General features: G+C 40.3%; 1 protein-coding gene across 2 annotated transcripts; it reads left to right on the plus strand.

The window, feature by feature from the left end:
* On the plus strand, positions 15256–82239 carry PDCD6IP (programmed cell death 6 interacting protein). 2 transcript variants are annotated; one of them, XM_021071622.1, is made up of 18 exons: positions 15256–15660; positions 23214–23268; positions 24953–25022; positions 32201–32328; positions 34581–34734; positions 36052–36152; positions 38442–38558; positions 48420–48642; positions 51228–51351; positions 53678–53855; positions 57796–57907; positions 58803–58972; positions 66857–67105; positions 67450–67584; positions 68732–68826; positions 75911–76034; positions 77476–77693; positions 78701–82239. In XM_021071622.1, exons 1-18 carry the CDS (start codon positions 15452–15454, stop codon positions 78873–78875), a joined length of 2637 nt encoding a protein of 878 aa, XP_020927281.1. In that variant the 5' UTR covers positions 15256–15451; the 3' UTR covers positions 78876–82239. The 2 variants fall into 2 exon arrangements, with proteins under 2 accessions (XP_020927281.1, XP_020927280.1); XM_021071621.1 differs by having other exon boundaries at positions 15292–15660; positions 38427–38558.

Genomic DNA, 144179 nt, shown 5'->3' on the forward strand with positions numbered 1-144179 from the left:
AAAATTGCACCTGAGAATAAACCTGACCAAGGGGTTGAAAGACTTATACGCTGAGAACTTTAAAACATTCATTAAGGAAATTAAAGAGGATGCAAAGAAATGGAAAGATATTCCATGCTCCTGGGTTGGAAAAATTAATATTGTAAAAATGTCCATATTACCCAAAGTGATCTACAGATTCAATGCAGTCCCTATCAAATTACCCATGACATTTTTCCCAGAACTAGAGCAAACAATCCAAAAATTTATATGGAACCAAAAAAGATCCAGAATTGCCAAAGCAATCCTGAGGAACAAAAACCAAATAGGAAGCATAACTCTCCCAGACTTCAGGCAATATTCAAAGCTGCAGTCATCAAGACAGTGTGGTACTGGTACCAAAAAAAAACATACAGACCAATGGAACAGAATAGAGAAACCAGAAATAAACCCTGACACCTATGGTCAATTAATTTTCGACAAAGGAGGCAAGAATATAAAGTGAGAAAAAGTCTTTTCAGCAAGTGGTGCTGGGAAATCTAGACAGCTGCATGCAAATCAATGAAACTAGAACACACCCTCACACCATGCACAAAAATAAACTCAATGTGGCTGAAAGACTTAAATGTAAGACAAGACACCATCAAATTCCTAGAAGAGAACATAGGCAAAACATTCTCTGATATCAACCTTACACATGTTTTCTCAGGTCAGACCCCCAAAGCAACAGAAATAAAAGCAAAAATAAACCAATAGGACTTAATCAAACTGACAAGCTTTTGCACAGCAAAGGATACCAAAAAGAAAACAGAAACAGAATAGGACAAAATAGTTTTAAACGATGCAATGACAAGGGCTTAATCTCTAAAATGTACAAACAACTTAAACAACTCAACAGCAAAAAAGCAAACAACACAATAGAAAAATGGGCAAAATACCTGATAGACATTTCTCCAAGGAAGATATACAGATGGACAACAAGCACATGAAAAAATCCTCAGCATCCCTGATTATTAGAGAAATGCAAATCAAAACTACCATGAGATACCACCTCACATCAGTCAGAATGGCCAGCATTAATAAGTCCCCAGATAACAAATGCTGGAGGGGGTGTGGAGAAAAGGGAACCCTCCTGCACTGTTGGTGGGATACAACCACTATGGAGAACAGTATGAAGATACCTTAGAAATCCATACATAGAACTACCATATGACCCCGCAATCCCACTCTTGGACATATATCCAGACAAAACTTTCCTTAAAAGAGACACATGCACCCGCATGTTCATTGCAGCACTGTTCACAATAGCCAAGACATGGAAACAACCCAAATGTCCATTGACAGATGATTGGATTAAGAAGATGTAGTATATATACACAGTGGAATACGACTCAGCCTTAAAAAAGAATGGAATAATGCCATTTGCAGCAACATGGGCAGAACTAGAGACTCTAATACTGAGTGAAGTACGTCAGAAAGAGAAAGACAAATATCATATGATATCATATATTTGGACCCTAATATATGGCACAAATGAACCTTTCCACAGAAAAGAAAATCATGGACATGGAGAACAGATTTGTGTTTGCCAAGGGCGGGGGAGGGAGTGGGATGGATAGGGAATTTGGGGTTAATAGATGTAAACTATTGCCTTTGGAATGGATAAGCAATGAGATCCTTCTGTATAGCATTGGGAATTATATCTAGTGGAGCATGATAATGTGAGAAAAAAGAGTGTATACATGTATGTATAATTGAGTCACATTGCTGTACAGTAGAAAATTGACAGAACATTGTAAACCAGCTATAATGGAAAAACTTAAAATATTTATTAAAAAAAGAAACGTGGGCATGCAAAATATATGACAAAAATTATTTTCTTAGCAAACAAAGAATACTTATAAGTCAATAAAGAAAAACATGAGTAATCTAGTAGAAAATTAACCAAAGGATAAAAATAAGCAGCTAACAGAAAAAAAACCATGTAAAGAATTTTTATTTTTCTCATTAAACATAAAGATGAAAACTATGAGATGTTACTTTTCATCTAATCAATAAATTATTAATAAATAATAAATATAAAATAGGATAATAAGTAAGTTAATAAATATTAAAAAGTAGGATAACATTTACTATTAGTGATGGTGTGAAGAATCTCATAAGCTATTAGTGGAAATAAACATGAACGGAAAATTTTGGAAGGTAAATTATTAACATATATTCAAATTTAAAATGCATATACCAGGAGTTCCCATTGTGGCTCAGTGGTAATGAACCTAATGCACATGAGTTTGCTGGTTTGATTCCTGGACCCACACAGTAGGTTAAGGATCTGGTGTTGCCGAGAGCTGTGTCTAGTTTTGCAGACGAGGTTCGGATCTGGCATTGCTATGGCGTAGCCTGGTAGCTGCAGCTTCAATTTAACCCCTAGCCTGGGAACTTCCGTATGCTGCAGGTGCGGCCCTAAAAAGCATATACCCTGTAATCCAGTAGTTGTTCAGAATTTAGGAATATTTTCCAGTTATTGTTTCTGTATCATTTCAGATGTATTTTACTTTTTTTTTTTTGTCTTGTTATAACCACACCTGCAGCGTATGGAAGTTCTCAGGCCAGAGGTCAAATCGGCTACAACTGCAGGCCTACGCCACAGCCAACAGCAACACCAGATCCAAGCCTCTTTTTTAACCTACACCACAGCTTGCAGCAACCCTAGATCCTTAACCATGGAGCAAGGCCAGGGATTGAATTTATATTCTCACAGAAACAATGTCTGGTCTTTAAGCCGCTAAGCCAAGTAACAGGAACTCCCAGATGCATTTATTTATAAGTAAGAGAAAATCCAATTTAAACAGGTTCAAACAGCAATGGGGATTGATAAGACCATGGACCTAGAACTCAGAGATAGGGTGGGCTTAGTTCTGGTTTGATTCAGTGTCTCAGTGATATCATCACTGACCCAGCTTCTTTCTAGCTCTCCTAACTTCTGGCATGTCAATTTCACCTGAAGTTTAACTCTCCATCAAGGTCATAAGCTGGTTGTCAAAAGCTTCAAATGTATGGTGGACATACCCATTCTTTTTTTTTTTTTTTTTTTTTTTTTTTAGGGCTGCAGGTGCTGCATATGGAAGTTCCCAGGCAGGGGTCGAACTGGAGCTGTAGGGGTCGAACTGGACCTGCAGCGGCTGGCCACAGCCACAGCCACAGCAATGCCACATCTGAGCTGCATCTGCGACCTACACCACAGCTCAAGGTAGGGTCGAATCTTTTAACCCACTGAGCAAGGCCAGGGATCGAACCTGAGTCCTCATGTATATTAGTCAGGTTTATTACCACTGAGCCACGAAGCAAACTCCTTCTTCCCACATACTTTAAATCATCTATAGATTGTTTATAATACTTGATACACTGGAAATGCTATGTAAATAGCTGTCAGCCACAGCAAATTCAAGCTTTGCTTTTCAGAACTTTCTGGAAATTTTTTCCAAATATTTTCTGCTATTGGTTGAATCCACAGATGGGGAATGTGCAGAGGTGGAGGGCTGACTGTACACTTCTAAAGAATAAATCTCACCTTCAGTACTTCTGACATTTTGGGCAGGATACGTTTTTGTTGTGTGGGATGGTTTTATGTATTGTAGGTAACATCCTTGGTCTCTACCCATTATATGCCAGTAGCAGCTTCCCATCCCCAAATTTTGACAATCAAAAGTGTCCCCAGTCATTGTTAAATGTTCCTTGGGGAGCAAAATTACCAGAATTTGAGAACTACTAGGTTTAGACAAATACCCTGGGGGAGAGTATGGTGGGTGAGTCCTCTCATACTCCAAGTTAAGGTGGGGTATCCTGACCCCACAAAGTACAAAATAGGTGAATGAACTCACTGCTACTGAGAGTTTTAGGTGAGATTCTTTTTTTTCTATGAAAGATGCTGCAGGTGACTGTTGAGTCATCATCTCCCAAAGACAAACATTACTTTTTATGGAGAATATAGTCTAACCACAAAGTGGAAAATATATACTTTCTCATCTGTCCTATAACTTGCAAGGCCACATCTCTCATAATGAGGTTATTATTACACATTATTTACAGCAGACTTAACCCACCTATTTTGCTTCCAAATGTATCCTCTTTGCATCATCCCTGAGTGATACTCCTTTTAATTCTCTTAGATACTCAAATATTTAGCTAAAAGATTTGAAATTGTTATTTATAAATTTAACCTTGCAGTGTCTTTTTTTGTGTGTGTGATGGTGGTTGCTGTGTTGATACATAGATATTTTAGGTTATCTGATACATAGATATTAAACCCTACAATTGTGGCTTAGTTATAATTTTTTTCTGGACAATTTTTTTCTTTAACATTATGAAATGTCTCTAATCATATTTAAATATTTTGGGATTGAATTGTCTGATATCAAGATAACCACCTCTGCATTCTTATTGTTTCCATTTGTTTGGTATCTCTGTCTATTTCTTTCTATTTGTCCTTTCTAAATCACCTTGTTTTATGTATATTGCTGGTAAGTGCAATGTTGGTGTGAGTTAGCTTTTGTTATATAACAAACTGTAACAAAACTTAGTGGGTTAAACAAGAATCATTTATTAAGCTCATGATTCTGTGGGCTGGTTGGGTATTTATGGTCTAGGCTGGCTTGGCTAAAACTCTGTTGGACTTGCTCATGTAACTGACATCAGCTGGGGGTTGGTTGGCAGCTGAATGATCTAAAATAGCTAATTCACCTGTCTGACAATTGGCTAGGACTAGGGGATGACTAGGCCATATGTCTTTCATAATCTGTCAGGCAAGACTTCACACAGAGAGGACACAGGTTTTAAGTGCAACAAGACAGGACAAGCCCTGATGGCTTAAGTGTCTGGTGCATCACAATTACTAATGCCTCATTGGCCAAAGAGATTTACATCAACAACCCATACTTAAGAGTGGAAAGACAGGATTCCCGCAATGGGATCAAAGGCCTCATGTGAGCACTGGGTCTTTGGTTTGATCCTTGGCCTGGCAGAGTGGGTTAAGGATCTGGTGTTTCACAGCTGCAGCAGCTGCAGCTTGGATCTGATCCCTGGCCCGGGGAACTCCATAGGCCATGGAGTGGCCAAAAAAAAAAAAAAAGGAGTTGAGAGACAGACTCCAATTGTTGATGGATGGAAAGAAAGGTCTACAATGCCACACTGCAAAGTCATATATGAAGAGAAGAATTTTTTAAAAAACAATCTTTCACACTTGGGTTTTCCCTTTTGATTTCAATATAAAAGTCTTTTTCTTTCAATTGTTGATTTATTACATTTATTACATGACTGATCTCAATTTGTCATATCATTCTGTGATATATTTATTGAGTGCATTGTCATTTTTTATTATGTTTCTGACTGTGGTCTGTTTGCTATTTTAAATTTTCTTTTGGTTTTAGGAATGATTATATTTTTGTTTCAATGGTTATCTTTATACTAACGTCTTTTTCTTAATTATTAGGTCCTCTCTTTCTTTTTTTGCCTTTTCTAGGGCCACACCCTTGGCATATGGCGGTTCCCAGGCTAGGGGTCGAATTGGAGCCATAGCCACTGGCCTACGCCAGAGCCACAGCAACAAGGGATCCGAGCCTCATCTGCGACCTACATACACCACAGCTCATGGCAATGCCGGATCCCCAACCCACTGAGCGAGGCCAGGGATTGAACCCGCAATCCCATGGTTATTAGTTGGGTTCATTAACCACTGAGCCACGACTGAACTCCCTAGGTCCTCTTTTTCTTTATTTCCTTCTATTTGATTTGTCAGCTTTAAATGACATTTGTTGATATCGTTTAGATAATATCTTTTGACTTCCATCTATCACTCATTTACCAATCAGGTCACTTTTTTTACTTTTCCTTTCTGATGTTTGCAATGTACTGTGAAATGGATCAAAATAAGTGATGGATGGACGGATAGAAGGATGATTTGATAGATGTGTGATAAAGACAGATATGTGTGATAGTAAAATGTTAGAATCTAAGTAAATGGGGATGTAGATGTCAACCGTAAAATTCTACACTGTTTGAAATTTTAAAAAATAAATATTGGGAAAAAGAACATAGGAGCCAGCCTAGAGGTGCTTCCATTAGTCAAACCTTGGACAAATAGAACATCAAAATAAATAATGATAACAGTAAATCATAGTCTAGTGAATGAAATAAAAATCATGAGACCATGCTGGTATAAACATATAAATTAGTAAATAAATAGAAAAAGAGAAACTCTTCCTTAAAAATAATGCCAACTAATAAATGATGGATAAGAAACTTACTATTTTACAACAATCATAGATATAATAGTGTCAGGTGAGATTCAGTAAAGGATGCTAAAACTAGTAAAAGAAAAAAAGTTTAGGGACTTCCCTTGTGGTGCAGTGAGTTAAGGATCTGGCGTTGTAACCACAGTGGTTCGGGTAACTTGTGGTGTGGGTTCGATCCCTGGCCCAACTTCCACATGCCTCAGGCATGGCCAAAAAAAAAGTTCAATGAGGAACTACACATTTATATAGTCTCCCAGGTATATCCCACTTTTTTCTTTTCTTTTCTTTTCTTTTTTTTTGTATTCTGGCCACACTTGTGGCATGTGGAAGTTCCTGGGCCAGACACTGAACCCACACCACAGAAGCGACCCTAGCCATAGCAGTGACAATGCCAGATCCTTAACACACTGAATCACCAGTGAACTCCCCCCACAAATTACGTCTTAATTACAAAAATAACACAGTAATTTTTCCAAGAAGAAACCTGATGGACACAACTTCGAACAATTAGTGTGTATCATGACTGTAGATGTTGTTACTTTATCAAGGGATGCACTATGATTTTATTTTCTTACTTGCTTAGTCTTTTGTTTTTCTTAGCATGTTACAGCCTTTCTTTTGTTCTTCTTTGTAATAATTCCTACTTTTTTTTCTAAAAGCTCCATCACGTTAGGTATTTTAACCCCTTTAATTCTTTTTTTCTTATGGACCTTCTTTCTGGCAGTCCTTCATCTTCCTGTTTTAAGCTGGGCTGGCTACTCTGTTGAACAGCTACCATTTAAGACTTAACTGCTTTCCTAGACCCCCTCCTATGAACCATCTTCTGAACTATTCTCTTTGAAGGGTGGAACCAAGATCTCTGTAAATATATGCAATAGATTGATGCACTGGTTTTGGAATCCTCTAGATTTAAATTTTGCTTGGCACATAGTGGAAATTGAAGATATATTTGCCTTTTTTTTTTTTTTTTTTGGCTGTGGCCATGGCATGTGGAAGTTTCTGGCCCAGGGATCAAACCTGAGCCATAGCAGTGACAACGCCAGATCCTTAACCACTAGGGAACTCCAAAGAGATACTTGCCAAATAACTCAGTATGACCATCTACAAGTTACTGATAATTTCCTTTGTATCCTGAGACTTAAAGGGTTTGATTTTTAATATATGATCATAAATACTAAATAAGATAAATGAGGGAGTTCCCGGTGTGGCGCAGTGGTTAGCGAATCCGACTAGGAACCATGAGGTTGCGGGTTCGATCCCTGCCCTTGCTCATCATGGTTAAGGATCCGGTTGCCATGAGCTGTGGTGTAGGTTGCAGATGCGCTCGATCCGCGTTGCGTGGCTCTGGCGTAGGCCGTGGCTACAGCTCCGATTCAACCCTAGCCTGGAACCTCCATATGCCTGGAGCCCAGGAAATGCAACAACAAAAAAAGACAAAAGACAAAAAATAAATAAATAAAAATAAATAAATAAGATAAATGAAATCATGGAGTTGCCGTCGTGGCTCAGTGGTTAATGAATCCGACTAGGAACCATGAGGTTGCGGGTTCAATCCCTGACCTTGCTCAGTGGGTTAAGGGTCCGGCGTTGCCGTGAGCTGTGGTGTAGGTCACAGACACAGCTTGCATCCTGCGTTGCTGTGGCTCTGGTGTAGGCCAGTGGCTACAGCTCCGATTCGACCCCTAGCCTGGGAACCTCCATATGCCACGGGAGTGGCCCAAGAAATGGCAAAAAAACAAAAAAATAAAATAAAATAAAATAAAAAAGCATAAATGAAATCATGTATGTTCTGTGTATAGGCATGCTTTTCTTACAAGGAAATTCAAGAGTGTTTAGTATGAGGAAATACCAGTAAGTATTTACTTATTGGTCCCTAAATCTGAAACAGAGAGCTAGAGTATGCTGGAGGGAACAGATTAAAGACACTTCATATAGCTCTAAAGGCAAATAACAGAAATCAGGGTGAGAGGGTTAGGGAGCTCCTCTTCAACTGTGGATACTACTTAAACAGATAAAGGATTTTAGTGAAAAGTAGGAGATGAATGCCCTCAGTGTCCAGACACGCATAAGATAATTTCCAGCTGTCCAATTTTTTTTTTTTTTTTTTTTTTTTTTGATTTTTGGCGTCAGGATATGGGTTCGCTAGTTAATCGAGCTGTAGCCCAGCCTCGCCAGCCCCGCGGGATCCGAGCCGCTCCACCTCACAGCACGCCTCCCAGCAAGCGGATGAAGATCATTTCCAGTCATTGTTCCCCAGAATTCTTTTTCTTTTTAAAAAAATTAATTTTTATTTTACATTGGAGTATAGTTGCTTTAGTTGTATTAATTTCTGCTATATAAAAAAATTTCTGCTTTACAGCAAAGTGATTCAGTTATATATATATGTATATCCATTCTTTTTCAGATTCTTTTCCCATATAGGTTATTACAGAATATTGCATAGAGTTCCCCATGCTATACAGTAGGTCCTTGTTGATCATCTGTTTTACTTAAAAAATTTTTTTATTTCTTGGGCATGCCTGCTGCATGTGGAAGTTCCTGGGCCAGGATCCTACCTGCACCATAGCAGTAACTCAAGCCACTGAAGTGACAACACCTGATCCTTAACCTTCTGGGGACTCCCTCTGTTTTATATATAGTAGTGTGAATCTGTTAATCACACACTAAATTATTTATTTTTTACTCTATAAAGCAATTCCTTCAATGCTGATATCTATTCCCAGAAGTTATCTCACACAAGTAAAACAACTATTGTCTAAGAGAGACACTGGTGGAAAAGGACAGTAGTTATTTAAATAGCTGTGAATGGTATTAGAGAACTGGCAGTTGATGAAGACATGGTCTTAAGTATAAAGAATGAGAATTGGCTTGCACAGGGAATAATTCTAAATAAAAGGCTTAAGAATTTCCTTATTTCTCTTTAAAAATTTAGAGGCCATATGGACAAAATTTACATACTCGTGTACAAAATACGTAATTTTCCCTTCTTGTAGTATTTATTTATTTATTTTAATTAAAAAAATTTTTTTGGCTGCCCCACAGTATGTGGAGTTCCTGGGCCTGGTATCAGATCCAGGCTGAAGTTTCAACCTAAGCTGTCAATGCAGCAACACTGGATCCTTAACCCACTGTGCCGGGCCACGGCAACTGAACCTGTGTCTCAGGCTCCCAAGATGCTGCCAATCCTGTTGTACCACAGCGGGAACTCCTGAATTTTTTAGTTTTTAAAAATTAAATATGCACAAGGGTGTCCTGTTGGCCTAGCAGTTAGGGATCCAGTGTTGTCACTGCTGTAGTGCCAGTTTAATCCCTGGACTGAGGACTTCCTCATGCCCCAAGCATAGCCAACAAAATTAAATATGCAAATAGTTCTCTATTACATGGTGCCAAAAACTCAGTGCCCTGCTCCACACCATTCTCCTCTTTCCATTCCATACACGTGCTGTGTCTCCAATTTCAGCAAGTCTATTTGAACACTTTTATTCCATGCTTCCTTCCCATTAGGTTTACCTTGAGAGTGTGGAGTAAGGAAGTGAGGACACCTTATTAACCTTTTGCCCTTCACTTTCTTTCTCTTGGACTCTTCCTCCTGGCACCCAAAAGGACTTTCTTACATTGCAGGACTTTCCTTATGCCAAATCCTTGTCCTATTTACACTCTCACTTATTGCAAAAACTCATTAGTCTTCCGGGCTGGCTTTTTTTTTTTTTGGCTGTGCCTGCAATATTTGGAAGTTACTGGGCTAGGGGTCAAATCCACACAGCAGTGAAAATACCAGATTCTTAATCTGCTGAGCTACCAGGGAACTCCTGGGCTTGGCTTTTATAAGCTTCTTTTCTTCTCAGCAAAGCTTGGCTCCTCCAAAGATCACAAGTGTTAACTTTCAGGCTATTGTCCCAACAGGCACTTGAAAAACTCTATTGTGAAACTGAAAGCTGTTTTCAGCAGGATTCTGTCCATCCAAAGAGGATTGTTTCCATCAGTTCTTGCATTGGGGGTAATGATGGGATTAGATGATTATCACGGAGGGAAAAAAAATCTATTGATTTAATATTCCCCCAAACAAGGACCTACTGTATAGCACAGGGAACTATACTCAATATTTGTAGAAACCTATAAGGGTAAAGATTCTGAAAAAGAATATATGACTTCTGCTGTGGTGCAGTAGGTTAAGGATCTGGTGTTGCCACAGCTGCAGCTTGGATTCGATTCCTAGCTGGAAACTTCCATATGCCATGGGTGCAGCCAAAAAAAAAAAAAAAAAAAAAAAAAAGAAAAAAGAAAAAGAAAAAATAACATATATCTGAATTTCTGTGCTCTATGCCTGAAACTAACACAATACCAAAAATCAAGTATACTTGGAGTTCCCGTGTGGCTCAGTGGTTAACGAATCCGACTAGGAACAATGAGGTTGTGGGTTTGATCCTGGCCTTGCTCAGTGGGTTAAGGATCTGGTGTTGCCATAAGCTGTGGTGTAGGTTGCAGACATTTTGGATCCCGAGTGGCTGTGGCTCTGATTCGACTCCTAGCCTGGGAACCTCCATATGCCACGGGAGTGGCCCAAGAAATGGCAAAAAGAAAAAAAAAAAGAGAGAGAAAAAATATAAATCAACTATACTTGAATTTAAAAAAAATAAAAACAATAAAACCAAATATTCCCCTGAGTGTTACACTGTGGATACACTCTCAGAACATATTTTATGGAGTTTCATTATATAGACAAATAATCAGTGTTACCATAAGCATATTTGGAAGCTGTGTAACGCATGTTGGAATGCTCACTAGAGCATAGAGAAGACCACCCTTCCAATCCCATTCCAGTTTGATGGAGCCAGGTGAGAAGTTCTAGCCAGTGAAAGCTAATGGGAGAGCTGAGACAGTGAAAAGCTGCTCCGTGGTGATGTCATAGATTCCTCTTCCCCCTTTGAGAGTGGAGTCTCACGGTGAGATGGCTGAGCTACAAAGATCAAACCAGTCTAAATAGTTCCTGAGTGGCAAAGTACATTAAGAAGGATCTGGCCTTATTGCAGCAGTGGCACAGGTTGCAACTTTGGTCCAGGTTTGACTCCTGGCTCCGGAACTACCACATGCTGCAGGTGTGGCCAAAACCAAAACCAAAACCCAAACAACAAACTAGTATGAACAGTAGTCAGCTTGGAAGTCAAGTAGTCTGCTTGGAAGTCAGCTACCCTGGACAGTTTATGAACAAGGAACAAATTATTATGCTAAGAGGCTGAGATTTATTTATTTATTTTTTTGCTTTTTAAGGCTGCACCTGTGGCACATGGAGGTTCCCAGACTGGGGATCAAATTGGAGCTGTAGCCGCCAGCCTACACCACAGCCACAGTAACATGGATCCTAGCCGTGTCTGCGACTTACACCATAGAGTTCATAGAAATGCCAGATCCTTAACCCACTGAGTGAGGCTAGGGATCAAACCCGCACCCTCATGGATACTAGTTGAGCTCATTACCGCTGAGCTGGTGCTGAGATTTTAAAATTATTATCAAAGCATGAGCTGGCTTACCCTTATATACCCTCTGCTGGTCACTGTCCTGTTTAATCAATGAGGCTACCTCTTATTGAGGGTAAGGTGTTATTTTGATAGTAGAAATCTAATCTTTTTCAAGAAGTGAAATTCATTTACTCGTGTAAAAATATTGAGTAAGTTGCCTACAAATGCCAGGGCTAGGAATGTAACAGTACACAAAACAAACACTATTTTTGTCCTTAAGGAGCTTATTTTCTTATAGGGAAATCAGAAAAAAATTAACTAACAAAACACTTACCAGATAGGATAAGTATTATGATGCAGATGGACAATGGCTGAGTTAGACATTAATGGGGGGGGGGATCTACTTTAGATAAGGTTTGATGGGGAGGAGATATTTCTTCCTAGATATGAAGAAGGGGTAAAGTATTCCAGGTCATATGAGGAAAGATCTTAGTGAGTCTGAGAAACTGAAAAAGACTAATGTGACTGGGCAGTAAAAAAATGAGAAACAAGCAGCAAAACATCAAGTTGGAGAGATATGCAGAGATAGCTCATGTTCCATCAGATAAGATCACCCTAATCTTCCTTTGATCACACAGTTAACCACATCTATGTTTATTTCCGTTTTCACTCCATCTGCCTCAGCAAATGACACATCCTCATCTTATGACAGTGAATCCCTCCCTGTGTACGCTCCTTGCTCTGGTTACCCTTTGCTCTCCACTTTTATTTATTTTTTTCTTTCCTCTTCTCCTTTCACATACTTGGTTTCTTTGGTTATTCTCAGCTCTTCTGAATCGTCATTCTGTCCTCAAAGGATCAGTCCTGTCAGCCAACCTATAAAATACTCAACTATCTTCTGTCTTAAATAACACATAATCTAATACTGTATTTCCTGACAGTTTCTGACCTTTTTCTATTTCTTTGTGTTCCTTCATGGTTCCAGAGACTTAAAATTAATTTGTATGCTGAATGTTGATTCCCAGACAAGGTATCTTCTTGGAGCTCTAATCTCATATACCCAACTGTCAATTTAATGTCTCTACTTGAATGCTTGGGTATAAACACTTTTCATACTCTGGCCCCATCAGTGGGTTATCCATCAGTATTTTTTTTTTTTTAAATATCAGTAAATAATTCCACTGACTGTTCAGAAGTTCAGGCCCTGGAGTTCCTGTCGTGGCTCAGTGGTTAATGAAGCTGACTGGCATCCATGAGGACTCAGGTTCGATCCCTGGCCTTGCTCAGTGGGTTAAGGATCCAGTGTTGCCATGAGATGTGGTATAAGTCACAGAGGCAGCTTGGACCCAGCGTTGCTGTGGCTGTGGCGTAGGCTGGTGGCTACATCTTGGACTGGACCCCTAGCATGGGAACCTCCATGTGCCACAGGTGTGCCCCCACCCCCCAAAAAAGACAAGACATTCAGGCCCCAAACCCAGATGCCTGGCTCACTAATACTAATGTCAGCTTTCATGATCCCTTGCCAGACCTTTTCTGGGGGGAGGGGGGTACGCCCACAGCATGTGGACATTCCCAGGCCAGGGATCAAATCCCAGCCACAGCAGTAACCTGAGCCACCACAGTGACAATACTGAGGCCTTAATTGCTAGGCCATCAGGGAACTCCTTGCCTGGACTTCAAGATTTGGCTTCCTGCTTCTAGCTTGCCTTCCTCTAATGCATTTTCTACATAGCACCCAGAGTTACTATTTTATTTTAACCTAGAACATTTTAACTAAAATAAGTTAAAAAATTAAAAAATTGTGGCAAAATAAACTTTCATGAGAGAAAGTAGCATATGCTATAAAAAGTTACACAAAAAATATAGGCAAAAATAAATAAAAGTATACATTTCCACTTCCAAAGATCACTTATAACTGCTAACATTTTAGGGTATAATCCTTCTAGACCTTTTTTTTTTTGTAGTACATAAGTACTTTTTTTTTTTTCTTTTTTTCTTTTCAGGGCTGCACATGTGGCCTATCAATGTCCCCAGGCTAGGTGTTGAATTGGAGCTGTAGCTGCCTGCTTATGCCACAGCCACAGCAAGGCCAGCCACATCTTTGACCTATACCACAACTCACAGCAATGCCGGATCTTTAATCCACTGAGGGAGCCCAGGGATTGAACTGCATCTTCATGGATACTAGTTGGATTCGTTTCTGCTGAGCCACAATGGGAACTCCCCATATGTGCATTCTGTAATCAAAACGAGATAGTGTAACATACATACAGTTTTGTGACTTGCTCTTTTCATTTAATGACCTCCATCTTTCCATGGCCATACATTTTCATCTCATATTCAGTCCATCTATATTCAGATTTCTTTAACTGTCCTGAAAATGCATTTTATACGTGGTCTGTTGAAATTAGAACTCAATCCAGACTCTATATCCCTCAAATTCCTTTTCAAAGGCTTTTTTCATAACTATAAATTGTTCAAGAGATGGGGCCAGTTATCCTGTGGAATGTTCCACCTTTTGGATTTATTTGGTTACTTTTTATGGTATCATTTGGCTTGCTCTTCTATTTTTTATATCTCTTATAAATTGTGTGTTAGATGCAAAGAATCAATAGATTCAAGTTAAACGTTTTTGCCTGGAATATATCATAGATGGTGACATTGTAAACTTCATACTATATCTCATCAGACTGATGCACAAGGTGGCTTTTAAAAAATGTAAATTGTATCATGTCACTGGTGCTTAAATGCCATTCATAACTTCCTTTTCATTTATTCTACAATACAAATTCTTTAACTTGGCCTACAAGGTTCTGAAAGATTTGATGCCTATATACTCTTCCAACTTCATTTCATCCATTCTCTACTTGCTTTTTATGTTTCTTCCACACTGTTTGCTAATACTCCCTAAACATGGGAAGTGCTTGTCTCCAGGGCCTTGGCCTCTTGCTCTGGGAGGCTCTCCCCTGCCAATACTCTCCTGGACACTTCTCCTTTCTCCTAATGTCAAGCATCTTCTCAAACTGTAGATTTTCTACAGGTCACCGTCTCTCATTATCTAATTATTATTATTGTTTAAACTAGGTTCTTTCGAGAACCTCATAACCCATATTCCAAGTATTCTGCTTTTTGTACCATGATACTTTTTTGGTCCACCTTAATATCTGTGTCCTTACCTGACAATAAGCTGCACAATGGCAAGGACCTTGCCTACTCGGTTCACTGTGCACGCAGTATTTGTATAGAGGAGCCCGGTGAACAAATTACCATAGGTCACAATATACCCTGAGGCTGCCAGGTCTTGATAGGTGGTCGAAAACTCGCGCAGGTGGCAGTAACAGGAATACATCCCTGGGAAGTTATTCTAGTAGAGAAACATTTATCTTCACTTGAGAGTGCTTTGCCCACCCGCCGAGGCAATACGCAGAAAGCAAAGAATTCCTCAAGAGGACGGAGCCACGACCTTACGGCTGAGCCTGGGTGCAACCGGGCCCAGGTGAGCTACGCCGTCGCGGGAACTCCCTCACGTGACCGCGGGCGTCGCGCCGAGTGCGCCTGCGCGGAAGCTCCCGGAAGTGGCTGGACCCAAAGCGCAGGCCGGGCGCACGTCCGTCAGCCAGTCCAGTCCGCCGGTGGGCCGGTCCGTCGTCCCGGTACTCCGCGCGCCTCGGCTCTTGTCGCCGTCCCGCGGTCTCTTCGGCCCTAAGGGCGGCCGAGGCGCTCGCCATGGCGACGTTCATTTCAGTACAGCAGAAAAAGACCTCGGAGGTGGACCTGGCCAAGCCGCTGGTGAAGTTCATCCAGCAGACGTACCCGAGCGGCGGGGAGGAGCAGGCCCAGTACTGCCGCGCGGCGGAGGAGCTCAGCAAACTGCGCCGCGCCGCGCTCGGCCGCCCGCTGGATAAACACGAGGGCGCGCTCGAGACGCTCCTGAGGTGGGCCTGGGGTCGGACGGGGGAGGCCGTCGGCGGCCTGCCACTCTCCTTGCTTCCTCTGCCCTCCCTGCCTCCCTCCTTTACACCCACTGCCCCGGGCCCGGCCCCAGCTTGCCTGGCCGCGTAGGTGTGGTCTGCATTCCTTCCTGTTTAGCAGGCCCCGGTGACCCTACCCGCTTCCCCTGGCTTCCCACCCCGGCCCTTGGTCTGCTGGGACTCGGTCGGTCTGGGAGGAACGCTCTGCCACGTACTGATCTATCTTGCCACATTTACCCAGAACTAGTTTTCTTCACTTTTTCGGGGGTTCTAAATGAGACTCCTCCCTTCACTGCAAAACTTTCCTGGTCAGGTTTGGATTTCATAATGCTAATTGCTTGAGGGAAGTGGCAGAATTGGGACATTGGAACACATGTTTATTACCTGTCCACTTGAAATGAGCCGTCTTCCTAAGTCCCTCATAACCAAATAATTATGTAGGTTAGGAGCTGCCATTATTTGAAATTAAACTTGAGTGTCAGAATGTTCAAGGTAGGTTGCTTGAAGTCAGTTTCTTCATAAACAAGTAGGCACTTAATGGAGTAAATTTATCTTAGCAAATGTTTATTGAACTCATGCTGTATTTAATGGGAGTTCCTTTTGTAGTACTTTGCAGTTAGGATGGCAGAACATTTCTATAGCGCTTTATAGTTAAACATTTCTTTGCTCTACCTTGTTAATGATCTCATTTCCTATGTGTAACACTTTCTCCTTGTTTCAAGAGAAAAACACAGCTCTGTTAGAATGCAAGTAAGGAGAAGCTCAGGTTAAACTAGCTTGTTTGTTCTAGAAAAGCCAAGGAATATTGCTCCCTTAGCTTTAGGCATTCCTGAAGATCGTCTTGCCTCCATGATTCCCTCTTAGGAGGGCTTTGTTCCTTTATTAGGAGAGATGGCCACCTGCTGTACTGTAATTACAGTGGTCCTTAGCACTCTGGATCTTACAAAAGAGAGTTCTTTTTCTCCGTCCTACTGAACGTCCAAGAGAGGCCTCTGATTGGCTTGGCTTCTGCCCGTGTGTGATGGTGGGAAATAGCCTAATTTAATTGCCCTTGGCTGAGTCACTCTGCTGGTTTAACTTTTCCATGCACCGTGGATTAAAGTAATATTGGCATGGCCTGGGAAAGAGTTGGTTCTCTAGAAGGAGGACAAGGAATAGATTGCTTAGAGAGATTATGACCCCTTGGTGTCAGTTTTAAAGATAAGACTGTTGGGTTGCAAAGATCAGTAGTTTGATACTTAGTATAAACTTATAGGCTTTTTTTTTTTTTTTAAGTTCACCCGTGAGTACTTAGTCATTCTTTAGAATTAACAGACTTAAAAAAAATCTCCAGTACAGCAGAAATTACCACAACATTGTAAATCAACTATACGTCAATAAAACTTAAATCTTCAAAACAATACTTGCGTAGACATGAGTAGCATTTAGTGAGGATTTTTCACTAGTAGTATTAAAAAGCATGGGTTGTGGAACAATGAACACATGAATAAAATAGATCAAGATTGGTCCCAGCCCTTAAGGAGCTTGGAGTCTTCAGAGACATTTCGTACATGGGTAACAGAAGAGAGAATAGTGGATAGTGGCTCTGTGAACTTTAAAACTTCATTTATTCATTCCTTTAGTCTTTTCTCAAGCATAAATGTGAGAACTGTTCCCATAGGGCTCTTGCAAAGAAAATCTCTTTAAAACCTCGTTTCACCAGTCACCTCTGTGTTATCCTTATATTAGCATATTCATTCAACAACCACACTTTCTTCTTCCTGTTCTAGTGGACTTAAGGTAAGCTGATAGATGTACTACAGTCTAATGGAGGTGTGTACAAAAGTACCTTTGGTATACATGCTGTAAATAGTTGTGGGGTGTTCACTGATTCAAGCAGAATATTGTAATAATTATATTTGGATAATTGTGTAAACTGAACATGAATTTACATATTTTTAACTTAATGAACTTTTAAATAAAAATTTTGGAAAAGAAGCTTTAAGCTTACTCCTAAAGAATAGAAGCTAGTTTGATAAGTACTGATGCACTGCTCTACATACAGGTCCACTGTTGGACTTCTTTTTTTTTTTTTTAAATTTTGGCTACACCTGAGGCATGGCCAGGGAACCTGTGCCACAGCAGCGACCAAAGCCGCCCTAGAAAATGCCAGATTCTTAACCTACTGAGCGACAAGGGGAGTCCAACTTGCCTTTTTATTGTTAACTTGCAGATGATATATTAAAATGTACACTTATGTGTTATAATATTAAGGGTGAATGGCATTTTTATAAGGTGACTTTGCAAATTGATTAGGAGAGCCTTGGTAAATGGTGAATTTTACACTAGGGTGATAAGATAGGAACCCTGCCTTTTTTTTTTTTTTTTGGTAGGAGGGAGCTCCAGATATCAGCTTCCATGTGTTTTGTAGTGATTAGTGTCACTTCAGTGACTTCCAGTCTCCCTCCATGAAAAAGCCTGGTCGACAGCTTTCTGAAATTTGATTGGGGGTTGGGTGGGGGCGTGGAGGTTTAGGATCTCAACAATCATATGTACAGGTTTTTTTTTTAATAATGTATGTTTTAGTTTTCTATCATCTGTTGTACTGCATTAGGATTGGATTCAGCTGTATGTGGTAGATCTCAAATGATCAGTGAGGTAAATATGATTTTACTCCTGTGTAAAAAGTTAGTAGGTGGGTAGTTCTGATAGTCCAGCCATGGTAGAGTGGTTCTGTGAAGTTCATCAGGCTTAGACTTCTTCCAGTGGTGTGCTCTGTAAAACCTGGAATCCTTGTTCTCCAGGTCCAGATAGCAGTCATACCCAAATTTTAGACAGGAGAGTGGAGGCAGGGAGAAAGGAGATAGAGAGCTCAGCCTCCAGGATGTTTCCTGGAAACTGCCTCATAACATCCTGCTCTTGTGTTTAGCTCCCCCCTACCTCCCCCTTTGGCTGTGCCTGTGGCATGCAGAAATTCCTGAGTCAGAAACTGAACCTGCTCCACAGTAGTGACAATGCTGGATTCTTAACCTGTTGAGCCAGCTGGCAACTCCTTAGCTTTTTTTTTTTTTCCTCATCCATTTGCAGAGCCAGTAGCTTCATCTACTACTACTTGCTTCCTTGTTCTCTTTAGAGCAGAGGTCAGCAAAATAAGGCTTGCCCAGCTGCCTGTTTCTTTATGGTCCACAGGCTTTCTTCTAGCAGATTGGCACCGTGAGCCTTGAACACCTAGCTAGGATGTCCCCTTTATTCCCAGTATCTGCCTCCCTGGCCAGTGGCCATGCCTCACTGCCACCCAGGGCTTCCTCTGGTGCCACCTCTGCATTGGGCATTCTACTTGGCAGTGCCTTGGCAGTGAATGGTGGAATCTCAGATTGGTGATTCATGACTCAGCAGATTGCCTTGTGTCCTGTCAGCTGTGCCAAACACCTACATGAGGTGGCCGGACTCTCTGGGAGGAGAGAAGGGTGTGCCGGAATTTGAGTGTCACTGGGGCAAAGAATGAAACTGACTGTTGGCCACTACCCACATCTCTCCTCTGGTGCACAGTAACTCTTAGTGTATCTTTGTTGAATGAGTGAATGAATAAGGACAAGAAAAATGGGAAATTTTGATGAGAAAGTTTCCAAGTACAGAGAAAAAATGGATGAAGGTGCTGAGCCGAGAGAGAGCATAGAATTTTAGTGACTAGAATGTATAGTGAATATTCTGAGATAAGGATGGGGAGTTGAATGATGGTCAGGTAAGCCACATTTTGTGGATGTAGTTTTCAGTATAATGAGAATCTGTTAAAGACTTTGAGCACTTTGTACTTCAGAGTTCTTTCCTAAATAAAGAACACTCTCCTACATAGCCACAGTACAACTTTCAAAATCAGGCAGTTAACATGGATTGAATATTACCATTTAATCCCATAGAACTCATTCACATTTTGTGGATTCTCTCGATAATGTTGTTTACAGGTCCAGGATCTAATCCCAGATCCTGCGTTACATTTAATTGCCTTTTTAGTCTCCTTCAATCTGGAACAGTTCCTTGGTTTTTCTTTGTCTTTCGTGACCTTGGCATTTTTGAAGAGTATAAGCTAGTTACTTTGTAGACTGTCCTTCAGTAAGGGTTTGCCTCATATTTTCTTGTGTTTTGTGCCTTTTGGGGCTCTAGTGCCATCCATGTGATACTGTGTTCTTTTTAGGGCATATTAGGAAAAAGGTTGGTTTCCTATTGCTGGTAATGTTTAACTTTTATCACTTTGATAAGATGGTGTCTGTCAGGTTTTTTGACCTTATAATTAATAAGTAAGTTGTACTAATATTTTTTTGGAAGATACTTTGAGACTTTGTAATATCCTATTTCCATCAAACTGTCATGTTTTAGCTTCTATTAATGATTTTACCTGAATCAGGTATTATATTATGAAAGGTGCCAAATGGTGACTTTTCTGACTTCATCATTTCTTCTAGATTTATTAGTTGGCATTGTATAGTAGGGAAGAGCTTTCCCTATTCATTTACTTTAGGATGGTTTTCTTATTTTCCTCAGTGGGTTATGATTTATTATTTATTTAAATTGTTCTGGACTTGGCTGGTGGAAGCTGCTTAAAGCTAGTTCCTGTGTTCTTTTGACATGTCCTTATCATTTTTTTGTGTTCTTCCTGAACTTTTTGGCATGGCTAGATGTTTTAGGCTTGACTCCTGAATTTTCTGTCTTAGCTGTGGGAGCCAGCCATTTCTTTAAGGAGCATTGGCTCCCTTTAATGCAAAGCATTGTTTATCTGCACTCTAGGTATGCTTATTGCTACTGAGGTATTATTGCTTCTAGGGCCTCTTAGCATATACATTTAGGAAGTATGCACATCTACACATATTTACTGTTTTTTGTATCTCTATTACAGTGTTATAAAAAATGAGTTCACACTGATAATTCCAATCCAAAATTGTTCTTTTCCTAGCCTTCTACCTTTCCATACTTGTAACTTCTTTCTCTGATAGTTAGAAACCTATAGTTAGAAACCTAATTCCCATTATTTCCAGTGTATTTACTTAATTGCTCAGTTCTTCTTCTTTGTAACCAAACTTGTGGCCAAAAACTTGATTGTGGGACATGTTGCTCCCACCCCTCTGGAAAACTGGACCTCAGAAATAACAATAAAAATAATAACCCGGAGTTCCCATCGTGGTGCAGTGGTTAACGAATCCGACTAGGAACCATGAGGTTGCGGTTCCTCCTTGCCCTTGCTCAGTGGGTTAACGATCCGGCGTTGCCATGAGCTGTGGTGTAGGTTGCAGACGCGGCTCGGATCCCGTGTTGCTGTGGCTCTGGCGTAGGCCAGTGGCTACAGCTCCGATTCGACCCCTAGCCTGGGAACCTCCAAATGCCAAGGAGCGGCCCAAAGAAATAGCAAAAAGACAAAAAAAGACAAAAAAAAAGAACCCTGAAGATGGGAGGGCAGGGGGAGGAAGGTGATAAGGGAAGGAGGAAATATTAAAGGCCATTTAGAAAGCTTGGCTGGCTCCCCCCCACCCCACCCCAAACTTCCAAGCTAGCTCAAAGGTCAGCCTGATAAGGGAAGACTGCTTCCTGTTCGATGATCTTTCTAGCTGCTACTTGGAGAACAGTTTAAAGAGAATTAGAAAGGATACGGAGTGATTGGCTAGAAAGCTTTTGCACTGGTCTACTTTCAAGGGAGAGTGGAAGCTTTGATGAACTGTATAGCAGTGATGCAGGTGGACAGGAGTGGCCTACCCAAATCATGTTTGAAATTGGTAAACTTGTTTGTAATCAGTAGTTTACTAGAGGTGTTAATCTGCCCAATGGATACAAACAGTTATCTTAAGAAATACTGCTTTAAGAAGTAACACTGGAGTTCACGTTGTGGCTCAGTGGTTATTGAATCCAACTAGGAAGCATGAGGTTGCGGGTTCAATCCCTGGCCTTGCTCGCTGGGTTAAGGATCCAGTGTTGCCGTGAGCTGTGGTGTAGGTCGCAGACGCCGTTCTGATCCCGAGTTGCTGTGGGGTTCTGGCATAGACCCCTAGCCTGGGAACCTCCATATGCTGTGGGAGTGGCCCTCAAAAAGCAAAAAGACAAAAAAAAAAAAAAAAAAAAAGAAGTAACACTGGTAACCTTGGGACACATTAGGTTGCTTTTAGCCAATAATAGCTAAGTGTTTTTCTTTGGCGGTAAATTTTTTCGTTGATGGGTTTTTCTCATTGCATGCATTTTAGCTACAGATTTACACATTAAAAGACAATGTTAATTAACTTAAAAATGGCTGATTGAAATTTGATTTGCTGGCCACTGAAAGTAAGCATGCATAATTTTAGTATCCTCTTAAACTAGTTGTATTTACATAAATGTGTGTGATGTATATATATCACTGGCAATTTAAAGTTTTGATCTGTTTTTATATTTAATTATTTTATATATATATATATATATATATATATATATATATTTTAGGGCCACACCTGTGGAATATGGAAGTTTCCCAGGTTAGGGATCAAATTGGAGCTGCAGCTGCAGCTGCCACCTTATGCCACAGCATAGATCCCAGCCTTGTCTGCGACCTACACCACAGCTCACAGCAATGCCAGGTCTTTAACCACTGAGCAAGGCCAGGATCGAACCTGAGTCCTCATGGCTACTAGTTGGGTTCATTACTTCTGAGCCCCAATGGGAACTCCAATTAATTATTTTTTGTAGTTCTTTTTTCTTCCTGTATTGAGATAAAATTGACATGTAGCACTGGGTAAATGTAAGATGTACTGCATAGTGATTTGACTTATATACATCATGACACCACAGTAATTCCCATGAACATCAATCATCTCATATAGATACAAAATTAAAGAAATAGAAAAAACATTTTTCTCCTTGTGATAAGAACTCTGGATTTCCTCTCTGAATTTTTACATATAACATAGAACAGTGTTAATTATTTTCATCATTGTACTTGACCTCCCTAGTACATATTTAACTTATAACTAGAAGTTTGTACCCTTTGTCTTCATCCAGTTCCCCCTCCCCTCAGCCTTCACCTCTGGTAACCACAAATCTGTTTTGTTTCTGTGTTTGGTTGTTTGCTTTTGAAGTATAATTTACCTTTTAGTTTCTATTAAACAAATGTAGTGATTCGTTATTTCTATACATTTCAAGATAATCACCACAATAAGTCTAGATGCCATCTGTCACCATATAAAGATATTACATAATTATTGACTGTATTCCCCACATTCTACTTACATATCCGTGACTCATTTATTTTGCAATTGGATATTTGTTCTTAATCTCCTATATAGTAGGGAAAAGACAGCCTCTTTAACAAATGGTGTTGGGAGAACTGGACTACTTTCTCATACAATGTACAAACGTAAATTCAGAATGGATTAAAGATTTAAATGTACAGCTTGAAACCATAAAGTTTTAGAAAAAAACATAGGCAGTATGCTGCTTGACATGTGTCTCAGTGGCATTTTTTTGTATGTTTTTCAGTCTGGGAAACAAAAATAAATTTGCTCCTTTTTTTTTTTTTAATTTAGATATTATGATCAGATCTGTTCCATTGAACCCAAATTCCCATTTTCTGAAAACCAGGTAAGTTATTACTTTTAATTTGTTTCAAAGTTATGTTATGGTAAATCACCCATTTCCTCCTACCCATGATGTTTTATTAAAATAAATGGTGCCTTTTCACTATCACTAGATTTTTATGAGACTTTTAAAATACAAATCGGAAACTTTTAAGTCCATCTGGCATGAATCTATGTCCTTTTGAAGAGTCTCTTGGAAGTTCTGTTCATGTCATTCTTCAGTCACTTCTGGGTTCATGTAGCATATTGGATTGTATTTTTTTTTTCCTATTTTTTTTTTTAAATCAGTAGGATCTATTGACTAATCTGTGGTGTGCGTTCCTTTGGTTTTTACAAAATAAAGAAGGAAACTGTATAATCCAGGAAGTATTTACTCTCAGTTTTTGTGCTTTAAAAATTATTTGCTAGGAATTCCCATCGTGGCGCAGTGGTTAACAAATCCGACTAGGAACCGTGAGGTTGTGGGTTCGATCCCTGGCCTTGCTCAGTGGGTTAAGGATCCAGCGTTGCCGTGAGCTGTGGTGTAGGTCGCAGACTCGGCTTGGATCCCACGTTGCTGTGGCTCTGGTGCAGGCTGGTGGCAGCAGCTCCAATTAGACCTCTAGCCTGGGAACCTCCATATGCTGAGGGAGTGGCCCTAGAAAAGGCAAAAAAAAAAAAAAAAAAAAGACAAAAATTATTTCTAGATACTGAAAATGTTGATTTTTTTTTTACAATTTTATTTGGGAGACTTGTTAAAAGTTTTAATTTGTGTAACATTTCTAAATTTTAAAATAGTTTATACGAAACACTTTAAACATTCTTGTACTAAAGTTTTTACAGGTCAAATAATGTGGTTGATTTCTAAAATGTTTCAGTAAAAACATATATGTGTATTGTTAGTGGGGTGGGGAAGTGAGGGTAGATGAACCAAGAAGGGCAAAAGGCTAAAACTGGTGATGGGTATATGAGAATTCCTTGTGTTACTCTCTCTAGTTGTGTGGTACTGAAGATTTCTCTATCCAGAGTTAAGAATTTTTGTATTAGATTGCAATACATAATTTAAAAGAGCCTAAGTTCTTTTTAACCTTCATATGTGAAATATTTGAGAGTAGAGTGAGAGGCAGTTTTTAATTGAGTAAACTTTTTATTCGTGTATAATATACATACAGAAAAGTGAACATATCATGTGTATAGCTTGAACCTTCTCAAAGTGAATGTACAGCTACCACCCAAATCAAGAAATAAAATATCTCATCCTTTCCCCCAGAGGTAACCATTCTCCTACTTTTGTCATCATGGCATAGTTTTTAAATTTATCTTCTAAGACACCTGTAGAACTTATTTAGTTGCCTTTGCTTCTCTTGGCTTATTTGACAGTCATTTATTAAGTGCCTTGTTCTGTTCGGGTCATCAGGTATTTGTAAAGATGAGTAAGATTGTGTTTTCTGAAGAAGATAATGTGTGTACAGTTACTAAGGTGGAATGACCATTTGAAATATCCTAATGCCAGTATTTAACTTTAAAAGAAGAAAAGTTTATGGTCTACAAAAAGGAAAAGGAGTTGGCTGTTCAGAAAAGATGGCATTTTAGACAAGTTAAAGTTTTTGTCCTTTTGTTCACGGTGGATTTTTCTTCAAAAGAGACTTTATCTATAATGCGATCCAGGAAGGTAACATAATTTTCTGCTTTTTCTCTTTTTTATCAAGATCTGCTTGACATTTACCTGGAAGGATGCTTTTGATAAAGGTTCACTTTTTGGAGGATCTGTAAAATTAGGTATGTAATTTTTAAATAAAAATGATAGGGAATTGGTCTCAATACTTTGTATTGTTTTAGGTTTTTAAAATTGCTCTCTGAACAACTCTCATAAATAATAAAAATTTTTACATTTCATTTTCTTTTTTTTTTTTTTTTTTGGCTTTTTAGGGCTGCACCTGCGGCATATGGAGGTTCCCATGCTAGGGTCAAATTGGTGCTACAACTGCAGGCCTACACCACAGCCACAGCAACGCCAGATCCGAGCCGCTTCTGCGCCCTGTACCACAGCGCATGGCAACGCTGGATCCTTAACCCACTGAGCAAGGCTAGGGATCAAACCTGCAACCTCATGGTTCCTAGTCGGATTCATTTCCACTGTGCTATGAAGGGAACTCCTCATTTTCTTTTTAACTTCAACTTTTAATGCAATTTCCAATTATTTGTAGAGAGCCTACGCCTTGCCAGGCACTGTCCTAGTTTTAAAAATGAGTAAGATAGTTGTGCTCAGTCTCATTGGGAAGACATTTGATGATTCTAAGATATAGTAGGGAGTAAATTAGTCTGCGGACAAAATTATGGGAGCATAGATGAAGAAGTAGTTAATTCTGCCTGTTGAACGTAAGTGATGTTTAAGTGAAGCCTTGAAGGATGAATTTGGCTTTTCAAGGTAGAAAATAATATTACAGGTGGAATACTATAACCAGAAGTCAGAGAGTCAATGCTTTTTGATCTACTAGCTTGGCAAGTTAACCTTTCTGTGTGTTCATTTTCTTATCTGTCTTATCTTAGTAGAAGTATGGTATATTTTATTGGGTTCTTGTGTGCATTAAATTGAGTATACATGTAAATTCCTTAGAACGATGCTCAATAAATATTAGCTGCAAGAAATATTATTTTACATGTAACTATGTAATGTATTATAAATAATATATATGCATTATAGAATATGTATCATGTAATATTATATAACAATATCATATAGTATAAATTTATGTAATACATACTAATATAATTACTGTTAGGCTTAAAACCATAGATGAATTAGAGATTATGGTGAGTCGATTGTTAAGAGTTGCAAACATACTATGAATTTGTGCTCTTCCCTCTCATTTGTTAATAGCTACTATTTGTCGAGTACTTATTCCACTTGGACACTGTGGAAACGGCTTTACACACATTATCTTGCCATATTCCCTGACAGCTCAGTGAGGAAAAGTGCTATTATTACCAGTTGCACAAACTGGCTTCTAAAATCATATGGCAGAGATTTAGTGAAGCTGGGTATGACTCAGGAAGCCTAACTCCTGAGACTAGAAAGAAACAAACCAGTTGACTGAGAGGTGATGGAATTAGAGTGGGTAGTGTAGTGGGTCGGGATGGGTTTGAGAGAGGGTTAAGAGATGAAACTGATGGATCTGTGGGCTTTGTGTTGGAAGTAAGAGTAGGAGTTGAAGGTTAACTCAGATTTATAATTTGGTTTGACCTGTGGATAATTATTCCTTTCAGTAGGTTGAGTTTGACTTTTCTGTATTGTATCAGGGTAGAAACTTTGGCATTTGGAAATAATGTATTTAAAGCTCAAAAGAGGTAAAGACATAGATTTGGGAATACTTTTCATTAAATGATAATAAATTTATCTCTTCTGGTAGACTGTAGATTGGGAAAAGTATGAATGTAATGCTCAGGGGAAATAGAGGAAGAGGTTCCTGGGAATGAGGTTGAGAAGAGGAAACTAGCAGGTTGAGGATCTGGTATTGTCTCTGCTGTGGCATGGGTTCAATCCCTGGTGAGTGTGGCAAAAAAAAGAAAAAAGACTTTCAGATCTTGGAGGAGCCAGGGTAAAATAGAGACATGAAATTGAATGCCAGAAGAGTTTTAGAGGCCAGTGGTAGTTTCAGAGGCCAGTGGTTCCCAGACCTGACTGTACATTACAGGTATCTTGGGAAATAGATTGTATCTTTAAAGATAAAGATACTGAATGCCAGATGTGATGGGAGGAAATTTCAGGGTGAGCCAATGGAATTCATTTCTTTGAAAATACTTTCAGGTGTCTCTGATGTTGAAACATCATTGACAGAGTCATTGTGGCAGAGGTCAAAACATAGAAGGTTGTAGAATTCACTGATCTGGCAGAGAAAGAAGTTTCATTAGGGACCTGCTGAAGAAGCCAGATTGTCTCAGGTTGAGGGGTGGACTAGAAGTGAGGAAATGCAAACAGCATGTGTGGGCTGCTCACTCCAGAAAATATTCAGTGAAGATTTGGGACAAAGGGAAGATTATGCTGAGAAGGAGGCAGGGTCAAGGAAAGGACTTCTAGTGCTGTTGTGACAAGCAAATTGTTAAGAAAAAGGAGCAGATAGCCGGAGAACTAGGAGGTACTTAAGTGAGTTAGGTTAAGTTAATAAACCAAGGCCCTAGAAGAACTGGGACACACAAAAAATTGAGAGCATTGCCACAAGCCATAGGTCACAGATGTGGCTTGGATCTGTTGTTGCTGTGGTATTGTAGGCCAGCAGCTGCAGCTCCCATTTGACCCCTAGCTTGGGAACTTCCATATGCTGCGGGTGCAGCCCTAAAAAGAGCATAAATAAAGCAGGAGATAGGTCACCATGGCATTTCTGGTAGTAAATAAATATTGGGGATTAAATGTCCATCAGTAATGTTTTGGTTACATAAAGCATGGGCTCCCCATTCATTAGAATATTGTATAGTTTAGAATATTAAGAATGATAATGCAGATATGTATTTGTTGACAAAGCAGATATGTAAAGCTTTGTCCACTTACTATTCAATAAGAGGCCTATTACAGGTCAGAGCTACTGCATTGTATAACTCGGGGCCCCAGAGTTGGTTTCCTTGGGACACCATTTGTGTAGAACCCACGGTGATGGCTGCTTCCTGGAGGTGTGCATTCCAGGCACCTTGTATATTGTGTACTGTTTGTGAAAAATTGGGTATGTGAACATGTATGTATGTAGTTGTCAAGATATTCACCAAGAATGAGGGGGTAACTCTGGGAGGTTGCATATTGGATGATTTTTAATTTATTTTCTTTTGTGTGTGTGTTTTTTAGCACTTGTTTGCATTTTATAACAACTTTTTTTAATAATGAAGCTATTTTCATTTTGAAAAGCTTAATGAAAAAGAGCTCAGGTGTAAAAAGCAATGGAGTTGAATATTGGGAAAGAAGGGCTCTTTGAAGAAAGGAGTATCGAACACTTATTAAAAAAACAACCCTGATTTAAGTTTAGATGTGATGATAGAAGTCATGAAAAAGTTAATTACAAGAAAAAGTTTTCACAAAATCTCTTATGCATGAGAGATTGTCAAAATAAAATGACAGGTAGTTCCCAAGTGGCTCAGCAGGTTAAGGATCTGGCATTGTCACTGCTGTGGCACCAGTTTGATCCCTGGCCTGGAAACTTCTGCATGCTGTGGGTGTGGCCAAAACAAAAACAAAAACAAAAAACAGGCTACCGTCAGGGGTGATAATATTTATGAGAAATGTAAGTTTGAAATAACAGTTTGGAATATTTATCTTCTATGTAAAAAGTTTACTTTTATCTGTTGCTTGGAGTATATTTCATTATTCTTGAAGTCTACTGACTTTCTGTCATATGGTGGATGAGTTACTTAGTATTTAGACTGTGACTTTCTTTTTGTTTTTTTGTTTTGTTTTGTTTTGTTTTTGTTTTTTTTTTTGCTATTTCTTTGGGCTGCTTCTGTGGCATATGGAGGTTCCCAGGCTAGGGGTCGAATCGGAGCTGTAGCCGCCGGCCTACGCCACAGCTCACAGCAACTCGAGATCCGAGCCACGTCTGCAACCTACACCCCAGCTCATGGCAACGCCGGATCGTTAACCCACTGAGCAAGGGCAGGGAGCGAACCCGCAACCTCATGGTTCCTAGTCGGATTCGTTAACCACTGCGCCACGACGGGAACTTCTCTTTTTGTTTTTTGCTTTTTAGGGCTGTACCTGCGGTATATGGAGGTTCCCAGGCTAGGGGTTGTATTGGAGCTACAGCTGCTGGCCTATGCAACAGCCACAGCAACTTGGGATCCAAGCCGTGTCTGCGACCTATACCACAGCTCACGGCAATGCCGTATCCTTAACCCATTGAGCGAGGCCAGGGATCAAACCTGCAACCTCATGGTTCCTAGTGGGATTTGTTTCTATTGTGCCACAATGGGAACTCCTAAACTGTGACTTTCTTTATGGCTGTGTGGGTGTTTGGAAGTTTTAATTGCTCCACCACATTAATTCTGTGCTTTTGTCATATTCTCAAGATTTTCCAAACTCTCAGTCTTACTTTTTATGTCTCTGGACTCCCCTTTTCCTGAGAGAGTATTCTGTTTCCTTTGGTCTTTTCTGTTTCTGTTTGCTTGCTTGAATCTGGACTGTTTGCTATTCACAGCTACTGCATTTCTATTATCCCTTAGGTTAGAGCCATTTTATGGATAATATGTCTTTCTCTTTTGCTGGAATATATTCTTAAGTAACTTTCTCAGAAGAGGTTAGATTTCTGAATCTTTGTGAAAATGTCTATATTTTGCCCTCATGAAATTGGTTTGAAATTCTGGCACCTGGTGCTTCAGTCAAAAACCTTGGAGTTATTCTTGATATTTTTCACTTCATTCCCCACATTCAGTGAGCTCAGCAGCAAATTTTATCAGATTTTCTTTTGAAAGAGATTCAAAATCCAGTCGTTTCTCGGCACCTCCACTACTGCCCTCCTTGTCAGAACCATCCTCCCAGTCTTTGCTGCAGCACTGACTGACCGAATCTCCAGCTCCTACCAGTTCTGCTTATCCACAGTCTTGTCCTGTTTACTTCCTGTGTCACTCAGAGTAAAGGCTAATGCTTAACAGCATAAGTTGGTTCTCTTTTACCTCCCTAACATCATTGCCTTCCATTTTGTCCCTTGTTCCCCTTTTTCAGCCATAGTGGCCTTAACATATCTTTTTTGAATTAATTAGAATTATATTTTTTTACAACTTGAAGGCATTGTTTCCTTACCTTTTACTGTCCATTGTTGCTGATGAAAAGTCTGAGTATTCTTTGGTAGGTGAGTTGTTCCTTTGTTCTTGGGAAGATTTTTATAAATTTCTCTTATTCTTTCATAGTTAGAAATCCCAAAATACCTAATTGGCTTTCATCTTGTTCTTTGGGTATGTTATTTTATTGTTGGCCCTTTCAGTTTGAAGATTCATCATATATCTCCCTACAGCCCTGGGAAATTTTCTTACATTTCTTTGATTTCTTCTTCATTTTTTCCTTCTCTTCTCTTTGAATGCTGAGTTCGCCAGATGTAGGCTGTTCTGAGCTACTTGTTCGTATCTTTTTCACTTTTTTTTTTTTTCCCTTATGGCCTGCCTAGGTATTATCTTCTAACCTTTCTTTTGAAAAACTTTTAGCAATCATGTTTTTAATTTCCAGGAGCATTTTCTTATTCATGGATTGTTCTTTTTAAATAATGATCCTGTACTAGTTTTATGGATGTACCGTTTTTTTGAGTATTGTTAGGCGTGCAAATTAGAAATGTTTTCTTCTATTGTTGGAGTTGTTTTTGTTTACTTTGGGCTCACATATTCAGTTCATCTTAATCTTTATTTTGCTGCATGCTCTACTTGTATCGTGGTTGTTCTAGATTTTTTTAATATGTTTATTTAAGAGAGTAGGTTAGAGTAGCTAGTGTGTGTGTCCCCTTTACTTTATGGTGAGGAGGCTAGAATTAGGTTGGAGGTAAGCTACAAGCTTGGCATAATTACAAGGAAGACTATTAAAATGCTATGTAACAGGGAAGGTTTTATTGTATGGCACTACTGTGTGGCACAAACACACAACTGTGGTGTTCTGATTTTCCTAGATGGTTTGATGGTTTGCTCAGTGTTTTAAGAAGTCTTCTAATTATTTTGTTTGGTGCTCAAATACCTGGTATTTTATGTAAGACCTTGAATGTCTCTTTGAATTCATTCCTCCTTTTTTTTTTTTTTTTTGTGTGGTTAAAAAAAAAATCCATAATATGAAATTGACTCTCTTAACCAATTTTAAGTGTACAGTTCAGTGCTGTTAAATATATTCACATCGTTGTGAAACACATCTCCAGAACCTTTTGATCTTGTAAATCTGGAACTCTGTACCTTCTACACCACACCTGCCCTTTTGCTTCTTTCCCCATTCTTTGGTAACCACCATTCTTCTTTCTGTTTCTGTGACTTTGACTGCTTCAGATACCTCATATGAGTGGAATCTTAGTATATGTCTTTTTGTGACTGGCTTATTTCACCTAGCATATTTTTCTCAAGGTTCATCCATGTTTTAGCATGTGGCAGGATTTCTTTCCTTTTTAAGGTTGAATACTGTTCCATTCTAAGTGTATACCCTATTTTGTCTATCTGTTCATGAATCAATGGACACTTGAGTTGGTTCCATCCTTTGGCTGTTGCGAATAATTCTGCTATGAACATGGGTATAAAGACACTTCTGAAACCCTGCTTTCAGTTCTTTTTAGTTTGTATGCAGAAGTGGAATTGTTAGATTATATAGTAATTTTATTTCTAATTTTTTTGGGGACCTCTGTACGGTTTTCCACTGTGGCTGCAACATTTTACATTCCCACCAACAGCATACGATTCTAATTTCTCCACACGATTGCCAACAATTGTTATTTCCTACTTTTTTCAATAGTGGCTATCCCATTGTGTGTGAGGTGTGTGGATTCTTAGCCAGATAATCTAGTTCTCTGAGAGAAGTATTGGCCTAAAGTTGTGAGAAGCTAGCTAGGAGGTGCTTGCATTGGTTTAGGTTCGTAGTAGTGAAGAACTGGATTAAATGTCATGGGAAGATAAAATTTTGAGCAGGGTGATGGAAAAATGGAGATAATTTATTTGGATTGAATTTGAAATGACATGAGAATGACTTCATTTGAATCTGACTAATAGCAGTGTGGACGTTAAGGGAAGGAAAGATGAATTTATGGGTCTTTAGGTTTTAGGTGATGAGAATATTGTTGTGGAAATAAATGCCTGGCAGGGCAGCTAGAAATATGGGTGAGTATAATGGGTGAGAAAACAGGTCTGGAAACTTGTTTTTGTGAGAGCCAGTGGGGTAGAGGTCACAGTATTTCTCTTTGAAACACTCGTTTTCCTTAGAAAATATAATCTGATAAATTTTTCCTTCTCAATTTTTTTTACAGCTCTTGCAAGCTTAGGATATGAAAAGAGCTGTGTGTTGTTCAATTGTGCAGCCTTAGCTAGCCAGATTGCAGCAGAACAGAACCTGGATAATGATGAAGGATTGAAAATCGCTGCTAAGCATTACCAGGTATGCAGAACAGTAGTTAATACATAACCATTAACACTAAGTTGGATTATGGTGAAAATAATTCTCGTTTAGATTTAATAGATGTTTCTTTATACACTTTCTTGAAAAATAATGTACTTTTTAATGAACCGATACATATTTTTGAAGCCCTTAGGTAGACTGCTTACCTGTGGATCTAGCTCTGTTTTTCCTCACTATTGTATACCCAGCCCCTAGCACAGTGCCTGGCACATAATAAAGGCTCAATAAATGTTGGGAGAACAAATGATTAAATATTTGATGTGAAATCCTTTGTAAGTACCTTTCACATTAATGACCTCATTTAAAAAATCTGTACATTGGTTTTACATAATTTTTCTTAGAGAAACACACACTTAAAATTTCACCAGTATCAGAAAAATTAAGACCTCTTGGCAAGAAAGTTTTAACTCTGAGACTTGTGGTCAGATATCTAATGTTTCCAAGTCAGCTAAATTTAGATTTTAAACATGATTGTTTACTAATATGGCATATTATTTGGTGGCAATACATTATTTACTCAGCTTTTATTTTTTGTTTTAATTTAAAAAACAATAAGTGGTGATTTACTAGGTGATATTGTCTGTAATTATGTTTTCATGTTTTGTACTGCTTTATAATTTATAGATTATCTTTGTGCTCTCACATAAGCTTTTTGATACATATTTTATAACATCATTCTCACTTTACAGACAAGGAGTCTAAAGGGTAGAAGTCATTGGGATTTCAGGTGTTTGGATTCCAAATTTTATGAAATTCTAAATAGTCCTTACTACTGTCTCCCATGGCTCTGAAATTTGCTTGTCTCAGAGGTGGAGTTTAATAATTCCTGTTGTTGAAGGTTAGGGGAGAGGTAAAGAACACTATTTTAAGAAAGTGAGAGGAAGATGAACTTTAAGCAAGCAGTGTCCTCCAGATTGTGATATGCCTTAAGTTTTGGATGGGCACAGGTGACAGTTATGGTGCATGTACCTTTCCTTTGCGAAGCTATAAGGGGCAAATAATTTTTTTTTTTTGGTCTTTGTGTCTTTTCTAGGGCCGCACCCATGGCACATGAAGGTTCCCAGGCTAGGGGTTGAATCAGAGCTGTAGCTGCTGGCCTACGCCAGAGCCACAGCAACATGGGATCCAAGCCACATCTGAGACCTATATACCACAGCTCATGGCAACGAAGGGCAAATAATTAAAAGTGTTAAAATGAAATGAAGTTTTATTTAGTTTTCTATTAACTCTAATTTCATTACAGTTGGCAGGTGAGATCTTAGAGGGCATTCTGAGTTATTGAGGACACATTCCAATCTGTGAGTCATCTCTGATTCACAGCAGGTACCCTAGTGTGATGGAAAGAGATCTGTCTAGGCTGTAAGCTGCCAAACAGCTCTCTGCCCTTGTAAGTGTGTTAACCTCTGTAGGTCTCCAGATCACATTTGTGAATGAGAGACTGAATTCCTTGTGGTTCTAGTCTGTGATTCTTAGTTTCCTAAGCAAGTCAGCTGATCCCGCCTTGGAGGCATTCTAGTTTTATGGTACTTTGTTACTGCAGCAAACATGAGGTTCATGTCAGTATAGTTAACCTTGAGTTATCTCGCTGCAGCTCAGCTGCATAACCCACAGCACCATTTAATCCCAGACTGACGTCTTTCTTTTTCCTGGGGTCATTTGTTTCATAAAAGCAAAGTTATTTTAGCGTTAACCTTAGCAAAATATAATTGAGAAGAAAAATCTGATGGGGAACATTTCACCAGGGAGCTCTAAAAGCCAAATAAAAAATCTTTAGCAATGGATCGTCATGCTGTTCCCCAGAAACTAGGCATCCGTACTATTTGAGGTTTCTCCTAAGTATGGGAAATATTTGTGAGACGAATTTGGGACTAAAGCAAGAACATTTTAGTTCTAAAAACACTTTCATAATGTTTTATCCCTGCCTCTGTTCTCATGTTAGTTTTGGGAAAGTATTTCTAAAAAGTTTAATGAATTTGTCCCCAGTTTACTTTGTTTTTTGCTGCACTTGACTTTGAATGTATGCTAAATTTCTTGTTATTCTGTAGTGTTTCAGAAAAATACCCATATTCTCTGTAGGTCAGGTGTTTTAGATTGGTTTTTCACAATATAAGCATTAAAGTACATTAACTGTTCAACTGAGTTAACATTTGAAGTAGTTTTGTGTGTAACAGTAGAAAATTGTCTTGCTGGGTTCCCATAGGTTTTAAAGAAATTCTTTTCTCCCCCTCTAGTTTGCTAGTGGTGCCTTTTTACATATCAAAGAGACTGTTTTGTCTGCCTTGAGTCGAGAGCCTACTGTGGACATATCTCCAGATACTGTTGGGACCCTCAGTCTTATCATGCTGGCACAGGCCCAAGAAGTATTTTTTTTAAAAGCTACAAGAGGTAATTCCACTTTGTCCTCTATTTTGTTACATGTGAAAAGAAGCGATAGGCTTAGAATAAAGTGATTATAGTATGTTCAACAAAGAGCTTTCGCCTTTCAACATGACATATGGATTATTGAGAAATTTTAGCTGTCCTTTTCTGACCTTAAAGTGGTACAGATGCACATTTAAGAATATAGGCTGTGTTAGAAGTCTTTTATGAAATGGATAGTTAGTTATTATCTTAAAACCCTGAATTTATGTAGGTTTGTTGTATGTCAAAAAATTCATTCATTCAGCAAATATGTATTGTGTATGTCTATGCCAACCACTGTTCTAGGCTCTAGGTAGAATGAGCAGACAAACAAGATTTCTGTTTTTAGGAAGCTTATATTTTATTGTGAGGGAGATGATAAATAAGAAATTAAATAGCTAAGGTAATTTTAAGAGGTAATTGCTATAGAGAAAATAAGATGTGATAATGACTGGTGGTCTGGCTATGTGGTGGGGATGTGGAGAGAGAGTCATGCTAATTTTAGTTTCTTTAGTCAAGAAGAGTTTCTTTGAGAAGGTCTTGATTAAGCCAGACTTAAATTGACAAGAAGGAGCCATCTGGACAGAGTCCCTGGCTTTTTGAATGAAGGAGTAAGAACAGTTCTTATAAGTCATGTAAGTTAGTATGGGAGATTAGAATAAAGACTGGATATGTTAGTACAGAGAAATTGAAAATAAGGGAATAGTCAGCAGGTGAAAGCTAAATGAACTGGAAATGTTTTTCTTTTAAAATAACAGCTTAGCAGTTCCTGATGGCTCAGCAGGTTAAGGATCTAGTGTTATCACTGCTGTGGTTCGGGTTGCTGCTGTGGCATGGGTTTGATCCCTTGTCTTGTAATTTCCACAGGCCACAGGTGCGGCCAAAAACAAACAAAAAAAAAACCCCACAGTATTTATGTTGAGATGGAATTCACATAACCCCTTTAAAGTATATAATTCATTAGTTTTCAGTGTTTTTAGGGTTTTGCAGCCATCACTACTGTCTTATTTTAGAACACTATCATCACTCCAAAAAGAAATCCTATACCCACTGGCAGTCACCCTCCATTCCCCTTTTCCCTCAGCCCCTGGCAACCACTAATCAATTTTCTGACTCTCTGGATCTGCCTGTAGAGTAATTACATTGTATGCAAAAGATTTGATATCATCAGTAAGGTTTTTTTTTTTTTTTTTTTTTTTTTAGATAAAGGCACAAACTTGTGATCTCGATGTCTATACTGAGCTATCATGATATCAGATTATTTATTTTCATTATAATGGTCAACTTAATATTTTATTCTAGATAAAATGAAAGATGCCATCATAGCCAAATTGGCTAATCAGGCTGCAGATTATTTTGGTGATGCTTTTAAACAGTGTCAGTACAAAGATACTCTTCCCAAGGTCAGTTATTGTTTTTTTGTAAACACTTGATTATTTTGCATGTGGAAATATTGGACATTTTTGTGTATAAGAAGCAAGTTGAAAATTGTCTTATAAAGAAATTTGAAGTTTAATGAGAGGCATTTGAAGGATATACTTGTAGAAATAGTGTTTTACTTAAGATGCATGACAAATTCTTTTGTATTTAGGGGATGCCTTTGCTTCTGCTCTTTACTAAACTTGTTTTTACAAGCTAAAACTCTTTCTGGGAGATTTTGAACACCTGTCTCCAATAGTTTTTTCAAGTTAGGGTATTGTGTAGTTCTGAATCACTGGAGATGTGGTACAGCATGAGTACTTGAGCATGTTGATTATTCACCCTTTTAATTATTGTCCTGTTTTCTTAAAGATGAATCTTAAAGCGCCAAAACAGACATAAAGACAAAAGGAAAAGGATATTTAACAAATTCATCCAATACTGTGATTAGAATTTTGCCAACAGGGATAGAAAATTGGGCTGCTATTGGACAGCTAAGGAAAACAACCATCTAAAACCACATATCCCAGGAAGTATTGTTTTAATGTAAACCTTTCTGACATGGCATTTGATAGGATTAGTCAGTGATGGTCATTTGAAAATGACAAAGCAGATGGTGAGACTAAAGTAAGTTCAGAACGGTTAAAAACTGAAAGTTACAGATTGAGTGAAATGTAGTGTGATTCAACTGCTTTCTTTCAGAAATGTTCAAGGAATTAATTTTGTATGATAGCAAATGGCATTTATTACATCATCTTTTGTAGGGGAATTTATTGGTTTATAAGTCTTGCAGGAATCTTTACAAATTATGAAAATGCAGACAATTTTGTGGTGAAGTAAAAAAGCATGTAAGTACATCAACACATTAGTCAGAAAATGAGCAATAAGGAATTTTTTGAAGATTCTTGAAGATTTAAAAATATACTAAGAGATCCATAGAACTTTGCCCAGGATTTTTGGGTGGTAATAGTGTTGCCTGTTAAAAGAGACTTGGGATCTCCTCTCACCTTTTTTTCATCTGAAAGACGTCATGTTCAGCTGCACAGTGTACCATTACATCCTGTTGGGCCTTTAGTTCAGTCCTGTCCTGGAGAGAAGAAGGTCACCTACAAAGACTTGGAAAACTACCTCTGCACCATTTCTGGTATTCATTGAAAATCTCCTGTTTAAGTACCAAGTTGCTAGTTGCTCTATACTTACCTTGAGAACTGGCATGAGTGCAGTCTGAGATTTAGATGTATTTATTTTTGCCTTTTTACTAATAAAGCTCATAAGGTATTTTCATATTCTAGTTATAAAACTGGAATATCTGCAAGTAGTGACCCAGGAAGCTAGGAAATTATTCACTGGGAGACAGGAAAGCACACAAGGTAGTAATCCAGTTTTTGATTCTCTTATTTTTTTTTTGTCTAGACAGTGATTGTCTAGTATATTTCTTGGATATTATATATGGCATGTATTTCCTAAAAACAATGAGGTTGTATGTAGGCTAGGATTTGACATTTTGGAAGACCCTCTACCAGTATAATTGCTTTTTTGGTTCATATTTTTGGATCTTCTGAAATTAATTTTGACTGGTTTTTTTTTCAAAACAAATTAGGGCAGAATAGCAGTTTATCATATTAGTCATTAATTTAGCATATCTGTCTGTTTACTGTATGCTTTTGAGTATATGATACCGAAATACTAGTCTTTATGTGATTATGGCTAAAAATCATCTTTATTAAGATGTCTCAGGATATGAATTTAAGAGGGAACTTATTTTATTCTTTTGTCTTTTAAACATGATGAAACAGTCAGCTATAGAGCAGTTTCGTTAGTATATGTGAGTAATGGTGGTTTAGTTAACTCTGAGGGCTGGGTGAAGGCTCATAAGAAAGCTTCTAAAGCCCTGTGCTTGGTACGTCTGTGAATGTCCATTCTACTTCTCTTTCTAATGCATGCTTTCCTTTCTTCTTTGTAAACAAAATGTTGACTTCATGGCTCCATTAAAGAGAATTTTAAAAACTTAAATTGGCTTCACTTAACAGCTCAAAAACAAAACCAAAAAAGTCCTTAATTCTAATTGGAAGAAAAAACCCCGAATTTGTTGAATCCAGTCCATGCAAAATCATGTGGTCTTCTCTGTTTACACCTAATAACTAACCTATCTCTAAACCATTAATGGGGTGATTCTAATTTCTGTCTCCTTTTCCTTTTTCTTCCTGCATCCCATGTTGTCTGTGATGGTTTGTGTGGTTGGACTCTCCCCTGGTCAGTATTTTTATTTCCAGGAGGTGTTTCCTGTCTTGGCTGCAAAGCACTGTATCATGCAGGCCAATGCTGAGTACCACCAGTCAATCCTGGCAAAACAGCAAAAGAAATTTGGAGAAGAGATTGCAAGGTTACAGGTGAGTTTCTTGGAAATAAATATTTAAGTAACTTGAATTTCCTTTTTTTTTTTTTTTTTCCTTTTTCTAGTGAGATTCCCAAGTTTGCTTATTAAAAACTCTCCCGATCATTGCCCCTGTCAGCAGAGAAAGGTGATTGTTATTATTTTTTTAGGTTATACCTACTGTGAGCTTTTTTTTTTTTTTGGTCTTTTTTGTCTTTTTTGTCTTTTCTAGGGCCACACCTGCGGTATATGGAGGTTCCCAGGCTAGGGGTCGAATCGGAGCTGTAGCCACCCGCCTATGCCAGAGTCACCGTAACGCAGGATCCGAACCGCGTCTGCTGCCTACACTACAGCTCACGGCAATGCCGGATCCTTAACCCACTGAGTGAGGCCAGGGATCAAACCCGCCACTTCATGGTTCCTAGTCAGATTCATTAACCACTGAGCCACGATGGAAACTCCCTACTGTGAGCTTTTTGAAGACTCATATTAAATCTAAAAATTTTGTGCAACATTTACATTCAGTGCTCTTTTATTTATCCATGTTTATTTAAATATATAATATTCTAAATTAATTATGCTCCAGAAAGCATTGCAGTGCTTAACTTGTGGCCTAGCCTTGATATAAATTGGGTCATATAATTCTACGGCTTGAGAAGGACAGTGGTAATATGTATAAATAGACCTTGTGATCAGCAGAGTACCTTCTCTGCTGTTGTATCACACTGGGTATGTGAGAAACTTGCTGTGACATCTGGGGCAACGTCACAGCAGGGTCAAGGACTGTTGTGTGAGTTGTTTGTATTTTGAGGACTGGTAAGCAGAGGGTAGGAAGAGGACTGTTAAGAGGAACTGTAAATACAGACTGGATATTAGAGGATACTATGCAGGTATTATTTAGGAAGTTCAGATTAATTAGTCTTTTCATGGGAAGAGAAACCCAAGTTTTATAAAAAATAAAATGTATGTTTGTATTATACTCCACCCTGACAAAATCAGAAAAAGGCACACTCAGACACATTTCATTTGTCCAGGGGCTCACTTTGATTTCAATAACTTAGATTTTTATATGAGAATACTTCAAAGAAGGGGGTTTCTGGGAGAAAGTTTTTTTTTTTTCTTTTCAGGGAAGCATATTTAAAGTATTCAAAGTATCAACTAAAATAAAAACACAGCATAAGAGTTGGAGTTTTGTTTTATTCAGGCACCTTACTGAGAACTGTAGCCTGGGAGATAGCCTCTCGTAGTTTTGCGGGAACAGCTATGAAGAGGTGGAGAATACGTACAGTCAGGCTTATGTCTTGGTGAGACATTACTGCTAGTCACAAAGAACAGATATCTCAAGTTAATGACTTTAGTACTTTCCTTTTTATGGGAAGATGAAAAAATCTGGGTTCATTAAAATTCTTCCTGAGATATGCATCTGACTAAGGGGCCTGTTTTTCCAAAACGTTAGGTGCTTCATACTGTTTTTCATTCCGAATTCCTCTCTCAGGTTGCATTGTTGGTTAGCACTGCAGTGGATAACGACTGGTGGTGAGCATACTCTTTGTTTAATGAAGCTTAGGGTGTTTATGTTTTTGTTTTTTGTCTTTTTAGGGCCACACCCACAGCATATGACAGTTCCCAGGCTAGGGGTTGAACTGGAGCTGCAGCTGCTGGCCTATGCTGCAGCCACAGCAATGCCAGATCTGAGTTGTGTCTGACCTTTACTGCAGCCCATGGCAACGCCAGATCCTTAACCCACTGATCGAGGCCAGAGATCTAACCTGTATCCTCTTGGATAGTAGTCAGGTACGAGTCAGATTTGATGCCGCTGAGCCATGACTAGAACTCCTTAGCTTCTTTATTTTTGGGGAATTCTGGGGCTGTTATATTCAAATAGGTCTTTTTTTTTTTTTTTTTTTTTTTTTAGTCTTTATAAATTAGTCATATAAGAGTTTTTTTTTTTTTTAATTTTAATCTAGTTTTTAAAACTCTGGAAAAAGTAAACTATTTCAGACTCAATAAGAGATTTTTTTCAGTTATAGACACATAAGAGTTCATATCTTCAGTTTTGTAGCTTTAGTCATGGGTCAGATGTTATAGGTTAGTCATAGGCACAAATACTTCCTGATTCATGTGTCAAAGGGCTGTTCCTCTTTCCTTTAGATACAAATTTTTTTTTTTTTTTACTTGATTTGAGCTCAAAAATAGGCACATAGAACAAAACAGACCAAAAAGGTGACCAATAAATCATATTCTTTGCCGTCTCTTACTCAGAAGACCCCATGAACCTGATGGTCACACGGTTCAGTAAGGTTTGTGAGCATGGTTAGCAGGAATGGGAAGAAAACTTACTGGTCATGAGCAAACCAGAAATGAAAACAAAAATCACAGGAGTCAGGAAAATCACAATAGGTAAAGTAAGAAAGGGAAAATTGCTGCTAGTGATTTCTGCGGCCAAGAAAAATTGACCCTGGGCTTATATAGCCCATGAAGTATACTTCTTAGACAGTATAGTGTATTTGGCTCCAGAAGGTGGGCCCATATGATCATCTTGGTGGTGCCTCTAAAGCTACCAAGGTACAATTTTCAAAAAGGCAGAAATACAGTTGGCCTGTGAGCAACGTAAGTTTGAGCTGTCTAGGTCCACTTTTTGCAGGTTTGTATCAGTAAATAAATATTTGGCCCTCCATATCTGGAGGTTCTGAATGCACAGATTCAGCTAGATGCTGGTTGTGTGCTATGTTTAATCTGCAGATACAGAGTCTGTGGGTATGGAGGGCCAGCTATGGGATTTGAGCATTCGAATTTTGGTGTCTGGTGGTGGGTCTTACTTAGAACCAGTCTCCCACAGATTCTGAGGGGTGACTGTATGTAGATGTGAAAATGTGACTCATATAGAATGAATACATACTAGAAATTTAGTTCATTAAATAGGGACCTAATAAGGTGATAAAACTGATTTTGTGAAAATATTGTGTTTTTTTGTTGTTGTTGTTATGATAGTAGCTTGTAGGTGTGAAGGAGATTGTCTGTTAGGAGATATGTGCTGAAGTATTTAGGGATAACATGATGCCTGAACTTTAGTTTCAGATGATTCTGGGGAAAAAAAAAAAGGTCCATGTGTATTTGGGAAAGAGAGCAAAATATGGCAAAATTGGTAACAGTTGTTTAACCTAGAAGAGGGTCTGTTGTTACTCATTGTTCTTTCAGTTTTTCTGTGAACTTGAAAGTTTTTCAATATAAAAATTGGGAGAAAATAGGTATACACTTCAACCCATCTTTCTACCTTTTCCCTTCTATTTTGCTTCCTCCATCTGCCCCCACCACTCCATAGGTAATTTTCATCCCTTCCTTGTTTAATCCTTTCAGTGGCTTTTATTTCCTCTTTGAAATACAAGCAAATATGTACACACATGCATGCATATTAACACATATTCTTTTTTTAATCTCCATGAATTTTATTACATTTATAGTTGTACAATGATCATCACAACCCAATTTTATAGCATTTCCATCCCAAACCTCCACCCCCCAACCTGTCTCCTTTGGAAACCATAAGTTTTTCAAAGTCTGTGAGTCACTGTTCTGCAAAGAAGTTCATTACATCCTTTTTTTAGATGCCACATATAAGTGATAGCATATGATGTTGGTATCTCACTGTCTGATAAATTTTACTTACCATGATAATTTCTAGGTCCATCCATGTTGCTGCAAATGCCATAATTTCTTTCCTTTTTATGGTTGAGTAATATTCCATTGTGTAAATGTACTACATCTTCTTTATCCACTCCTCTTTTGATGGACATTTAAGTTGCTTCTGTGTCTTGGCTATTGTATATAGTGCTGCAATGAACATTGGAGTGCATGTATCTTTTCGAGTCATGGTTTTCTCTGCGTAGATGCCCAGGAGTGGGATTGCTGGGGCAAGTGGTAATTCTATTTTTAGTTTTTTGAGGAATCTCCGTGTTGTTTTCCATAGCAGTTGCACCAATTTACATTCCCACCATCTGTGTAAGAGGGTTCCCTTTTCTCCACACCCTCTCCAGCATTTATTGTTTGTAGACTTTGATGATAGCCATTCTGGCAGGTGTAAGGTGGTACCTCATAGTAGTTTTGATTTGCATTTCTCTAATAATTACTGATATTGAATATCTTTTCATGTGTTTTTTGGCTACCTGTATGTTTTCTTTGGAGCATTGTCTATTTAGATCTTCTGCAACATTTTTTGGTGGGGTTTTTTTTTTTGGTATTGAACTGTAGAGGTGTTTATAAATTTTGGAGATTAATCCCTTGTCAGTCACTTCATTCATGAATATTTTCTCCCATTCTGTGGTTAACACACATTCTTAACTCTCTTATTCTTGTATAAAAGGTCACATGCTGTTTATAGTGTTGTGCATCTTCTTTTTCTCATATAGCAGCATATTCTGAAGATCTCTCCATTTTAATACAGCAATAGAGAGACCGTCCTCATTTTTCTTGGGAGTTGCATTGTATACCTCATTGTGTAAACCACACTTTATTGGTGTCTCCTATTGCTGGATACTTGTGTGTTTCCAAGATTTGCTCTTAAAACCATATTGCAGTGAATAGTAATGTGCACATGGCGTTTTGTATTTCGACAGGTATCTTAGCTCAGGCTTCCATAACAAAATGCCGTAGACCAGGTAGTTTAAACAACAAAAATTTATTTTCTCATAGTTCTGGAGGCTATAATTCTGAGATTGGAGTGCTACTGGCTAACTTCTTGGTATATCCTTACATGAATGATAGGGAGAGGCAAAGCCAGGTCTCTGGTCTCTTCTTACAAGGGCAATAATACCATCAGGAGGGTCCCACCCTCATTACTTCATCTATAATTTCCCAAAGGCCCCATCTCCAAGTACCATCACTTTAGGGGTTAGAGTTTCAGAATATAAACTTTAGGAGGACACAGTTCAGTCCATAGCATCAGTTGCATTTTAAATTCCTTTATACCTGGATCTTTGTTACACTTGGAGTTTATCTTACAGGTGATGTGTGAGGATGGATCCAATTTTTATTTTTCCAAATGGCTACCCAGTTGTCTCCAAACCATTTATTGTAAGACATTCTTTACTCCACCGATTTGAGATTTTGATTATGACACACACCTGTGTGTATGTATTTATATGTGTGTTTGGGCCTTCATATATATTTGGGTCTACTTTGGAACTTTTTATTCCGTTTCATTGGCCTGCTTATCTGTTCTTGTTTCAGTTCTATACTGTTTGACTCACTGACACTTTAGAATGCTGTAAGTCCTCATAGATATTAGTCATCTCTCATTTTCTGAATTTTCCTGATTGTTCTTATTTATGTTTCTAAGTGAATTTTTTTTCTTTTTTCTTTTTTTTTAATTTGGCCACGCCTGTGGCACAGGGAAGTTCCTGGGCCAGGGATTGAACCTGTGCTGCAGCTGTGGCAATGCTGGATCCTTAACTTGCTGCATCACAAGGGATATTTTTCTGAAATGTCTTTTTACAGTTGGTTTGTTCAAATCAGGATTCATACAATGTTCTCACATTGTATTTGGTTGATATGTCTCATGAGTTATTAATTTGTAATGGCCTTTGCTCCCCAACTACCACGTTGAATTGTCCTCACTTTTTGCTTCTTTTGTATGTTTCTTAAATTGATTTCTCTGATGTCTCTTATCCCTTTTATGTTTCATGTATGACTGTTTCAGTCTTTCTTTTATAAACGACTTCATATTTGTCTATCTTTCTTGAGTTCTGCAGGTTCTGTTTCACATTCTCTTGCTATCTGACTATAACCCACTGTTATCTGGGCCATCTTGTCCCCTGTCCATATTTTGTATTCTTTTGGCATTGTGCTTGTGTCCTTAAGTTTTTTAGGTTTTTTTTGGTATGCTTTGTTCTTTGCTTTGAGACAATATTTCTTTGGTGACTTTTCATTATCTATTGGAAAGTTAAACTGCACATTTTCATCCTTTTCCTTGTGGTTTCTTTGTGTTGAGGCAGATACCTTTTTGGTTACTCCTGTTTGAATGAGCTTGATTTTAGTCTCAGAATAGAAGAGGTACCTGGTTGGGTAGTGCCCAGGTACTTTCCAGGCCTCCTTGTGTGGGTCCTTCCTCAGCTTCTTTTCTTTGATTCTCAAAGCCTGCTTTAGGAAAGATTCCACTCTGTGTCTCTTTTCCCCTGAGTTCCTCACAGCCCCTTTGCTTTATAGAGTTTGTGTGTTGTTGATGTTTTCTGAGTGCTCATCTCCCCACTTCTCAGTCCTCTTTTCTGCTGCCCCCAGTCTCCCTGCCTTTGTTGTGCTCAGCAGCTCCTTCTTGGGAAGAGGCCCCTCAGTATTTCATTTTCCCTGTACCCCCTGGGTAATTCCATGCTGCCATTTGGCTTTACCTTTATAGTCTGCTGGCAACTGTCACCTAGTTGCATTTCACTGTTTTCGGATTAATCACTTTCCCCTGAGGGTGAGGCCTTTAGCAGCATCTTTTTTCTCCTGCTGTAGTCAGCATTTCTTATGTTCCTAATGCCAGTTTTGCTGTTTGGAGGGGTGTTTGGCCACATTTACAAATCAAATTTGATTTACATTGTACATTTTCCCATTTTCTAGTTTACATTAATGATGTAGCTTTTGTTTTGGTTATTCTTGTTACTCTCTTCTTCATGTTAATCTTTTAAAAAAAATTTACTTGAGTATAGTTCACCTACAATGTGTTAATTTCAGGTGTAGAGCAAAGTGGTTCAATTATACATATACATATATCCATTATTTTTCAGATTCTTTTTCCATAAAGTTTATTACAGAGTATTGAGTAGATTTCCCTGTGCTACACAGTAGGTCCTTGTTGACTATTTTATATATAATAGTGTGTATATTAATCTCAACCTCCTAACCCCCCCATATTTCCCCTTTGGTAACCATAAGTTTGGTTTTGAAATCTTGAGTCTGTTTCTGTTGTGTGAGTAAGTACTTTTGTATCATTTTTTATTTTATTTTTTTATTTTTTTTTTAATTTTTTTTTTTTATTTTCCCACTGTACAGCAAGGGGGTCAGGTTATCCTTAGAGGTATACATTGCAGTTACAGTTTTTTCCCCCACCCTTTCTTCTGTTGCGACATGAGTATCTAGACATAGTTCTCAATGCTATTCAGCAGGATGTATCATTTTTTAGATTCCACATATTAGTGATTTTGTATTTGTCTTTTTCTGACTTACTTCACCATATTAATCTTGCATGTCTTTTTAAAATTTATTCCTGAATGTTTTGTCTGTTTCTAGTTAACAATGGATTTTTTTCTTTTGTTATCTCTTCAAATTGCTAGTTGTTTATATGTATTTGCTCTGTTGATTTTGTATCTAAGCTACCTCTCTTTTTGAATAGTTGATTTCTTAGGTTTTGCTGGTATACAAATATATTACCTTTAAATAACATTTTTTTCCTTTTTTTAATTTTATAGCTCTAATTTCATTCTTTTGTGTGGTTATTTAGACATTTTCCTTGTTCATGGTGATACTGGTAATCTTTGTTTTATTTGACTCTAGGAATATTTTATTTCTTTTTTTTTTTGCTAAGCATGATATTAGCTTTGGGGGGTTAAGATTTAACATATTAAGGAACTGGATATCTATTAATATTTTACTAAGATTTAAAAAAAAGTCTAGGAAGTTCCTATTGTGGCATAACAGAAATGAATCTGACTGGTATCTATGAGGATGCAAGTTCGATCCCTGGCCTCGCTTAGTGGATCAGGGATCCAGAGTTGCCATGAGATGTGGTGTAGGTTGCAGATGTGGCTCGGATCCCAGGTTGCTGTGGCTGCGGCATAGACCAGCAGCTGCAGCTCTGACTTGACCCATAGCTTGGGAACTTCCATATGCCTTGGGCGTGCCCCCCCCCCCAAAAAAAGCCTAGTGAGTATTCTATCAAGTGATTTTTCAACATCCATGGAGATAATTTGATCTTTTTTAAACTTAAATTTATTATTTGGTTAATTACATAAGTAGGCTTTCTGATGTTAAACCCTTCTTATAATGTAATTTTGATGTTTTAGAGTTGCTTTATCTTCATGTGATCACTTTATGTAGATAATCTTCATATGTCTGGAAATATTATATATTCTCTATTTATGGAGTCCAGGGTTTTCCATAGCTGATTTTATCAAAGTCATTAATTGTGTTGTTCAAATCTTCTGTAATCTTACAAATTTTTTATATATACATGGTCCATTCATTGTTGAGACAGAAGTGTTAAAATTTTCCATTCTAATGATGGATAGATTTATTGATTTCTTTTTCTTTTTTTCTTTTTCTTTAGCTGTCTTACTTTTTTTTTTATTTCCCCAATACTCCAATACATTATTATTATTTTTTTCTGCTGGTGATGCAGTTACACATACATGTATACATTCTTTTTTCTCACATTATTATGCTCCATCATAAGTGACTAGACATTGTTCCCAATGCTACGCAGAAAGATCTCTTTGATAATCCATTCCAAAGGCAATAGTCTATATCTATTAACCCAAGCTCCCAATCCATCCCACTCCTTCCTCCTCCCCCTTGGCAACCGTAAGTCTATTCTCCAAGTCCATGATTTTCTTTTCTGTGGAAAGTTTCATTTGTGCCATAAGATTTATCGATTTCTCATTGTAATTGTTTATGTAGATAAAGTCTTTTTTTTTTTTTTTTTTGCCTTTTCTAGGAACGCTCCCGTGGCATATGGAGGTTCCCAGGCTAAGGGTCTAATCAGAGCTATAACCGCCAGCCCCCGCGAGAGCCAAGCAACACGGAGTCCGAGCTGCATCTGCAAATTACACCACAGCCCAAGGCAACACCGGATCCTTAATCCACTGAGCGAGGCCAGGGGTTGAACCCGCAACCTCATGGGTCCTAGTTGGATTTGTTAACCACTGCGTGACGATAAAGTCTTTTAAATATAAAATTTAAGAAGTTTTATATCTTTGTGGCAAATGGGCCAATGTTAAACATATACTGAATTTACTCCTAATGCGTTTGGTGTATTTTGTCTGATGTTACTATACCCAACACCACCTAAGTAATTTGAGCCCTAAATTTATGTGAGGCATATGTTCACCTTATGTATTACAGGGGCAACCTTTAAAGAAAAAAATTCCTGTTGATGCTGATACAACATGCTTCTTTGTTCATTTCCTGTGTTACATAATTTTCTTCTGATCTACTGTTTCATCACAGATGTAGCATTTTGAGGTTCCTGCCTTCTTGCAGCTGGAGGTGAAGAGGATATTTCTTAGTTTTTGGTCTTATGTAGTTTCATGACCCCTGTCTTGTCTCCCGAAGGGCTTTTAATGCATTTTAATTGCTAGTCCTTTGGATACAGAAATACCCAACAGCCAGAACCAGCTTTCCTCATTGTCAGTTTATAGTTTTGATTTCTTTTACTTCTTGGTAATTCATCCATGTGTTTAAAGGGATGTTTGATTCTGATATTTTGTTATTTTATGATGCAAAAATTTCTGTTGTTCTGTTTATCATATTACTAGTAATGCCAGTCCTCAAAGAAAGATTTTTTTTTTTTGTCTTTTTGCCATTTCTTGGGCCGCTCCCGTTGCATACGGAGGTTCCCAGGCTAGGGATCCAATCAGAGCCAGCCGCGTCTGCGACCTACACGACCTACACCACAGCTCACGGCAACGCTGGATCGTTAACCCACTGAGCAAGGGCAGGGATCGAACCCGCAATCTCATGGTTCCTAGTCGGATTCGTTAACCACGTGCCATGACGGGAACTCCAGAAAGATTTTTTAAAAAAACCAATGCTTGGATACTTTGTTGAAAAAAAAGAAAAAACATTCTTATTTTTTCTTTCTTTCCCCTTTCTCCCTTCCTTCCTTTCTTTTATATTTTCTTATTAGCATGCAGCTGAATTGATTAAAACTGTGGCATCTCGCTATGATGAATATGTCAATGTGAAGGATTTTTCTGACAAAATCAGCCGTGCCCTTACTGCAGCAAAGAAGGATAATGACTTCATTTATCATGATCGAGTTCCAGACCTTAAAGATCTAGACCCTATTGGCAAAGCCACACTTGTGAAATCTACCCCAGTCAATGTACCCATCAGCCAGAAATTCACTGGTATGTCAGATATTTACATGTACTTTAATCTTATTTACTTTTCTCCAGTTTAATCTATTTTGCATAGCTAAAATCACATAGTTGATATTGTATGCTTTGAATATAATTTGAATTCATGTTGTTCAAAGTGAATATAATTATAAGAATTACAGTGAGGTTTTTTTTTTTTTTTTTTTTTTTCCGTAAATGGCCTCACCCACAGTATGTGGAAGTTCCCTGGCCAGGGTCTGAATTCAAGCTGCTTCTGCGACCTATGCTTCAGCTCTGACATTGCCAGATTCTTTAACCCACAGTGCCAGGGATGGGATTGAACCTGCACCTCTGCAGTGACCCGAGCCGCTGTAGTCAGGTTCTTAACCCACTTCACCATAGTGGGAACTCCTACAGTGAAATTTTAAGATGGAGAGTAAATGGTAGTAAAGCCTAAGTATACAACAAAGTTCAGAGAACTTGAAACTGTATGTTTGAGTAATGATAAAAATTTTATTATTTTTAGATTCTCCTGTTTAAATGTACATAAATATGGCTTTAAACATATAAACTTTGGACTTATGGTTGTATCAGATTAATAAATTTTCTAATATCCTTGAATATTGTAGGTATATGCAGTATGTGGTCTCTTCTAGCTGAGATCCCAAGGATAATATTCTAAGTAATTGAGTGATAATTTTACACTTGGCTGTCTTTATCTGTGGTTTCATAGCTGTGGATTCAAGCAACTGCTGATTGAAAATATTTACAGAAAAAAATTTCCAGAAAGTTCCAAAAAGTAAAACTTGAATTTTCCATGCTCTGGAAACTTTTACATAGCTTCTATGTTGATTAGGTATTATAAGTAAGCTAGGATATCAGAGAATATGTGTAGGTTATATGCAAATACTGTGCCATTTTATATTAGGGACTCGAGCATCCATGGATTTTGGACCCCCACTGGGGGTCCTCGAACCAATTCCCTGTAGATACGGAGGGACCATTGTACTTACTTCTTTTAACTAAGTTTTTACCATGTGCCAGAGACTTTCAAATACTTTACATATATCAGCTGATTTATTGCTAAACAGTAGCTCCATGAGACAGGTGCTATTATTATTACCTTTTGACTGATAAGAGTACTGATGCATAATGGTAACGGAATTTGCCCAACGTTGCAGAACCAGGAAGTGGTAGAGCTGGAAATCATAGCACTGTGGCCTCTCACCCGGTTTTTTTTTTTCCCCTGTCTTTTTGCTATTTCTTTGGGCCGCTCCACCAGGCAAGGGGTCAAATTGGAGCTGTAGCCCCCGGCCTACACCAGAGCCACAGCAACACAGGATCCGAGCTGCGTCTGCAACCTACACCACAGCTCACGGCAACGCCGGATCGTTAACCCACTGAGCAAGGGCAGGGAGCAAACCCGCAACCTCATGGTTCCTAGTCGAATTTGTTAACCACTGTGCCATGATGGGAACTCCCTCACCCAGTTTTATCAACAAATGAGCATTGTTTTCTCATGAGTAGTTATTCTTCCCCAAAGATTCCTTAATCTTAATGATAGACATGTCTTTAAAAGCTAAGAAAATGAAGTCAAAAGAAAAAGCTTTCTTTATCATTGTCCATGAATATAGTGATCTGAAAAGTTCTCTTCATCATTGTACTTTTTTCAGTAGTACTTTAGCTTGCTCTTTAAATATTTGTAGACTTTTTTTTAAATTTATTTTTTATTGTTAATTTCCCCCAACACACTTTTTTTTTTTCCCACTGTACAGCATGGGAACCCAGTTACACATACATGTATACATGTAAATTTTTTCTCCCACTGTTGTGCTGCATTGGAAGTATCTAAACATAGTTCTCAGTGCTACACAGTAGGATCTCATTGTTAATCCTATTTGTAGACTTTTTTTTTTTTTTTTAGGGCTGCAATCGTCATATGGTGGTTCCCAGTCTAGGGGTTGAATTGGAGCTGCAGCTGCCACCTTAACAACCACAGCAACATGAGATCCAGGCCTCGTCTGCGATAAACACCATAGCTCACGGCAGTGCTGGATCCTTAACTCACTCAGTGAGGCCAGGGATGGAACCTGCATCCTCATGGATACTAGTTGGGTTTGTTAACCCCTGAGCCATGACAGGAATTCCTTTTTGCTTTTTAAAAAAATTTTAATTAATTTATTTTTTGTCTTTTGTCTTTTTAGGGTCACACCCATGGCATATGGAGGTTCCCAGGCTAGGGATCAAATTGGAGCTGTAGTTGCCAGCCTACGCCAGAGCTACAGCCTACGCCAGAGCTACAGCCTACGCCAGAGCCACAGCAACGCCAGCAATGCGGGATTCGAGCTGCGTCTTCGACCTACACCACATCTCACAGCAATGCCAGATCCTTAACCCACTGAACAAGGCCAGGGAACGAACCTGCAACCTTATGGATACTGGTTGGATTCGTTTCTGCTGCGCCAAGATGGGAACTCCTTTTTTTAAATTAAAAAAAAAAATTTTTTTTTTTGTAGACTTTTAATGTGAATGTTGGAAAGGAAGTATGAGTAGTGACTTTACAGTTTTTGTTTTTGGTCTTAAAATTTTGTTGAAATTTCTGTTCCTAATTTTAGATCTGTTTGAGAAGATGGTTCCTGTGTCAGTGCAGCAGTCATTGGCTGCCTATAATCAGAGAAAAGCTGATTTAGTTAACAGATCGATTGCTCAAATGAGAGAAGCCACCACTTTGGCAAATGGGTAGGTAGAGCTTACCTTTCATGAATTTACCTCTAAAATTCTAATGCTTCCTTATCGATTGTTTATGAACATTTTAATTTTCTGAGCTCAGAGATGAGTGTCAAGGATATTTGAAATAGCAAATACACACACACACACACACACACACACACACACACACTTCTCAGGGACACTATATTTACTGAGCCCTGGAAAATACATTATAGTTGGAAGAAATTACTGAAACCAAGTGAAAATATTTGTGTTTTAGGGAATATTTGAGGTAAATGACAGAAATTAACTTTTAAAGTTAAGATATATGTGTCTTCAGTATTCTGAACCAGTTTTTGGTAGATTGAAGACTAAGAAAATAATTCATTGTTTTAAATAATACCTTAAGTATAATTTTATACAATAAACTACACAGTATATACATTTTAAGTGTATAGTTTAGTTCTTTTTGATAAATGTGTGTACTCATGTAACTACCACCACCATAATCAAGATAGAGAACATTTCCATCACCTTAAAAGATTACCTCATGCCTTTTCTTTCATTTCCTCTTCTTTTGCCCCCTAGCCACTACTGATCTGCTCCCTGTCAGCATAGGTTAGCTTTACCTTGTATGCAGTTTAATATAATCATCATAGCATGTGCAGTTGTGCTTTACCGTATATAGTACATTACATACAGTAAATAGTACATTACACCTTATATATAATACATTATATACAGTGTATAGTATTGCTACAGTATGTATAATATGCAATACTTAAAAGTATTTTTGCATGTACAGAGTATATTAAAAATGTGTTGGTCTTTTTCCACTTAGCATAATCTATGTTTTGTGTATTAGCTGGATCCTTTTTATTACCTAGCAGTGTTCCTTTTAACATTTTGTTAAATTTTTCACCTATTGTTGGACATTTCAGTTGCTTGAACTTTGATGTACACATCTTTGTGAGGACATGTTTTATTTCTCTTGGGTCATGCCTAGGATTAGAATTGCTGAGTCATATGGTTAACTTCATACAATATGGCCAGATTTTTTTCCAGCCAGATTTTTTTCCAAAGTCAGTGTTCAGTTTATATTCCACCCACACTGTCTGAGCAGTGCACTTACTCTTCCTCCTCATCAGAACTTAGTATTGTCAGTATCTTTAATTTTAGCCATTTCAGCTTGTGTAGCAACATCTCATTGTGGTTTAATTTGCATTCCTCTGATGGCTAATCATGTTGAGCAACTCTTCATGTGCTTATGAGCCATTTGTATAATCTTTTGTGAAGTGTCTGTTGAAATCTTTTGCTCATTTTTTAAAGTTGAGTTTTTCTCCTTATTAACTTTTAGAGAGTTCTTTACATATTTTAGAGGCAAGTCCTTTGTCAGATATGTATTGAGAATATTCTTTCCTAGTCTGGTTTGTTTTTTCATGTTTTTAACTTTGATGAATGCATAGGTTTTGATCTCATTTTTCTTCTTCCAGCAAGAGAACAACATGAGTTTTAATACCACCCTCTGTTACGTAAATGAAATATCAGAGTAATTGTTAATGTGCTACAAAATAAAACAGATGAAGATTTTGTATTAATATGTAGATCAGCTATGTTCTCTTGACATCTTGCCTAGATGATATGAAATTACAACTATTTTGTATATTTTTTCTGATTCGTTAGTGACAGTATAACAAGAGTGTGATAAAGGATTGCCTTTTTGAGATAGAATTGTTTACTTTAAATTAGTTAGCTTGGAAGAAGTTAAGTTTGACCTGTGAGCCAAAGTTATCTAGTGTATTTTGCTGTATATTTCTTGCCTTTTGATTTAGTTCTGAATTGTGAACTTAATACTTTAATGATTTTGTCTTAATTTTATCAATCATTGGTTTTCTTTTTTTTTTTTTTTTTTGTCTTTTTCTAGGGCCGCACCCGTGGCATATGGAGGTTCCCAGGGTAGGGGTCTAATTGGAGCCGTAGCCAGCGGCCTATGCCACAGCCACAGCAAAGTGGAATCCGAGCAGCGTCTGAGACCTACACCACAGCTCTTGGCAACGCAGGATCCTTAACCCACTGAGCAAGGCCAGGGATTGAACCCGCAACCTCATGGTTCCTAGTCGGATTTGTTAACCACTGAGCCAGGACAGGAACTCCGATCATTGATTTTCTTTTTTTCTTTTATCTTTGTTTTATGTTTCCATTGACAGGGCTTAACTACTTTTTTTGGGTGTTAACTCAGCTGCTATTAATTTTTATTTTATTTATATATTTTTAGCTGCTATTGATTTGGATTTAGGAGATTAGTGTATTAAAGGTGGTTTAGAACACTAGATGACATAGTATCCCATTTTTTCAGGGTGTTAGCTTCCCTTAATCTTCCAGCAGCAATTGAAGATATATCTGGAGATACTGTACCTCAGTCTATATTGAACAAGTCCACATCTGTAATTGAACAAGGAGGCATCCAGACTGTTGATCAATTGATTAAAGAGCTCCCTGAGCTTCTGCAAAGAAATAGAGAAATCCTTGATGAGGTAAGGTGAATTGTGATTGAGTGAAAAATAGGTTCGTAAATGTCTTAAATGTACATTAATGAGCTTCATACAGACATTGTGTAAAACTAGTTTTTTCAGTATCTCAAGAGGATCACATGTTTTTTTTTTTCCTTCTACTAATACAGAGTATTACATTAATTGATTCTTTGATGTGAACCACCTTGCATTCCTAGGATAGCCCACTTTGTCATGGTGTAGAATCCTTTTCTTTAAATTTTTTTTTGAAAATTTTTAATGATTTTTACTTTTTCCACTATAGTTGGTTTACAGTGTTCTGTCAGTTTTCTACTATATAGCAAAGTGACACCGTCACACATATGTACATCCCTTTTCTCACATTATCCTCCATCATGCTTCATCACAAGTGACTAGATAAGAGTTCCTAGTGCTGTACAGCAGGATCTCATTGCTTGTCCATTCCAGATGCAATAGTTTGCACCTATTAACCCCAGACTCCCTGTCCATCCCACTCCCTCTCCAGGTATAGAATCCTTTTAATGTGTTGCTGGATTTGGTTTGGTAGCATTTTGTTGAGCATTTTGCATCTATATTCATAAGGGATTTTGGTCTGTAATTTTCGTTTTTTGTTATGTCATTGATTTTTAACTGGTGTGTCCTTATGGTTGTCTTTTATAAAGAGCATATAGGAAGATTTTTCCTTTTCTTTTAGTTTGACAAACTTCATTTGTATTCATGGAGAGTTAAATCCATTTATATAAGCCATGATTATTCATATATTTGGTATCATGTTCTTCTGTATTTTCTACCTGTCTCACTCTTTTGTCTTCCTTATTTTTTCTTTTTTTTGGTTCCTCCTCACCCTTACTTTTTCCTGGTTTTGAGTTCCATCCATTTCTTTCATTTTTTCTTTTAACAGTAGCATGGAAGTTATACACTTGTTTTTCTTCTTTAAAATTCATTATAATGTGTATGGATATGGGTTTCCTTTCATTTATTTTGCTTGATATTCCACTGGATCCAGTGAATTTGAGGTACTGTCTTTCGTCCATCCTGGAAAGTTCTTAGTTTTCATTTCTGTGAATATTGCTTTTTCCCTATTTGCATTATTATCTCTTTCTGGATCTCTGATGTTCAGTCTTTTCGCTGTTTTTCTGAACCCCTCATGTTTTCTATTGCTCTAAGCTTTGTTGTAGGCAGTTTGTTCTGGTTTGTCTGTTAATTTAGTAGCTCTCTTCAGTTACATCTCAGTAGTTTTTAACTATGGTAATTTTCTAATTTTATTTTACTCATTTCCAGAAATTCTGTTTGGTTCTTTTTCAGTCCTTCCCATTCTCTTTCTCCTATGTCATACTTTTAATTTATCTCTTACTAGTAAATGTATTTATTTGTTTTATATCTTTGTCTTATTATCTCATTGTTTGCAATGTTTGTGGTTTGCTTCTGTGATTTATTGTTTTGCTCATAGTGGTTTTTTTCCTCTTATTTCAGCGGGGTTTTTTTGGTGTTTGTTCTTCTACTTTATTACTTTTAACTTGGAATTCACATTTATGGAAAACTGTAAATTTAGTGAGGATAGTTCCTTCACCCAGCTACCTCAAAGTAAGAATCTTGTGTTGCTGTGGTCCGTTTGTTAACAGTGGTATAATATCATTACTCAGATTTTATCCATTCTTTTATTAGTGTCCTTCTGTTTTAAGATCCAGTTCAAAATACTACATTGTATTTAATATTCGATGATTTTTCAATTAGTGAATTCATATTTCCTGGATCTTCGTTTGTGGGAACTCTTAGAGGTCTAGATTTAAAGTAAATTCATGTAGGAGTTCCCACTGTGACAGAGAGGAAATGAATCCAGCTAGTATCCATGAGGATTCGGGTTCAATCCATGGCCTTGCTAAGTGGGTTAAGGATCCAGTGTTGCCATAAGCTGTGGTGTAGATTGCAGATGTGGCTTGGATCCTGTTTTGCTGTGACTGTGGCTGGCACCTGTAGCTCAGATTTGACCCCTAGCCTGGTAACTTCCATATGCTGTGAGTGTAGCCCTTTGGGGGAAAAAAAAAAAAGGAAATTCATCTAGAGAGACTTTGTATTTGCTTCTACTATAAAAAGGCATTATATACTTGACATCTTTTTAAACTTGGGAAGAATATTTTAGTTGTTATGTTTTAATCCAAAGTTCATTTTAGAACTTTGTGTCACACTGGGATTTTGATTTCTAGTCCTAAATTCAGGCTTTCACTTGGGCTCTTAAGCTGATACTTCTTTTCTTTCCTATTTAGAGCCAAGGTACAGACAGGTAAATTCCCTTCTGTTGGGCAGTTTCCATTAAAAAAATTTGTCCACTGAGTGTCACAAATTTGGAAATGACCCAGTTTGAGGAAAATTAGTGACTTTGATCTGACCTCCTCCTCATATTAGCCCCATCTGCTTTTTGTTTGGGTTTTTTTTTTTTTTTTCTTTTTTACCACTGTTCCTACAGTATATGGAAATTCCCAGGCTAGGGGTTGAATCAGAGCTATAGCTGCTGGCCTACACCACAGCCACAGCAATGTGGGAACTGAGCCGGATCTGTGGCCTACGCCACAGTTCATGGCGATGAGCCTGGATCCTTAACCCACTGAGTGAGGCCAGGGATCGAACCCAAGTCTTGATGGATACTAGTCGGGTTTGTTACTGCTGAGCCACAACATGAACTCCCCCACCTGTGTTTTTTGACTCCTATGCATATTCTGTTAAGTTCACACTCTAAGCCAGTAGAGAATGTATAGTGGGTGAACTGTAGTAGTCCAGCTCCACCTTGTGACTTGTTTTTGTATGGTTCACTAGTTAAGGATTTTTTTTTTTTTTTGCCACATTTAGAGGGTTGGAAAAAAAGAAAGGAAAAGAATATGTGACAGAGATTGTTGTCCACAAAGCCTAAAATATTTACTCTAGCGTTGACAGAAAAGTTTGCAGACCATGCTCTTAGATATCAGAAATTATTAGACACCAATGACTCTAGCACTTACGTCCACTGGTGATTAGCACTTTCCTTTTTAAAAGCAATTTATTTTATTGAAATATAGTTGATTCATAATCTGTTAATTTATGCAGTAAAGAGATTCTGAGATATATGTATATATATCTCACACATATATATACACAGACATTCTTTTTTGTGTTCTTTTCCATTTTGGTTTATCACAGGATATTGAATATTGCTCTCTGTGCTATACAGTAGGACCTTCTTGTTTATCCATCCTTTATATAATAGTTTGCCTCTGAGGGTTAGCACTTTCTTGTGTTTCTGGCCTTTTACTGCCCTGTCCTCTCAGCTGTGCATTAAAAATGCATTTTTCTGTATGTTCATTTTCATTTTGTTGTATTGGGATTAAAGTGTGAAACTTTTATTTTCATGAATTGGTTTTCTCCTTGTTTATGGCTTCTAAAATTTAAAGGCTTTCAGTTTATTTTAATCTTAAAAAAATCTTTAAGATAGTCTTGGTATGTGTATGTATGTAATCTCTTAATCATTTTTCTTAATTTTACCGAGAAAAATAGTGGATAACCTAGGCTTAAATTTAACATGATTTTTTTTGTTAAATATATCATAACTTTCTGCAACAAAAATTATTGTTCTAGTTTGTATTCTGACTGGTAATGTAGAAGTCTCAGCTCACCAATTCTCACCGATATTGAGTATGATCATTTAAAAAAATGTGTTAATAGTTTCCACTGTGGTGCAGTGGGTTAAGAATCTGACTGCAGCGGCTCAGGTTCATGGGTTTGATCCCTGACCTGGTGCAGTAGGCTAAAGGATCTGGTATTGCCACACCTGCAGTGTAGTTCACAGCTGCAGCTTGGATTCAGCCCCTGACCTGGAAACTTCCATGGGTCATGAATGCGGCTATTGAAAAATTAAAAAAAAAATTTATACCGGAAATAATAGCTCATCATTGCTTTGCCTCTTTTTAAAAAGTCATTAAGATTGCTGGATGAAGAAGAAGCAACTGACAATGATTTAAGAGCAAAATTCAAGGAACGCTGGCAAAGGACACCATCCAATGAACTCTATAGGCCTTTGAGAGCAGGTAAAAATGTGAATAAATGACTCACTTGAATAAGTTCTCAATTTTGATCCACATTTTTACTTGATTAAATTAGGCTCTGTTGTAAACCTGTTTTTATGAAGACGCCTGTTATGAAAATACATGTGTTTTTCTTCAGTTTGGTGTAAGATAAAAAATAACAGGGGTGATCCATGTTTATTATGAGAAGCTCAGATTCTTAAGAAGGGTGTACAGGTGAAAATTAAGATGATCCTATGATTCATTTCCTATTCCAAGCTCTATGCATATTTTAGAAACATAAATGAGGTAGTATTGTAGGTATGGTTTTGTGATTTCATTTCACTAGTAGCAAATCCTGGGTGGCAAAAGAATGAGTTTTAACAGTTAACGTGAAGCCAAATTATTTTTAAGACTGATTAATAAGATTGTGTGCTTATTAAGATAAGCGATGTCTTCATGGTAACTAGACTTGTTTTTATTTCTCTGTAATAGTAATTAATACTATTGAGGTTTTTCTAAAAATATATCTGCTTTTCTTTAAATCACATTGAAGGAGTGGTCCCTTGAGAGAGGAGTACTTTTGAAATAAGTTGTAACAATTTTTGGAGTGAATGTTATCTTTCTATACTGAGCTGTAGGAAAAGATTAGACTAATGTTAATTGGCTATTATTTGGTTGATAGTAACTACAAATTTATTTTAAGGTGTAACTATGCTTTTGCTTTATAATTAATTTGGTTGTTTTTCCAAAAACAAACATGCCAAGGCTGTCAGGAGCTCAGTTTCTATTATCTAGTGAATTGGGGCTTATAGAAGAGGGGAAACAAAGTTGGAGAATGGCATTAACAGTACAACCAGCCCATAAAATTACTGTTTAAAATCATTACTGTGCTCTGGACATTCTCCCCACCCCACAGAGGGAACCAACTTCAGAACTGTTTTGGATAAAGCTGTGCACGCAGATGGACAGGTAAAAGACCGTTACCAGGCTCACCGGGACACCATCGCGCTCCTGTGTAAGCCAGAGCCAGAGCTGAATGCTGCCATCCCTTCAGCAAATCCGGCAAAGACCATGCAGGGCAGTGAGGTAAGGAGGTACTTTTTGATGTGGGTGGTCATCTGCTCATGGAAACTATGTTCAACCATTCTCTACCATGAGTGGCTAATTTTTTTCTTACTGGCTTCTTTTTAAAAATGCCTGATGTACATTGAGGTGCTTGTTTTTTAAGTTGCACATTAAATACACTGTGTAAAGAGTAATTATACTAATACTATCCTGTAATAATAATTTCCCTTTACTGAATGCCTCCTGAACTGGGTACGATATTCTAAGAACTTCATATGCTTGCACTGTTTAATTCAAGTTTTATAAAAGGGAGAGGCTTGGAAGTGAAAGGACTTCTTGAAGTGGAGGGGCTGTCCAGATATTCTTCTGACCACAGATTCATTATTTCTTATAATATTCTTTACCACCATGCCCCATCATTCACTAGGACTGTCTTTAAAGGGAAAGTTGCCAGGGCGTGCATGTTAATAAATGGATGATGTCATCAGTGACCTTTCTATCAGTGATAGGAAGGAGAAAATCAGTGGTGGGGCATGTGGTTTGCAACATCCCCAAAGAGGAGAGTATGGCTGATCACGGCATGATCATGTAGAAGGATGAGATGGGGCCCTGAAACCAACAGTAAATACCACTCAAAGGGTAAGAAAATTTCTTGAAGAAGCTGAATTTCCTGGCACAGTAGTCAATACTGTTTGTCTTGCCATGGAAGCATTTTGTGTATTTATTCAGCCAAGAACTTAATGGATATCTGCTATAAGGCGCTGTTCTTGGTACACATGATTCGCAGTCTTCACCTTCAGTTTACAGCCCAGTGTGTGGACAGTGATGGCTATAATGCAGGGTAGAAACTGAAAAGGGTTAAAACTATACAGAGTGTGCTGTGTGGATGGAAGTGACGAAGTACTTACATTTCAGCATTTGGAGCTCCTCTTTTAGGAGGCTTCTTAAGAAAGTGGCAGATTATGAGAAGAGTAGACAGGGTGAAAAGTGAACATGTGTAGGATGTGAGAAGATTGAGTGCATGCATGTGTCCAGAGTGGCTAACAGGCGGGGGTGGACACCAGCCCCTGGAGAGAGGAGGAGACAGCATAGTTGGATAGTCACAGATCCTGAATCTGAAAGCGAGTGTGGGGGTACTTGATGGAATAAGACTTTGAATCAGATGCTTTGGGTAAGTGGAGGAGAAAAGGAAGGGGAGTAGAAGATTAATTTATGAAGAAAAGAGATTGCAGTCCCACAGAACTGCAATATATTCTGCCCCCCCTTTTATTTTAGAAAAAACTTATTTAGTATCCTCTTTTTAATGTCACATACATGCCCTAGAACTTTTATGGCTTTTGTCTTTTGATTCTCCTGCTTTCTATAGAAAAGCAAAAATGGTTTTTGCTGAGCAAAATTAGAATTAGCATGTACTGAGCTGTTATTTTTATTCACTTATAGTAATAGCTGCTTTGTTAATCCATGGTGGTATAACATAGGGGAAGAAAATTTTTACAGTCAGTATGAAGTTATTTTACTGAAATTAGATTTTCTGCATAGAGGTAACCAAAAATTTTTCAGTGTTCTATATATTCAGTTATCATGTGTACTTATCAAAAAATGGAGACATCATGTGTTTAGCAAAGTTGTTTCAGATAGGTGTCGTGTACTTGATGACACATTAACCAGAATTTTTTTGAGAAAAACTTGGTCATTTACTATCTTTTATTAAAGTGATAACAAAGCACATATTTTATTAGGAGGTCCAAGCATAAGGCGTTGTTTTATTCTTTTGTTATGAAGAGGCCAACTGTCTAGTTACTTATCTTTGTTGTATCTGGGCATCTGGTTTTAGATACTGAGATACTCTGAAAAATTATTCAGGCTATTGGTAGTTTATATTTAAAGGTCCTTTTAAAAATACTTAGGACCCCTGCTTGTGATTGTGTGCCTCTGATCAACTGGGGTCTGGAAAACCTTGTCGGTGCTAGGCCAAGACGGCTGAGATAATACCTGCTGATACAGGGTTGTATCCCTTGGGGTGATGGAGGGGTACATTTGAAAAACCTTCATCTCTTCGGTGGTAGTGTATGAAGTAGCACTGTCCAGAGCTGTGTGCTCCAGGTGTTGCTTTTTTCTGGTTCACACAAAGACACCTTAAAGACTAGTGGATGATTTGCAAACACAGCTTTCATACTTAGTTTTTCATAATAGAGAGTTTATGGACAAGTTTTGAGAACTGGCTGGCAACTGTTCATTCATTTGTTCACTGAAGAGTTGTTGAAGTCCTACTGTATACCAGGCTCTGTGGCACCAGGGTCCCTAACAGAGAGATGGGAAACCCCTCTCTAGGTTAGCTTTAGTGTAAGGTAAATGCAGTCATGTTCCTGTGTTCTGTTGCTGGGTAGATGCTCCAGTGTCTGCCTTTTCTGAAAATGAAATGATAAGGTCTGAAAAGTAAAGTTGAAAATACCATTGAAAGCATTTCTTATGTGTGTATATTATTTCGTGCTATCAGATATGACAGTTTTATCATTTAAAATGGAGGTTGGCAGGAGTTCCTGCTGTGGCGCAGTGGGATTGGTGCTGGGAGGTAAGTTCGATCCCTGCCCAGCACATTGGGTTAAAGGATCTGGCGTTGGTTCAGATCTGATCCCTAGCCTGGGAACTCCATATGCCACAGGGCAGCAAAAAAAGAAAAAATGAAATGAAATAATGAAATGGGGGTTTGCAAAATAAGGCCTGTGGTCCAAGTCCTGCCTGTCTCCTGTTTTGTATGGCCGGTGAGTTAAGAGTTCTTTTTACACTTAAAAAAAGTCAAAAAATAATGTTTAAGGACATGTGAACATTATACAAAATTCAGATTTCATTGTCCATAAATGAATTATGTTTGGGTTATAGCCACAGTCATTCATTTGTGTTTTGGCTGCATTTTGTACTACAAAGGCTGAGTTGAATAGTTTGAACAGAGACCATAGCTCCCAAAGCCTTACTTTGGTACTTTACAGGAAAGGTTTGCTAGACGATCACGCCTTTCTGTTTGGCCTCACCTCCCACCATGCTATCTTTTGTTTACTATGCTTCTACTGGACTGGTCTTTTTTTCTTTCCTTTGAACATGCCAAGCTTGTTCCTGCCTCAGGATTTACAAATTTGCTTTTTCCTTCTGTTGGGGTCTTTCTTCTCTTTGCATGGTTACTACCTCTTTTTTGTTAAAGGCTCAGATGTCACCCTTTCCCCTTCTCTGTCATTGTCTATCATATTAGTCTATATTACTCTATTTTTGTGTATTTGTTTAATCCTCCTCTCCTATACATTGCTCCCCAAATGAACAAAAGGACTCTGTTTTTGTTAATAGTTGTATTTTAGAACCTAGTACAGTACCCAGTACTCAGCATTCAAAAAATTTGTTCATTGAATGATAGCTACTGGCAACCTAGCTTAATAAAGAGATGTAATTAATTGCAGTTGAAAGCTAAGTGGAGGAGTTCCCTGGTGGCTCAATGGGTTAATGATCTGGCATTGTCATTGCTGTGTCTCTGGTCACAGATGTTCTGTGGGTTTGATCCCTGGCCCAGGAACTTCTGCGTGCTGTATGTGTGGCCAAAAAGAAAGCTAATTGGAGCTGTTTGTAAAACATAGAAATAAATATAGCATCCTAATTATTGTTTTTCACCTTTTTATTTTCAATTGAGATATAATTGACTTGTCTATTGTATTGGCTTTAGGGGTACATCATAATGATTCTATACTTATGTATATTGCAAAATGAACTAGAAAATAAGCCTAGTTAATATTTGTCACTGTACATTGTTCAGAATTTTTGGGGGGATGAGAACTTTTGAGATTTATTTTCTTAGCAGCTTTAAAATATGCAATACGGTGTTAATAACTAGAGTTACCATGTGCGTTAGATCCCCATGACTTACTGATTTTATAACTAGAAGTTTATACTTTTTGTCTCCCTTCACCTGTTTTTTTCCACCCCTCCCCCTCGTTGCCTCTGGAAACTACAAATTTTTCAGTATCTATGAGCGTAGGTTTTGCTTATTTATTTTAGGATTCAACATGTAGTGAGATCATATGGCATTTGTTTTTCTTTGTCTGACTTAGTTCACTTCACTCAAGGTCCTCCATGTTGTCAAAAGTGGCAAGATTTCATTCTTTCTCCTGGTTGAATCATAACTCCATTGTGTATATATACCACATTTTCTTTTTCCATTAGTCCACTGATGGGTGCTTAGGCTATTTCTGTATCTTAGCTTTTTTAAATAATGCTGCAGTGAACGTGGGGTGGGGATGCATAGGAATTCTAATTATTTATATCCTTTAACTTGATAACATGTTAAGTTTCAGATGAGTTTATTAGAAAATTTAGGTAGCTTTTTTTTTTCTTACTGTCTTAGTCATTTGTTTATAGAAGCAGTTTAATTCATTTTCTATTTTATTCACTGTTAAAGTGAAGCCAGTATTATACAATCTAAAATATGGTTAAACTAGTGTATATGACAGTTTAAAAAAAGAGGATTTTTTTTGATATGAAGAATTTCTAGTTTTATGTGGTGGTCTGATAGGTCATTTATAAATTTGCTGCTTCAAATGGCATATATATATTTTTTTTTCTCTCAGAGAATTAGAATAAGCATTTGGCAGTAAATTAGGACTTACTAAATAGCTATTTGTTTCTCCTTTGTCCTCTGGTTAGAAAACTGACTACCATAAAAGTTAGGAAGTTAGTCCTTCTTCATAATGGAACTGGTATTAGAACTTGTGGTTCCTTAAATTCTAGCGGAGTCCTCTTTACTCTGCTGGCCTGTGTGTGGATAGTTTTCCCTGGAGAGGACATTGTATCCATGTGAACCATGTTGGTCTTCTCACATTACTTACTAGCTCATTTGAGGGTATTATCACTACACTTTTGGTCCATTATTTGATGAGAAGATCTTAGTTCTTATACTATGCAAGAGGTACATGGTCTTTTTCAAGGTAATAGTGTTCCTGACTTTCACCTTTGTTTATTAGACTATTTTTTAAAATCAGTTATGGATATTTCTGTTTTTCCTCCAGCTTTACTTCTCTTGACAACTTAAAACAATTTTTTTTCTAGCTTTTGTTACATTATATATAAAGAAAAATGACATTTCTTACTCTCTTAGCCAAGCAACCTTCACATAAGGTCCAGGTCATTGTTGAGGTTTCATTTTCAGTTTAAATATGTCAACACATAAAACTGTCAAAACTTTTCCAAATTTATATGCTGTTACATCCCCTCAATGCAAATGTGTTAAATGATTACAAAATAATTGCAGTTAGCAAAATAAAGATACTCAATTCTTTTTTTTTTTTTAAATTTTGGCCTCATCTGTGGTATGTGGAATCCCTGGGCCAGGGATCCAACCTGTGTCACAGCAGTGATAACACATGATCGTTAACAGCTTGGCCTCTGGGAATGGCTAATTCTTGATCTATTCCTTGTTCCTTTTTTTTTTTTTCATCTTTGGAAGCCCCGTGGCATATGGAGCTCCTGGGCCAGGGGTCAGATCCTAGCTGCAGTTGCCACCTAAGCCGCATCTGTGGTAACACCTGATCCTTAACGCACTGAACCCATGTTCCAGTGCTCCCAAGATGCCACTGACCTCGTTGTGCCACAGTAGGAGCTCCTGTCCTCTATTCTTGCCTGAATGCTTAAATGCCTATGCCTCTTTAGTCCACAGTGCACATGAAGTATAGAGTTAAATCTGACTTACAGTTAATAATAATGACTACTACTGATTGAACATTTAGCTTGTGTTAGAAATTACATTGAACACTTAGATGGATTATTTCAGTCTTCACAAAGTCCTGACATACAGGTATGTTTATCATTCTTGTTTTGCAGATGGGAAAATTGAGTTTTCCAGATAAATTGTTCTTGGTTACATAGTAACTAAGCCCATTATATTCACTAAGGGAGTGTATAGTCAGAGTTGAAAATTTTTTATTCAGTATAGTCATGTTTCACTTTGCTGGACAACTAGGTTCATTTGTTTCTACATTCAAGTTTTGATTTAAATTTGTATTTTAGACATGTGAAAAATTATGTTAATGATTTGAAAGGAACATGCAGAGAAATCTCATACCTCTTCATTCCGCCTTGTTCTCATACCTTCTCTTTAACAACATTCATTAGTTTTTGCTTTGTCTTAGCGTTTTGCTTTTTGCAAAAGATACATATGCACACAGATGTATATACTATATTATGTGTGTGTATATCATTATATTCTGATTTCCCTTCTCTCTTCCTCAAAATGCAACATATTATATATATGTGCTTGTACCTTTTTTCATTTCACGATATATCCTGGAAATCATTTGGAAGCAAGATTTTGGTCCACTTTGCCTAACATCTGATTCTACTAGATCCCTTATACAGACTTTGCCATGTCCATCTAGGTATGATTCTTTCTCCTTTTCCTTTTGTCTGTCTGTCTATCTGTCTGTCTACTTTTTATGGCTGCACCTGTGGCATATGGAAGTTCCCAGGCTAGGGGTTGAATCAAAGCTGTAGCCAGAGCAGTGCTGGGTCGGAGCTGTGTCTACAGTCTGTGCCACAGCTTGTAGCAACACTGGATCCTTAACCCACTTGAGCAAGTGATCAAACCCGCTGAGCCTCTGTGGTAACTCCCTCTTTCTTCCTTTTAGTGTGTCTGTGGTTTGATGCTTCTTTCCACTGTCCTGCATGTTAGGAGACTCTGAATTTAAGATAGGACCCTTAGGAGATGTGGTAACAGAGGCCAAAACTTAGAGGAAACTTAAGGCTTTTCCTCAGGTCTTTGGTCTTCACATGGGAAGGTCACTCTGGATACTTTTGCCAAGGAGCTAACTAGGGCCATGGTCTGAAGAGCAGGACAGAACTTCTTGGAAACAGGCATTAGGTGAGCAGATCCTTTGGAGTTGGAAGTGCTGCTGAAGAAGAAAGACGGGTGCAGACGGAGGCCATGGATGGCCCCTTCTTCCTTGTCTTTCTCCACTTTCTTTTTGTGTGAGTATCCTTGGGGCGAGCAGAACAGGGAGCTTGGGGTTGCTATTCTCCCTGCTGGTTCTAGCAGAAGTATGAAGAGACGTGAGTGAACGGGGCCAGCTTGTAAGTGGTCTTGGAGGGCACTTGAATACTATGACACTATACTAGAGAAGGGAGTTTATGAATTGTGTGGACTGAATTTATGGGGAGTTTATGAACCCTGGACTGAATAAGAGAGGCTTCCTCCTTCTCTCCCAGGATATAAAATAAAGACGTGGTTTTCAGTTTTTTATCAGTCTCTCTCTTTGTTTATCTAGGGTGGTCTCTCCATGTATATATCTCTATCTCTGTTTTTATCTCTGTGTCTCTGTATATCTCTCTGTCTTGCTGTGTTGACAGAATAGCATCTACGTAGTTGACAAAGACATACCTTCCCCTACCTCTTAGTCCTGACAGGGAAGCAGTATAGTGTAGCAGGTTAACAGATTGGTTTTGGAGTTAGGCAAACTTAGGTCTCCAAGTTCACCTCTGTTCCTTAGTAGCTGTGTAACCTCAGACATGTTACTTAATTTTTTTTTTGAGATTCAGTTTATCTGTAGAATAGAGGTGTTAAATATATCCCTCATGGGTATTGTAAGGAATACATTAAATTATATTTGTAAGGTGTTGTAGAACAGTGCCTGGCACATAATAAATGTTCATTAAGTCATAGCTCTTGCTACTGTTATATTGCTGCTGCTCTTATAATATGAAACTGTTAAAGTACAGCATCTATATCTAATTAAATCTGATGTATAATTTATATTTGGGTCTCTGAGAAATCATTTCTCCCTAACCTAGGATGAAATTTTGTATATAATTCCCTTCTTGAAATTAGCTTCCATTTTTTTTGGTGATTAAACTAAGAGTTTTTAAAAAATTCTTTAGGTTGTAAGTGTCTTAAAATCCTTATTGACAAATCTTGATGAAGTAAAGAAGGAAAGAGAAGGGCTGGAGAATGACCTGAAATCAGTGAATTTTGACATGACGAGCAAATTTTTGACTGCTCTGGCTCAAGATGGTGTGATAAATGAAGAAGCTATTTCTGTTACTGAACTGGATCGAATCTATGGAGGTCTTACAACTAAAGTCCAAGAATCTCTAAAGAAACAGGAAGAACTTCTTAAAAATATTCAGGTGAAGTTTATATACTTTAATAATTTTTTTTTTTTAAATTACAGAAAGGATAAGCCAGGACTGAATCTTTGTCCATTTAGGATTGTTTTTTTGCAAGCATTACGTATTAGTAGAAATCTGTAAACATTATTGGTTATATTTTGATACCATTGAATTTGTGATATTTTTACTTAAGGAAAGATATGAAGTACTATCACTCCAAAAGGAATATATTAGGTAAATTTTTAGTATTTCTGCATGTAATTATATGTGATTTTCATAGTTAGAAAAGTATCATTACAAATGTTATAAGCTATATTAATTTGATAAGTAAACACAGCTGCATAAATCTTTCTTTTAACAAGGTCTCACACCAGGAATTTTCAAAAATGAAACAATCTAACAGTGAAGCCAACTTAAGAGAAGAAGTTTTGAAGAACTTAGCTACTGCATATGACAACTTTGTTGAACTTGTAGCTAATTTGAAGGAGGGCACAAAGGTATGAAGCACAAAAGAAATAAGAGCTCACTCACCAGTGTGAATGTGAAAACAGTTTGGGGAGTTAATTGATGTTTCTAGTTGGACCAAATAATTTTTTGTCTCAAATTTCTTAGCTTTAATGATTTTTGCCCCTGAGAGCTTTGTTATAAGTGGGAGGAAGTTTAGTGAAGGTAGCAGTATTTCATGGGAACTTTGAAGAATAAATTTTATATTTCACCAGGCAGTGTAGGGTGTAGGCAATCCAGGTAGCAAAAATTGGCACAGAGGTGTCAAAAATCAATGATACTTTGTTGGGGAATAGAAAGTTGGTCATTTTGAGTGAATTATGAGGGAATAGGAGTAGTTAAAGCTGAAATGTGATGGGGAAGGGGGTGGGTATGGCTTTTATATTCTGTGTTGATGGTTAGGATGAGAATAAATTTGTGATCTGCCTCTTCTCATCTTGTATACTCAATATGATTAAATATTTTCTTGCCTTTCCTTTAAATAGTTTAGGGAAGCACTTATATTTGTTTTTACCAGTTACTTTGTTTTTGAAGGGAACAAGTGATTTTTAAGTTTTTCAAATCCATAATTTCTTTTGGTACTTTAACGATTACTTAATAAAGCTATCTTGATGTAAATACAGTAGATATGTCACACTCTCTGAGGAGCACATAGTAATACTGCAAAGCCTTCCATAGAGAAAGGATGGTAAAATACCATTTTAATTTTGTTTAAAATATTTTGTTGAAATAGATAAGAAGAGAAAACTCTCCAGAGAGCCTTTGGAAATTCTTCTGAGGTTTTCTGAAATGATGCCTGCATTTCTGAAGTGAATGTGCAAACCTGATACTTCTACCTAAATAGTCTTAGTATCTTTACTAAGTAGTTGACTTTTCTGTAGGAATTGAGAACACGTTCACGATTATCCGTCTTTTCACTGTTGGTGACAGAACTCTCTAAAGGCAATTTTGTTATTTTAATTTTCTTAGGAAATCTTAGGTCGTATTTAACCTTAAGTTACTGAACTAAGTAATATGACCGTGTCTTTTGCAGAGTTTACCTTTAACCATTGTTGACAAATGAGCTTTAGATTTTGTTCCTCTTAGATTAAAAAAATTGTTCTTTTTTTTAAATTACTTGTGCTTGTTCTTTGCTTATAGTTTTACAATGAACTGACTGAAATGCTCGTCAGGTTCCAGAACAAATGCAGTGATATAGTGTTTGCACGGAAGACAGAAAGAGATGAACTCTTAAAGTAAGTTTCTTTGTGATGAAATTGTAGTTTTGAAGTATTTTTCTATTTTTCTTTTAAAGAATTATGTTCCTGCCACCTCTTAAAGAAAAATCATATGTGGAGACTTTTGTGGTGACTTGGCAGTTGAAGTAACAATTTCCTTCCTTTCCTCTGTGGTGTTTTACACAACAACAAACAAATAACTGCATGATCTGAGAACAAAAGGATGAAAAGGAGTGTAAAGTCTGGACATAGGAAGTACAATGATGTCACAGAAATGATAACAGAACAGTTCAGGGTGATAAATCTCATGAAATGCCATTAAATATAAGCAGTTTACCCTGAAGTGGCAAGTAGGTTCCTTTCATGAAACTAGAGGTACAGAACATGAGGAAGACAGGGTGAGGTGAATAGCTCAGAAAACATCAGCAAAATCACTTTCTGAAGGAGCCTACTGAGAAAGCTAGGTGAGTAACATAGGTTTCATTCTGTGCTGAATAATCAACAGAGTTGACACAGTATCGATACACAGATACAGTATTCATTGAGGTGAGAAACAGAATAAAATTTTGTAAAACCTAATAGATGAAGAACATTCACCAGAGTAATATTGTTACAGAACAGATGACAATTCTGAATGTTTTCATGGATTAAAAAAAAAAAAAGTTAGGAAGCAGCCGCTTTAAGGATCACCACAAACAGAAATGTCAGAACTCAAGGAGGGTGGTAAGAAAACTGGAAGTGATAAAATGTGAGGTGTCAGGATTCAGAAACAAGTAGGAGAGAAGAACAAAGCCATCAGGGATTTAAGGTGAAATGAGGAAGAGCAAAGACTAGACAGTGAAGAAAACAGAGGAGCACAGAGTAGAGAAGAAATAAAAGAAAAACTAAAGTTAGGAAAGAATTACAAAGGATTAGAGAAAGTGGGCAAAGAAGATCCAATATATTTAAAACTGAATTCCCTTCAAAGAAGAAAAATCAAAACAGTGAACAGAACAGATATTTAATGATATTATTCAAGAACATTTTCCTAAACGTAAGTGAAAGCTTGTTGAAAGGGTATATGATATGGTCAGGAAAAATGATCAGGAACTGTCAGCACCAAGGCTATATAAATTTATTAGCTTTAAAAGATGGTGCCAGAATCTTAAGGTAGTCAGGCAAAAAGATCAAGTCAGCTTATAAAAAGGTGAAAAAAATGTAGGCTGGCAGCATTGCATGCTAGAAGAGAGTGGAGTGATCACTGTTGGAACTCAGGGAAAGCAAATATGAACCAAAGGTTTTGTATCCATTCAAACTGTCCTTCAGGTGTGTACAGAGCCATGTGTTTATCAGTAATGAACATAAAGAATCTGGAGACAACTATTCTCAGGAGCCTTTCTTGAGCCCTCCAGACGACCGGATCATTATTCTTGTCTCTGTCCGTGTTTAAACAGTTTTCCATAGAAGAGGTAGGAGAAGTTAAGAGTTTCTTCCTTCCACCCTCAAGAAAGAGCAGGGCCAGTTGTTTTTGGTTTTTCTGCTAAACTTTTAAAAAACAGTTAACTAGAATGCTTTTTAAATGGTTCTAGAGGCCAAGAAACAAAAACCAAAAATACCCCTCCAAACTAGTCTTACTGATAAGAAAATCTGATGAAGATATAAGCAAGTTTTCAGACCAGTTTCATTTTATGAATATGGATATGAAATTTCTTTTTTTTTTTTTTTGTCTTTTGTTGTTGTTGTTGTTGTTGTTGTTGCTATTTCTTGGGCCGCTCCCATGGCATATGGAGGTTCCCAGGCTAGGGGTCGAATCGGAGCTGTAGCCACCAGCCTACGCCAGAGCCACAGCAACGCAGGATCTGAGCTGCGTCTGCAACCTACACCACAGCTCACGGCAACGCCGGATCGTTAACCCACTGAGCAAGGGCAGGGACCGAACCCGAAACCTCATGGTTCCTGGTCGGATTCGTTAACCACTGCGCCATGACGGGCACTCCCTGAAATTTCTAAATAAAAAACTTGTCATTGACATTCTTCAGTATGTTTATAAGGAGCCACAGCCAAAGGGGAGGAACCAGTCAGTACTATATTGATTGGTTCAATATTTTTACATCTAAGGAGAAAAAGATTCTCTTCATAGAGGGGGAAAAAGCATGAGAACATATTCTGGTACTCAATAAAATAGGAATTGATGGATACTTCCTTAACATGGAAATATATGTGTGTATGTGTGTGTGTGTGTGTGTGTGTGTGCATATGTGTGTGTTTTTTTTCTTTATATCTGTATAAAATTCAGCTTCATGGTTAATGGAGAAATATTATAAACATTCCCTATAAAGACAAATGCCCACTATCAACAATATTATTTAATATTGTATTGGTAGTAGCAACGAGCACCATTAGACAAGAGAAAGAAATTAGAGATATAAAAATTAGAAAAGAGTTTTTCTGGTGGCTCATTGGGTTAAGGATCCCGTGTTGTCATTGCGGAGGCTCAAGCTGTAGCATGGGTTCAGTCCCTGGCCTGGGACCTACCACATGCCATTGACATGGTCAAAAATAATAATTAAAAACAAAACAGGAGTTCTTCCTGTGGCCCAGTGGGTTAAGACTGACTGTGGTGGCTTGGGGTGCTGTGGAAGTGTGAGTTCAATCCCTGGCCCAGCATAGTGGGTTAAAGGATTCGGTGTTGCCATATCTGTAGCTCAGATTCAGTCCCTGGCCCAGGAACTTTCATATGCTGCGGGTGCAGCCATAAAAATAAATAAATAAATCAGTAAGTAAGTAAATAAATAAAAAACCAAAAACTGAACTCCCTTGTGGTACAGTGGGTTAAGGATCCAGTGTTGTCACTTCAGTGGCATGGGTTACTGCTGTGGCACAAGTTTGTGCCATGGGCACAGCCAAAAATTGCAAAGGATTAGGTAAAACTGTCACCACTTACAGATTTTGATTGTACGTCTTTTTATTTTTTTTATATTTTTGTCTTTTTGCCATTTCTTGGGCTGCTCCCGCGGTAAATGGAGGTTCCCAGGCTAGGGGTCCAATCAGAGCTGTAGCTGCCAGCCTACAACAGAGCCACAGCAACTTGGGATCCAAGCCGCGTCTGCAACCTACGCCACAGTTCACGGCAACACTGGATCCTTAACCCACTGAGCAAGGCCAGGGATCGAACCCACAACCTCATGGTTCCTAGTCGGATTCGTTAACCACTGAGCCATGATGGGAACTCCTATGATTGTACATCTTGAAAACCCAAAAGAGTCAACCTCCAAACTCTGCAAATAATGAAAGAATTATTACTCTGAAGATAAGTGTTTATGAAAATGTTTTGTAGAATTCAGTAGCTTTTAATGTTATTAAAAACACATAGACGATATAATGGTTCCTACTTGGATTCTTTAACCACTGAGCTACAGTAGGAACTCTGAGGGGGAAACTAATTTACCACATATTAAAATATATTGAATCATGGGGGTACTGGTACATGATGAGACTAAAGACGGAATAGAAGATAGAAATAGATTCAAATACATGTGTAAATTTAGTGTAAAAAAGATCCTAAGTTGTTCATTAGAAGTTAGAGACAAGTGCCTAACCATTTAGAAAACAGAAGTTATTCTTATATCAAAATAACTTCCAAATGGATCCTACTTGAAATGTATAAAAGGAAATGTGACATCTAAAAGAGAACATGAGAAAATTTAATAAAGCTGAAATGGGAAGGGTCTTTGTAACTCTGACTTAAAATCCAGAAGCCATTTAAAAAAGAAAGGAGTAAGTTCATCATAACATGATAAGCAGGGTCAAAATGTAATAAACTGAGGAAAACGTGTTGAAACATGTTTATGGGCAAAAGGCAAATTTACCTTTTTTACAAAGAACTTTATAAAGAGTTCCCATTGTAGCTTAGCAGGGTAAGAACCTGACTATTATCTATGAGGATGTGGGTTCAATCCCTGGCCTTGGTCAGTGGGTTGAGTGTCCCTTGTTGCCATGAGCTGTGGTGTAGGTAATGGCTCAGATCCTGCGTTGCTGTGTCTGTGTGGCTGCAGCTCCAATTTGACCCATGGCCTGAGAACTTATATATGCCATGGGTGTGGCCCTAAAAAAAAAACCCCAAAAAACTCCTGGATGTTAATGAAGAAGGAAAAAAACCCCAGTAGAAAACTTGGCAAAGGATGTGAGCAGAAATTCTGCAAATGAACTGTAAGTGGTTCTTAAGCATATGAAAAAAATACCTATCCTCATTCAATATAAAATAAATACCAATTAAAATTACTCTAAAATAACATTTTTCAGATTGGCAAAAACTTGGAAGTTAGAGAACATGCTGCTTTTTTAGCACACATGGGACAGTCCTCTAGTGGGACCTGGAAAGGTCTGGATTACAAATTGTACAGCTTTTAATCTAGCTATTCTGCTTTTGAGAATTTATTCTGACAGCATATTAGACTATGCTAGAAATGACATACTCGTGAGTAAATTTATTTCTAAGTTGCTTGTATCAGTAAAATAATAGAAACAAATGAAATGTCCAGGGCTGGTGAAATAAATAAAGGTAGATCTGTATAGTGAAGTATATGCAGCTATAGTTAATGGTGAAAGAGAAAAGTAAGATACAGAACAATGTGTAATTTTATGTAAAAAGGGAGAAGATAAAAATAGGCATCGAACTGGTTTATTTCAGATAAGGGGGAAGCTTTGGATAGATTCATAAGAAATAAAGAATAATGGTTGTCTGTGGGAGTGAATGGTGGGTTGAGAATTGTAGAGTGGTCTGTCACTTTTTAGTTTTTGAATCAAGTGAATGAGTATATTACCTTTTCAGAAAGTTGATCTAAATAATTAAAAGGGTTTTATATATTTTTTATAGTCACAACCAAGTGGTCTTATTTTTCAGATTGTGTCCATACCCCTGGCCTTTTTTTTTTTTTTTTTTTTCTTTTTTGGTGAGCTGTAGAACCCTTTATTCAAACTCAGTCTTGCAGAGAAGCTCAGTTTGTGAAACATAAAAATGATTTGTGATTTAACAGCTTTGATTTATATAATTAGTAAGTGACTGGGAAATTTGCATTTGTCCTGTAAATGTGTTATTTACTGCAACCATCTGTAGAGTTTATCAAAGGAAAAAGATTGTTATGTTTTATATGCTTTAAAATATAATTATGCATGTTAGATATTGTATTTATGTTTAAATATACTCGAATGTCAGAATAATTATAATTAATAGTTATAGTAAGTATATAAAATTTAAAATTTAAATGTAATGAAATATATTTAATATAAAAAGTATTTTATAAATATATAAATATATATGGAAAGTTATATGTAATATTTATATTTTATATTATTTTAATATTTAAAATATATTTAAAATATATGTAATTATATTTTATATAATATAAAATATAAAAATATAAAATATGTATTTATAATTATGTATTATATTATAAGTATATTTATGTGATATATTAGATACTTCAAAATCTGACCTTTTCAAGTTTTAATATTATTAAAACAGTTTACAAGCATTTATTGCAGATTTACGGACATTAAGAAGTAGTTTTGATTTCTTGATGAATGTATGTTAGTTTTCTTTATATATGGAATGTCTAATTGTCCAATCTTGGCGGGTGTTTTTGAATGTGGAAATGTGGTCTGGGAATCTCTGGGAATTGCTGTTAATTGTTACATCAGGACAGTAGGTGCTGTTGCAGGCACTTTGGGACATGTCATATTTACTGCTGTGTGTATGACAGTCAGTACAGTGAGAAGTTGATGATACTTTAGGGTTTTGTTCAGTGAGATTTTGGGATGGATCCCAATTTACTGTTAGAGGAGACTTTAAAATATAAAAAATTGGGGTTCCCATTTTGGCTCAGCAATAACGAATCTGATCAGTATCTCTGAGGATGTGGGTTCAATGCCTGGCCTTGCTCAGTTGGGTTAAGGATCTGGTGTTGCCGTGAGCTGTGGTGTAGGTCGCAAACTCAGATTCCATGTTGTTGTGGGTTTGGTGTAGGCTGGTGGCTGCAGCTCTGATTCTGTCCCTAGCCTGGGAACTTCTGTATTCTGCAGGCATGGCCCTAAAAAGCAAAAAAACCCACAAAAACCATATGTATATATAATTTTTTAATACTATATTTTAATGGCCCTTTCATCATCGACCTTTAATGAATTTACCTTAATAATAGATTATGAGGTATCTTTTAACATAAAATAACTCACTGCCACATTTTGAATATCTTCAGAAAGTTTTCATCAAGACATTTGCACAGTGGTTAACTTTTTCACTTGTTTTCTGTAACCACTTATATGATACAGTGATTAAAATATTAGTGGGGTGACTGAACAGTTGTAGTTTTCTGATAATTTTTATATTATTGCCTTAGGAGTTTCTCATCTAGGGGATGAGGGCAGTCTTGTAGGATCACTTGCTAGTTTGACATGTTCCTTACTCTAGCTGTAACTATGATCTCAGAAAAGGTTTACCTTTTTTATCCCCTTAGTCTTCAGAAATAGAATAAGAACTAGTTTTGATTTTACTTTATTGAACAAATATTTTATTTGTTGTAAAAATGTATGTTCAACTTTAGTACTGTGTTCACTACATATAAACTTTAGGCATTTGAAGAAAGAAGTAGTGATATCACTTTCTAAGTGATAGTTAAAATTGTTTTTCAAATACAAACCTTGAAAACAAGAGTTCTAATATATTACAGTAATTTATCTTATCACCAGCCCATGAATCTGCAGTGTTCTCTAAATATAATTGTGAGAACTAACTTTATTTAATAGTAGGAAGAAAGAAGATTTCAGTTATTTCTAGTCAAGAACAGAAATGAATATTTTAAAATACCACCATTGGGAGTTCACTGGTGGTGCAGCAGGTTAAGGTTCTGGCGTTGCCACTGCTGTGGCTCTGGTCACTTCTGTGGTGTGGGTTTGATCTCTGGCCTGGGAACTTCTGCACGCTGCAAGCATGGCCAAAACAAAAATCTTTGTTTTGAGTCTATTTTCTGTGTTTCATGAAGAAAAGAAAGTAAGAAAAAGATCTGGTATTTTGTATCTATTGGTTTTCAGCACTGTGTTAATTTTTAACACTATGGTCTTTAATAAGGGACTTGCAACAAAGCATTGCCAGAGAACCCAGTGCACCTTCAATTCCTACCCCGGCCTATCAGTCCTCTCCAGCAGGGGGACACACGCCAACTCCTCCGACTCCAGCACCGAGAACCATGCCGGTCAGTAAGCAACCATGTTTTTTAAATGGAAGTTTTATTTTAAATGGAAGTTTTACGTTCGTGATAGCTTGTTTGCTGTAAAGGATAAAACAGACTTTATAGGAATTCCCTGGGGGGCTTAGTGGGTTTAAGGATCGGGCATTGTCACTGCTGTGGCTCGAGACGCTGCTATGGCACAGTTTTGATCCCTGGGAACTTCCCCTGGCTGTGGGCATAACTTAAAAGCAACAGAAAAAGAAACAGAATCTACATGGTAGAGGTCTAGTGATCACCACTTTCATCAGATGATCAGCCTTCTCATTTTTGTAGTATAAAGAGTACAGCATCACACATGAATTCTTACCCCAAAACATTCAACTTAAGTCTTTAGAACCAACTTGCAGTTTACAGCAAATACAGTGATAAAGTTAGGTTGTGCCATTAGGAAACACTTGGACAATCTAGAACTTGGACATTCTGTGAGATACTTGGCTTGATCTTTTCTAAAAGCAGACATAATAGACAGAAAAAAATTGCTGAGGGGCATAGTCTAGATTAAAAGAAAGGAACGATTCCTAATAATCAAATGCAGTACATGAATCTCAGTTAGATCTTGGTTCATAAAAACACCTAGAAGAGTTTTTTTTCTGGAAAGTAGAAATCTTGAATGTGGAGTAGATACTCAGTGATATTAGAGAATAATTATTAATTTTCTGAGGGTGAAATGGTATTGTGATTATGTTGGATAATATCAGGACTTGTATACTGAAGTCTTTATGGCTGGTGTCCTGAAGTTTGCTACTTAACTTGTAAATGGTTCTGTCAGTATATAAATATATGAATATATGGATATAGCTATAGATAAAGCAGATATGGCCAAATGTTAATAACTAATGAATTTAATTGGTAAATGTGATTGTTTATAGTAGTAGTCTTTTAAGTTTTCTAGTGTTTGAAAATATTCATATAAAAAATCATGGGGCCAGGAGGAGATTACAGTAATAAACTGTACCTTATCTGCTCCTTCCCCCAGCCTGCCTCAAATGTCTAACCATTGTTGGAAGCATTAATGAGCAGTAGATGATTAAATATTAGGCATCAGGGAAAAGAGCAGTGGCTGTGGGGTATCCACAGACTGGAGAATTGTTTTCAGTTATGGTACATCTCTAGAGTAATAAGCCCACATTTAAGAATGGAAGTTATGGAGTTCTCCTGTGGCTCAGTGGGTTAAGGACCTGGCATTGTTACTGCTGTGGCTTGGGTTGCTGTTGGGGCACGGATTTGATTCCTGGCCCACGAACTTTCGCATGCTGTGGGCACAGCCAGAAAGGAAAAAAAAAAAAAATTAGAAGTGTATTTGGTTGAATTCTAGAGTGACTCACACACCCTCCTTTATTTTAATTAATGGCAATTTGACAGAAATATGACACATTTTGTAGTCACTGATGACTCTTTCTTATAGCCTACTAAGCCCCAGCCCCCAGCCCGGCCTCCACCTCCTGTGCTTCCAGCAAATCGAGCTCCTCCTGCTACTGCTCCAGCCCCAGCCCAAGCTCCAGCTCCAGCTCCAGCCCCAGCAGGCACTGGGACCACTGCACCAGCTCCATCACAGACTCCTGGTTCAGCTCCCCCTCCACAGGCCCAGGGACCCCCGTACCCCACCTATCCAGGGTATCCTGGGTAAGGCTGAAACTTTGTATATCCAATGAGTTAGCTAATTTTTCTAGCTCTGGTTAATCTTTTAAGAACAGGGGTACCCATTCTGTGAATGGAGGTGTAATGAATTATGAAATAATGTCATAGTCACTTTATTTAAGTAGTTGAATGACCATTTCCCAGGCTTATTTAATGTGTTTTTAGTTTTTACATATTGGGCTTATATTAAGTATATCTCCTGTATGGAATTCAGAATGTATTTCCTTCATCGTCTTTATTTAGGTGATAAACAGGTAGGTGCCCTTTCTGAGCTTAGAATAGCAAGATTGATAAGGCCTTGTTTATATACATATACTTTGAATTCTTGATATTCTGATCAACTCTTGAATAGAAATCTAATTATGGCATGTGCTTTCTTAAAGATCAGCTTTCTTTGTGATAATTCTTTTAATCTTAAAAATCCAGACATTTAACTTCCCTTTAAGATGTCTTCCAAACTTTACTTAGCAATTACATTTTATCTTCTAAATAGTAAAACTTCATAAGTAGTAAATTTGTGAGCATTACAGTGAACATTGAATCTTGTGAAACATTAAAATGAAGGGTCTCTGGGGAGCTCCCTGTTGGTTTAGTGGCTTAAGGATCCAGTGTTATCACTTTTGTGGCGTGGGTTCAATCCCTGGCCCAGGAAGTCTGCATGCCACAGGTGCAGCCAAAAAAAAAGGGGGGAGGGTTTCTGTTTTTATTCCTTGTTTATAGTTGAATATTTAGTCCTCTTTCCTTCAGTAATCTGATTTTCTGGGTAGTATTAAATACTTGGTTTTCTTTCATATCATTTAGTAATAGGATAGAACACTTTTCTCTAGCCAAGTACCTTGAAACAGCTGTTTTTTTTCTCTACTGTTCTTTAATAGACTAAGAAATAGAAAAAAATGGCCTTCTTGAAAACATTTTGTTTTAGATTATTATATGTTTCATTTTCTAGTGTTTGACTTACCAATGCAGTTTTTTTGTGTTCTTCTTCCTATCAGGTATTGCCAAATGCCCATGCCCATGGGCTATAATCCATACGCATACGGCCAGTATAACATGCCATATCCACCAGTGTATCACCAGAGCCCTGGACAGGCTCCTTACCCAGGACCCCAGCAGCCTTCATACCCTTTCCCTCAGCCCCCACAGCAGTCTTACTATCCACAGCAGTAATATGTCAGCTCAGAAGCTCAGCTGGTTCAGTTCAAAGGGAAAGAAATACCATCCCTGCAATAAATGTACTAAACTCTACGCTCTGGTTAATATAACATACTCTACTATACCGAATGCAGTGTATAATTTCTGTCTGCGGCTAAAAGCTGTGCCCCAGTTCCACATTTGATTGCACATGTGAGATTTGCTGCTGTTGCAGTGTAAACACTAGGTATAATAGGATTTGAAATAAATTACACTATGGTTCATAAAAGTTGAAAATGAGAAATTAAACCCACACTTGAAATGTTTGAAATTATTATGTCTGCATAAGACATGATTGGAAAATCAGTTACTTACAATGATGGTTTAAGTACTGATATTCAAGAAAACTCAGTTTTCTTTCTCTTTTTTGGTTTATTGATTTGGTCTAATTTTCATTATGCTATTTTGCATAATCAAAACATTGTAAATCTTATAATTTAAAAATAAATTCCTTAAGAACAGTTGTCATTGTTATGTTTTGTCATTGATTCTCATTACTGTCTAATTTCTTTCTGATATTAGTCTCTCATTTTATATGTACATAAGTTGAACAGATACCGTGTTAAGTGCATGATTAGTACAAGTTAATAGGTTCAAGTACATTTTATAGGCAAACCAAAAGAATAATACCGTAATTTATCTTTCATATGCTGATGAGTAATTTTGACATTTATTTTGAAAAATCCTATAATGTGGAATAAACACAATTGCTACCAAAGATTCTTCAAATAAATATGTGTATTTAATGTTTTATTATTAGCTTCTCCAAGAAATGGATACAAATTCTGGTAATATTTTTTTTTCTTTTTTCATGACCTGGTTAAAATAAATACATGTCACTAATAATGTAATGGAATTTGTTTGAAGAAAATTTACTGTACCCTTCAATTCCTTTTTCTCACCTTAATGTCCTAGCCTAGTAACATTTAATGCACAATGTGTATGAATAGATGTAAACCCTTTCATTTTTATGCTCCGAAAAGATCAGACTATTTTATAATTCAGGGAGTGCACAAAACAGTTGTTGGGAGCACATGCCAATTCTGGAATAGGCTGTGTATTTAATACTAGTCTCTGCTGTTAGGATAACTCATCACTGTATAAACTTCAGTGAGGCTTGCCTAGTGGAATGCATAGATATGCATCATGGAATGAGAAGAGAAAGGAATGAGTTGCCTGATGTCACAGTCAGATCTGTGCTGTGTGAGGTTCATTTCTGAATACACCAGAGCAGATTTCCAATGAATCTGTTTATTTTTCCCATTTTAACACTGACCTTTCCTTGCCATGTTGTTTCCTTTAAATAATATACTGTTAGTTGGTCTGCTTCTGTTTTCATTTTGACAGTTTGGGTTTATCTTTTAAATGTTGGACTGAAGGTGTGATTGTAAAGGGAGTGAATTGGTTTAAAATATATGTATACTTTAAAAAATCTTTGTTGTTATATGTAGAAAACTTGAAGGCATGCTACTTCAATATAAATAACTTTTACATAGAATACAGAAATTGGTTTAAAGTTGAGTAGTTAAAACCTTGGTAAACTATTTTTACATATTATAGCTAAGTTTTATTAATGTGGAAACATCAGAGTGTGACATGGGCTTGTTTGACTCTTGTGTAAATGGCATTTAAATTCCTCATTCGTATCACTCAAGGTATTATTAGTAACATGAGATACTCAGTGAGATTAGGGGCATTCTAAATTGCCAGTTTATAATTCTCACTAATGCAGAAAAAAACAAAAAACAAAAGTGGCCTGAATATTCTCTTGGGGAAAGAAGACACCAAAGAAAAGAGTAAGTGCATCTGAGGGCCAAGAGAGGTTACCAGGCCATTTGGCCCATTGCCTGTGCTGAGCTAGGCCTCCTCTCAGAGAATCATGGGAAGGTTGGACAGAATCTTTAGGGAAGGAGTCTCCCCAGGCGCCAGGGCCACCTCCCCAGCACACCCAACTTGCTCAACTCGTTAGCAAACCCAGGCCCATTCCCTCTTGTCAGTTCATTCATCCTTTGATGAGTTGTTTGGGGATGCCCTCTTGGTCACCTGTGTTTAGGTACAGATGACCAAATTCATGCAGCTTGATTGCCGACTCTGTCTTCAGAGGGCCATCTCATTTCATTAAGGTGGCTCATGGAAAGAAGTTTCTCTTGGGTCTATTTTGCATTCTGGCAAACAAGAAGGAAGCCCTCACTGGGATTATTTTTGTCACCAAACTTTTATTCCTTTGCTTAACTTTTTATATTCCACAAAATACCCTAAAAAGTCGTTATGTGTAATGTGTAATGCTTTGCATTTAGAGGTATGAGAGTGTCACTCTGGCTCAGGTGTATTGTAATAATGTTTATAATTAGGCTTTTAGATTATCTTCCTAAGCTAAAGAAAGGACACTATTCTTATGTTTATTTATGTTGGGCTTTGGAATACTATTTTGAAATGACCTATACTTGAAGTGATGAAGCTCTGTGTAGATGAGCTGGTCTGAAGTGGGGGAAAAAAAACTAACTTCTTTTATTTCTTATTCCTAGTTGGAGACAGTTGGCTTGACTTCTCTGTCTGGTGTAACGTACTGGTCTACTCCTGTGCCCCTTGGTCTTTGTTCTCATTTAAGAAAAATAGTCATATGTCACTGTGTACCCAACTTCTTTGCAATTTATAATCTCCTCCTCCCCAAATCTAAGTAATCACAGAAAAGAAGATTTCACAGAGCCGTCTGTCCCTGATTTTCTATCCCAGTCAGCAGCCTTTCTGGTCAAAGCAGATTTAAAAAATGTTTTCCATTAGAGCTTTACAGTTTGCAAAAGTGCTTTGTGGACGTTTTCTAAACATGGCAAAATACAGTTTGTTAATTAGGTTTCAATTGGCTAATGGGGAATTTTTCTTTTTTTTAATGATCCAGTATATCTTGGAAGAATCTTGCTGCAACCCAATGGCATCTCCCCCCCTCCCCTTTGGACACTTCTGCAATTATTAGTTGATTCACAGTACAAAACAGGATACAAAGTAGGAGGAAAACAGTGCTATAGCATTATAATTACTAGTTAAAAATAGACTTTAGAACTAAGTGGTTGATTATAAGATTTACATGGAAAGCAAAGAAGGAAAAATTATATTTTTAAAGAAAAAGAGAATATTCAGGCTTTATTTCTGGTATGAAGTTTATATTTTTAAAAAAATCCTATATTATCACACCAGAGATTTTAGATTTCTTTTCTGGTTACAAGCATTGCTGGTAGTTGGATTATATTTTTATTGTATTCATTTCTCTTAGGGGGAAAATTGTAAAGAAAACAAAAGGTTCCAGATGAAATGTATCCTAGAAATAAAAGTTGAAAGATTCTTACTTCCTTGTAGTATGAATTCTTATTTAAAGTGTTTATCCTTCAGCTTTTATATTTCTATAAACTCTTTAACAGTGGATTGGGAAATTAAGAACTACCCACTTTGACTAACTGTATGAGATAAAAAGAACACAGTGTTGTTTAAATGTTTTCTTATAGCTGTTCAACCCTATAAATTGACCGTAGTTTTCATCACTTATGATTTGACCCAGACCTTTCAAATGAATAATCTCTTCGTCAGGTGTCATTTTGGGCGTTAATTTTTGGAAATGTTTGGCAATATTACCACATTCAGTCGAGCAGGGAAAAGGGGGAAGGTTCAAGGTGTTTGCTTCTTAAAACATATTATTTTCTTCCTACTCCCATGTTTTATGGTCAGATGCAGCTATTTTACTATGTACCTCAGAATATACAATTTTTCAGAGGTGTCAATTTTCTATGTCTTTCAAATATGTGGAAGTTGAACAAACTAGCTCTAGGAATGAATCGATAGTCAAATCCTTGTATACATTTAAAGTATATAACTACTTGGCATAGTTAAATCTTTGTTTTCATTTACTGGCCTCTGGATTGGAGAGTAGAGTTCTCACTGAAGGGCTTGGGAACCTAGTCATGTGGGTGGAGGGACATCGGGGACCTAAGGAACCCTCTCAGGAACTTGGGCTCAGCTGCAGCTGAAGGACAGTGAGGAGTTCTACATGTCAGGGCTGTGTCAGTTTATGGCCGAATGGTGGGTGGATTGACCTGGGCACTGTTTATGAGCAGATGTGAACTTGCTTAGAGCCTGCACACTAGAGAGCCCAAGGCCCCTGCTAACCAGGGTCCCCTTCTACTGACCAGTCTTGCCTTTGTAATTATTTCATCTGGAGCTCAACCACATCAGCCTTAGCACTCTGCCCACAAGGGCCCCTGGTTCCTGTCAGCTTTGTGGCTTCTAATTTCCTTGTTGCTTAGAAGCTGCTTAGTTCTTTTTCAACCAATGACACCCAAATGATAGAGGTGAATAGATTCAAGTCTTTTACCTTTGTGTTTCTTTTTATTATTTATTTATCAAGTATCACAGTGTTTATTGATATGTACAAGTATATAAAATCAGGGCATGACCATGACTTGATAAATTAAGTAGACTTAATTTCAATAAGAGGGACCAATTCAAAATCTCACCATTTGTTTCACACCCGCAATCATATCAAGGGCATTTACGATCTTTCAAAACTGATGAGAGCTACTGTGTTCTATTGATATCATGGTTCCCTATTATTTTTTTATGTGTGTGTCTTTTTGCCTTTTCTAGGGCCACTCCTGCAGCATATGGAGGTTCCCAAGCTAGGGGTCTAATCAGAGCTTTTGCTGCTGGCCTACGCCAGAGCCACAGCAACGCGGGATCCAAGCCATGTCTGCGATCTACACCACAGCTCACAGCAATGCCAGATCCTTAACCCACTGAGCAAGGCCAGGGACCAAACCCACAACCTCATGGTTCCTAGTCGGATTTGTTAACCACTGCACCACAAATAATAACTGGCTCAACACTGGCTCTGTACTTACTGGTTCTAAGGACTGTACTGAGTCTTTAAATAATAATTCATTTGTTGCAGAAGAACCTTATGAAACATACTACTTTTATCCACTTGTGCAAGTAAACCATGTTTCTTTTAAACTTGCCCAGGCTCAAGGATATTAAAATCTAGCACATAAAGCCCATTACTAGAGGTAGAAATACAGGCAATATACTCTTAGGGCAACAACTATCAATTACAGTTAAGAATTTGTGTTTCTTTTTATGCTTTTTGAAATTTGTAACTTTTAATCTCGACATACGTTGAAGCCATGTGACTTATAACTATGCCAAGTATTGTGAACATGAAGTGACCCTTTTTTTTTCACTTTTTAATGTATTTTATTATTAATATCACTTTTTTTTCTAGATGCCTTAGCATTTTTCTCATAATCTAATAGGTAAGTTTAATTTACATCTTTGTTAAAATTATATGATCTTGTGACATTTTGTGTGGAAGAGGTATTTTGTTCTTTCTCTTTCCTTTTCCTGTCTTTCATTGCTTGGGCCATATTTTCTTTTTTCTTTTTTTAGTTATTTGGAACACTAATCCTCTATTTTCTTCCCTCCCATCCTCAGCTAAGTCTTTTCTTTTTCTTATGTGTATTTGTAGACAGGGTTTGGGCCTATATTGTTTTTTGTTTTGTTTTCTTTTGGTTTTGGTCATGCCCACAGCATGCAGAAATTCTCAGGCCAGGAGTTGAACCCGTGCCACAGCAGTGACAACACTGGATCCTTAACCCACTGAGCCAACCTGGGAAGTCCTGCTGGACTTATGTTATTATTAATGTATTATTATTCTTACATTATGATATTCTGAATGTCAGCTTGGTTGCTTCTAGTTTTTGTTGACTGAATCAAGCTATGTGCTGCACATTTTTGCATTTTTCTCCCAGATTCTGGCTCTAGTGGCTTCAGTGCCCAGTAACCTGTGATTCTCTGTCTTCGCCAGTGTCTCCAGTTTGGGAGTTTTGCCCTGTGATTTCCCATCTCATCTTTACATTCTGATGCACTCTACTCATCTCACCTTTCTCTTGAGTCCACAGCTACTGTGTTCTATTGATATCATGGTTCCCTATTTTAATTTCATATAATAACTGGCTCAACACCAGCTCTGTACTTAACTGGTTCTAAGGACTGTACTGAGTCTTTAAATAATAATTCATTTGTTGCAGAAGAACCTTATGAAACAGATAATTACTTTTATCCACTTGTTGGAAACTGAGCAATTTGCCCATGGTCACGTGGCTGCCAAGCAGCTGAGCTGGGGCTCTTTCCCAGCCAGCCTCTGATCTGAACAACTGTAATAACAAATGTAACTTCCTCTTGTGTGTTGCTACTGTTAAAAGTAGCTAACATCTACTGAGTGCCTGCCCTTTTCCAGGTCCTCTTCTAAGCACTCAAAATCCATTAACTTATTTTAGCTGAGTGGTCACTAGTGAGGTGTCCAAATATTTCACCCCACTTTGCAGAACAGGAGGAAACAAGGCACAGAGGGCCTGAGTTCCTAGGGCTGTCTGGTGATGGTGCTGGGATCTCACTGAGATAAAGTTAAAGGCTTTCTAAAGCTTCTCCTGTCTTGGGAGTTCCCTGGTGGTTTAGTGGTTAGAACTTGGTGCTTTCACTGCTGCAGCCTGGGTTCAGCCCCTGGTCTGGGAACTGAGATGTCACATCAAGCCGCTGCATGCCTTGGCAAAAAAAAAAAAAAAAAAAAGTAAAATGAGATTAAAAAGTTTCTCCTGTCTCTTAGAGTATATCCTTTACAGTAAGACACTTGCTCTCATTCCTCACATCCATCTATCCATTCACCTATTCATTGTTTCCCTTCCCAATAATTCAAAATTATATATTGAGAGACTATGGGCTATTCTAGGTGCTGGGAATACAACTGTGTCTTCGAGGAATTAATGTTCCTGGAAATAGTGAAATTGAACTGGGAAAAACAGTAAGTTTTAGGCGGATGTTAAGTGTGAATTTGTGGGAGTTCTCTGTTTCTGTTTCTTTCCTTTCATCACCAACCAGGTAGCTAAACCGCTTGTGTGATCCTGTCCTGGGAGTTTTTCCCTGTGTGGAGAGCAGAGGCTCAAGTCTCTGGGGCCAGGAGTTAAAGGAAGCAGCAACATCTCAGAGGGGATAGTTTTCGCAGAGGGATCACAGCAGGCCCAGAGGGTGTCAGACTCCACATAAGGTGAAGCTTGCATATCTGAAGGGACCATGAGGCTGGGCAGCATGGAAGGGTGGCACCACCTTGGGCATTTGTGTGAGGAGCCAGTAATTACTGAGGTTGAATTTCTCATCACCCTGTGGGATGGGCTTTAGAGTTAGAAATGAATGACCTCAATCAATCAATAGATATTTGGAGTTCCCATTGTGGCTCATTGGGTTAAGGACCCAACATTGTCTTTATGAGGATGTGGGTTCGATCCCTGCCCCTGCTCGTTGGGTTAAGGATCTGGAGTTGTCTCAAGCTGCAGCATAGGTCACAGATGCAGCTCAGATCCGGCTTGGTATGGCTGTGGCACAGACCTCAGCTCAGCTCCTGTTCAACCCATGGTCTGAGAACTTCCAAATGCCATAAAAAAAGAGAAGAAGAGGAGTTCCCATCGTGGCTCAGCAGATTAGGAACCTGACTGGTATTCGTGAGGATGCAGGTTTGATCCCTGGCCTCGCTCAGTGGGTTAAGGATCTGGCATCACCATGAGCTGTGGTATAGGTTGAAGATACGACTCGGATCTGATGTTGCCACGGTTATGTTGTAGGCCAGCATCTGCAACTCCAATTTGATCCCTTGCCTGGGAACTTCTATATGCCTCAGGTGCCGCCCTAGGGGAAAAAAAGAGTTCCTGTTGGTGCTCAGGGGTAATGAACCCGACTAGCAACCATGAGGATGTGGGTTTAATCCCTGGCCCCACTCAGTGGGTTGGGGATCTGGCATTGCTGTGAACTGTGGTGTAGTTTGCAGATGCAGTTTGGATCTGGCGTTGCTGTGGCTGTGGTGTAGGCTGGTGGCTGCGGCTCCAATTGAGGCAGGATAATAACTCAGATAGTGTAGGAGCATGGACTTTGATGCATTCTTTGATATGGCCATTGATTAACATTTGTGGCTTAAGAGCTCCAGGGAGTAATATCCCCACAGGCCTTGTTTACTATAGGGAGTGTACCTGTTTCACATCCAGGTAGGCATTAATCACAAACCCACTCCTCAACTGATAGAAAAGCAATGAGAGGAATGGCGACTCTGAGTCTAAGAAAGAGAAGGGCAAAGAAACCATAAAACTTACAGGGCATTTCCACCTCTAAGAACCCTATTGGATGAGGACTGATATAGGTAACTGGACAAGGCCAATGGGAGAAAACAACGTCTTTCTGGACCCCACGTTGGTAATCCCCATCTTTAAGGGATAAAAACCCCTATAGGACAGTGGCGGGCAGTGGTGGGGGTTACTCTTCTTCCTCCCAGCTGTCCTGGAAGCTGTTTGCTTTCCTGTAATAAAGACTTTGCTTGCTTGCTGTCTGCATGTTCTTGAAGTTCATTCTTTGGCTCTGTGAACAAGAACCTGGATTCAGGTAACATCTTTCCAGCATCATGGTTTAACCTCTAGCTTGGAAACTTACATATACCAAGGGTGCCGCCCTAAAAAAGCAAAAAAAAAAAAAAAAAAAAAAAAAAACAATAGATATTTCTTACATAGCTGAGCTGACTGGCTTCAATTCACAGCTGACTTCTGCAATTGTGCAGTCTCTGGGATGGCAAAGAATGCTCATGCCACACACTTGCACCCCTGGTCTGATGACAGCATGGCATCTTCGGATGGGCTGAGACCCCACTGGTGCATTGGTGAGCCGAAGTAACAGGCTCCTGGAAGCCTCTGCTGGTGTTTTAAAGCGCGACCTGAATGCTTTCACCTGTTGGTCAGATGGGGGATTGACAGGATGGAGGGAAGCTAAATCAATCATTAGTGCTAAGGAAATTCACGTATATCATTCCCATCGGAAAGTTCCCTGGACTTAAAAAAGAGCTGTCTGACTCCCCAGGTGGCTCCAGCCTGGTCATGCCAGGTCAGGATCAGGCCAAGGAGTGCCCCAGTTGTGGGGAAGCCTGTCCTGCTGCAGTGGAAATGAGCCCACCAGAGGCTCTGGGTAGGGAGTAGGGTGGTGTCTCCACCTGCTTGCTGGTCTGGCCTCAGCGTGCAGCGCAGGGCCAGAATGGCGACCTCTGGGGAGCTCACGGGCCGCTAATTCCCTGGGCCTCTGCCTCAGCATCCTGCTCCCACAGTGAGCCTCGGCGACCCTCACCTCCCCAGGAGACCCTCCAGGGCCTGCAGGTAGGTCTGGCTGAGGCGTTTGCTTTGCCCTGGAGCCCAGGGCTCGGGAGGCCCTGTGCGCCCACCCAGAGGGGAGTCTGTTGTCCCTAAGTGGGGCCCTTACACTTCAATGTCCCGCCGGTCTTCAAAGCCAGGTGCTCTGAGGACTCCTCCTCCCTATGCTGGACTCTCAGGACCCCAAGGCTGGGGAGCCTGATGTGGCACTCAGAGGTCTCCTGTGAGAGAACCTCTGCTGTGGTGTAGGTTGAAGGTGCAGGCCAGATCCCTTGTTGCTGTGGCTGTGGTGTAGGCCAGTGGCTGCAGCTCCAATTTGACCCCTAGTCTGGGAACTTCTATATGCCATGGGTGCGGCCCTATAAAGAAAAAGAAAAAAAAAAAATCCACCCGTGGTTCCTGTAGTGGGGCCAGTTTCAAGGGTGCAACCTTGAGAGAATAAACTCTGGGCTGAGACCCTCTGGACGGTGGAAATGATGGAAACCAGCCAAAGCCTCTGCAGAAACCTGTCAGATTCTGATGAGTGGGTGTGAAGACCAAGACCAGCCTTTTACACTCCTCTGCTTGTTAAAGTGTCACCTATGATTTGGAGAGGCTTCTACTTTCTTGGCTCTCTCCCTACACTCGGGAGTTAGTTTTAGATTTCACCCCTGAAGCTCACAAATTTACAAACCACCAACAGCACTGTGCAGAGGTTAAAAACTGGTTGTTAGAAGCAGCCTGACCTGGGCTTGATCCTGTGTGATTCTGGGCAGGACATAGGCTGTTAGCCTCCATTCATCTGCCCTTTGGGGCCACAGGAAAGGAGCAGGGCCAGAAGGACCAGCCGGGGCAGGTGCTCAGATGCTGCTGGCTGTTGTAATTGTTTCCAGCTCCTTGAACACCCCCTCACTCGGGAGAATTTGGTGAGATTGCTGGCCCTTCTCTGACTTCACATTTATCTGTATTTCATCTCGCTGAAGTTTCCTTCCATTTCTGCACATTCAGGCAGGATGGAACAGAAGCTAGGGTCTTGGTGTTCAGAGCAGTATTGTTTCAGTGTTGGATTGGCCATTTCATTCAGTTTCCCCTGGTTCTCACACCCTGGAGCTAACAACAGCATTCCCCCCCTCCCCTGAACTATACAAAATTGGTAACCTCCTTGCCTCAGGTGGAAACACTGCTCCATGGATAGATTAATTAAATAGACTAGCTAAGGGGATGGAATTCTGGAGGTCAGAGTTCATCTTCTCTATTAGAATGGAAAAAACTGGGGCTTTGCATTTACTGACCTCTCATTGAAATAGAGAATTTCCTTCAATTGTAAATGGCAACAAAATTAAAAACTGACCTTTATAGTATTGCCAGATCCTGTGAATTTGTCCCTTCTCCAAATCCTAGTTATTCGTATATCACATTAAAGTTGCTTCTGATTCCTCTAAATGTCATTTATACTCATCATTACCTTACAGTTACGGTAATCAGACCTGCCACCAGGTCTTGTTATTTATCATTCAAAAGGCACATATGTTTAATAATTGGATAAATACATATATATATATATATAATTGATTTTCTTTGTAATTCCATGTCTTTTACTTGATAAATTTGGGAAAAGACCTACAGGCTCTCCGATTGTCCACATGGTTTACGGCGCAAAAAATGTAATAACCTCTAGACATTGGAAAACTTTCTGGGTGAGAACTGCAATTCCCATTTAAACCACCAGAGGGTACTATTTCCCAACTAATGCTTTGAACGAGCACAACAGGGATTTTTATTACTCTTAACTCTTGTTCTAAAATTGGTTCAAGTTTTCTTCTTTACCAGTTAACAATGTAATTGGGGCCTTGGGATGAGGCTCTGAGCTGATACCCTGCCAAGAACTGAAGCATCCTTGTATTTTGAGTCTAGGAAGATGTGATACAAAAAAGTGGGTCTCCCAGGCACCAAATGAGAAACTAGTTTAAGTGCCCACAGGTGTTTGCAGTCTTACCTCCATCTGCTCCCCCTGCCCCCGCCCCCCGCTCCCGGCCCTCAGCCTGTGAAGCAGAGAGTATACTTGGTTTGTTACTCTGGTAAGAACAGACATTCTATTAGGGCAGAAACAAAGCTGAAGGGTTTTCATGAAGTCAGTGGCTGTATGTGTGTTGGATGGGGAGGGGCAGGGGGGATGGGGAAGAGGGAGAGACACCCGAACTTGATAAGGAGAGAGGCCACAATCCTGTAACAAAAACCTGGGGACCCAGCTAGGCCTACCACATGGTTAGGCAGTGGTTGCTGCAGGCCTGATTTTAATGGGAACACTTTCAAATGTTCTTGGTCCTGGCCAGACTGCACATGGGTCACTGTATGTATTTAAGACCTTAGCGTGGAGGTCTGAGAGTGTCTAATTGCAAAGGGCAGCAGCCACTTTTACAAGTCAGCCTGGGACAGGGGAATAGCCCTATCCATCAACCCCCCCTGCCTCAGGAAGTAGGTCGGGCTGGAGGAAAGCTCAGCAAAATGACTTTGTGGGCAGAGTCCCTGGGTGGGGGCTGGGGGGCTGGTTCTGTGTTCCAGTATCCCTCAGTGACTCAAAAATTAACCTTTGTTATACTCCCTGCTCCTCTGACCTTTAAGGATTGTTGGCTGTTATTTTATAGTATTTTTTTGTTTTGTTTTGTTTTTGTCTTTTTGTCTTTTAGGGCTGTAGCCATGGCATATCGAGGTTCCCAGGCTAGAGGTCCAATTGGAACTGTGGCCGCCGGCCTATATCACAGCCACAGCGGTTCGGGATCCAAGTTGCGTCTGTGACCTACACCACAGCTCAAGGCTATGCCAGATCCTTAACCCACTGAGCGAGGCCAGGGATCAAACCCACGTCCTCATGGATGCTAGTCATGTTCGCTAATTGCTGAGCCAGGACAGGAACACCTTGGCTGTTATTTTAATTATGAACAACACTGTTTCATTTCTTCCTTCATTCCTTTGTGTAAGCATGCATACCTTGAGGGACTTGAGCTAACCTTTTAGGCTCCATCTTGGCTGCTGCAGCCCAGGGAGAGACACCACCCAAGGGGGTGGCTGTGCAGTATCTTAAAAAACTCAGGACATGTTGTGTGCAGGTGGCCACTCTGAACAGTGCCCTTTCAGATATATCTGCTACATGACCATCAGGCATATTCTTGATCCTCTCTGAGCCTCAGTGTATAAAATGGGAATATTATTACCTACCTCAGGAGAGTATTGTGAGAATTAAGAGAACAAAGTGTGTGCACAGTAAGCCACGCCCAGCTGTTATCATAGACGATCATACCTTTGTCCCTGAGTTGCGGTGAACTTGGGAGAGCAAATACCAGTAGCCTGCACTGTGAGTGAGTGGCTGCCTTGTTCTGCTTAGCTTGATGGCACATGTACCCCCAATAACCCAGGGAATTTAACACATGATGTTCATTAACATGGCTGAGATTTATTTTATGAGATGACAGTGTAACAAAGTGGCAAGAGCATGGGCTCTGCGGCTGGGGGTCTGACACATTAGCTGTAGGACTTCGAAGCAAATGACTTGGCCTCTGGGCTTCAGCTTAAAACAGGCTAAGTAATGGCACCTTCTGTGTAAAAAATTATCATGATCTAATTAATGCATGAAAAACTCTTGGAGTTCCTTGGTGGCTCACCAGGTTAAGGATCTGGTGTTGTTATGACTATGGCAAACCTGGCTCAGGGAGCTTCTGCATGATGTGGCTGAGGCCAAAAAAAAAAGGAAAAAAAAAAGAAACAAAGAAAGAAAAAAACACGGAATTATCTCTGGCATTTGAGTGAGCACTCAAAATTATGAGCTACTGTTATTATTGTTGCTGCCCTAGGCAACTTGTTAAATGTTCTCTGATGACCAATGTAAATATTTGTGTCTAGGAGTTCCCCTTGTGGCTCAGCAGATTAAGAATCCAATTTAGTGTCCATGAGGATATCAGTTCAATCCCTGGTCTCATTCAGTGGGTTAAGGTTCCGGCATTGCTGCAAGCTCTGGTATAGTTTGCAAATGTGGCTTGGATCCGATCTGTGGCTGTGGTATAGGCTTTAGCTGCAACTACAATTCAGCCCTGGCCTAGGAACTTCCATATTCTGCAGGTGCAGCTGTAAAAAGAAAAAAAAATAATTTGTGTCTAGACCAGTGATCTCTGGTCTCTGGACCTTTTTTCCTCAATGTGCTGCAGTGGGGATGCATGGGGTGGGTGAGCGAAGGAGCGGTGCTGGGGGAATCCAATGGGAGGACGTGACTGGCAGTTGATCTGAGAGCTGGATCTGAACTATTGGAGGTCCCCCCGCCCCTGCTTCCCCCTTCCTTGGTCCTTGGAATGTACATTCGGATACGATTCCCACATTGGAACCAGTTTTAAGGATGCAGCCTTAAGAGAGTAATGAGTTGTTGGGACCCTTGGGGTGGTGTACCTGTCTGAACTCAGTTACGGCCTCTGTTTAAACTTGTAAGATTCTGGCAGGTGGGAGGGGAGATCCCCTTGACTGACAGTGCCCAAGACCTCTTGTGTAAGTTCCCTTGCTTATTATACCTGCCACCTCCCCATTGGAGTGGCCTCTTTCCTTGGCCTTTCCCTGCCCTCTGTGGATGGGGTTAGTTTGCAAACCAGCATGTGGTGTTGGGGTGATGGTGGTGGGGGGTGGATGTGGTGGAGTGAGGGTGGGTTGTTACTGGTGATCCCGATGGGGGGTGGGGAACGATGATGAGAAGCTGATGATGACAGAGGAGCCACGGATGGACAGAGGTGGTGCTGGGGCACTAGGGGAACTCGGTAGTAAAGGAGGACCAACCCTCCCCTCTGACTCCTAGGAGCTGAGCTGTGACTCCAAAACGGAGCCAACCAGCCTGTTTCCAGTTCCACTGCAGGTTGGGCATAGCTCCCCAGGACCCCAGGCTGTGCTCCCATAGAGCCCAGGTGCTCCCCCAGCCTCAGTCCGTCAGGGCTGAGCTGGCTTCCTGAGCAGCAAGGCCGCTTGCAGCATGTGGTCTCAGAACTTGTTTCATTCGCTTTGGGGTATGCCTATACTTTATTTTACAGGCTCACCTCACATTATTTTTTTTTTTTTTTCCTCTGAGGAATCGCAAGCACTTTCAAGATATTGTCCAAGTGTTTCTTATAACACCTCTTTGATGTTGGGGTCAGATAAAAGAACCATGCTTTATGGGTGACACAATTGAGGTGCTTCTCCAGGTCACATGTTTCTTAAACTATTGAGAGGTGGAATCTGGTTTACCACCCTTCCTGGGGCTGCAGAATTAATTTTGGTTGGAAAAAAAAAAAGAAGCCATTTTGTTATATTTCAGCTGACCCTCAACTACGGCAAAAGAGATGACATGAAATATTCTTTTCTTTTTCTGAGTCATGCTGGGCCGCTTCCCTCCTGTGTGTGTCTGTGACCCTAATTCCTGATGAGAGTGAGGGGTTGGGGTGTGGGGGCTGATGCTGCAGGAGTGAGTGAGGAAACAGGAGCAGACGAGAAGTTTTCTTTTTTAAAAAAAATTTTATTGAAATACGGTTGATTTAAAATGTCGTGTTAGTTTCAGGTGATTCAGTTATATATATATATATATATATATATATATTATTTTCAGGTGATTCAGTTATATATATATATATATATATATTATTTTCCAGATTCTTTTCCATCATACTTTACTACAAAATACTGAGTGTAGTTCCCTGTGCTATGTGGTGGGTCCTTGGTTATCTATTGTACATATAGTAGTATGTATCTATTAATCACAAACTCCTAATTTATCCCTCCCTTTCCCCTTTCCCCTTTGGAAACCATAACTTTGTTTTCTGTGTCTGCAAGTCTATCTCTGTTTTGTAAATAAATTCATTTGTATCCTTTTTTAATTTTTAATTTTAATTTTAATTTTTGCTTTTTTAGGGCTGTGGCATATGCAGGTTCCCAGGCTAGGGGTTGAATCAGAGCTACAGCTGCTGGCCTACACCACAGCCACAGCAATGCAGGATCCAAGCTGCATTTGCAGCCTATACCACAGCTCACGGCAATGTTGGATCCCTACACACTGAGCGAGGCCAGGGATGGAACCCACATCCTCATGGATCCTAACTGGGTTCATTACTGCTGAGCCTTGACGTGAATTCCCTGTGTCCTCTTTTTTAGATTCCACATATAAGTGAAATCATATCATATTTGTCTTCCTCTATCTGTCTGAAGTTTTTACTTTATTTTTTATTTAAAAAATTTTAATTAAGGTACATTTGATGTACAATATTGTGTTAATTTCTGCTGTACACCAAAGTGATTCAGTTACACACACACACACACACACACACACACACACACACAGAGTCTTTTTTAAAATATTCTTTTCTATTATGGTTTATCATAGGGCCCTGAATATAGCTCCTGTGCTATACAGTAAGATCTTGTTGTTTATAGAAGTTTTCTTTTTAAACTTTGGTGAGTGAGCAGTGTTTGCACTACCCTTGTCATCTAGGGAACCATTTTGGAAAGGGGAAAAAATACCCAACCGTATCTGTCATTTTTAAAAAAATATTTGTTCCGGGGTTCCTGCTGTGGCTCAACGGGTTATAAACCTGACTAGTATCCATGAGGATGTGGGTTCTATCCCTGGCCTCGCTTAGTGGGTTAAGGATCTGATGGTGCCATGAGCTGTGATGTAGGTTACAGATGCGTCTCGGATCTGCTATGGATGTGGCTGTGGTCTAGGCTGGCAGCTGTCGCTCCGATTCGACCCCTCGCCTGCGAACTTCCATGTGCCGTGCATGTGGCCCTAAAAGGCTATCTATACGTATATCTATATATCTATATCTATATATTCCACATTCAGTATAGCTGAGCAGCATCACATTTTCTTTGGTACAAGAGTTGCGGTTTCTTGCAACTCCTGTCACAGGTGGTCTCCTGTCATGTAAGGACCAGGACAAATGCAGCTGGCCTTCATGTCCATATGTTTAAACCAAAAAGGAAATAAAGAGGTAGACTTCAGGACAAACCCACCTCCAGAAGGCTACTTTCTAAAACTGCTGCTTGTGCACGTTAAACAGCAGCGACAGACTCCCAGCAGCCTCTCCGGCTCGTGTTTGCAGATGCTTTATGGAAGTGCTTCAACCCTTAGCACTCTTCCTTTTTTCCCCTCTGGTGACAGATCTTGGTGCTCTCAACTCATTAACTGTGTTCCTGTTATTTGCCTGCCACTGCAATCCTCTGCTTGTAATAATGTGGCGTCGCGCTGTCCGGGGAGGTTCAAGTCACAGAGGTGGCCCTGATGGGTCATCAGCAGTGATGGCAACTTTGCAAATTTAAGAACAGCACATACGACAAAAATGAGAAGCAGTGTGGGAAGTGCTGATGAGGAGGACTTTTCAAATATTCCTGTCCTGTGCTTTCACGAACTATGTGGGCCAGGAAAGAGGCAGAATTGGGAACACTTTGGTGCTTGGGGTTGCGATTCTCAGAGGCCTAGCTGTGCTGCTTTGTGGTGTGAGAGTTCTTGGAGCATTTGTTCCACAGACACCCAGGGCACCAGGTCAGCACAGAGGAAGCCACAGACCCCTTCATGAGGGGATAAACAGGCTTTAGGGACAGAGGTAGTGAGATGGGTGTACTGAGGAGAGGAGTACAGAGAGAGAAATGGCGCAGCAGAATGTTCCAGATAGGATTCTCGACAGCTAATGGTGTGCATGTGCAATGTAGAAGCCATGGGAGGTGAGTTTTGCTCTGCTAGCTTGGAGCAGGTCAGAGAGGAAGGGATTGTCACCGACCACCCACCAAAGGCACTGGGAACGCACATGTAGTTGAACTTGGGTTTGCAACTTGCTCCAGGAAAAGAGAACACACACCCCAGGGAACCATGGAGTGCTGGGTCAGAGGGGTTTGGAAGGGCTTCATAGAGGCTTTGGGCTTGAGTTTGGTGATTTGAGTACAAAGAAGTGGGGTCTCTTCTTGGTTAGTGTTATTAGAAAGCTAGGCAGTTTGGTGACTAAGTATTTAGCATTACCTAATACTTTGAGTCTGGGGCCGGGGGGCGGGGCATGGAGTTGGGATAGAAAAGCCTTGGGAAAGAAGCCTTGGCAGCTCATGCCAGCCTCAGCAGGGAGGTGTGGTCCTTGTGGTTTTACGTTGCCTCTGTTTTCAATCTCTTTTCAGGTATGCTTTTAGAGGGCCCATTTGCATCTTGTTGAAGTTCTCAACTGATACTGATATTCTGTGAAATTATTTCATCAGGGGAACATCACAGCCCCGCCAATAAGGGACTAGGGCCAGTGACTAGTGAAAATCTCTCAGGGTTGCTTTTATTTCTCTCAAAATGCTTGGTCTGGGCACTGAAGGATGAATAGGAGTTTTCCAGCTCAATAAGGGAAGGCATCTCCCACAGGGAGAGGTAATAGCTGGAGGGCAGAGAGGGGGGCTTGGAGGATGATAAGAGGCTGAGTATGGTGTAAGCAGCTCAGGTCCCAGAAGTGAGGGTGTGTGAGGGAAAAAGGCCCTGGATCAGAGGGCTGGTGGGCCTGGCTATGAGCTTAGACCATATCCTTTGGCTATTGTCATCAGAGTGCTCAACTCAGAGCAGCTGGTCAACAGGTGTTTATGGACTTGGGATGGCTTTCATTTTTTCCTGCACATGCTTCTGTCTTTCACACCATGTATGGCCATCAGTGCCCAAAAGGAAAGCTACCTGAGGGAGGGATGTCCTTCCAGGAATTCAGATGTGCGTCTCTTGCAGTAACTCTTGGGATATATAGGAACTAAGCTGGAAACCTGAGCTGGCATACTTGGTCTGCTCCCATCTTTCACAAAGTGGGGCTTGAAGCTGCACAGGACAGTGTACTGGCTTGAGATGCCACAGCAAATCCTGAAAGATGACGATTTGACCTCTCATCTCCTGCTGCCTCAACTTTGCTCTTTTCAGAACTTCCCTGAATTAATGCTTACATAACTCTGGTAAACCCTGGGGCTCCACTTGGGGGGTCTGCAGAGACTTCCTTAGTGGCAGAAATAAAATGTAGCAACCAGAGGTACTTGAGAAGGAATTCCATTGTTACAGGACTGTGCAGAAGACCTTAAAGGGGATGCTTTCTGAGCTCTACTAACACTTCCAAAGGCCTTTCCTGCTCTCCTCTCTCAGCTTCTCCAGGCCTCTGTGCCCACATGCACAGGCTTCCCTAAGCACAGTCTGGGGCTGGGTCCTCTCTTGCCCCTGCCTTCCTCTATCTGGTTCTTTATTAAATGGATTGGCCTGGCCTCTCTGTTCACACCCTGCCCCTCTTTCTCCTGTTTCTCAGTGCCCATCTCACCTTTATATCAGTCATGGTGGTGTCTGGTTATATGTTATAAAAAGCTCACTACAGTGGCCAAAACAAATAAGAGGTTTCTTTTTCTCCCCAGGGAAGTCCATGGCAAGGTCCTCCATGGCCGGTCCAGCCACTCCTTTTGCTTTTCTGCCCTGCCATTAATGGTATGTAGCTTTTCTTCTTCATTCTTACAGGTGGCTGCTACATCTTTAGGATCCTGTTTGCATACCAGGCCAGGAAATAGGGATATGGCCAAAGGCAGGAGATGTGTGCCTAAGAAATGGTTTCTTTATTAAATTTTTTTTAAATTGAACTATAGTTGATTTACAATGTCGTCTTAGTTTCAGCTATACAGCAAAGTGATTCAGTTTTCAGATTCTTTTCCATTATGGTTTATTATAGGGTATTGAATATAGGTACCTGTGCTATACAGTAGGTCCTTGTTGTTTATCTGTTTTATATATAGTAGTTTGTATCTGCCAGTCCCAAAGTCCTAATTTATCCCTCCCCCACCTCCTTTCCCCTTTGGTAACCATAAGCTTGTTTTCTAGTTCTATGAGTCTCTTTGTTTCATATATAAGTTCATTTGTGTTGTATTTTAGATTCCACATATAAGTGACATCATATGGTATTTGTTTTTCTCTGTCTGGCTTACTTCACTTAGTATGATAATTGCTAGGTCCATCCATGTTGCTGCAAATGGCATTATTTCATTCTTTTTTATGGCTGAGTAGTATTCCATTGTATATATGTACCACATCTTCTCTAGCAAAATGATTTCTTTATCTCAGAAGACATTGCTTTCCCAGAAGTCCCATCAGATTTCCACTTACATCTCATTGGCCATAAATTGTTCTCTGGCCATCACCAGCTACAAGGGATTCTGGGGAAGTAAGCATAGCAATCACCTTGAAATCCTGAAAAAAAACCAGGGTCCTGTTAGTAAAGAAGAGGAGAATAGATGTTGGGTAAGAAGCTGGCAATGTCTGGCATACTCATCCTCTAGATTTTGCATCTCAAGAGTTTTGAGGGCTGATTTTGCAAAACCAGCATTCTTACCCATGTTGGGATGGGGGAGAGAAGCTGATGGAACAAAGTTATCCATATGTGAATCTGTATCTGCTTAAATGAGCATGATCTATTCTAGAACATGTTGATTTTCATTTTTCAAATTTTTCACCTTTAAAAATCAGTTAAATCTAAATAGGCATTTAGGATACATTGCCTATAGGAAACTAAGTATGTTTTCCTAATGCATTCTACTCAGCAGCAGGACTTTGAGATATCTCCATTCCAAGAAGACAAGTTTCCAAAAGCATTCTTCTTAGAAAGATTAGAGTTGTTTTTCTCTTATTATGCATGAAAATAAAATAATTAACAGGGAACAAAAACACAAAAGTCTTGGTACTGTAATTTCGATTCTCACTTTTGTCATTGTACATAGAGGCATTTGATGTTATTGCAGTGGGTGCATACCAGTTGGTAGTGATATGTTCTTTTTCCATTTAACATTATTTTATAGACAGGGTTTTATGGACTGACAACTCATATGGTTGTTTTTGGTGGCAGTATAATATTCTGATATGCTATAGCTCACTTAGCCATTCCCCTTCGATCAGGGGTTATTTTAAAAGTATTGAACAACTTGGAAGAGACCAGGCTATGGAAACAGAGCATGTCCTAATGCCCCTGCTGGACTTTGCCTTAGCTCTTGTTGCTGGATTGTCGAGTGGTCAGGGGTCCATTTGTTGGTGATGGAGCATTGGGTAGTGAATATTTACTAACTGATATGGAAGGAATGCAAGAATTCAATAACCAGTTGCATCAATTAGCTTTTGCTGTGTAATAAGCCATTCCAAAACTTAGTGACTTAAAAAAATAACACATTTAACTCATGATTCTATGGATTGGCAATTTGTGCTGAGGTCAGGTGGGTGATTCTTCTCTGGACTAGGATCAGTCATGTGCCTGTGGTCTGTTGCTGGTCAGTTAGACAGGCTGCTGCTGGGTGTTGCAGGGTCACCTGGCATGGTGGAGGTGACTTTGTCGTACATGTTTCAACTTCCAGAAGGCTGGATGGAGCTTTTCAATGGTTGTGTGGAATTCTAAAAAGAAAAACCAAAAAACCCCACAAAATCATGTGAAGACTCCTGAGGCCTGGGCATGGAATGGGCACATTGTTTTTTCTGCCATACTTATGTGGCCAAAGCAAGTCCCAAGGTCAGACTCAAGGACGAAGAAATAGACTCCACCTCTGACGGATAGATGCTGCAAAATCACACTGAAAAGAGGTATGGATACAGGGAAGAGAATGATTTGGGCCATTTTTGCCAAAAGCCGCCATGCTGTCATATACCAGAATGACTGGCTGAATATCACTGCTAGAAATGAAGCATTTATAATGTGCATTATTCTGGACATTACATACATCACTGCCATGAACATCACATTCTTCCTGATGATTTTACCCTTCTCAGCACTAGAGAAATACTGATGGAGCAGGGCTGGAAGATCTTCACTCATTTGGGAATCATTCATTCAGCATCCCTCTGCAGTAGGTTCAGGGAGCAAAAGCAGAAGAAGCATGTTTGTTTGGGGTCCAGCAGGGAAGATGCATAGCTGTGGACAGCACAACGTGGAGTGTGGTTTCTGTTTTGGTAGTGATATGTCTGGAGGGGCCTGGGGGCATGGGCATGTGGCTCAGAGGAAGGGATGTGGGTAGGGATTGTGTGTGTGTGTGTGTGTGTCTGTGTGTTTCTTGTGTAAGGCAAGGCAGCCCAGGGGTAGGTAATGACTGGCTTTAGATTTGAAAAATGAGGGAGTTCCTGTTGTGGCTCAGCAGGTTAAAAACTCGACTAGTATCCATGAGGTCAAGGGTTCATTCCCTGGCCTTGTTCAGTGGGTTAAGGATCCAGCATTGCCACAAGCTGTGGTGTAGGTCATAGATGAAGCTCAGATCCAGTGTTGCTGTGGCTGTGGTGTTGGCAGCTGCAGCTCAAATTCCACTCCTAGCCCTGGAATATCCATATACTGTAAAAGGAAAAAAAAGATTTGAAAAGTGAGTTAGCCAGACAGTGAATATGATGAAGAGTGAATTCCAGTAAGCAGAAGGCATTTCATCCAGATAATGAAGGTGCTCTGGGGAAGGGAGCAAGCATGGGGCTGAAAAACAGGGCGAGGTCTTAAGTGCCCTCAGCCTGCCTTTGACCTTTATCTTGGAGGCAGTGCAGGGCTACTGAAGATAGCAAGTTTTATTGTGAGGAGGTGGCTTTGACCAGTGCAGTCTGTTCGATTCCCTGCAGTTAGAGGAAGGCTCTTATCCTAGAAACAGAAAGAATCATTTTTCTTTTTCTGAATGCACCTTGGTTCTCTGAGAAATTGCACTCGGAGAAATAAACTTGGCCTCACCTCGTATCTTCCATCAAGATAGGATCTAGATGGAGCAAAGATTTAAGTATGAAAAAAATAAGGTCATAGAGTATTAGTAGAAAATATGAAATGGCCTTAATCTCAAAATGGGCAAGACTTTCCCAGAAGTCATAGTAAAAGAGATTGATGTATTTGACTACAGAGAGCAGAAACAGAAATAAAAAACACCTGTATTGTAAAACACACACACACACACACACACACACCACCATATGCAAAGTTAAAAAACCAACAACAAACTAGGGAAAAATATTTGCAACGTGGCAGCCCTACTATCTGGTTATTTAGTTTTCCTCACATTATTTTGTTGAAAAAAATCTCTTTCTTACTGATTCAAAATATCATCTTTATCATATGTTAAATGTTTATTTATACACACATTTATTCATGGATCTTTTTTTTTGGCTTTAAATTCTGTTCCTTTCATCTATCTGTCTGTCCTCTCATGTGCCAGCATCATACTAGCTTAATTACTGTAATATTGTAATATACCTTAATATCTGGCAGTCCTCTCAAATTGCTTTAAAAGAGACTTTTTTTGGAGTTTTCCTGTGGCATAGTGGGTTAAGGACCTGGTGTTGTCACTGTGTGGCTTGGGTTACTGCTGTGGCTCTGGTTCAATCCCTGGCCCAGAAATTTCCATATGCCACAGGTGTGACCAAAAAAATTGAATAAATAAAAGAGATATTTTTTTAGCCCAAATTATCTTTTATTTTTTTTGCTTTTTAAAAAAATTACTCAAATGAATTTATCACATCTGTAATTGTATAATGATCATAACAATCTGATTTCACAGGATTTCCATCCCACAGCCCAAGCACATCTCCCCACCACCAAACTGTCTCCTCCAGAGACCATAAGTCTTTCAATGTTTGTGAGTCAGCATCTGTTCTGCAAAGAAGTTCAGTCTGTCCTTTTTTCAGATTCCACATGCCAGTGAAAGCATTTGATGTTGGTGTCACATTGTATGGCTGACTTCACTTAGCATGATAGTTTCTAGGTCCATCCATGTTGCTCAAAATGCCAGTATTTCATTCTTTTTAATGGCTGAGTAATATTTCATTGTGTATATGTACATCTTCTTGCATCCATGTTGCTCAAAATGCCAGTATTTCATTCTTTTTAATGGCTGAGTAATATTTCATTGTGTATATGTACATCTTCTTGATCTACTCCTCTGTCGATGGACATTTAAGTTGTCTCCATATCCTGGCTATTGTAAGTAGTGCTGCAATGAACATTGGAGTACATGTGTCTTTGCGAATCGTGGTTTTCTCTGGATAGATGCCCAGGAGTGGGATTGCTGGATCAAATGGTAGTTCTATGTTTAGTTTTCTGAGGAATCTCCATACTGCTTTCCACAGTGGTTGCACCAATTGACAATCCCACCAACAGTATACTAGGGATCCTTTTTCTCCACACCCTCTCCAGCACTTATTGTTTGTAGACTTTTTGATGATGGCCATTCTGGCTGGTATAAGGTGGTACCTCATAGTGGTTTTGATTTGCATTTCTCTAATAATGAGTGATGTTGAACACTGTTTCATGTGTTTTTGGCCATCTGTATGTCTTCTTTGGAGAACTGTCTGTTTAGATCTTCTGCCCATTTTTTGATGGGGTTGTTTGTTCTTTTTGGTATGGAGCTGCAGAAGGTGTTTATAAATTTTGGAGATTAATCTCTTGTCAGCTGAATCACTTGCAAAGATTTTCTCCCATTCTGTGGGTTATCTTTTTGGGTTGTTTAGGGTTTCCTTTGCTGTGCAGAAACTTTTCAGTTTGATGAGGTCCCATTTGTTTATTTTTCCTTTTATTGTCAAAGGTTAAGGACCTGGTGTTGTCACTGTGTGGCTTGGGTTACTGCTGTGCTGCTGGCTCAATCCTTGGCCCAGAAATTTCCATATGCCATGGGTGTGACCAAAAAATTGAATAAGTAAAAGAGACATTTCTTTAAAAAGTTTGCTTTTTTCTTTTTCTTTGCATGTGAGGTATTTCCTATTTAAGAATATGGTACATCTTCCTATTAATGCAAGTCCTCTTTTGGTGTGCACCCCTCAGAGGTAATTAAATTTTCTTCACATCAATTTTGTACATCTTAGGTCATTTCTGTATATCTTGTCCCTTTTGCTTGTCACAAGTGAGTTATTTTCTTCCTTGATAACTTCTAACTGGCTATTACATTGTTCATATTAATTATGCATCCATCCAACCTGAACAGTTTTTTGTATTGCCTTGGAATTTTATTAGTTGATAATCATACCACCTGCAACTACTGATAATTTTGCCTCCACTTTAAAATTTTTGTACTTTATATTACCGTTTGTTGATTGCATCAGATGGTACTTCTAGACCACGTTAAATAATAAGGGTGACGGCAGACATTCTTGTTTTGTTCCTGGCTTGAAGAGGAATGCTTCTTGGGCATTCTCATTAAACATTATGCTTGTTTAAAAAATCAAGATAGATATGTACCTACTGCATTAGGGAACCATCCCTCATTAATAGCCTCTGGTACAGCTAATTCCTTTGGCTTGCCAAGTGTCTGTGTGTATATTTTCCCTGTGTAGCACATCCTCCATCCTGTAAGAGAAACAGAGTCCAACTGGGCCTGCATCTGGGTAAAAGGCCAGGACCTCAGGGTGATGCACAGTCCTGTCCATCTGATCACATAGTCTTGATCTGGTGGTTTTTAAACTAAAAGGTAAATGATCTAATCACAGCACGGCCAATATATAGAGACTCACTGCACAGAGGATAATCACAACAGGAACTTTGTTTTGAAAAGGGAAAATGGAAAATACTATCAACATTGGTCCATGGCAGAGATTACACTGGCAAATATTTCCTTTTCTATCTGCAGAACGCATTTCATGGTTAGTCTGTTTAGACCACCTCTTTCTGCTCTCTGGGAGAAAATCATTGTTCTTTGAAATCCTCAGCTCTGCCTGTAGGAAACTTTCCTCCTTGTCTTTTATCCTTCAAAGCCATAACAGTACTGGACTGCCAATCTACTTAGATTGCTGGGCACTGACAGAAAGTACCTCTCCTCACAAAATTATGTCCCCTTCCATCTCTGTTTGTGACTGGCCGGGTATAGATTGAGTTAATCTCTCTTGTAATGTTAGGAGGAAGGGGAAAAAAAGGCAGCTAAAGCCCACCAAAATTTGGAATTTTCCCCAATGCTTACCTTCCACTGGAAAGTTGTCTGTCTTCCAAGACAGCACCAGTGATGGTTTAATCAAGAACGCTGTATGGAATAATAAGCATAACTGGTCACAGATGATCAGCCTATGATACCATTTTTTATGTGAGATGTTAGTGCTCGCTGGGTACCTCTGACTCAACAACGTTGAAATGTAAAAAATGGCCTATGGCAATTGTAATGTGCTCTTGGTTGAAAGAGGCAAATAAATTTCAGAGATATTTAAAATGGGCAAAAATACACACCTTAGCTATGAAATGTCAGGTCTGCACCCTTGCCATCCGCTGTCCTACTGACTCTACTTGGTCGATGTTGCATTTTAGGCTTGAGGCTCCCCACCTGTGGGACCAGATTCTTTTTGAATTAGAATGAATGGTTGTTCTGTCCTCTTCAGCATTCCTTTTCCACTTATGGTCCAAGGTGGTTGCTTCAGCACCAGGACTCATGACCATTTTTCCACCAGCAGGAAGGAGGGAAGGGAATAAAATGGATATATCCCTGACTCCGTCGGGCCCCTTGTCCTGTAGCATAGGACATAGGCTGTCACTCTCAATCCATAGCAGCTTTGCAGAGCAGAATCAAGCTTTTGTTTTTGTGATTCCTTGATTCAAGCCTGCTCCCCCTCCCCCAGCATATAGACCCCACCAGGGAGAACAGGGGTTATATTTGCTTTGCTCAATCACTGGGAGTCTAGTAAGTAGTGGATGCTCAGTAAATTTCCAAAGAATAAATGAGTGGATGAGCAGTCCCTGTTTTGTTTCTGAAGGAAGGTTCCTAAAGGAAGTGGTGAGTATCTCTCTGCCCCCTGCCGCCCAGCCCATTGCTCCCTCCTACAGGCAGCAGCTCTGAGAGACAGTTAATAGGACAGGTGGGTGGCTTCTGGTGTGAAGGCTGCAGCTTCCTGGCCCACCTCCTGGGAGCTGTGTGGACATGAGAAACTTTGAATTCATGGCAGGGGTGGGAGGAGTCCTGGGAGCCTTTGCTGAGAGCTCTGCGAGGAGAAGTGCACAGAGCCATCAGGGGGCCAGTCTGTGAGGCCGTTATCACCATGAACAGGGCTCGCTTGGAGAGACCTGGCCAATTACTGGCAGTGCAGGTGGCAGGAAGGTGCGTTCGGGTTCACAGAAGTCCCAAACTGCTGGCGTATTATCTAACATGGCAGGCTCAGCATGACCCTCCTGCCTTTTGGAGCAGAGAGGTGCCGTTTAGCATTTTTGGACTCTGGCAGGAGCAGCAAAGTAGGCTGAGGAATCTTTTTCTTGCCAAGTCATTAAGGATTGGGCTGGAGCCTCAGGAAACCTGCAAATTCAGGCCACTTAGCAGGAAAGAAGGCCCTGAGGCATTTCCTTACCTGCCTGTCCTCTCACTGCTTTATGGCTTCCCTTTTGCTCTCTTGGGGAGGCTAGAGTGGAGGCTGGAGGAAAGAGGGTGGGTGAGATGCTTGTCTCCCTAAAGCTTCAAGGTCTCCTCACCTTTGTCGGGGACCACAGGTCTGAGGGGCTGCGTCCTTGCAGCTGTAGACCTCCTATGAGTCCAGAGTGTCCTCATGCCAGGCTGGCTCAGTGTTACCAGCATTTATGGAACTTCTACTGCACCCCAGGCCCAATGCTGGGTTCTCGAGGCCCCATGGTGTTCAGTACACACATGGAGATCAGGTGTGTAAGCAGGTGCCCTCATTGTGAAGAGACACAGGCAATGATAGAGGTGTACCCTTGACAGCAGGTATGCCCAGGAGAGGGTGCTTGGGCAAAGGAGGGTATCTGGGAAGCTTCTAGGGAAATAGGAACATGAACAGGCTTTACAAGATGAATGATGCTTGGCAGATGGACAGGGCATTCCAAACTGAAAAGTCACAGGGATGCATGGCATGGCGCATGTTGAGATTTCTTGCACCACCATGTGACTCCTGGTTAAAGTGTGCTGCTCACTTACCAAGGACTGGGAAGGTTTTCTGTGCTCTCTGCTCTGTCTGTCCTCACAGTAGCACTGGGAGGAAAGAACCATTGTCCCATCCTACAGTTCAGGACCAGGGGCACAGGGAGGTTAAGTGATGTATTCAAGATTCACTGTTAGTAAGTAGTTAATGAGGATTGAACCAGGCTTGTTGGACATTAAAGCCCATAGTGATGATAACGATGATAGCAATAAGCAAATAATAGTAATTAACACTCACCACATGCTAAGCACCAGGTGCTGTGCTAAACATTGTTTCAGTTAATTCTCAACACATGCAGGTTTGTCTTGCCTTATCCCCACTCACAGATGAGGGCTCTGGGGAATGGTTAAGTGACTTGCCCAGAGAGGGAAGCGCTTCACTGGCAGGGTAAAGATTTGCTCCCAGGCAGCCTTAAGGCAAAGCCCATGCTCTTAGCTGCTGTCCTTTTCCTGCCAGGGCAGAGTGAGGGAAGTTGAGTCTGGAGAGGGAAGGAGATAGGCTCTAGGCCCTAGAGGTCCCTCTGTGTAGCACATAGGCCCAAAGCCATGAGGCAGGGCAGTCATGGAGTCAGGCTGTCCCCTGCAAGGTCCCACAACTGCACCAGGAGCCTGCTTTGGAAGGGAAGCCCCAGTGCCAGGGTCTCCTCCATGAGTCCCAAAGGCGTCCATTCTCCTTGAGTTCCATTTTTTTCCCCTCTAACTAGACTGTCAAGATGGGGTGAGGGCTATGTCATCTGCATCTCTGTGGTCTCTTCAGTGGCTGCCATGCTGTTAGGGTCTGATGACAGAATGACTGGAATGCTTGAGAGAACCAGCCCTCATTGCTCAGGCTTCCTGGGTGGCCTTGGCCCTGGCTACAGCACCCTCTGTCCACTGAGCTGTGTGCTTGCAGAGCTCAGCACCGTAGCCCATAAGCCTGCTCCTTTCGGCCTTCCCATGTCTGTAACTGGTAGCACCAGGGTGATGGTTCATTTTGTGTGAATAGGTGCGCATGTATTTGTCCAAACATTATTCTGAATGTTTCTGCAAGTGTGCTTTTGGATGAGATTAACATTTGAATTGCTAAAGTAGATTGCCCTCTGTAATGTGGGTGGGCCCCTTTCAAGCATTTGAAGACCCCATTGCCCTTTGGATCTTATCTGCACCATGGGCTCTCCTGGGACTCAAGCCTGCCCTCCCACACTGCAGATCTGTACTGTAGCCCCCATAATCGCACTAGCCAATTCCTTGTAATGAATCTCCCTCTCTCTGTACACATTCTGATAATTCTGTTTATCTGTGGAAGCCTAATACAATTGTTCTCCCAGATGCTCAAGCAGAAATGGAGGCCTCATACTCTCTCATTACCCCAGTACTGTGTCAGACACCACGTCCTGTGGATGTCATCTCCCATGCCCATCCGCTTCCCATCACATCACTGCCACCTCCTAAGCCAGGCAGCCTTCCCCTTCCCCTGGGGGACGGCAGCACCTACTAACAGGTCTCTAAGCTAGTCCTGCCCCTTTTCCACACAGTGGTCACATGACAGCCAGAGCAATTCTTACAGAGGCGCACCTCACCCTGTCACTCAGCTGTTAAATCCCTTCAGAGGCTTCCCATGAATCTCAGGATAAAGCTGCGCTATAATTAGATCTTGCTGCCAAGCATAGTGGCCAAAACTAACAAACATGTATGGTTTATGATTGGTAAGTTGGTCTGGACTCACCTGGTGGGTCTTCTGTATTCACCTTGGCTCATTTGTGAATCTGGGTGTGGCTGGTAGGGCAGCCAGGAACTGGCTGATCTAGGAGGGACTCAGCTTGGATGGCCGGGCTTTGCTCCATGTAATCTCTCATATTCCGGGATCTGGGAAGGGTTCTAGGAGAGAAAGAAAGCAGAGGCTGCAAGACACCTAGAGGCCTGGCTCAGAACTGTGACATCACTTCCTCTGCATTCTTTTGCCTCAAGCAAAAGAAAAGTCCAGCTCACATTCAAGGCATGGGGACATGGATTCCATTACTTAATGGGAAGAGCTGAAAAGTCTTGTTACCAAGGGGCTGTGTCGGAGTTCCGTTGTGGCTCAGGGGGTTAAGGATCTGAGGTTTTTTCTATGAGGATGCAAGTTCGATCCCTGGTCTTGCTTAGTGGGTTAGGGATCTGGTGTTGCTGCAAGATGCAGTATAGGTTACACACGCGCCTTGGATCTGGTGTTGCCATGGCATAAGCTCCAACTGCAGTTCCAGTTCAACCCCTAGCCCTGGGAACTTCCATATGCTACAGGTGCAGCTGAGAAAAGTAAAACCAATTAACAAACAAGGGGGTAGGTCTAGATAGGGGAAGAACTGTGGCCATTTTTTTGTAAATGATCATAGCCCCTTACCCTGGCCTCTGTAATTCTTTGTGATTTGGTCCTTGGCTTCCTTTCCAGTCTCATTGATACTACCTATCTTCTTTTTCTTGGTGTTCCAGCTCCAAAGGCCTCTTTTCAGTCCCTTGAATTTCCAAGCTCTTCCTGCTCCAGAAACTACACGCATGCTGATCCTTTGCCTAAATGCTGTTCCTTCATTCACCCAGATGGTTGGTCCTCATCTTTCAGGTCTCAGCCTTTTTTTTTTTTTGTCTTTTTGCTGTTTCTTGGGCCACTCTCACGGCATATGGAGGTTCCCAGGCTAGGGGTCGAATCGGAGCTGTAGCCACTGGCCTATGCCAGAGCCACAGCAACTTGGAATTTGAGCCACGTCTGCGACCTACACCACAGCTCACGGCAACACTGGATCCTTAACCCACTGAGAAAGGCCAGGGACCGAACCCGCAACCTCATGGTTCCCAGTCGGATTTGTTAACCACTGTGCCATGACGGGAACTCCTCAAAGTTTCCTTTTTGAGGAAAATCTTTGTTGACTAATCTGGACTAACCAGATCATGTTCTCTAGTTATAAGTTTGAGGTGCACATCATTCTTTTCTCAATAGTGCTTACAAGAGTTGGAATGAAGTAATTATTACTTCGAATGTTTGCATGATATCTGTCTCCTCCTAGACTGTAGACTCCATGGACTTTAACTAATCAGCTCATCTATTTAAGGGGATGTTTATCGAGTGTCAGTTATGTGCTAGGCATTGTGCTAAGGTCCTGAGGACATGGGAAAGCAATGAGATCCTGCTGTATAGCACAGGGAACTATATCTATTCCCTTGTGATAGAACATGATGGAGGGTAATGTGAGAAAAAGAATGTATACATATATATATATATATATATACACACACACACACACAAACATATATATATATATATTTATATGTGTGTATAACTGGGTCACTTTGCTGTACAGCAGAAATTGATAGAACAATGTAAATCAACTATATTAGAAAAATAAAAACCTAAAAACACAAACAAACAGATCCGGTTCCTTTCTCAGGGAACTTATAATTGGATGGGGACACCAACATTAAGAAGTAATTACCAAAACAAAAGTAAAATTGCTGCAGAGGTAGTCCTACAAAGGAGGGTTACGTGCTACTCTGAGCCTCTCTATTGGGACAATTTGAGGTCTGAGAAGGCTTTGCTGAGAGCTGAGATGTGGAAAGTAAGTGTCAACTAGGCAAAGGCTGAGGGTGGAGGGGGCAGAGTGAGGCAGTTGTGATCAGGCTTCTGGAGGGAGAGAGAATGTGGGCTACAAAGAGTTGACAAGGCAGGCTGGAAGGCAGAGAAATGGGGCCTGGATTCCGTGTAGCATGGGCTGGGGGCTCCCATGAATTTGGCTTTTACCATGTTGAGTTTGGGGGTAACTTGGAGCTATTCAAAGTTGTGCTTGAGTGGGCAGTTTTACAGATTAGGAGTTCGGAAGAGGGGTCTGAGCTGAACATACAGGTGAGTCGGTGATAACTAAAGCCACAGTCACACTTAGGATCCTCTAGGGCAACAACCCTTTATTTGGTATGCCTTGGATTCCTTTGGCAGTCTGGGAATGCCTATGATTTTAAATGTGAGAGAAAATGTATAAGATAACAATGGAAACCAATTATGTTGAAATACAGTTATCAAAATACTAAAAATAAATTTGAGGTATCAAAGTATATAGGCTGCTTTATTAACTCATTAAATAACAATACCCAGTGGCAGTTCTAATAAGTACTCTAATTTCAAAGTAGTGATGAGTAGAGATTTTGTGACTTCAGCAACAACTGTCGTGTGGGGTGAAGATCCCTGGGATTTTCATTGGGGACGAGGAGAAGGTTCTGCTAGTACTGCTCTGGTTTGTTGCTTGCATTCATAATGGAAGGAATTGCTGCTTCTCAGTAAGAGGAGAGTGAAAACGAAGATGCAGGTGTTTTCACATCCAAGTTAACTGACCCCCAGGAGTTCTCTGGTGGCTCAGCAGGTTAAGGCATTTTCACTGCTGTGGTATGGGTTCGATCCCTGAGCCAGGAACTTCCACATGCCATGGGCAGAGTCCACCCCTCAAAAAGGAATGACCAAGTTCACTGACCCCAGGTGGCCTAGAAGCCCCAGGTTAAGACTGAAAAAGGCAGAGCAAGGTCTAGGAGGTAGGTAGGAGAATGAGTTTTGTCTGTAAAGTTCATGGGAAACCAGTGATCCATGAAGGGGGTGGTCAGTTGTGTCCAATGCTGAGAAGATCAATGACATGAGGACTGATAAATGTCTGCTGAATTTGGTAGCTTCACAGGGAGTATCTTTTTTACTGCTTAATTCCCAATGCATTTCAGGACACATGTCAGCACTTGGTATCTCTGGAGGGAGGGGATGAGCTGCTATCTTTCCTCATCAGGTCCCCTGGGAACTTGTGGGACACCCCATAGAGCTTGTAGATTTCCTGACCGAGGTCTGTGGAAGCTTCGGAGATTCCATAGGGCTTAATAAACCCACAGGGTTTGGAGGCTCTCATGTGTGTGCTATGCCCTTGGGATGGAAGGTAACGTGGCCCTTCCCCATGCAGGAAGGTTGAGTGTGAGGGCCTGGGCTTCAGAGTGGCACTCACTCCAGCCCGCCCACAGCCCCCTGGCTCTCATTCTCATACTCCGAGCCAAAGGGCTCCAGGTGGAGTGACTTCCTCTGAGGACCCACCTTCGTCTTCTGTTCTCTGCTCTTGCCTGGAAGCCACAGAAAAGACCCTGTAGTTGAGAAGCGCTTGTGTGCTGGGAGGCTGGGGTTACCACCGCAGCTCTCATGGCATTTGAGACTTCCCACTCGATAGCATCTTCCTGGGCAGTAGGGTCACTTTTGTGGGTTGTCTCTGACTCAGACTCCAGCGCTGTGGTGTGAGGGAACCCCACTGTGTCATGCTTGGTCACCTTAAGTGAAATGACCATTGTGAGTTTTTGTCATGAAGGTGTTGCTAGGGTAGGTCTGAACTGTTTAAAAGAGCAGAACATCCTAAGACAGTGGTTGGGTCAATGGAGGCAAGAACTTGGAAATGAGAATAACATAGTTTGAGTTATGGTGAGGATTTAAAACTCAGTCCAAGGGATTTTAACCCATGTCCCGGCCATCCCAAAGGGCTCCAGGATGGGGAGAAGAGAGGCTGATCAGGTGGGACTCAGGGCTCGCATGGCCTCCTGGAGCTTCTCCCTTAGATAGTAGAGCATCTTTTTTATACATCAAGCATGTCTACAATATCATTGATCTATTTAAAAATTATTTTAAAAATTAACATATATTTGATTTACTAGAGTTCCTGCTGTGGTGCAATGGGATCTGCAGTGTCTTGGGAGCACTGGGATGCAGGTTTGATTCCAGCCCAGCACAATGGATTAAGGATCCAGCATTGCTGCAGCAACTGTGGCCTGCATCTGATCTCTGGCCTGGGAACTCCATATGCCACAGGGAAGCCAAAAAAAAAAAATGCATTTGGTTTACAATGTTGTATCAATTTCTGCTGTGTAGCAGAGTGACCCAGTCATATATATATATACATTCTTTTGCTCATATTATCTTCCATCATGTTCTATCTCAAGAGATTGGATATAGTTCCCTATGCTGTGCAGTAGGACCTCATTGTTTGTCCATTTTAAATGTAATAGTTTTCATCTAACCCCAAACTCCCAGTCCATCCCACTCTTCCCCCCTCCCTTGGCAACCACAAGTCTGTTTTCCATGTCTGTGAGTCTGTTTTTATTCTGTTGATAGGTACATTCTTGCCACATTTTAGATTCTACATATACAAGAATATCATTGGTCTTATTCTGCTGCTCAAAATTTTGAAAAATCACTGATTTTTTCCATCTCCTTTATTTGACATAAAAGACAGCTTAAGCCCAAAGACATAGAAAAGCTATGTCCACAGTCATGTAGATAGTTGGTAGCAGAGTGAGAACGGGAGCTCGGGTGGCACTGTGTAGTCTTTGTTGTGGTTTGATTACATAAGTACTTATGAGCCTGTGCATATCATCATTTATTTGCCAATGTAAGACACCATTGTTATACATGGGTCATGCATCATTTCTTTTAACTGCACATCCCCATGGTGAGTTGGTTTGTTCTGAAAGGGGTTTGGGGAGGGGTACTTAGGATTCTGAAAATTTAGAAACTCTTTTTGATTTCTCTGATTGAAGAAGTGCAAAGTAAATGGAGCAGATCTATGAAGATGTTGAGTTTTCCACATAGAGAGAAAAGAAACCTCACCCTCCATCTCCCAAGAAATGGTCTAACAGGGTTTATAAAGGTCAGCATTACTTGGGGACTTGAAAAATTAATCTAGACAGCTAAAACCTCAGAGGGGATAATGAAATTGTGAAGCACCAGTCTGCATATGGAAAAGTCTATAAATAGCTTCCAGTTCTGAATCGCCTCCTGAAGCTGTGAGAGCCTCTGTATTCACTTCAGCTGCTCTGTGCCAGGATGGTACCCACCCTGAGTTTCTTCCAGCTGAATCCAGAAGACCCCTGCGGTGCCTTCAGCCATGACCAAGAGAGTGGGGGTAGCTAGCTGGAAGGCTCCTGGTTATGAATTTTGTGCCACATCCCCTTGAAGTGAATGGTGAGGGAGCTGTGCCCGTGTGTGTGTGTGTGTGAGAGAGAGAGAGAGACAGAGACAGAGACAGAGACAGAGAGCCAGCCAGCCAGCCAGCCAGCCAGCCAGCCAAGACAGTGTTTCAATATGTGTAGTGTTTTTTTTTTTTTTTTTCAGGGCTGCACCCACGGCATATGAAGGTTCCCAGGCTTGGGGTCGAAGCAGAGTTGTAGCCACTGGCCTATGCCACAGCCACAGCAGTGCAGGATCTGAGCTGCATCTGCCACCTATACCACAGCTCACCACAATACCGGATCCTTAATCCACTGAGCAAGGCCAGGAATTGAACCTGAGTCCTCATGATACTAGTTAGGTTCATTACCACTGACCCACGATGGGAATCAAACCTGAGCTGTGGCAGTGAGAGTGCTGAATCCTAACCACTAGACCAACAGGGAGGGGTATAGTGTCTTAACTGGACTATAGCATGCAGGCCTCCTGAATCTTATAACCCTTTTTTTTAATCCTCATTTTTTTTTTTTTGGTAATGGGATTTTGGGTAACAGAACATGGTGGACTCATTTATGAACCTAGGGCTTGTCTCATTCAAGCCCCTCATTTTTCACAGCAGCGGCCCTCTGTGGACTAGAGAAGGAAGGTGACTGGCACTGCTTCTCCAAGGCTTATGGAGTTGGCCTCCTTCCTCTGTGCTTTTGAAACTCCTTGTCCTCCTCCATCAAATCCCATCTCAGCTGGTATCTGTCTCCCAAGAGTCTTGATGACAGGGACTCTGTCTAATTCAACTCTGATGCCCAGTATCTAGCAGAGGGTCTTGGCACATTGCATATTTTCAGGAAGTCTTTGCTGATGGATTGAATGAATGAATGAATGAATGAGATTTCTTAGGAGGAATCATCTAAGAGCTAAATTTTCAATAAGGAGAGACAGGAGGTCATGGGAAAAAATTTTGAGTAGAAGCCAAGCACTGCTTCCTTTTTCCAAATTAAGAAATGATAATGTCTTCCACTTCTATAAAATTTGTGGTTTCAAAAAATGTTCATTCGATCATCCTGATAATTTGTGAGAAATATTGGGAGGTGTTTGTTATCCGTCCTTCATGGATGTGGAAGCTGAGGCCCTGGGAGGCTCACCAGTTGCTCAAGGCCCTGCAACTGCTGAGAGGCCAGATTTAAGTTCCTCAGGCATCATCCAGAGCCATCTTCCTTATTGCTGAAGCAGGTGTCTGATTGGATTGTCTTAGAAAAACCTTGCAGAAAATCTCTGAGTATGGGAAATCATGGCCAGGCATTTGGTGAAAGAAAACCAGGGTTAGCATCTGTTTTGTACTTTCCAGTCCTTTTTTTGTGCTTTCTCATGAATCATGTTGTTGGTCCCTACTACACCCCTGAGATATGTCGCTCACATTGCACATACAATGAGATCAAAGCCATTGATCTGCTCCTATCCCCTCATTGATAAATGATGGCATTGGCACTGGGCTCAGGTCCTCAGTCTCCTGAGTGCCAGCTCCTGCCATGCTATGTCAGGCCTCAGCCCAGAGATTGACAGGGCAGGTCTGAAAGCAAGAAGACTTCAGCATCTAAAGAACCTGGATCCTGTGTAGAAGATATTGGGCACTTCTCTAGAACCAAAGGAGAGAGCGGATCCGAGAGAAGAAAAGTTTCTGCAGAAGATGGGAAAGCAAGCAAAGCCAGAGGGACAGGAAAGAAATTAGTGATTTTATCAGCAGAACCTGTGTAGGAAAAAATGATGTAAGCCAAACACATGTAGAGAAATAGAACATATAGTTCTTTCTGTGAAATGCCTTTAAGCTGCAAAATGTAAAGAGATGTTATTTTTGTATTTCCGACATTTTAAGCTTCAGCTACTTGAAATTGAAAATGAAAAAAGAAAATCCCAAAGTACCCTCAAGTATTTGTTACTGAGTTAAGGAAAATGACAGAGGAATGACACGACCCTTAGTGGCTAATGGCCATTGACAATCCACAAAGACCAGCATCAGCTTGCTTATTTATTTACTTATTGCACAAATCTTGTTAAAATTGAAGAATAGGTGATTTTATGATGTCGTGTTAATTTTTGCTATACAGCAAAGTGATTCAATTTTACATATATATACACATTCTTTTTAAAAATGTTCTTTTCCATTATGGTTTATCATAGGACATTGAATATAGTTCCCTGTGCTATATAGAAGGAGCTTGTTTATCCCCTCCCTGTATAATAGCTTACATCTGCTATCCTCAGCCTCCTACTCCATTTCTATCCTAGCCCCTCTTCTTGGCAACCACAAATTTATTCTCCTCATCCTTGAGTTCGTTTCTGTTTCATTTTATTATTTTTGTCATATTTTATTTTATTATTATTTAAAAAATTTGGAGTATATTTGACTTACAATGTTGTGTTAGTTTAAAGTATACAGGTAAGTGAATCAATTATAACGATATGTATCCATTTCTTTTCAGATTCTTTTCCCATACAGGTTATTACAGAGTATTGAGGATATTTCCAAGTGCTACAGGGTAGGTTCTTGTTACTTATCTGTTTTACATATAGGGGTGTATATGTGTTAATCTCAACCTCCTAATTTATCCTTTCCCCAGTGTTTACCTTTTGGTAACCATAAGTTTGGTTTCAAAATATTTGAGTCTGTTTCTTTTTTTTTTTGAGTAAGTTCTTTTAGACTTTAACACCCCACTTAAATTAATGGGCAGAAAATCAGTAAAGAAACACAGACCTCAAATGATACATTAGACTGATTGGACTTAATTGATATTCATAGAACATTCCATCTGAAAGCTGCAGAATATACATTCTTAAATTATTATCCTTAAATTAATGGACAGAAAATCAGTAAAGAAACACAGACCTCAAATGATATATTAGATTGATTGGATTTGATTGATATTTACAGAAGATTCCTTCTGAAAGCTGCAGAATATACATTCTCAAGTTCACATGGAACATTCTCTAGGATAGATCACATGCTAAGCCATAAATCCAGCCTCAGTCAATTTAAGAGAATTGAAATCATACCAAGCATTTTTTCTGACCACAACACTACGAGACTAGGAATCAGCCACAAGAAAAAAACTTTAAAAAACACACACACCTGGATCCTAAATGATAGACATGCTAAACAACCAATGGATCACTGAAGAAATCAAAAAGAAAATAAAAAATTATCCAGAGGAAAATGACAATGAAGACATGATGATCCAAAACCTATAGGATGCAGCAAAAGAAATTGCAAGAGGGACATTTATAGCAATACAATCTCACCTCAGGAAAAAAGAAAAATCCTCAGCTTATTAAGAATGTACATGTTCTGGGAGTTTCTGCCATGGCTCAGTGGGAACAAATCTGACTAGCCTCCATGAGGACTCAGGTTTGATCCCTGGCCTTGCTCATTGGGTTAAGGATCTGGCGTTGCCATGGGCTGTGGTGTAGGTCACAGATGCAACTTATATCTGGAGTTGTTGCTGTGGTGTAGGCCTGCAGCTAAAGCTCTGTTTCAACCCCTAGCCTGGGAACTTCCATCTACCACAGGTGTGGCCCTAAAAAGACAAGGGAAAAAAAAAAAAGAATATGCATGTTCTCAACTCTTATGACATTAATGCTGAGGGAAAGGTGGTGAGCCAAGGCCATAAAACCACACCGGGACTCATGAATCACAGGAAGTTGAAGAAAATGAACAATATCAGGGAGGGCTGGCCCTGGATACAAACTGCAGACTGGGTCACCCATTCAGAGTGAGGAATGGGGGACCCGATGGGCATTCCTGGCTTTTGAGTCCCCTCTGCTCTCCAGACAGGAAGCCACTCTCCGTCTAGGCCTCAGCCCTGCAATCTGGTTCTCTTGGTTTGAGGTTGTGACTGATCTTGTATTTTACTTTGTCTTCTAAGATTTCCTGACAAACCTCTGAGCAGGAAATAATATCTTTTTCTTTCTCTTCAGTGAAAAGAGGGCAGGACCTTACAATAAGTTTCTTTGTGAAAGAGGATGGATTGAGAAAGAGGAAGGAATTAAAAGAGAATCTGATGCCAGAGAGGGTGTGGAGAAAAAGGAACCCTCCTACACTGTTGGTGGGAATGTAAATTGGTACAATCACTATGGAAAACAGGATGGAGGTAACTCAGAAAACTAAATATAGAACTACCATATGACCCAGCAATCCCACTCTTGTGCATCTATCTGGACAAAACTTTCCTTGAAAAAGATACACACATCTCTATATTCACTGCAGCACTATTCACAATAGCTAAGACATGGAAACAACCTAAATGTCCATCAATAGATGAATGGATTAAGAATATGTGGTACATATACACAATGGAATACTACTCAGCCATAAAAAGAACAAAATAATGCCATTTTCAGCAACATGGATGGAACTAGAGACTCTCATACTAAGTGAAGTCAGCCAGAAAGAGAAAGACAAATACCATATGATATCGCTTATATCTGGAATCTAATAAAAGGCACAAATGAACCTTTCTACGGAAAAGAAACTCACGGACTCGGAGAGTCTATATATATATGACTGGATCACTTTGCTTTGAATAGTTGAAATTGACAACACTTGTAAATCAACTATAACAGAAAAAGTAAAAATCATAAAAAAATTAAAAAAATAAATAAAAGAGAGTCAGGCCTGATGAGTGAATGCCAAACTATCATGAGTAGCTGCTGTGGTCAAGTTACCCCACTCCCAAACCCTCCATGCATTTCATCCTCATCACCACTGCCTCCTCCTCTGCCAAGAAATGTTCCCAAATGGAATGGATTCAAAACCAGACTGGAACTTCTGTGCTGTCTAATGCTATTGGATTTGTCAAAATAAAATGTTTGAAATGCTAAAAATGCCACTCCTACACATAGAGAATGAAAGTGTGTCGAAGGTTCATTGAACTCATTAATTAATGAGGGAATTTGGCAGTAAGTTAACAATGTTACCAAGATAGGTTGGTGGCCTTGAGGTCTAACTCTTCCTGGGAAAGGACCCTCCTTGGCTCTACAGGGTCCCACAGTGTGGCCACTGCTTTTGTGTTTTGCTGCCATGACCCCCAACGGCAAGTGTGGGGGCTGGGGGGAGAAGAGAGAGGTGGCACTCCTACCTCCCCAGGGTGCAGAGACCTGCCAGCGCCCAGCCTTTCTGTTGTTAGATTTTAAAGGAGCACCTGCTTCCCTTCACAGCTCTGTGTTGTAACAGATTCTTCCAAGAGGTGAATCGGGCTGTTCTTTTTGGAAACTGAGTTGAGAAGGATTGATTTTTAGGGGGCACCTCTTTCTCAGGCAGGTTTAAGATAAAAACAGGCAGGAGAGGTGATGGTGAGTAGGAATTTTGAAATGGGACTTGAGAGCCTTGTAAAGATGGCACTCGTTTGTTTCAGATGTTCACTGATTCGTCTAAACACAGTAGTTGCTCAGAAAGAGCATAGTAGGTGTCTGCTGAATGAATCATCTCAGGACTGTCCCTTAGGGCAGCAAGTACCTCTTTCCCAGGAGGGGGTGTTGAAGGGCTGGTAGGAAGTGGAGGCATTGTGCTCATTGCTGAGAGCAGTTTCTTGCCCTCTCACCCTTGTTTCATACCCACTTCTTTTGAGAAGATGAATTGGAGATTATTTCCTCCTGTTCTTCCTCATTTCCCCCCTCTTTGTGATGATATCATTGTCAAAATCCTCTGGGCTGGCACTTTTCGGTGACTCACCACTTTGCTATTTTGGTGGCTGTACATCTCAGGAGATAATTGTCTTCCCCCTCCCCCTGAGCACAACACCTGCTCACATTTGGAGACTTCCAGAACCACAGTGCCTTGCCAGGCATCGGCTCCCCAAGCTGGGTGGTGGTTGGGGAAGAGTAATTATGAATGAAAGAGGGAAGTAACACAGTGGCAGCAAAGATAGGCCTGCTTCCGGAGCCCAGAGCTCTGTCAGTCCTAACATCACCCTGAGGCTCATGTCTTCCTAGACACCAGGATGAGAGGGGCTCTGCCTGGAAATGAAGGCAGCACCCCTGAAACTGAGCACAGTATGCATATGCTAAGTGTTGAAATTCTCAAGATGCTCCTGAGAGAGAGGGCGGTCTTCTGAGGGAAATGTCTGGAGCATGGTGTTCTGGGGTTTTGTGATGTCTTTAATGGGAACGACTATTCCTTCCTTTTCTGGGAAATCCTTTCATTTCTCCTGAGGGGGCCCGGTCCCTTGTTAGGCCATGTTCAGGTTGGCTTGAACATCAGAAACTGGCATAACATTGTAAATCAACTATATATTAATAAAAAATAAAAAAATTCCCCCTCTCCCCAATTCCCCGACCCCTATGTGCTTCCTCTCTGACCTGTCCTGCTTTAAGGGACCCTGAGTGACCTCTGCTGCCCCAGACTTTCCTATAATAATATTCTTAAGAGGCCACAGGGTAACTTTAAACATACCTGCTTTTTGTATATCTTTCATGATGATTTAAAATGCTTAACTCTTTTTTTTATTGAAGTATAGTTACAAAGTTGTATTGGTTTCAGGTATACAGCAGAATGATTCAGTTATATGTACATTTTTTTTCAGAGTCTTTTCCATTATAGGTTATTATAAGATATTGAGTATAGTTCCCTGTGCTGTACAGTAGTTGTTTATTATTATTTTTTGTCTTTTTAGGGCCACACCCATGGCATATGGAGATTCCCAGGCTAGGGGTCAAATCAGAGCTGTAGCTGCCGGCCTAGGCCACAGCCACAGCAACGCAGGATCCGAGCCACGTCTATGACACAGCTCATGGCAACACTGGGTCCTTAACCTGCCGAATGAAGTCAGGGATGGAACCTACAACCTCGTGGTTCCTAGTCAGATTCATTAACCACTGAGCCATGATGAGAACTCCTTGTTTAACTCTTAATACACTGAACTTTTGTGTATCTTCCTTGTGCTGTTTTGGCAGCTTGACTTATGCACTTGTCCTATCATATCTATAAGACTGCCTGAAATAATTAAGAGGATTGTGTCATTTGATGAGGATGGAGGACTCTTCAGTGAATAGGGAATCACTAATTCCATTATACCAAAGCCCAGTACCCTTAGCATAGGGATTTTTTCTTAGAGACTGAAAAATCTTGATAGGTCACAAAAGATAACATCCTTTGTCCTTGTTTAACTTTCCTGACAGTTAGGACTCATCTTCCAAATAAGACTTTGTGTATTTTGAGGTGGGGGTGATGCATTATTGTTCACTGACTTCCTTGTGGCAAGAGGCACAGGGCTTTTCCTGTAGTGAGTGCTCCATGATTCCTCGATGCGATTGGGGGTTTCGGCTTGATCATGAACCCAGGCGCGCTGATGAATTCATTCATTCCACACAAATTTATTGAGCATCTACTGTGTGCTGAGAGCTGTTCTAGGCACATGGGCCTCAGTAGTCTCTGCCCTCATGGAGCTGAAATTCAGGTAGCAGAGACAAGCCAATTCAGAATATCTATATTATAGCAGGTAACAATAAATGCTAGGGAGAATAATACAGGAGGAAAGGTGGACTTAGGGTGTTTGGAGGTGATCAGGGAGACTTCTGAGTAAGGACGGAGAAAGTGAAGGTGGGGGCCTTATGCATCTCCTGGAGAAGAGCTCTGCAACAGCAAGTGCAAAGGCCCTGAGGCAGACGCATATCTGGCATGTCCAGTCATCCTAGTTCCAGCCCACCAGACTCGGGATAGTTCTCTGGCTTCTGGTCTCTGTAACCTCACCTTCCCCACCACTCACTTGTTCTCTGCACGCCAGTCATGCTGGCCTCCTGCATGTGGGAGGGAGTGACCCTTCATGACCTCTTTTCTTCCTCTGTCTTCAAGGTGGGCAGAGCTCCTCTGACCTAGCCCTTCATCCTGTGGAATTTGAGCTGAGGTTAATGTATCTTAAAAGATCCTCAGCAGGGGACCAGCCATTGGCATCTTCTGGAAGGTGGGTAAGACTGGCCTGCTCAGAGCTGACCTCAATGGGAAGTTTTGACACCAGGGCTTCGAAGGATTTGCCTCAGTGTTGCCTTTGTAACCTCAAAGTCATTCTTCCTAAGGCTTTTCTAGAGATTTGTTATAAAATGCTCCAGGTCTGCCAAAGATTTGCTGCCTTTTAAAAAAGATTATTTTATCTGAGAATTGCCATTCAGATACAGGAAAATGAATGGAAAGGGGCTTGGGAAGAATCAAAACAATGCAAATGTATTTACCTCTCAGTGCTTTTAACGCTTCCACTTATGGCTGTTTCTCATGGTTGATTATGGCTTCAGGTAACCAAGAGATTTGGTAGGCATGAAACACTTTCTAGCTAACAGACTGAGGAGGCTGGAATTAGGAATAGACTTGGTTTAAAAAAAGGTTATGATTTTTATTCCTTTATCTGGGAATTTTGATGCAGGTTAGTCTGGTTAAAAGATTATCTTGAATAAGCAAAATAACTCCTATCCTCCCTAATTCCTGACTGAACCCTTTAGGGTCTCAGGCTGGGAGCTGAGCAGGATTGCTGTGCCTACCCCTGTCCTGGTCCACGCCCTCCACACCTCCTGCTACTGTTTCCTGATGGCACAAAGCTCCCCTCCCACCCCTGGGCTGGGGCCTGCCTGCCTCTCCCTCTGCCTCATGCCCATGGGGTAGGAGCAAGGCCGGTTGTACAGAAACAAAAGCCATCAGCACCAAGTAACAGAGTGGGGAGGGGGCACATGTGAATGGCCTGGTGACAGCCCCTGTGCTGGGCTGTCAGTTGTCATGTTCCTTGGAGAGCCATTCACAACCGACAAAGCAGGTTCCAGAGGCTTTGACAGAAATCGAGGCAATGTCAGTTATTACCTTGTCTGCCTCTCCTGTTCCTCCTCTCGACCTCCCACCTTTTTAAAATATCAGGGTCTGTTCTTTCAGCCTCCAGAAGCCCCTTGCCTATTGGAATACTCATCATCTCTTAGAGAACAAATAATAGTCCAGGGGCAGCAGGATAGGGAACTTGGAGCTTTCCTGACAATGAATGAAGATGAGATGGAGCCACTCAACACCAGCCACGGGCCTGATGATTGCTTTATGCGTCTGATCCCTGAGGAGTGTCACTGTCCTCATTTTATAGAGGAGAAAACCAAGGGTGACAAGGGTCAGCGTCTTTCATGAGGACACGCTGTGAGTCAGATTTAAGACCCCAAGCTCAAGTATGGAACCAACCCCCACACCACCTGCTCTGGAGCAGGGGATCCTGTGGACAGTGCTGGAGTGGCGTGGGCTGCAGCAGTGCTGGGCAGTTCAGAGACAGAGCTGAGACTCTCCCTAAGGATTTCTTAGCTGCTAATTAATGCCGATGAGTCTCTCCTGCCCTGTTGCACCTTAATATTTGGCACGGTCTCTGGACCAACAGCATTGCCTGGGAGCTCATTAGAAATGCAGAGTCTCGGGCCCCACTCCAGTGCTATTGCATCAGAATCTGCATTTTTAACAAGACCCTCTTGTGATTGGAATGCACATAAAAATTGGAGAAGCCCTGCTCTGGAGATATTCAGGGGCTTTTTCTGGAACGAGGCCCAGGTCAGCTGTGACAATAGCAAGCTCATGCTGTGTGTCCCCAGTGTCAGAAATTCCCCAGTGAGTGGTGGACAAAGCCAAATCCACTCGAGTATTTATTTACAGGGGAATGAACAAAATTGCTCAAGGAAATGTTCTCAGCAACTGGAGACCTGACAGTGTGCGAACGCTAGGTGGCAATGGATCGCCAGGCATTGGCAGAAAACAGCCTTTACGCTGTCACCACCAAGGGTCAAGACAAAATGATAAAGGCGTGGGTGGGGGTGGCTGAGCACAGTTGGGTCGTGAAAGGAGATTGTTGGGATGATATTAAAGAAACCGAGACTTCACCAGCAAGCCTGGGAAGGCTGTTCTGTGCAAGGGGAGATTTGGGCAAGAGTAATTGCTGCTTTTTTTGCCTCGAGCTATGCTAACCACAGACAATCTTCCCACAGGGGAGGGCTGTCAGCAGCTGGGTATGGTGACGCTGAAGGGAATTAAGAGTGGGTAAAAGTTCCCAATCTACTTTGTTCTGCTCCCGAGGTCAGGGAGACAGTGGCAGCCAGTCTGTGGCGTGGGTTAGCCAAAGCCGGCCTGCGGGGAATGAGAGCATCCTTTCCCACCATGCACTGGGCCCGAAGGACAGGCCCACCTGCTGCCCAGAGCTCTGTCAAGACCCTCTAGTTCTGAAGGAGACAGAGAGCTGATCTACTTCCCTTCTGTGTCTAGCTGTTTAGCTGAATCCAGACTGGAGAAAAGAATGTGCGGGGTTATCTTGGCTCCTTAGGTGTCCTGGGACTACACTCCAGGGCTCCTGTGATGCCCATGTTCAAGGGGCTGGGATCCATCTTTGAGTTCTAAGAAAACAAGGGCAAAATAAAGGTTTCCTGAAATTGCCCAGATTTTGTGGTCACCATGTAGAGCCCAGCTTCTTTGACCTTCTTGGTTCTTAGACCTGGTTGGTTCTCTCGTGGTGTCAGTGGCCCCCAAAGTTGGAGCAGTGCTGGAAATCTATTCAAGAGACAGTCATGTTTTCCTGCCTGATGGGAGTGCCATCTGAAGACACCTCCAAGTTACATCAGGTGGGTGGAGTCACATTATTCTTATAGATTTCAGTGTTCAAGATCAAGGGCTGGAGTTTTCCAAGTTATTCTCTATCTCTAAGCAAAATTTAGGCTTGACTGGAACACTGATCCCTGCAGAAGTCTACACACCTATTGGTGAACAGGGTTGTAGAGCTAAAGAGCAAACGTTAGAGATTGTCCTGTCTCTGCCCCATTTTTTTTCAGTTGGGAAAACTAAGGCCCAGAGATTTCCATTTACTTGATTTTAGCAAACCTTAGATGAGGGGCCACTCTGTGCTAGGGACAGAGGCCAAAGAGCCTTAACAACAGTCTCTATCAGTTTATGGATCAGCTTCTGGCCCAGGTGCCCTGATGGTGAGTGGTGAGTACAGGTACCGAAGAATGGCTTTCTGTCTCCCTCTTTCCTTCTTCTTTTTTTCATTATATTAGTTTTCTTCTCTATTTCTATCTTCCTCTTTTTTTTTTTTTTAATTTTGATGATTTTGTAGGCCCTCAGGGGCTTTGTATTTACCAGGTGGAAGTGAGTAAGAGGCAGTATTAGCAATTCCAAGGACATACTTGATCACTTCTACCTTCCCCAAAGGCCTCAATACAAGACAGAGTGCTTTCAGACCTGAGGAAGCAAATTTTATTTTATTTTTTCTTTGTAGGAACTTGTTTTGAATCCTGAGAGGAGGAAAATAAACCAAGCTAGTAAACATAAAGACTTTTTTTTTTTGGCCTCAGGAAAGACACCCTCTGTAATAGATAAACTCAAAAATACTGTCCAGGTGAGGTTGTCCAAACTGTAATCCAATCACAGTTTATGGTAGGCTGCCTGAATCTCCAGGTTCTCACCTCTCCTTCTCTTTTAGGGCTTATTACTGAAAATAGGTTTTGCGGGTAGCAAGAAGTGGCGAATTAATAAAGATGTTACCAACTGTAACTGGGAAAGTGCTAGAGAAAATCTGTACATGTTATACAGTGGTATTCAGTGATAGGAAAATGGCATGAGAATAGGCCCCTAGCCTTCCTCACTGTGGTCAGATCTGGTCAAGGCCATTGTCTGGGCATCTGTGTCCTTGCTGACCAAGAGGAAGAATTAGAGTCCTGAACATCAGGCACCTGAAGTTTGCATATAATTGAGCTGCCGGGTCTCTAAAAATCTTACATTTTATTCACAAACACAGGCATCTGCTACTAATTAAAGTATCAGGGTATAATTATACCCTTTCTTATTAGTAGATATGGAACCTGACAGTTGCTTAGATACAAAATAAGCAAGTGCAGATTGCGTTCTGCACCCTTCACAGGCTGGGGAGACAGAACAACAGAATTTTCAAACGCTCTGCGTCAATGAGTCTTGTTGCCCAGAAAACATAAAGTTCTGAATTATCATTGGTAAATTTGCCTGGAAACAGATGTTAATCCCATCACAAGTCTGTCTGTGGTTTGAGTGTTAATATCATTCAGGGATCTCCCTGGTTTGGTCCTTTCACCTCTGTACTACACACCACCACCCCTCAAAATTAATCCTACTCTACAGAGAACAAGGCAGCTCTTAGCTTCTTCAAGGCATTCTGGAGCCAGAAGACACCCGTCGGGGAGGGCAGGGCTGTGTGGTACCTGGCTCAGCCTTTGGGTTTCTCAAAGGTTGAATGTGGATTCAAAGGTATGGAGTTAGCATCCAGGGGAGCCTTCTGGTCATTCTCAGATAGCCTCTCCTCCTACCCAGCTATGTCTTAAGAGAATACAAGTAATTAGGGAACTTCTCTGCTGACCCATCATCATTAGGAATCCAGGGTCCAGGACCTGTTTGGGTCGCCCAGTGTATCTCCAGGGTCCAGTATGGTGTGTGGCACTTGGAAGGTGTTCAAAGACTAGTTATTAGAAGGATGGATTCTGTTGAGTCCTTTATATACAGGTTCCTGTGGGAGAAAGGATACTTTCAACCTCAGTAGGCAATTACTTCCCAGTGTGTGAATCAATAGAATCAATCTGCTACTGCCCCAGGGCCAAATGCTGCCTGCCAACCTGTTTTTGTGTGGCATGTGAGCTAGGAATGCTTTTCACATTTTTATTTTATTTTATTTTATTTTATTTTATTTTATTTTATTTTATTTTATTTTATTTTTGTCTTTTTAGGGCTACACACATGATATATGGTGGTTCCCAGGCTAGGGGTCGAACCAGAGCTGCAGCTGCTGGCCTACCACAGCCACAGAAACAAAGGATCCTTAACCCACTGAGCAAGGCCAGGGATCGAACCGTGTCCTTATGTATATTAGTTGAATTTGTTAATTGCTGAGCCACAGTGGGAACTCCCAACTTTTTACATTTTTAAATGGCTGGGTAAAAAAATCAAAATAATAAGAAATGAAAATGCCATGAAATCCAAATTTCTGTGTCCATAAATTAAAGGGTTGTTGGAATACAATCATGCCATCTTGTCCTCAGCTGCTTTTGTACTGCAGTGGCAGAGCTGGGTTGTTGCAGCAGAGACCTGTGGTCTGGAAAACCTAAAATATTTGCAGAAAAAGTTAACTGGCCTCTGGCTTCTGTCATTCCCTATGGTTAGCCTTTGATATTAGGAGGAGTGGGATACAGGAGAGAGAGTCAAGGGGCAAATCATGGGGGCAGGCTCACTGGGAGGAGAGAATAACCAGGAAGTCTGCAAGAATAGTACTTCAGCCCTCTTCACACTTTTGCCAGTCCTGGCCGTTCCACAGTGGAAGTTTCCAGTTTCTCATTGTAATTCTGATGAATGCCTTTAAGGAACGCAGTGCTAATCATTTGTCAAACTGGCGGTACTGCTTGGATGGATGCAAAGGACTGTATCTTTCTGTTGTTTCTTGGTCATTGTAAATTCCTCGTTCAGAAATGCTCCTTCTTTCTCAAAGACATAAAATTTTGCTTCTCAGTGTTTGGGTAATAAATCTGCATGTGTGAGTAAGTGAGACCTGAAGTTTGTCTTTGGAAGCAATTGTCTTTAGACTCCAGCTGCCCAGCAGGCACTCCCTGCAACCCCACCACCTTTTAGCTTCCCAGTAGCCTTGAGCCCACTGGTTGGATGGCAGAGGCTTTCTGTTTCTAAGCTCCTAGCTAGGGTGGAGGCCTCCCCTTCCGGAGAAGAGCCTTTGTGATTAAGCTGGCAAGGATGCAATCAGCCTAGTTAAAGCCTTGATAATCCACTTGATCCATCCCAGTTATCCGTCCAAATCCCAGGAGGCATCTTGTCGACCTGAGTTCTCATTTCTCTGGGGTTTATAAGAGCACCTCCCAGAGCATACGGCATCATACCATTCTCTTATTAGCCATCTAAATTCTGATTAGAGTCTAATTTCCTCCAAACCCCTTACTTTATTTGGAAAGAGGTTACTTCTCTCTGGGCTGGTCTCAGCGTCTGGCTTCCTGGAGGCCTGACTCATCTATTGGTGGGTATAAAAAGTCCCCTTGTCTTTTGATGGTGTATTTATTGGGTTGGGGATAGATTTGCTTTCTGAGTGACAGTGATTAATACTGGCATTGTTTACTTTAAGTAAACTTGGGTTTTGAAAATCATATCCAATAAGAGGATTTCCATGTCTTTTTTAAAGGATTGACTAGCAGGGCTTCTTATGGGAACACTAGCCAGTTACCTGATCTGAAAGGGTTTATATTTACAGTAGGAAATGGGAGAGATGGACTGGAAGTTTGGAGTTAGCAGTTGCAAACTACCACATATAGAATGGATAAACAACAAGGTCCTACTGTACAGCAGAGGGAACTCTATTCAATATCCTGAGATAAACCACAATGGAAAAGAATATAAAAATGAATGTATCTATTTATCTATATATCTATAGTGAGTCACTTTGCTGTACAGAAATTAACAGAACACTGTAAATCAACCATACTTCAATTTAAAAAACATTAAGGGAGTTCCCTTCGTGGTTCAGTGGTTAACGAATCTGACTAGGAACCATGCATGAGGTTGTGGGTTTGATCCCTGGCCTCACTCGGTGGGTTAAGGATCCAGCATTGCTGTGAGCTGTGGTGTAGGTTGCAGACGTAGCTCAGATCCCGAGTTGCTGTGGCTGTGGTGTAGGCTGGCGGCTACAGCTCTGATTAGACCCCTAGCCTGGGAACCTCCATATGGCGTGGAAGCGGCCCTGGAAAGACAAAACAAACAAATAAACAAACAAACAAAAAAACACAAACAAAACAAAACAAAACAAACCCCCCCCCCAAACCTCAAAACATTAAAAAGTAGAAAATTGTTTGTGGAAAGAAAATGGAATTTTCAACTTTCTAAATAGTAGTAGTTGTTACATCTATCACGACCTAGATATTTCTCTAGGTATTCTATACGTATTTCTCTAATTCTTACCCAAATCCTATAGAATAGATGTTATCATCTCCATTTTTTAGAGGAAACTGGGACTTAAATAGAATGAATGAGTTGCCTGAGGTTACATAGACAGGAAATGTCACAACGAGGATTTAAACCCACAAAAGTACAACCTCAGAGCACACGTGTGTGATGTTACATGCCACTAGTCCTCAAAAATTACACACCAGCCACTTCCTTTTGTAAGGATAGACAGAACTTTACAAAGAGCCAAATATAAAGACATTAACAAACTAGCTGCTATACCAGCAAATGTGTGGTTCTCTGCCTTAACTTGTACAGGGATCATAAAGTGCCATATTTTCTTTAAAACTTTTTTTATTGAAGTATAGCTGATTTATAACGTTGTGTTAACTTCTGCTATACAGCTAAGTGGTTCAGATATACATACATACATATATATATGTATGCACACACACACACATATATATACATTCTTTTTTAAAATATTCTTTTCCATTAAGGTATGTCATAGGACATTGGATCCAGTTCTCTGTGCTATAGAGTAGGCTGGTGTTGTTTATCCCCTCCATGGGTAATAGCTTACATCTGCTAGCCCCAGCCTCCCACTCCATCCCCCTCCTTCTTGACAATCACATTTCTGTTCTCCTTGTCTGTGAGTCTGTTTCTATTTTGTAAATAGGTTCACTTGTGTCATATTTTAGATTCTACATGTAAGTGATATCATGTGGTATTTGTCTTCCTCTTTATGACTTCACTTAGTATTATAATCTCTAGGTCCACCCATGTTGCTACAAATGGCATTATTTCATTTTTTATGGCTGAGTAGTATTCCATTGTATATATGTTCCACATCTTCTTTTTTTTCATTAAATGTTATATTTATTAACTCTTTGGTTTCCCACCATAATTAATACCTCACCCTCCAAGGAAATTCACACTGGAAAGAATATTACCTCATTCACGATTCAAAAACATATCAAAGAATGTGCAAAATAAATTATTGTGATAACTAAGACAGAAACAACTTTCCCTCAGATTCTGAAGTTCAATTCTAAAGAAACACAAGCAAGTTCTAAACTAAGAAAAAAGAACCAAAGCCAAGTAAAATTTGTGATCAAAATGTTAATGTAGAGTTCCTACTGTGTCACAACAGGATCAGTGGCATCTCTGCACTGCCAAGGATACAGGTTCAGTCCCTAGCCTGGCACAGTGGGTTAAAGGATCCAGCGTTGCCACAAGATCCGGCATTACTGAAGATGTAGCTCACATCTGATTCCTGGCCTGGGAACTCCATGTGCCATGGGGAGGCTTAAAAAGAAGAAAAAAGAAAAAAAGAAAACATGTATATGTAGATTGGTAGCTTCAAGAGGAAAATCAGGGTCTTCTTTTATAATGCACAGTTTTCTTGGAAATAATTCTTAGATGACACTCTTTGAAATTTAAGTTATAAGAAAGTATATTATAGAGCTGATTGTCTTATCAGTGTCCAGAAATTTCCTTAGTCATGTCTGTCTGAGTGACAACATATGTCTGCCTCCCTCTTCTGAGTGAAGTGAAAAAAAAAAGATATGTGATTATTGACCTTGAGCACATTTCGAAACACCTCTTGAGAAGTAAATACTTTGTTAAAACCCCAAATCCTCCATATGTTTTCTCTGTGTCCTGCTTAATATTTTCTAAGGATTAAATCACTATTCTCTTCCCTTATGCAAATAATTATAGAGCTTCTTTTAAACATTTTCTGTTTCTGATTTTTTAATAATGATTTTTATTTTTTCCATTATAGCTGGTTTACAGTGTTCTGTCAATTTTCTACTGTACAGCATGGTGACCTGGTTACACATACATGTATAGATTCATCCCAAATGATTAGACATAGTTCTCAGTGCTATACAGCAGGATGTCATTTCCTATCCATTCCAAATGCAATAGTCTGCATCTTTTAACCCCAGACTCCCAGACCAACCCAGACTCCCAGATCATGTGCCACATTTTCTTAATCCATTCATCTATCTCTGGACATCTAGGTTGCTTCCATGTTCTGGATATTGTGAATACTGCTGCTATGAATATAAGTGTGCATATATCTTTTTAAATTTTGGTTTTGTCTGGAAAAATGCCCAGGAGTGGAATTTCTGGATCATATGGTAACTATATTTTTAGTTTTCTGAGGTACCTCCATACTGCTTTGCATAGTGTTGTACCAATTAACATTCTACCAACAGTGTAGAAGGATTCCCTTTTTTCCACAACCTCTCCAGCATTCGTTATTTGTAGACATTTTAATAGTGGCCATTCTGACTAGTGTGAGGTGTAATTCATTGAAGTTTTCATTTGCATTTCTCTAATAATTTGTGATGTTGAGCATTTTGTTTCATGTGCCTATTGGCTATTTGTATTTGTTCTTTGGAGAAAGGTCTCTTTAGGTCTTCTCATTTTTTGATTGAATTTATTTGTTTATTATTTATTTATTTTTGTTGCATTGCATGAGCTGTTTGTATATTCTGGAAATTAAGCCCTTGTAAGCTGCATCATTTGCAAATATTTTGTTCCATTCTGTAGGTTGTCTTTTCATTTTGTTCATGATTTCCTTTACTGTAAAAAAGCTTGTATGTTTGATTAGGTCCCATTGGTTTATTTTTGTTTTTATTTCTATTGCCTTGGGAGACTGACCTAAGAAAACAGAGGAAACTGGGACTTAAATAAGATGATGATGTATGGTTGATGACAGAGTATGTTTTGCCTATGTTCTCTTCAAGGAGTTTTATAGTGTCATGTCTTATGTTTAAGTCTTTAAGCCATTTTGAGTTCATTCTTGTGCATGGTGGGTTATAACTTCTCTGATTTACATACAACTGTCTGACTTTACCAGCACCACTTGCTGAAGAGACTGTCTCTTTCCCTTTTCATGTTGCTACCTTCTTTGTCAAAGATTAATTGACTATAGATGTGTGGGTTTATTTCTGGGCTCTCTAATCCATTGATTCATATGTCTGTTTTTATGCCAATACCATACTATTTTGGTTACTGTAGCTTTGTAATACTGTCTGAAGTCTGGGAAGGTTATGCCTCCTGATTTCTATTTTTTTCTTCAGTATTGCATTGGCGATTCTGTGCCACATATTGTCTTTAGCTAAATGTTCCTGTCTCTTTCCTTTTTAGACATTAAAAAAAGTTTTTTATTTTATTTTATTTTATTTTTTGTCTTTTTAGGGCTGCACATGCAGCATATGGAGGTTCCCAGGTTAGGGATCAAATCAGAGCTGTAACTGCCATCCTACACCACAGCCACAGCCACACTGGATCCAAGCCATGTCTGAAACCTACGCTATAGCTCATGGCAAGGCTGGATCCTTAATCCACTGAGCAAGGCCATGTGTCCTCATGGATACTAGTCAGATTCATTTCTGCTGAGCCATGACAGGAACTCCAAAAAATAGGCTTTTAGAAAAGACTTAGTTGATCTCTCAAGGCAATAGAAATAAAAACAAAAATAAACCAATGGGAAAAAATAGTTGCAAGTGATGCAACCAGCGAGGGCTTAATCTCCAAAATATACAAACAACTTATAACAATTCACAGCAAAAAAACCCAACCCAATTGAAAAATGGGCAAAGACCCGAATAGACATTTCTCCAAGGAAGACATACAAATGGCCAACAGGCACATGAAAAATGCTTACCATCACTAATTTTTAAAGAAATGCAAATCAAAACTACAATGAGGTACCACCTCACCCCAGTCAGAATAGCTATCATTAATAAGTCTTCAAGTAACAAATGCTGGAGAGGGTGTGAGGAAAAGAGAACCCTCCCACACTGTTGGTGGGAATGTAAATTGGTACAACCACTATGGAAAACAGGATGGAGGTACCTCAGAAAACTAAATATAGAACTAGATATGATCCAGCACTCCCACTCCTGGGGCCCTATGTGGACAAAACTGTCATTGAAAAAGATACATGCATCCCTGTGTTCACTGCAGCACTATTCACAATAGCCAAGCCATGGAAAACAACCTAAATGTCCAAAAGATGAATGGATTAAGATGTGGTATATATACACAATGGAATACTACTAAGTCATAAAAAAGAACAAAATAATGCCATTTTCAGCAACATGGGTAGAACTAGAGACTCTCATGCTAAGTGAAGTAAGTCAGGAAGACAAATACCACATGATATCAATTATATCTGGAATCTAATATACAGCACAAATGAACCTAGCTACAGAAAAGAAACAAACTCATGGACTTGGAGAGCAGACCTGTGGCTGCCAAGGGGAAGGGTAAGGGATTTGAATGGACTGGGGGTTTGGGCTTAGTAGCTGCAAACTATTGAATTTGGAGTCGATAAGCAATGAGATCCTGCTGCATAGCACAGCAAATGATATCCAGTCACTTGTGATGGAACATGATGAAGGAGAGTGTGAGGAGAAGAATATATATATATATATATATATATATATGTATAACTGGGTCACTTTGCTGTACAGAAATTGACAGAAATTGTAAATCAACTACAATAAAAAACTTAAAAAAGGCCTAGTTTAAGTTATTCATTTATTTATTTATTGTTTGAATGGGTTCAAAGTCCAAAAGGGTTAGGAAGGCACATCAAGAAAAGTCTGGAGTTCCCATCGTGGTGCAGCAGAAATGAATCTGACTGGGAACCATGAAGTTGCTCTTTTGATCCCTGGCCTTGCTCCCGTGGGTTAAGGATCTGGCGTTGTCATGAGCTGTGGTGTAGGTCGCAGACTTGGCTTGGATCTGGCGTTGCTGTGGCTCTGGCATAGGCTGGCAGCAGAAGCTCTAATTAGACCCCTAGCCTGGGGACCTTCATATGCTGCAGCTGAGGCCCTAAAAAAGACAAAAGACAAAAAAAAAAAAAAAAAAAAAAGAATAGTCCATCACCCACCCCTGGCAATTTTCTCTCAGGCCTCTTAACAGGAAAGCAGTGTTGCTGTTGTTGATTGAAAAAATGGCCATAGTTCTGTTATTTCCCTCTATCCACTCCTCTTTGTTCTATGACCTTGAAGCTTCTCTCATCAAGAGGTGGAGTGTATTTCACCATCCCTTGAATCTGGGCTTGCCCTTGACCTGTTTTGGCTAGTGGAATGTGGCAGATGTGACTAAGGTCCTGGCTTCGGCCTTGAGGGGCTCTGTGTACTTCCTCCTTTTCTCTCAGAAACTTGCTGAGTTACCATGGCAACATGCCAAGGCCAACCTACCAGAAAGTGAGGGGTCCATGAGTGCAAAGGCCCTCAGCACAGAGGATGTGATGTCTGTGGAGAGTAGTCAGGCGGCCAGACTGAGGGGAGTGCAGTTAAGGGGTGAGGCTGGAGAAGTCACCAGGGGTCCTGTAAGCTGTGATGAGGACTCTGAATTTTATTCTCAGCGTGTGAAAGCAATGACAGAGCAAATGAGTAAACAGACTGAGGGATGTAGGAGTGAATGGTCAGCCAGGGAACAGCAAAGAGCATGGTTCTAACAAGTAGAATAAGAAGCCATTGCCATGGATGCGTCATCTGGGGTTCTAAACACCAAGAGCAAAACCTGCATTATTCTGTGACAGGCTTGACTCACAGCGATTGGAACTGGAGAAGACAGATACCAAGAAGTGGGCACCAGGTAACCTTATCCTGGTGGCTTTTTTTCCTGTATGAGTATGCTCAGTGGACATCGCATTAGTTCTGATATGGGTTATCAATTTTCTGAGACTGAGGGCTCAACCACAGAGAGGTGGTGATTATGAGCAAAAACAATAGGAGTTCCCATCACGGCTCAGTGGTAACAAACCCAACTATTATCCAGGAGGATGCAGGTTTGATCCTTGGCCTTCATGAGTGGGTTAAGGATCTGACGTTGCCGTGAACTGTGGTGTAGGTCACAGATGCAGTTGGATCCTGCGTTGCTGTGGCTGTGGTGTAGGCCAGCAGCTACAGCTCTGATTTGACCCCTAGCCTGAGAACTTCCATATGTTGCATATGTGGCCATTAAAAAAAATTTGGCAAACTAAACTAGAGGCCTCAACCCCCCAGGGCTTATGATGGCATGGAAGAAAACTAAGAGAAATAATGACCAGTCCCATCTGCAGATCTCTGCTAGTCCATTCAACAGAGTAGTTTCCTCTCCTAAACATAGTGAGAGAGATTTCTGATATCACTGGACTTTGATGATGTCACTGGACTTTGATGGTACCTGCAGTGATAGAGAAGGAATCAGGTTTCTTTTGCAATGATTCTTCTGACCTGGGATGACTTGAATGATCTCATCTGTGTTTTCACAGTTTGTGGGCAGTTAATTGGTTGGCTTGAGACTCATCTAGGATGGGCTTGTGATGGACAGGCTGTCAGATGGCATGTCTCAGTTCTCCACTTGGGTTCTTATCCTCCAGGAGGTTAGCTAAGGCTCATTCATAAGGTAGGTGTGTCCATATGGCTCCGTGTGCAGTAAGGGAGGGTAAGACCAAATATGCAAGTGCTTTTCAAGCCTCTGTTTACCTTATGCTTGTTGTGAAAGTATTCTTGGCCAAAACATGTCCCAGGCCCAGTCCAGATTCAAGGTGTGAGGAATTTGACTTATTTCTTGATGGGAAGAGCTATGAAATCACATAGCAAAGAAATCATGGCTATTTTTTTGCATAGAATCTATCCCAGAGTATGGTTTTTTTTTACCCAAACCATTTTTTTTAAGAAACTGATTTTTAAAGCTTAATTTCTCCCAGGGCAGGGGGCATATGCTAATTCATGTGGCTGGCATAGATCTTTATGATTTTATCTGTGCATATTGCAAAGAATTGAAATTAAAGGTGGATTTTGGGGGGGAAATAACTTTCTTTGGAAAGTGTGATGACATATGATCATATATAATTTGCCAAATAATTTTTCTACCCTTTTAATGTCTTAACAGATCATTATTCTCCTAGTTATGCTGTCAGTAGTTAAATTCATGTTTACATTGGTCTCAGACGCTGCCTGTGATACAAGAATATGTCCCTCCTTCAGAGATGAGGGTGTTGTTCAAAGTTAGGAAGAGAATATGATGCCCGGGGAGAGAGCTCCAGGGACATTTCTATAAGAAAACATACTTTCTAAGATCTGCTCTGTTGTAAAGTAGATGCATTACCTTGGGCAAGTCACTGAGTTTTTCTGAGCTTCACTTTCTTTGGGTTTAGTACAAGAGGTTCCTTTTGGTGCTCAAGTCTGGGATGGTTCCCCGGGCTTCCTGGAGCATCACGTCTGCCTGCAGAGGGTCATTACTCCTCCAGGGCTGTCCCTGGATAGGTTTGCTTCATCTGGGCTTCTGGATAATTTGAATTTATTGAAAGGTGAAGCGTTTGATTGGAGCCTCTTTCTTTATAAGGGCAGGAGATGGACATGCCAAGGCCTTGCTGGCTGTGAGCAGCTCCACTGAAGATGGAGAGGTCTTGACTGCGGCCTCCTTCCCGGTGAGGTCTATATATAGGTAGTGGCGTCTCCTTGGGAATGAACGTGGGAAGGTGGTCAGCTGCAGCCCGAACCCTCCAGCTGCTCTTTCACCCAGGGCTGCTCTGCTCTTGGCAAGAAGGCACAGGCCAGAGCAGGGTCTGTGGAGGGGACCGCAGCCATCCACACAGTGGCCTCCACAGGACTGTCTCCATCTCAGGTGTTCATGCACTGGTACTGAGTGAGGCTGAACACCAACTGGCCTCAGAGTGCAGCCCTCAGCTGGGCGACAGTTCTGACCCCTGCTTCCCCTATGTCTGGCCATGGCAGCATGTTACACAGCCTGCTTCTCACCTGTCTGCTCTCAGGGCTCTTGGCTTCCACTTCTGGCTTAGCTGTCTGTGATCACCTGATGGACACTTGGCTTACCTCCCTTCCTGAATTTGGCCTGAGGTCCTGGACCAGTTTCTGACTCCCTCCTTCTCCAGAGACACTAGGTAGGGAGAAAGATGTCACATACTGCATGGTGTGTTCCTTTGGGCCATTCCGTTGTTATTAATGCTCATGTTATGGGGCTGAAACTGTTCAATGCCTTGAGGATTCAGAAGGTGGGAGAAATACATGAGTTAGGCCAGGTATCACACTATTAGGTGTGGTGGGGCTTGGTGTGAAATGGAGTTGGCACAGTCCAGCTAAAGACCTTTAGGTCTGGTATTAAACTTCTCAAGCTCTTGGTCATGTCCATAGGCTACCTGGTTGAGTCCCTCCAGAATTAAAATGAGTTTTGCATGAAACCAGCCTGATTTGTTGGAAGCCAGAACGATGAATTTTTTTTCCTATTAACTTCATGCCATATTCTTAACTGAGGCCCCAAAATCCTTTTCTCATTTTCCTTGGGGTAGGGCTTTTGATTTTCTGCTCCCTGCTTGGAGTGGCTTTTAGGGACAAGTCCTCAAGCAAACCGCCCTCAAGGTTGCTGGCTTGATTGGCTCCATATTTGGTGATGGGCTGAGACAGATGCTGAGATGTGGGGAGAACCTGATATTCTGTGATGCCAAGTTTCTCCTGAACACCTTCCTTCTTGGGGTACAGAGGTGTGTCCTCCCTTCCTGGGCCTCGTTTTGAACTTTATCCCAGGTATCATTAAGCTCAAGGAAATTAGAGTGGATGAAGTGTTGGGGGTGGGAATGGAAAGTTGGCTGGATTTAAGAGATAGTGAGGAATGAAAAGGGACTGCATTGGATTGGATGTGGTGGAGAGGGTACTCTATGGGCTAGTACCCAGGTTTGTTTTGAGTAATAAGAAGGGTGATGATGCCATTTTTGGAGATGGGGACTTATATAAAAATAGTGGATGACCACTGCTGCCTTGAGTGTCTCTCTGTTCGTAAGTCATCAGCTATCTCAATGCTCTGTTTCCTCAAGAATAATCACATCAAATGGTCCTTGACAGGAACATACAGAGAAGGCTGGCAGCTCTAAGTATTCACAAACAGAAAATAATTTGGAGCCTCCAAAGGAAGCCCCCTGGAATGCCAAGGCTGGCTGCTGTCCCCTACCCGGGGCTGTTGAGTTCAAATCACTGAGACATCATTGATGTGAACAAATGAAGAATAAATTAACTTGCTTTGGAATGAATGATTGGATCTCTTTCAGACTTGAGTGCTTGTGTTTCCTGAAAACTCAATTTATTTTTGGTTTGAGAGAGTGCATTGCTCTTCGGCCCCAGTCATCTCTAATGGATGACAGCTGGGGGTGGAGCGAAACCCTTCAGACTCCAGGAAGGGGCCAGTGGTGATGCATGCCATGCATGCCTGAGCCCAAATCTCGGAGCCTGAATCCAGCTTGGCCCTCCCCAGGCTACCCTCACAGCCATCAGTGGGTAGAGATCTTGGTGGAGGCACCTGTGGGCAGCCTGGAGGGCACCTCTTCTCTGGCAGGGGACAGGATCAGGCAGAAGGCCCAGCATCCTCATGTCCCAAGGCTATGGCTATCCGTGTCTTGGGCCGCACCTTTTGGGATGGCTGGTCTGTGTGAAGAGAGGTTATCAGTGCAAAAAGATAGATTTGGCCTAGTGGAGGTGAGGAAGTTTGACATACACACACTTCCCTTCCCCCACATAAAGAAACTGCTGTCAAGAAATGAGGTAGTTTCATGGAGTTCCTGTTGTGGTGCAGTGGAAACAAATCCGACTAGGAACCATGAGGTTGTAGGTTTGATCCCTGGCCTCGCTCAGTGGGTTAAGAATCCAATGTTGCTGTGAGCCGTGGTGTAGGTTGTAGACGCAGCTCAGATCTGGTGTTGCCATGGCTCTGGTGGCAACAGCTCCTATTGGACTCCTAGACTGGGAACCTCCATATGCGGTGGGTGTGGCCCTCAAAAGACAAAAAACAAAAAACAAACAAAAAAAAAAAGAGGTAGTTTCAGATAAATGTGTACTTTCTGGAGTATAGCCTTTCTAAAGTATATCCTTTCTAGAGTATATTGTTAGATTTTTTTTTTTTTGAAAAGAATGGCTTTAAAATGTATGATGCAATTTCCACCTTTGTAAAACCGAGTACACTTGGAATTCCTAATGGCTCAGTGGATTAAAGATCTCACACTGTCACTACTGTGGCTCAGGTTGCTGCTGTGGCTCAGGTTTGATCCCTGGCCCTAAGATTTGACATGCCACAGGTATGCCCCCCCCCCAAAAAAATATATATATAGCAGAGTACCCTAAGATCAATTCAGTCTTAAAATACCATCTTTTATTACAGAAAAACTCAAGCATATGTGAAAGTGAGAGAATCATAATAAACATTGTGTACCCGAGAGTCAGCCTCAAGAATGATCAATTCCTGACCAACTTTGATTTTGTCTATATTGCACACTTGGCTCTACCCCAGATTATTTAAATTTGCCCTGTTTATCCTGAAGGTCATCACCAAGACAGAGTTTTGTGGTACACGTAGTATACATCCCTTTCTCTGTAGCTCTCATGTCTGTATCTTTGCCTTTACAAGGACTCTCTCTAGTTTTTCTCCTATAATCTAGTTTGACAAAGATTCAAGGGAGTTAAAATTCTGTGTTAAGTAAAAGCACATATGATTTGAAAGATCTGAGTCTTTACTACTTGGATTTTAATACTGAGTTTATCTTAGACATTCAGAGGCTATTTTTGGAAGGTTGATGTTTAGGACTTTCCATTTCTCGCTTTCTCTCTCTCTCTCTCTTTTTTTTTGGCTTTTTAGGGCCAACATCTGTGGCATATGGAGGTTCCCAGGCTAGGAGTCTAATCAGAGGTACAGCTGCTGGCCTACACCACAGCCACAACAATGCCAGATCTGAGCCATGTCTGCAACCTATATCACGGCAATGCCAGATCCTTAAAACCCACTGAGCAAGGCCAGAGATCAAACCCGAAACCTCATGGTTCCTAGTCGGATTTGTTTCCGCTGTGCCATGATGGGAACTCCCCAGGAATTTTCATCTCTTAAAAAGGAGAGCAGGGAACCCTCCTGCACTGTTGGTGGGAATGTCAACTGGTACAGCCACTATGGAGAACAGTTTGGAGATACCTTAGAAATCTATACATAGAACTTCCATATGACCCCACAATCCCACTCTTGGGCATCTATCCAGACAAAACTCTACTTAAAAGAGACATGTGCACCCTCATGTTCATTGCAGCACTATTCACAATAGCCAGGACATGGAAACAACCCAAATGTCCATGGACAGTTGATTGGATTCGGAAGATGTGGTATATATACACAATGGAATACTACTCAGCCATCAAAAAGAATGACATAATGCCATTTGCAGCAACATGGATGGAACTAGAGACTCTCATCCTGAGTGAAATGAGCCAGAAAGACAAAGACAAATACCATATGATATCACTTATAACTGGAATCTAATATCCAGCACAAATGAACATCTCCTCAGAAAAGAAAATCATGGACTTGGAGAAGAGACTTGTGGCTGCCTGATGGGAGGGGGAGGGAGTGGGAGGGATCGGGAGCTTGGGCTTATCAGACACAACTTAGAATAGATATACAAGGAGATCCTGCTGAATAGCATTGAGAACTTTGTCTAGATACTCATGTTGCAACAGAAGAAAGGGTGGGGGAAAAATGTAATGTAATGTATACATGTAAGGATAACCTGACCCCCTTGCTGTACAGTGGGAAAATAAAAAAATTATAAGAAAAAAAGGAGAGAGAGTGTGTGTGTGTGTGTGTGTGTGTGTGTGTGTGTGTGTCTGTAGTATGTGGAAGTCTAGGAACTGAACCTGTGCCACAGCAATGACAATGCCAGATCCTTAACCCACTAGGCCAACAGAGAACTCCAAAGGAGTGTTGTCTTTTTCTTTTCTTTTTCTTTTCTTTTTTTTTTTTTTTTTGCTATTTAGGGCTGCACTTGTGGCATTTGGAAGTTCCCAGGCTAGGGGTTGAATCAGAGCTACAGCTGCTGGCCTACACCACAGCCACAGCAACTAGGGATCCAAGCCAAGTTAGTGATCTACACCACAGCTCACAGCAATGCTGGATCCCCGACCCACTGAGTGAGACCAGGGATTGAACCCTTATCCTCATGGATACTAGATGGATCTGTTTTCTTCCCACATGGGAAGCCCCCAAGAGAGTGTTTTATTGTGCTGTCCTAGAGCTCTTTTCTTTGAAAATAAAGTCATTATTAACAGATGCAAAGAAATGGAAAAATACTAATTTTTGAGAAAGATTTGAGACATAAATGAGGAGTCCCAAGTATACACAATATGTCATTTGTTGCATGAAAATGATGGAGCTTGTCTTGTTTTGAGGTTCAGCACCATCTCCTGTGGCTTCATTCAAGAGCCATTTTGAGGAATTGTGCTCAGTTTTGCACCAAATGCTTCCAAACTGTTGTTTTTTCCCACCCTTTGCTCTCTGTTTGCTGTGTTTCTAGATTATATGATTGCTCCTTGTCCCCACTGTTTGTAGTGCTTCTGAGTGTATAACATAAAGGGGAACTGACAGTGGCTGGGTCTACCAGATAGCCGCAACTGTTAGAACAGGAGCACATCAGTGTGTGTGAAATTGAATCCCTAACAACACCCCCGCCTGCCACTCTACTTTGCAAAAACAGTGCATGAGAACTCTCTGGGTTCAGAGGTGTGTCCCAATAACAGGCTCTGAGGATGAAGGTGCAGACAAGTCTTAAAGAGCTGGAGTGTGTGGGTAGTTCAATAAGTGGGGTGAGGTGGAAATCTTGAGGGTCTTCTGGAAACCCTTGGTGCCTTACAGTCAACCAGGGCTACTCCCACCTTCTAACACCTTCCAGCACCCTCGGCACCATGAGTCACTCCCTAGAATGTGTGGAGAGTAAGCCTGTGCATCTGACGGTGCAAGTGTTCTGGCTATTTGGGGGACATTTCAACCATCCTTTAATGGAAGAAACTAGGATGCAGAAGCGGTTTTCCATAGCCGCCTTCTCTTCTTTGTTCCCCCCTAATCCCTGCCTTCAGCGTTTTCCCTATTTATATTATCTGCCTTTCACAAATTTTTGGCAAGGACCATTGGAAGGCATGCCATCAACCCTTGAACATAGAGGGCATTCAGATGGGTTTTTCTGGGGAATAAAACCAACCTTAGTTTATGTCATTAGCTGCTGGTCATGGGGAGAGGAGCCAGATGAGGGGAGGCCAAAGGTGGGTGTTAGTATCACAGTGAACATCTCTATGGTGCAGGTTTACGAAGTACTTCCTGTCACCTTGGGATGGAGGTGGGAGTTCATAATCTGGTAGAGGAGCCAGGAGCCCCAGAATGTTGAGAATTTTATTTTCAGCAAACTGCTAGAAGGTTGGGACAGTCTAGTCAGTCAGAGGGGAGGATATAATTCAAGTTAAATGACATTATGAGTGAATTTTAGACTTTTTTTTTTTTAAATTGAGGTTTAATTTACATAGTGTAAAATGAACAAATCTTAAATGTCCAACTTGATGACTTTTTACAAGGGACACACCCATGAGACCACTAGAACATTTCCATCATCTTAGAAAATACCCTTCCAGTCCATACTCACCTCCAGAGAGAACCACTTTCCTGACGTGTTACCAATACTGGTTTTGACTAATCTTGTACTTCATAGAAATGGCATCTCCAGTCTGTATTTTTTGGAATCTGGCTTCTTTCACTCAACATAATGTCCATGACATTCATCCCTGTTGTTGCATGTGTCATCAGTGTGTATTTCCTTGATGAGAAGTATTCCATTGTATGAATATACCAGAGTTTATTTTTCTCCCATTGACAAATATTTGGGTTGTTTCTATTTTGGGGCTATTTGGAATAAAGCTGCAGTGAGCATTCACGCACATGTCCTTTTCTGGACATGAGCACTCTATTTTATTTAATTTTATTGATTGATTGATTGCTTTTTCAGGGCCGCACCAGAGGCATATGGTGGTTCCCAGGCTGGGGGTCTAATTGGAGCTACAGCCGCTGGCCTATGCCACAGCCAGAGCAATGCCAGATCCAAGCCGTGTCAGCGACCTATACCACAGCTTATGGCAACACCAGATCCTTGACCTGCTCAGTGAGGCCAGAGATTGAACCGCAACCTTATGGTTCCTAATCAGGTTTGTTTCTGCTGTGTCATGATGGGAACTCCGTGAGCACTCATTCTAAAGTGAATAAAATGTAGGAAGGTAAACAGAGTCAACATGTTCTCAGTTATTCAATGTACTGAAATATATAATATTATATAGAGCAGAGAGAGAAATCCAAGGCTGACTGGATTTCAAGACGGGCTAAATGTGTCTCTTTGGAGAGGCATGAACTTATTTGAATGTGTTCATCACATGAGCTAGTTTGAGGAAATGAATGCCTTTATGGTGCCTTCAGCTGGGTCAGAGTTCCCTGCAGGAAGGGGGCTCCCAAAGGACCCCACCTTCAACATGCCAGGGAATGAGAGACCCTTGGGAGCAAATCTAAGAGATTTCATCTTGTATGTTGAAGGGGGAACCACAGCGCCTCCCCACCAAAGTGTGTAAGGGGATTCTGAATCTTCCTGATGGCCTTGATTCCGGTTTCCCAGCGATAGTTAAGGGCAAGGGGGAAATGGATTGTCCTGCTTACGGTTGTTGGAACTCCAAGTCAGCAGATCCACTGAATGCAAGTGGCTGGCATCTCCCCTGGTGTGTGTGTGTGTGTGTGTGTGTAACAACAGGGGAAGGCCAGCGCCTTGTGACAGACAGTTTAATCTTACCTGCCTGCTGTGAGGTATACTCACTATCCCAGAGAACTGCAAAATATAAATTGTCTCTTAACACTGATAAACAGTAAGGAGGAGGACATGCCTTAACAAAATATTACAACTTAATTGTCTTTCTCAGCTGGGCTCAGGAAATCTGCTTCCTCCTTAGGCTAATGCTATTTACCAAGCCTCCCAGCTCCACCATAACCATTTTTTTAAACTCTTGGTGCGGATCACCTTGGCATGGGCTGGGACTGCACTGTGGAGGCTACTCGCTCCAGATGCTCAGCTGTGGGGGCGGTTGCCTTCATCAAGTGCTTGAATCACTGAGCCTTCTGGCTTCCGGCTGGGCTGCCAGGGGACCTAGGAGGACAGGCAGCCCCTGAGTATAGGGGAGATGGGAGTGGTGATGAGGAGACATGACTTTCTGCTGGCCTGGTTTTCTAGTGCACAGGTGTTTGCAATTCTAAATAAATGTGCAGTGTCAGGGCTCAGAAGCTGATCAGCTGAGACTTCTAATGAGGACTGAGCAGGGAAATAAGATTGGCCCTCTCTGGGCCCTTGTCATTATGTTGGATGAACCCCAATTCAGGCCTAATTAAGAAAAACAATAGCCTAGGAGGACTGAGACTGGGGGGTGGCCACCTGTCGAAAATATTGTGTACTCCAAAGACCCTCCCCCCATGGAGCCTGGGGGCTTATTATTGCCAGTGTCATGGCTTTTGGACCATGAGAGGCATCTTCATGCTTTCCGGACAGTTTTGGAAAACACTGTATCTTGAACATTCATCCCATGGGGTCCTTGAACCTCTATTATCTCTCTCTGAGTTTCTCCCCTCTTCTCATAGGGACCTCCATCATTTGGATGAAGGGCCCACCCTTCTCCAGTCTGACCTCATCTTCGCTTTACTAATTACAGCTGCATGACCCTATTTCCAGATACGATCCCCTTCTGAGATTGAGGGAAAGATACCTGTTTGGAGAGGACACTATTCAACAAATAAAACTGGCAGTAAGTGCGTGACAGCAGTGCATGGTCAAATGGACAAACAGACAGACTAAAGAAGGAGTGGATGGGCACCCAGTGGACACCAGCCACCATCACTCTCCAACCACCACCAGATGGGCCTGTGGACATTGCTCCGTGATGGGGAAAGGCTTTGCCACCTTGGGCCTCTGGGATGGATGTTTTGAGCTAGGTTGTGAGGAGGAGAGTAATAACAAGGGAGGGTCTGACATGAATGATGGAATGGAGTGGAGTGTGGTACCATTTACAGAGCAAAGGAACACTGGAGGTGTGTGAGTGTGTGTGTGTGCGCGTGTGAGCAAACCTCCAACTTTTGGCAGTGTCGGCAGTGATGCTGTATTAGGAGCCTTCCAGCAGCCTCAGTGGAAAGGAGGTGAAGCCTCTGGAGGGCTTTGATTCTGAGAAGGCTTTTGCCCTTGTGGGTGACTGGGGGTCTTCAGTGAACCATGGATCTTGGAATATGCGCACACTCGGGCGGCCCCTCCCACATGAACCTGGGGCTTGGCTTGTGACTTGCTCTGGCCAGTGGGACATCAGTCAACATAAGGCAAGCAGAGGCTAGCTAAGTGCTTGCACTTTGCGCCTTGTTCTCTTTCACAACTAGCCTCTCTTGGCCACTGGCCGCCAGGCTGTAAAGAGACT

This window comes from Sus scrofa, chromosome 13 (genome assembly GCF_000003025.6).
Source record: "Sus scrofa isolate TJ Tabasco breed Duroc chromosome 13, Sscrofa11.1, whole genome shotgun sequence".
Lineage (NCBI taxonomy): Eukaryota > Metazoa > Chordata > Mammalia > Artiodactyla > Suidae > Sus > Sus scrofa.

Coding starts and splice junctions, on each gene's coding strand:
- PDCD6IP (XM_021071621.1), top strand. CDS start 15,452: ATGGCGACGTTCATTTCAGTACAGCAGAAAAAGACCTCGGAGGTGGAC. Junction 25,023..32,200: donor TGGAGGATCTGTAAAATTAG/GTATGTAATTTT, acceptor TTTTTTTTACAG/CTCTTGCAAGCTTAGGATAT. Junction 67,585..68,731: donor ATTTGAAGGAGGGCACAAAG/GTATGAAGCACA, acceptor CTTTGCTTATAG/TTTTACAATGAACTGACTGA.